Genomic DNA, 121,896 nt, shown 5'->3' on the forward strand with positions numbered 1-121,896 from the left:
TGGGTGGGTGTGGGTTTTTTGGGGTTTTTTTAAAGCTTAACAAAAACACCATACTTGATATAAAATAAGTTCAGTAAAATACTGATAGTCTCCATTTCCAGATTAGTCTCTCTTTGAAAATGAATGTGTTAGAAATAAGATACTTGTGTATATTTTACGGATTTATGGAGCATTTATGGAGCTTCATCACTTGTTTTTGTTTTATGTATGCTCTTTCATATACAAATATTACAGATATAGTTTGATTTAATTCCTGTTTTGCTTTTTAAACAACAGGAGTCATAAGAAAAGAAACTAAACATTCCACTAAATGTGGCTATTATCCTGTATTTAAAACTACTTGAAATTTAAAACTTGAAATTAATAAGGCAGCAGTGGCTTGTGTGTTGGAATGACAATAATAAAGAAATGGCTTTGATGAAATCACGACATGGCCTGCTGTACTTCATGTGAGACAGGATCATTCTAAAATAATCAAATATCCTCCTCACCCCAGACAAACAAACAAAAACCCTTAGATGGAAACAAAATAACTTCTTGTACTTTAATGAGATTGTTTGGTAGCCTTACCAGCAGTTGCAATTTTAGTGATGTTTGTGCAAGAGATTGCATAATTTAACACGAGTGCTTTAAAAGGAGCTGTAAAAGCTGAATCTCTGGGTGCAACCAAATTCAGGGAAACAATGGGAGCCTACCTATCTGCAGGCACTGTCTTAGGAGCAAGTGCCTTTTTTCTTGACCATCCCAAGAGTTTAAGCAGGAGTATTTTCAGAAGATTGCTCTGAACATTTGAAGAGTAATTATGTGTATCTGTAATACAAAACCTGTCACCTGTGATGACTGTTGTTCTGGCAATTTAAGAAATCAGTTCATTTTGTACTGACTGCTGTAGCTTCTCTGAGAACATCTGATGAATTGAAACTCCTGAGGAAATATGCAGTCAGTTGTAATAAGTGAATATAAAAACAAATGTGTTTTTTGAAAGACAACAAAAGACAGGCTAAATCATCCTTGTAAAACAGTGATAACCTATTTTCTCCTCTGAATTTCCAAGAAAAAGAGGCACTTTCTTGTTTTTCTTTCTTGGCTGGAATTTGAAATTCAGCTTCAGCCAGGGAAGGGTTTCCTTAAAAAAATGTCTTTAAAGGTCCATTAGTCCATCAGTGGTTTTGATACAGTTTTCTTACATGTAGATTTATTTGGGAACCTGACTTTTTGCCAGTTTCAGTGCTATTTAGCCTCCTGTCCTCTTTTTTCTCTCGTTTTCCTGAAAAGGGACCATGGAAATGTTGGTTGAGTTAAAGCTTCTGTTTGGTTGTTTCTTGAATTAGGTCTTGCTTCCCCTGCCTACCCACTCCACCCAGCGTTTTCTTCATGACTCATGCTAATTTGTAGGTAGTGAATGTATTGGCATCTACAGATTGTCCCTTTGCCACTACTGACTTTATTCCAGGAATGGTTTAAAACTGCAGTGATGCATATCCGTGAGGCCCTTTGCAAATTATGGCTGAGTCTCCACTTCTTAGTAACTTGTGAAGTCTGGCCTGTTTGGGGCAGATTGCTCTGGGATTTTTTTATATAGCAGTAGTTCTTCCTCCATTCCAGTGTAATTTTGAATGCTGAACCAAAGAACTTGCAGTCAAAATAAAAAGAGAAGGGGCTTCAGGCAGAATATTGCCAAGGGATGGGGTAGCAGCAAGTCTCCCATGCTCCCTTTGAAGGCTTCAGGAAGCAGAGCACTGTCCACTGAAATTGTATTCTTTTAAAGGGAAAAAAAAAATCAATAGTATCCAAACTCCTTCAGCAGCTGCTTCAGGGAGAGATACAAGAAACAAAGAAATTGTGGAATAACCAGCCTATCACCTAGAGGTGTAAATGTTCTGAGTCTGCTGCCTAGGTCATTACTGGTTTGCTACAGAGAGGAACCTGGATTTGTACGTATTATGAATCTGTGTCTAGCAAAATTTACTTTGTGAGCTGGGGCAGTGAGATCATGGGCAGACAGACTGAAGGGACACATTCTGCAGCATTGGAGTGTCATGTACCAAGTATATGGGGAAAGGGCCTAGCTTAAAAATGAGATTTTCAGTAAAATAGCTGTGAAATGTCCGTCAGAGGCTAGCAAAACTGTTCATGAGATTCCAATCCTTTAGCTATGGGAGCCTTGTGAAATGTTGGTTCTCCCATCACTAATTACAACCCTATAGCAAAAACAACATATTGGGCCTTTTTCTGTGTGTGTCTGGAGTTTTTGCCCTATTCTTTTGTAACCTTAAATGGGACTTAAGTATGCATGTATTGTCTGGTTTTATTCAATCCTAATTCCTTTGAGTTTAGTTTTTTTGGAGGGTTCCCATTATTGATGCATTGAAGAATATCATGGACAGAGGTTACCAAAAAAGGGTGTGACTTGGGAGTGCAGTAAATTTAGCACATCCACATTTTATTAAATTTATGACTCACAAAATGCTCAATATTTCACAGAATAGCCAACTGACCCTCATTTTGCTTGTACTGATGGATGTCCTGAAGTTTTGCCAAATAGTTTGGGAATTATATCCTCCAGAAAATGTTATTGCCTATTAAAAGCTTGAATGTGACCTTTTCTCCTTTCTCTTCTCTCTGACCTCTATCTCTGGACAGATCCCATATTGAAATTCCTTTTCTCTTCTGTCCATTTGGCTGAAAGATTCCACATCCTGCACACCCCCTGTTGTGTTTTAGTAGATGTGAAAATGGACATTTTTGCATGCAGCACCATCTTCACAGTGACATCTGTCTTTTTATATTATCTTTGTTTCTGCATCTGTACAATCTGATACTTTTAGACAGGATATTTGTAATAAGCTTCAGCTCTTCAGCAAAAAACTGTTTAATTGTTAAGGTTTTGGGGGTTTTTTAGTCTTGTTATGAAATGTTCCTCTTTGTTTTCTGGGTGGTTTTTTTCCATGCAGCTGTTGATATTGTAAACTGCACGTTTGCAGGGATACATGTATCTGCAGCATATGATGCTGTCGGCTTCTTAGTAGTTTTTCCTGTTTATGGACTGGAGAATGTTTCAGATGGAGAGGAGCAGCTGGAGGGAGAGCAATGTCAGCATACCCTACTGGGATTTTGATCACGCCAAATTCTGTTAATAAAATTCAGGGTCTATATATCAACATAGAATAACTTGGAAATGTTATATAAACATTTTCCAGTGAGGACTAAGGGTCTGTGAGACGCAACTTTAAAAGTATTATCTTTTTTTAAATCTTTTCAATTCAGAACTGTAAAAAAAAGCTAAGGCTTTCCTTGCTTCACTGGCAGATTTTAAAAAACAAAGATTTAGGAGTCTTTTTTGGTAAATGTTAGAGGTAATACTTTTAATCATGAGCTAAGTCAAATCTATCAAAATAACCTTTAGTGCTGGTTTTAAAAATTACAGCACTAAAGATAGGGGGGCTTACAGCAAACTCTGTAGGTCGGAGTATGCAGATGTGGTTTCCAAAATGTCTGTGTGTGCACTCACCTGACCTGTGTCCTGTTACAGCAACTGCATGTGCAAACAACCAGTGACATTGGATCTGTATTCCTCACTCAATAATCGTGTGTTGTCCGAGAAAATCAAATATTATATGTGAGGAGAGAATGCCACGTTATATAATACTCTGCCGTGTGGTGCGGGGCTTCTCTCGCTCCCTCACTGCCTCAGCAATCACATTTGGCCCCTCCGTGGCTTCCTCTGCTCGCACAGAATGTGGTTTGTGGATTGCAGAAAATAAGGAGAAATGAAAGATATAGCTGGCACAGGGAAAATTAATAAGCATACACAGAGGGGTTGTAAACTGTTCAAGGCACTGGCGGCTGTGCGTGTGAATAAACAGGTACAAGAGGTTAAAGGAGGTTCTTTAAATTTGAGATCCTAATCTAGCAATTTCATTTGTGGTCAAGGGACTGCACAAATACACAGGGCAAGTTATGCACATCTGATTTCAGGACTATTAGTACATTAGGTTTCTGAAAATAAAAATAAAGCAATTTGTATGAAACTCAAACAGCATTCTTTATATAATTCATCTTCTGCAGGCATCTTCTTTCTTTCAAACATGTTGAAACACAATATATTTTATTAGTTACCCTGTCAACTAAAAAAAAAACATGCCTCATTTCTGTTTTATTGTGTTTTTCCTCCAAATGTATTTTGCACATCTAATAAAATGCTGTCAGTAGTCACTTTCTGTCCAATTTGAACAATTTTTCACTCTAAAACCACAGGAATAAAAACCTTCAACTTGCTTTTTTAAGACATGTAGATAAACAGATGTAGCTATATATATATATATATATATATAATAATATAATATATATATATATAAGCACACACACATATATAGACATATGTAGTTTTCCAGATCAGCAGTCAATATTTTTAATAGTAAATTTTAAAACCTCTAGTTACATTCTTTTTTAGGCTAACTTAGTAGGTTTTGGTATATGGAAAATATATTTGCACAATGCCAAAGAAGCTTGTATTTGTCTTTACTTTTCTCTCTAAACCAAAATCGGCCATCTTTTTGGGTAGTACCTGGGTTGGGGTCTTTTTCACACCCAGGACATCCAGTGCTATAATGTGGTTAAGGAATGCAGATTTTGACCTCACCAAATGCAACACAATGATTTTTCAATTCAGAATGGCTGCATTTTTTTTTTTCCAAATAGACCCTTTGGAGTGGAATTTAAAAAAAAAGAAAAACTTTTCTGAAACCTTGGTTGATCTCTCTAAATGTATGAGATAACCATTTAATTGCAATTCTGTGCATGAAACAAGAAGTGAACATACCACTTAGTTGTGTGATCCTGTTTCCACTTGAGAAATGGAAAAGTACAAACTCAAGTTCTGTTTGAGTCCTTAAACTGTTGAGTACTTCAGTTAAGCAACAGGAAAAAAGTGAGTCTACTACACTTACAAGCTAATTTTCAGAAGCAGGCAGTGAAACATCACAGAAACTATTTAAAAAACTTGAACCAAACTTTTCAGCAATCAGTTGGGGTATTTTTAAAGATAAATCATGTCTTCTGTCCTAGTAAGAGCCTCCTGGAACCCACTGGATTGTTTTGAGATTCATCCATAAAACTGAAAATTGTTGAAATGAACTGTATTATAATAACCTTCTGCAGGTCCCAACCAGGACTCAAACATTTGACTCATATCTCCCAAGCATAGTGAATACGTGATAAACACAAAAAAAGATATGAATCCTCCCTGGAAGAAAATTGTTTCCATACAGAACTTGGCTTATTTGGCATGTGGTGGGAGCATTCCCAAAAGGCAGCGTGAAGTATCTTTGAACTTTAACACTTCAGAGATTAGGGTGGTGGGTGGGAGAGGAGGGACTGAGGTAATTCACATCCAGTGTTGCCAGTAATGTGCCTGCCATGCACTTGACTGCAGTAAGCAGTTCTTGGCAGATTGCAAATACAGGGGTGAGTCACGACATTTATAATAAAGAATCCCGCGTGTAATTTAGGATGGAAACTCTAGTTGCGTTTCGTAAAGGCGGAAAATATAATTAGACAGGTTTAAGCATGCATGTTTTTTGTACACATTGAGTGTGGAGAAAATACTCCTGTCTCCTAAAATATTGTAAATTCTAAACATTAAGTGCACAAGCTACAACCTGGTTTTGAGGAAATGCATCGAGCATTGTTTTTTAACTACTTTTTCGTAGCTGTAACAAAAGTCGTGGAGGAGAGTGCCTGTGTCTAGTTCAGGCTTGTCTTTTTCATGCCTCCTTGATGGTAAATCTCTTTTTCTTTGTCTGAACCAATTTTTTGCAGGGATGCTTATGGAGAGTTTTACTACTGGATAGGTACATGCCTTACACAGTTTCTTATGAACAACCTTAGGTGGGATTTGGTTACTGTTTCTGCAGTTAATTCTTCTGTCAAGCACTTTGCCATTTGTAAAACAGTATAAAGTCAAGGAAGCAAGACTGAAGGACTAAGCAAAACATGCTTACTCGCCTTCAACAGTGCTTTCTGTAACAGAAGTAATTATGTTGCATCAAGTGTTAGCAGTGTTTGATCTGTCAGTTTACAAATATATGTATTAAGCCTTCAGTAGGAATATTTATTTTGAAACTGAAAAGCACTGAAAGCCAGAAATGTTTACTAAGACAATATCAGCTCAATATGCCATAGAGGGAGCTTTAAGCATCTTGGAGTGTAATAAGGAATATACGTGCCTTGTCAGTTCCCCATCACTTAAGATCAAGAGTTGAGTGACTGATAGGAGGCAGGAAACACCTTGTAGAAATTGCTGTATTGAAACACAGACCCTCAGTTTGAGGGGGGAGCTGGGGGAAAACACAAAAAAGCCAAAACTAAAGAACCTCCAAACCCAAAATTAGAAATTGAAGTCAGTTCTGGCTTTTTTCTGCTAGTCAAAGGGAATAAAAAACTATTCCTCTTGTTTTTTTCTGGTTGGGCTTTTGTTTTGCTTTTAAGATGGAATCTGTAAAATTCAAAAATCCAAGAGTTCAGAACTCTGCACATCTGGAGACAGTGGTGTAGACCAGTCTTCTTCCTGGTCTTCCCTTGAGGCACTGCACCCTTTTTTGAATATCTCCTATTGACAAGAGGAAGCTTTTTGTGTGTGTGAAGGTGTCAGAGCTGATGGCACAGGGTGATATTTAATCTGGATTTCTTCCTCCCTGGAAGTTTTTAACTTCATGAATATGCTGAAACTGTTGCTGTTCTAGATAAACGAATGCGTAAGAATACTGGGGAGGGATTAAAAAGTGCTAAACTCCACAGTTTTATCACAACTTGAGTACATCATTGCTATTTTCTTTTTACCTAGTTTGGGGATGTTTGTAATAAAGCATGTAAGGCATGTACCTATTCTGTAATCAAAACTCTTTTGTGTTTTGTCAGCGGTATAGAAATTTGGGTCTGAATGGCAGTGACGTGTGTAGCTGCTGGGCAGAGTGTGTTTGTCTGCAGGGGTGGAGTGAGTGCCTACACCTCTGGAGGGAGGAGGGAGGAGGGAGGAGGGTGTGCCGCTCACTTCTGGTGGAGTTTGTAGCTTGGAGGTCCTCTTGGGTCCTTCACCATTTCAGAAAAGGAACAGCTGTGGTTCCATGCCTTTGTTTTTTCCATCTGTTGCTAGCCAGGAATTTGTGAACATCCTTCTCGGATGTGGATCTTGCTGAGGTTATTCATGTCTTTGTCACCTCCCAGGCTGAATCCATACTTGGAGCAAATGTTCATAAGTCTCTAGGGCATTTAGCTGGTGTGTAGAAAGCAGTGGCATGCATCCTGGGAGGGTTTAAGCAGCATGGGCTTGATTTTTTCAGATAGCTTTGAGCTCTTTAGCTCTGTAATGAATTTGCTGAAAGCTGCAGGTGTGTTGTATCTCTGAAAATCAGGTTCTGGGAACACACTGAGCTCATGTCTGTTACTCTCCTCTGGCTACCTAACTTGTTCCAGATGGTGTTCTAGGCAATAGCAGCTAATAGAGGAAAATGCTACTCTAGGCAATGGTAGAATAATGAAGAAAAAATGTTCCAACCTTTGGCCCAGAATTCATTTGAATTGCAGGAGGACGTGCTCTGTGCAATCTTGCTTTTGCATCTTACCGACACAACAGATGTGAGCTGCAGGTTGGGTCTTCTGCCACAAGAAGACAAGCCTGCACCCACATCTGGGATGGGTAGGAGAAATGGAAAGTGCTTATCCTCTTTGGTGGATGAAGGAAGAGGTTTGTAATAAGAAAACACACTGCGTGTATAGCATCCAGACCAGCCTGATGAACTCTCCTGATTTCTTGGGCTAGCAGTGGGAATACCCGTGTCCCATTTCCATGGATAGCAAGGAGTCCAGATTCTCCAGCAGCCCCAGTACAGCTCTTTGGCACAGTTAGCTTCTGAAAGGGCTCACTGCAGCATCAAGGGGAGCAAAGGGATCGTCCAGTGTGGGGCAGGAGACAGCAAGATAATTCCTTTCAGAAGTGGGTTGTTGCTGGATTGGTTTTGCTGTATCACCTGCATCCCAAGAATAAAAGTGGCTTAAAACCCCCTTTTGTAGAGGAAGGTGTTTACTATCACACTGAACAGGCTACTCATCTGGTTTTGTAGCATACTGAACTAGCTTATATCTAGCCCTCTGTCCAGGACAGTTGTCTCAACAATTAAAGTAACACAGGCATTGGATTAGAAGGCTCTATGTTCAAGGTATTCCCAGGGGCCAGAGAGCAGTCCTGAGCTCAGATGTGTTTATTTGCCTGTGAGAACATGGGTTATTGTGCTGATGATGCAAGAGTGTCTCAAATATGTGTCTGCCAGCTGTACCTCCTGCTTCAAGCAGTCACTTTCCCTGCATATGAGTTCCTAAAGCAGGGCATGGAGCACATTTGATGAAGTCCTTCCAAAGAGTCTCTCTGTGCCTCATACCTGGTAAGATCACAGAATCATGGAATGGTTTGGGTTGGAAGGGACCTTAAAGTTTGTCTACTTCCAACCCCCTGCCATAGGCGGGAACACTTTTCACTAGACCAGGTTGCTCAAAGCCCCATCCAGCCTGGTTTTGGACACTTCCAGGGGTGGAGCATCCACAACTTCTCCAGGCAACTTGTGCCTGTGCCTCACCACCCTCACAGTAAAGAATTTCTTTGTAATATCTAATCTAAACCTGCCCTCTTTCAGTTTAAAGCCATTCCTCCCTACCCTGTCACTATGTGCCCTTGTAAAAAGCCCTTCACCAGCTTTCTTGTAGACTTCAAGATCTCAAACAGGAAGATATTTCTGGACATCTCCACCTTGACAGCCACAAAGATTGTTTGACCATGCTTTGTAGGGATCAGGGGTAGCTAAAGCATGGTATGACTGTTAAATTACTAGAGGGGCTATTCTTTGAACCTAGTTGTTGAATCCTTAAATGTAATCCATGTTCAACAGTCTTTGTTCCCATGGGGACAAGAAAAAAAAAGGAAGAAAAAAAGAAGGAAAAAATAGGAACGTAAATATACATATTGTATCCAGGGATGCATCTTGCCTGGGAAGCTGATGTCTATAAAAGGTTTACGAGCAATCTGCTAAAAGTAGTAAACATTAGTAGCCCCATCTTGCAGAGAAACAAGGGGTTTTCCACAGTAGTGGTTTCCTGTGAAGTTTTTAGATTTTAAAAAGAGCAAAAAGCTGTTGTTGGGCTACCTTTTTTCTTGCTATCAACCTAAAACTATGTATTTTATAATGGACAAAATAGAGAATACCTAAAATAAATCCCCTTATAGCTATTCTTTAACTCTAGGTTACAGACTCAGGAGAAGAGCTGAGTTGCAGGGTCAGTCAATTTATTTTCTGTGTTTCTCTAGCCCTGCTCCAATCTCTACTGCTGATCAATTATAACAGCAGTAGCAGATTGCATGTCAGGACATCTTAGGACGTGAGAAATTAGGACTGTTGAAGACTACTTTACAAATGTGTGAACCCAGGAATGAAGTGAGAATTAGACCTAAAGAATACACATAGTCCTGCAAACTGAGTCTGGCTTTGGGTTTTTATTTAGGTTTTTATTTATTTTTTGATATTATATCAAGGGGTAGAAAGTGAAACATTACTAAACTATTCACAGGATTTCACAGAAATTGTGGGGGTATGTGCCGAGCAGGATGGTTGTTTTGTTCTCTAAGTAGAAATACAGTATTTAAAGCAAAACCAATATCAATTCATTCCTCTAATAAAAAATAATGAAAAATATTTATACATGTCTATTCACTATGTATAGTGAAGACAGAAAATGAAATGCAGTGCTCTCAGTGGCATTTAGGAACACAGAATTTATGAAGTGCTGCAGTTCCTTGTTTATTGTGTTTTTTGTGTTTCACAATACATGATGGTCTCGCATTTCCATCCCTCTACCTAATGTCTGACATGCCTCTGGTGCCAAAACATCACACTGTGGGTTATCCACCGGCTATGTTGGATTTACAATTTCCTATTTCACATTCATAAGCAGAATGCTTTTTGTGTCTGGATAGATAAACGAGCACATCTTGCAGTAAAAATTTTATATGGGAATTCCTGGAGCAACCAGTACAAAAGCATGTGGCATGCTATACAATTAATGATAAGACTTTGGCTTTGCATTTATGTTGAATTATGAAAGGAAGACTGAAATCCCTTTTCTTAACATAAAATATTTAAAATCAAGCATTTATTATGCCTAGATTTGATAAGGCTACTTACCAGCCTAGACATGTTTGCACACAGCAGTATCTTCTCATTTAAATTCAATCACAGTCACAAAACAAGCCTGGCTTAGACTAGCTGAAGATATAAACTTCATTTTCATCTCATTAGGCCACCTGGAAGCAACAATCAGTGAGTAGTCCTGACGTCAATGGTCTCTCTACTTCATTAAAATGTTAATTTCATGGCTTTAATTCCCTTTGTAAAACGTGCTGCTGCAGGACACTATATGCAGATTTATTCTGAAGCAGACAAATCTGCATGCCATATTCCTTTTTAGTGCCTCAGGTTCCTTTGGATTTTTATTTTTAGCCATTCCTATTTTTATAAACTGCTGTGAAAAGATGATCACCATAACAACCAAAGAGTAAATATTTTCTTAAAACAGCCCTTTGAGAATGTATACTTAAGAGTCAGGAATTCAGGGCATCGTGCATTTACTGGTATTTTGCTCTGCTGGTCCCTTTTTCAGTATTTAAAAATGAGAGAGGTATTGTTACTGGCTGACATTTTCAGATGGTAGATCATGAAGGGAAAACAATGTGTGGTAAATCAGAAGCATCTGCGTAGATCAGCTGTAGCTGATCAACATTTTTAGTTGAGGTCCTGCTGATGTCAGGACAAAATGATGGACTTCTCAGTTTTGGAATCCTTCCTTGATAATATGCACTTCCTCAGCACTTAGTAATCTTCATCTTGCTTTAGGGGATACATTTCTTGTTTTATAGCATACTTCAAAATTTTACGTTCTATTTTGAGTCCAACCATTGGCAGTAGAAGTGTGTCTTCACGCAGGAAAACAAGAGAAGGTAATTGTTCATCTGTCTTTTTCCCTTTTATTGTATATAATTCTTTTTTAAGAGTCCTAGCACTGTTGTATATTTTTCAAAGTGCTATATAAACTCTAATTATGTTTTAGTGTGCCTGTGGTATCTATAGATGGATGGGCTGTTTACTCCTGTTGCAGATGGTAAACCCAAAGTGCAGGATCTGGACTTTTCCAGACCCATTGCTGATGGAGCTGCCTGACTCAGGAGTGCTGTGCTCAGCTAGAGGGCTCTGATGACACACTTGGGTCTGGGCAAGCGACAGCACTCAGCAGTACAGTCTTCCTGTTCTACCCTGGCAGATACTATCACCTGAGGCACTGTACAAATCCCACTGAGCCCCCACTTGCAGGTGGTACCAAGGGCTTTCTGTGAAGGACCTTGGATAATGTATGTACCCTGCCGGATGTTAATCTGGCTGGAGATGACAAAGACCACCCAAGTCCCAATCCAACAAATAAAGGAGGGGTTTTTTCCTAAGCACTGGACACATCTGAAGTTTTCCCTCTGGGAATCCCAGCAGGACTTTTCTGCAGCTAGCCCCAGGAGGATGCTCCTGGTAAGTAACTAGGAACAGGTAGTGAGTTTGGCCTCATGCCTGCCCTGAGACTGCCAGTAGAGCAGCACAGATGTAGCTGTATCAGTCGACTACTGTGTACATCTCTGCTGGTTCTCTTGAACATGTATAGCACAGGAGCAGTATAAAAATGTGCCCTGTAATTGTAACTGACAAGTAGCCAAAATAGCTTAAAAGGTGTGAACACACTAAAGTTAGACAGCATTCCAGACCTCCATAAGTTTCCTATTTCATATTAGGTAAGATAATTTGCCAATGAGTCTAAAAACATGTTCGTACCTAATTTTTCACTCTTGGTGTCAAGGGAGAAGTTTTTTGAAAGTCAGTGAAGACAGATGGAGAGTAGCCAATTCATTTCCATATTGGGGCTTTTGCCTACAATGTTATTTCATCACAGGCAGTACCATAACTCAATGTACTAGTCAATTTGAAATGCCAAAGTGTGCCAGGGTTTTACTCCATGGGTAGAATTATTCATTCACGTCTGCAGTTGGTGAGTGGAGCGATACTATGACGACTTCTCAGATCACAGACTGATCTAGAAAAATATTCCATTTGTAACCTGAGACATTAGTTGTTATTGCAGCAGCATATTCACTCTTCTAACACTGTGTTTTGATTTGACTTACAATATATCTTACAAACTAATCAAAGAATTTGTCACTTTGGTGTGCAGGCCACTTAAACACAAGTTACTGCAGGTGTTTGGACAATTGTTGTCAGTTTGTCAAATGAATTCTCTTGTAGCCTGGACATTTGAAAGGCCAATTCAATGATACAGCAACATAGTTAAAGTTGCTGTCACCACTTAATAGACTTATGACTAAGTTGACATGTCTTTGGGAGAATAAAAATAGGAGATCTTACTTTTTGTTTTGCATTTCTTTTGCCTCTGTCGCTAATTATGTGTAGTTCCAGAGATATTCATGCTATAATTGCTTATTGTTTGGTGTGTTTACTTGTTTTAATGCTCTTTGAAGCAGAACAGATGGAAGAGTTGGTGGGAGTTAGTTTGTGCCATCATTGCTTAGGCAGAAAATACACTGAGTGGTGGACTTTGGGGTTTCAACATTCCATGCGTTCCATGTTTCAAAAAGTAAATCAAAGCCACTGAAGTTCTCCTTGGCATATGTTTGCCCACAGAGAGAAAGGTTTTGGCCAGAGTTACCTCTTAGAGCTAAACTGTCTTTGCTACACTGGATTTTTCATCACCCCACTGTTTATTTTTTAAAGACCAACTGGCAGTTCATCATTCGGCAGCTCTTGAAAAGTCTGACTTTAACTGTTCTTCAGAAGAGAGATTATGCTCTTCAAATAAACTCAGACTCTCTCACTGCCTTTGTTGACCTGCCCTGTGAACCAGTAGCAACTTCTTTGTTCCCATTTGTAAGGATGACCTTTTTCCTTCCCACTGGGATGAAACATGGGAGACATCCAGTTGCTCCTGGGTGATGGCATGTACCATGGCAAAGCTTTGCTGCAGGCAGTTCAGAGTTTTCCACTAGCCCTGGGCCAGGTCTCTTCATTGACTTTAATTCACTCAGAGCAGAAGTGTTGGTGTGTTTACTGGTGTTCAGGAGGGCTCTTGTCCTTTCTCTCCTGGCTGAAACTCTCCACAGTTGTTGGCGTCCATAGACCAAATATGAGTGAGAATAGCAATCTTCACCTAAAGTCTGTGCAGCTGGTGTGTAGCTTGTTCATGGCCATTGAGACAGAATAGCGAAGCTGGATGTTGATTGTAGTGAACAGTGTTATGTACACAAGTACTTGAGGGAAAATAGCGAAGATTTTCCAAGGAAAGTGGAGTTTTCTGGTATGTTCTCCCAATGTGCGTTTCCAATCTGTTTGCTGTTCCGATTCACTTTGGGATCCTCCAGTGGAAGAAGCTGTGGAGTGAGAACTACATAATGTCTTTGTGTTTTCAGTGATAAGCCTCAGGAGAGCAACATGCAGATATATTGCTCAGACCATCCTGAGGGAAAGTGTTTCTGAACTCAAATGTGTTAGAGATTGCAAAGTGTATTTGTGGAAAACATAGCTCAGAAGGATTTTCTGCTGTGACACATAGTTTCTCCCCTTAATTAAACATTGTCCTCTCAATGCACTGTGTGAAATTTAGGGGGCTTCATTTTTCCTCAAGTTAAAATATTTAGGGAAAACAATTGTGTGCTAACAACAATGGACTTTTTAAATTGCAGACCATTTGTTTCTGTAATTCCTATGAAATAAATTGAACTGCCTAAGTTGATTCTATTCATTGTGGTTTAGTTATGTACATATTCCTATTTGTGTCAAAAAACAGTGTTAAAAACATTTGTAATGACTGCTTTCAGAGCTTTCTAGCATGCAGTGCAAGTGGAGTTAAATGTTCCACTGGAGTTCAGAGATGGAAGTTTATAGCAGATGTTTTCAGGAAACCAATTTTAGACTTCTGTTCAAAGATGCCTGTACAACAAGGATTTACAACATTTCTCATCTGTGACTTCAGCTCCCAGCATGAGATTGCCTTCTGATCGGTATAAAAACCAGCAGACCACTGCTGCACACGTCTTTAATGTGAAGGTACAAAGCTTAAAGTATGACCCCAAACCTAGTTGTCTTTGCCTTGAGCAGAGCAGCACATTTGGCTCTGTGCTGGGCCATTGCATACTGTGTCTCTCTCAGCCCTGTTCTTGTAATACTGAGACCAGATCTGAAGATGAACTGCTGGCCTGCGTCTGACTCTTTTGCTGTCCTTGCAGTAGGAATTCAGTTTTTACTTCTTAGGCTGGCAGACTGATAGCATCACACAAGTGGAAGTACAAGATGGGTGCCCAGAATTCAGCTTCTGTCTGGGCACAGAAATGACTGTCCAGGCACTCTCGGCAATCTTTGCTCATTTTCATTCAAGGGATTGACTTTAGTATAATTTTTCTAAGCATCACTGTGAACAGCAGTAGTTGGGAAAAAATCATTAGCAAATCATTTTATCTCTAGACAGACCTTTTTGTTACTGTGCATTTAAAATTGCTGCAATCCCTCATTCATCTGTAAGGCCATGGTGCTGTGTTTTCACAGATCCCATGGCATGTAGCATCCCTTTGTCTTTTCTATGGCACTGTCATGACAGCTTCTGTTGGTACAGCCATTCTCACAACACCAATTAAACATAAGTGAGCTGGAGCTACAGGCATTGTTCAGTAGTTGCAGCAGTCACTGTCAGAGGAAGCTCATCTGCTTCTGGACCTCCCTGTGTCTACTTCCTGCAGGGCACAGCAGGACAGAGGAGCATCTCCTTCATTTTTCCTAGCATTTTACAAGTAAAGAGAGGAAACACTGCTTGCATTGACACTCTAGGAATGTGATGTAGGATAAACAGTGCATGTCCTCCACCTTAGCTTGAGTGAATGGGGGGGTAGCAGCTAGCCCAATGTCCTGGGGAGACCACCATGCCAGTGCCATCAGGATACAATCAGAAGAATGTTTGGTTTTACAATAACAATGGATTAAGCAGATTTTTGTTTTTGATTTAGGAAAAAAACCTAGGACAGGTTCAGTTATGTGCCATAGGTACCTGTAGGACCACCCCTTCTTAAAGAATTGCATCCTGATCAAGAGCAGTGAGTCGTACCTGCAGGCTGCAGGTAGGAAGGGCTGGAGGGGTCTGCATTGCTTGTCCTCTCTCCTTCCATAGTTGCTGGGAGAGTGCATGTGTTACGTGAGGTTTCTGTGTGTGAGGAAGATGCAAAGGCCATCAGACCCTTTAACTTCATGGATCTTTTCCATCAGGGTAGCTCCACCAAGTAGCTGCTGTAGGGTTTGGGTCTGATCCCGCGTCGTTAGGGAGTAAAGGAACTATATAATCATTATCCTTTTTAGAAATTTTAATCACAGCCTGTGGAGGGATGGCAGTGCTTTATCTGATAAATATGTCACTGTCTTTCATCAGCTGATTATAATCATCTTGGAAGTTTCAGTGTGTCTGTTTTTCCCTCTTCTTTTTTACTATTGTGTTTTGTGTAACTTTCCCTAATGAGCCCAGTGAAAAGCAATTGTTCTAAATAAATCATGTGCGCTACAAAGCAGTATATCACAATTAGGTTTCCATTATACTTTAATTAGGCATTCCATTATTAAATTGATGTCTTTGGCTTCTTCCAGGTCTCAGACTAATCCTGAAACAAATTCCTCTTTGTGGATAAATATTAGTCAGTCATAATTAAAGGGTATTCATTGGCATTGTGGCTTTTCATTAAATCCCTTTCTGATTAAGATGGCTCCCCCAAGTACTGGCCTGATTAAATTTAATAAGATTTGTTCACTTGTGTGTATCATGGTCTGGTGGAAACTGTTTTAGCACCAGGGGATTGGGAGCAATAAGTTCATATCTCGGTGCAGGCAGCCATGGTTCTAAATGCCTGGTTTGCACAGTGCTGTACATGCTTGTTTTGGGGGCACTATGGTTTGTGTGGTCACTCAGTGGTGGAAAAAAAACATGGAAATTGAATTAGTAGTGGTAGAATTGAATATCAAAGGGCTAAGTCACATCTATAGGGTTACAGTAAAGAAGGGAAGATTAAAGTATGTTAGAGGCTCTGTTTTGTTGACTCTTTCATGGCTAGGCCTTTGCTGTTCAACTGAAACCTGAGTGCTTTTCTACCTCAAACTGTTTTCACTCTCTGAGATGTACAGATAAGCTCATTTCCTTGTAAATATGCCTCCACTGCAAATTCAGATAATAAAGCAGATGCTCCTGACAGAAGTTCTTGTAACAGCAGGGAATGGAATGTTTTCAGACCAAAATCCTTGTCCTGGGTTTAAAAATCAAGGTGAAACAAAAACATGATATGGCTCTAGTATATATATGGATCAGAGAAAAGCTATAAGCATCACAATTTCTGTGTGCTGAAATTATGCCTTCTTGTGGAGCTGCTCGTGCTGTTCTGCATTCCTCTTGCTTTGTACACAGAAATGAAAACAAACCACTGAGACCAAGAATGGCAATAGCACAAATCGGTGAGGCATGAAATGCAAGAGATCGGCTCAGGACGTCTGCAGAAGCACTCCATCCAAATATTTGAGGTGGCAGCTAGCAGGTGTTTTTTCAATATCCAGTTCATACTCTATTTTTGGTGCAGGATACATTTTCATCTAGTGTTTTGGTGTGGGATGGGCCGTATTTGTAATACTGAATGTCTCAAAAGTTTGAATGTGTTTTTGGTGTCTTCTTGTGTATCCCAAATATAACGGTGCTGGGTATATCATCTAGCCAGTGCTTTGTATCCCATGGAATCAGAGTTGCCCCCTAAATCCAGATTGCTCTTCCTGGGGCTGCTGAAGGCTGCTGTGCCCATGAGTGATGCCTGGGACAGTTTGAAGCGGGCAGGGTTGTAAACAGTGTCAGGTCACTGCGCAGCTGAAGGGTACTCTCTAGCGGTTGACTTTGGGTAGTGATAAGGACAGATAGCAAAGTACACCGAATTAACTTAAGGGCGCTCATCTGTTACTGCTGAAAAAGCAAAGAAAAGTAGAGTAAGGTGAGGAAGGGAAGCTGAACTTTATATCTGAACTATAGAAAAGAATAGATGTAATGCACGAGAAGCCAGGATTGAAGTGTTTTTTCTCTAATAGTCATAGTTTGTTTACTTATTGCTACTGTTGCAATGCAGTGCTGGATGGTGTTATACTATTCATAGCACCATGCTTCCATTGGCCTGAAATGAGGGCTGATGGAAAGCGAGAATCCATGGCATTTCTGAGGAGATAGGATGCGCTTTGATCTGTTGATTACTGAGCAAGAACTGCCAGGACTGCTTCCTTCTGAATATCTGTGGTGAATTGTTTTCCTCTACTCACAGTGACTCACAGTAGTTTTGTAGTGACTTTGCAAAGGACAAGACTCAAAATAAGTAGCGTGGTCAGTCTGTAGATTGACTAATGTTTATCTAAGACAATGTGAAAGTGATTAAAAATGATGAGGAAATTCCTACCCTATATTCTGGCAAATCCTAGAACTACAGAAAAAAGATAGATGTATTTGAAAAGAGTGTTAGCAATGGTTGTGGAAGAATTGGGGGAAATAAATAACATCTAATAAAATGACTGCAGAGATTGGGAAGGAAAACCCCTTTAATGCTCGCATTTTCATTGGGATCCTGAAAGCTAGCATATACTGTTGTGCTACAGCATGGCAGTTCATACATACTGCTACTGCTTACATCTTTAAAAATTACCACTTTTCTTCTCCTAAAATTCCAGGGTTTAAGCCAGCTCCATTGTTTACCTAGCACTAACATCCTGCAATGTTGAGCATCATTGGTATGACAGTTGTGTATGTAAATTGCTCCAGAGTGTTTTGCTTTACTGTTAACTCAGTGAGGCCAGTCAGAAATGGCAGTAGAAACTGCAGATGCAAAGCTGAATTCTGGCAAAACTGGATTACCTAGAATAGGGATGTGTTTTCTGCTGTAGAGGTTGATGCTTTATTCCATCCACACCGGGGAGAGATTGTTCATCCAAGCAGAGGGCAAAGAAATGTGCTGGGGTGGATTACTTCTTTCTCAGATTCACAGGGATTTGAAATGCCCAACCAGTAACAGAAGAATTGGGTCGATTGTCTGTTATATTAAAGATTAGAATAAGCTCTGTGTGTTTGTGTATGATTTATTTTAAGGGTATTTGGTGTCTTGTTTTTGCTTAATTGTAGTGATACTTAGCTTTTCAGAAATACTTGGATGACTAGTTTAGCATTCTTTTTAAAAATAAAAATAAATCGTCCATTTCCTAATTTAGGTACATTTGCCTGTCTAGAGTACATACGATGCTTTTTAAAAGGATTTCACTGAAGTATAGTAAATTATCTTCATTTCAAGCATAATTGTGATTCTGGTTTGAGTTTGTTGGTTGTTTGCCAGGAAATTCATGTAAGAGCTCAGTGGAGTTGGAAAGTTGCATACCAGTGCGTCACTGTCTCCCTTATATGAAATAAAATTTTTCTATATGGAAAACTAGTGGTGCCTCTAAGCCTAGAAACAACATAGCTTCTTCTACCTAACATGTAACATACCTGTGAAAACCACATCCCATATGTGTAAGTAGAGCAGACTTGTGGTATGGGAGGCCAGGAAAGAGCAGATATGCAGGCAGGGGAATAAACATAGCATTTTTGTTATCTGGATTTGATAAATATAGTTTGGGAATTATAGAGTAAAGAGTGGTGAGTCAGTTTTGCCTGGTCATCTCTAGTGACTGAAAATAACTTGTTATTCCAACCCTTTTATCCTTCATTCCCTCCTCCCCACATATTTTCATATTTTATTTATAGCTCAACGAGCTTTTGCTTTGCAATTTGTAAAATAACCCTTCAGAGCTGGGGAGGGAAGACCAAAGAGCAACAGCCCCCCAGGCAGTCTTGTGGATGGAGCCCCTGGGTTGGTGCTTTTCACATTGCAATGGCTGGGTCCCCCCTTCCCCCTGCACATCCTTCCCTCGTCTGCTCCGAGATTCCTCTTTTAAACAAACAACCTCAGTTCCTGAAGTCGTCAGAGGGTTTATGTTGACAGCAGTACCCAGGAGCCATGCATGATGTTTCAGACCAGCTGGCTGTGACTTTCATAGCAGTGGGGTCAGAGGGCCCATGTCCAGGGAGGTGGCAAGTAGAGTTCTGGCTGTAAAACCTTAGTGTGGAGGTTGTAAGCTGCTCTGAAATGCATGAAATCCAAAACCCATCCTTGTATTTATCCTGTAAAGCACAACTGTGTAAACAATGCCTGCAATAATTATGAGCTAAATCTTCTGTATTTTCCTTCAGCCTAACACATGCCCAAGTATTTTTGTACACTTTAATCCACAAACTAAGAATCAGTTTATCACCTGATGTATCTTAACTTGCAGAGCAGGATAAGATACTGCTTGATCCGCTCTTAAGCTTCCCACACTACTGACTTCTCATACCATAATGAACTACACTGTATTAGCTCTGATTTGATTTGGAGAGAAGGAAGGGAGCTGGCTGGCTTAACTGCAGTCCTTCTTATATTTTGCTTATGGAGAGGGCAAGGGGAGAGACGTGTTAAAGCAATAAATGTGAATCATAGCGTCATACAATGGTTTGAGTTGGAAGGGACCTTAAAGATCATTTGGTTCCAACCCCCTGCCATGGACAGGGACACCTTCCACTAGACCAGGCTGCTCAAAGCCCCATCCAGCCTGGCCTTGAATACTTCCAGTGATGGGGCACCCACAACTTCTCTGGGCAACCTCTGCCAGTGTCTCACCACCCTCATGGTAAAGAATTTCTTCCTAATATCTAGTCCTACCCTCTTTCACTTTAAAGCCATTCCCCTTTGTCATGTCACTACAGGCCCTTGTAAAAAGTCCCTCACCAGTTTTCTTGCAGCCCCCTTTAGGCACTGGAAAGTGCTCTAAGTTCTCCACAGAGCTTTTCTCTTCTCGAGGCTGAACAGCTCTCTCAGCCTGTCTTCTTAGAAGAGGTGCTCCATCCTTCTGATCATCTTTGTGGCATCCTCTGGACTTGCTCCAACAAGTCCACATCTTTCCTATGTTGGGGACCCCAGAGCTGGAGGCAGCACTGCAGGTGGGGTCTCACGAGAGTGGAGCAGAGGGGGAGAATCCCTCTCTCAAACTGCAGCCCAAGGTACAGTTGGTGAAGGTGACTATCAGATATCAGCCTGGAGTGGGAGAATCTCAGGCTCTGTCACAGGTAAGAGTGGAAAAACTCTTCCATAGCTTGTTTGTGTGCCCTGACACAACTGGGGATCAGCATCTTTTCACAGATGATGTGCCAGTCTGATTGCCTGGAAAAAATTTCCCAAAAAAACAGGGAGTGGTATTTGCTAGCTCCACCTTACCAGTTCAGCAATGTCTTATCTCCATTGGAAGTGGCTGCCCAGTTCAGCTGTGGCATCTCAAAGGAATTTGCATTGGAGAACAGTGGGGTTTTGCATTTCAGCCCTGTTGCATGTCACTTCAAAACCTACCCAGTGTCATCCTGGCAGGCTCACCATAGCTTACTGACTCTGTTGCCTTCCAGGATATGGTAAAGAGCTTTATAATGCTTAATAAACAGGGCTGAATATCAGCTCTTGCAGTGGTGCTGTAGCTACAAGAAAGGACGTAGTCTTTGGAGGCATAAAAACAAAAAGCAAGTAGGAATGTTAATACTAGATGCCTGTGTATGGACTTAATGAGGCCATTTTGTAAAATTCTACCTGGTTCCAGCACCCACGCTTTGAAAGTATGTTGAAATATTAGAAGAGATTCAGAGAGCTACTAAAGAGATTTGAGTTTTAAAAATTGCTGCATTTTGAGTTTTCAGAAACTAAGTAGGTTTAGTTTGTTCAGGAGCAACTTCCTAGGTTGACAGATCATACAACCACTTACCTGTATGAGCTCAGACAGCTCATTAACTTTGCCAAGTTATATGGTCAGGAAGTAAAAGAACAAAAATAATGTACACAGACACATACACATGCCCCCCCGATTAATTAGAGGAACTGCTTATCTCATGTTGAAAGCTTTAAAGCAATGTGGGATGTCTGTCTTACCACATCCCATGGCAAAACTGAAAACATTCTGCATAAGATCCTCTGTCATTCAGGAGATCAGATTAGATGATGATAACATTAGGTCTGGTCTTAAAATAATTAAACGAGGTATTTACAGAGATTTCAAAGTCAAAGTGGATCTCCCTTCCCAACACCAACCTCACAACAACTTCTGTTAGTGGTGTTGTTTACACATTAATGAGATGTAGCATCAGGCTGCAAAACTATGTCATGTAAATGTATTTAGCTAAAGAATTAAGCACATGTAATGACTGCTGGTAGCTATGAGAATATCCTTATATCTCTTGGTCTTTGTACCAGACAGGCCAGAGGTACCCGGTGTCAGATCCCAATAGTCCTCTACTCCAGTCTGCAGCACCCAGAGCACATTTCCTTCCTGCTGAGAAGCAGAAAGAAGCCAGGGTTGTCCCTTCCCCAGGCTCCTACCCTCAGGTACTAGAGGTGCAATGTCCTTAACTCCTTCATGTCAGCAGGTGGAAGGTCTTCCTCTCTCCTTGTATCACAATGCCAGTGGAAAATCAGATAGGCATAGAAAGAATTGGTATGCAGGATCACTCTTCTCTGTTAATCAAGGCCAGTATTATCATTCTGTCTTTTTTTGTTTGCTTATTTGATTGCTACACTTACCTAAAAAAGATTTCCAATAACTACTGAGTTGAAAGTGATTTAGATTAACCCCAGCTGACACTGCTGCTTTAAAGAGGGCTGCCTGAAGTTTTAAATCCTCACAAGCATGATACTTCCCAGGAGGGGCTGTAAATCCTTGAAGCTGCTCCCTCCTGATACTGTGTTCTCAAAGAAAAATCACTCAAATCTCGTGAGCCAAGGCAGTGGTATTATTCAGTAAGCAGTTTTAGATGGCTTTTGTTTTGTCCAAAAATGTATCTTTGTTTCAAAGCTAACATACATAGTGTAAAACCTGACAAGTTTGTTCTACTTGTTTCCATCTGTGCTTTAATTATGTTGCTGATCAGTTAATTTACAGAAATGCCAAACCTCACTCTTTCATGTTTCTTAAGGAAATGTGTATGGGGTTGAGGATATTAGGGCATAGGTGGGTGAGCTACAGCCAGTGTTTTGTGGAAGCCTGGAAATGTATGAAGTATCTGGAGCTGTGCAATGAAGGGACAGATAGGTCACTTCTCTGGAGAAAGTAGTTATATTGAGGGCAGAGGTGGAATGGACAAGGGCCTCACATACTGGTCCCACTTTTAACAGAGCAGCTTAATTTAAGGTGATCATGAATATTCTGTTGTGAGAGCATCTCAGTATGCCTCTCCCCATTCTGGCTCAACAGCTCATCAGCGTGCTGTTCTGTGATGTACCATGGCTAAGAATAGCATCTTCTCTGCTGGATCAATGCATGAGGAGAGACTGTATAATCCTTGTAAGATTTAAAGTAATGTCAATGATAACTAAAGTAGGACAAATTACAGCTGCTGAGATCCTTGCTAGGGATGGAAATGGGTTAATGCCAAGGAGACTCAGCTGCCTGTTCACCTTCTAGGCTGCAGACAGTCTGAGCAGTTCATGGCGTGGGTTTGCCTGGGACCATCCTCATTTTTGGCTCAATGATGGTCATTTTGGCTTTCAGAGCTCCGGTTCTGAATCATCATGTTGGCCCTGAAGTCACTGTTTGTACAGATCCTTTTGTCTCGCAGGGAGCTCAGTCCCAGGTGCAAGCAAGGAAGTGTCCTTGTCATTTGTGTGAATCATAACTGAGGAATGGGCTGTGCTTGATCTCCCAAGTGATACTTATGGCAGAGGGGATGGGTCCATCCAACCAGCCCACTTATGTGGGACTGTGCTGTGGGGCTGAGCATCACTTCTGGCAGTTGTCTCCAATTGCATCTGCATCGCAGTATTCTCTTTGTGAATGTGTTTGAAAGAAGCTGAAAATAGTTTAATCCTGCCTTTTGTGTTCAGGCTGGGTTTTTTCCCCCTAGAACTAAAATATTGTGCTGGCATGGTATTATTGAACACACAGTTCAAAGTAATGTTCAGGTTGTAAGGTTTTATAATAAGGGATGAGATAAAAGGTTTGTCTGCACCCATGCAAAGCAGCACAGGGGCAGAAGATCAGGCAGGCAAAGCCCCAAAAGCCAGATGGAGGAACAAAGCCTCTACCATGGCTCCTCTGAGGGTTGTCATGGGGGAGCCATCGGCTTGTGGGCCAGGAGTGACACCCATCACATGAGTCCATGGGAGAGGACCCTGTCCATCACCTTACAGACTGAGGGCCATTACTGCTGTCAGGGCTCTGGGAGTTGCTACAGGATGCCAAAGAGTGAGCTTTTGGGGGGACAAGACTTACTATGGGATGTTTAGGGGAGGAACCAAAAGTGAGGAAAAGGATGCTTCAAGGTGCTTTGGAGGAAACCAGTTTTGGAAAATAGAGGAATAAGGGGTAAAGGGGGCTGGTCCCATTTAAATGGGGCTGGTCAGTACACCTGCCTGGCTATGCCTTGTGCCTCATCAGCCCAGTCTGTCCCAGCTTCTCAATATACCTTATTTCTATTTTTCTGGGTGAGGGTAAATGTTTTTTAAAAGGCAGTATCTTTCTCTGATGCTAATATTTTGGTCATGAGCCTGGTTAAGTTCTCCCTGTGCCACCTCTGAGTACAGTGCCCAAAGCAACCCGCTGTGCAATGTAATAGCTTGAAGTAATGTCATGTATCAATGGAGCCTGAAATATAAGTAACTTTGATTGGAGCACTGAAAATTTAGTAAGTAAAAGAATTCTCCTTTTGAGGCATTTTGTCACCCCAAAATGAAGACCACCACGTGGATTAATCATTGTCTGCATGTTATGCAGTTTATAGCCACTTAACAATGATTAGAAATAAACTTTATGTTCACTCCTGACCACTGCAGTAAGCTTTCCTTTTCTGAGGTGCTTTTATAAAGCATATATAGGACAGAATATTATTCATGTTTATGAAGGATACATAGTTCTACTACTGCGGGAAGAAAGTCGTGAGACTGTAAAGCTACTGAAACTGGTGTCTCTTTGTCCTGAAGAGCTGGGCTACCTGCCTGATGTTTTAGCCCTAATGGCAATTTTTTTAGCTTAATTAGATTTCAGATGCAAATCTGTGAACATTATTTGATTTCCTCTGTCCTTCATTCCTTCTCCAGTGGGACATGGATACTAAAAGCATTTAAGGAAGTGTTTTATCCACCAACAGCTTCTCTGAGCTAACCCACTACAGAAGTACAATGATGTGGTTTTCCTTAGTGCAATTTCTTCTTCAGATGTGCAGAAACAGGTTTTTGAAGCCAATCTTTAAATTCAGGTGGAAAAAAGATCTTTAAAGTCAGTGACTGCCCTGCATCTTCACTTAGGATCACTTTCTTTTTCTGGTTGACTGGCACCTTGGAACACATGCTGTTAGATGTTTCCAGATTGCAGAGACAAGGAGCTTAACTTCAGAGGGAGACAGTAAAGATGGCTCCAGCCAAGAATGCAGGTTTGGAACTGCCTTAATAAACCTACCCTAAAGGGATTTTGTCCCCGCTCATGAATGGTCTACCTTTATCTGTTGCTGTAACTTTTCTTCTTTTTAGCAGATTCTCCAGTAGCATGTTTGGTAGTGATGCAGTGACACTGTCCATATCCACTGATAAATCAGCATAGAAGATGCAGAAGCTTTTTGTTCAGGTGTGGAACGTGGAACCTGCAGTTCTACTGCATGTCACACTAGCAGGGCATGCTTCTTTCAGCAGCTGTAGAAAACTGATTAGAGCTGGTCCTTTCCACATGCTTGCCTTGCCAGGGAATTAAAGCTCCAGGCTGCCATTTGCATGGAGTTCTTAAATATGTATGACCCAAACCAGGGGGCTGCTGAGAAAGGCTCTAATCCTCTTGCATATGAAACCTGGTATTCTGGTCTTCTCTCTTTCTCATATTTCTGTTCTTTCAAATATGCTAAATCAACCCTTGAAGTTTCATTTCTTCTTGTGTAAAATACACTTTAATAGGTGAACCTTGCAGCTGGAATTAGGAGATACTGGTTCCAGCTGGACACACAGAGCAGGTCATGTAATCATCCTCATGTGTAGTACTGAAAGAGTAATGTCCATCCTCCTGTATGCAGCTCTTTGAGCTTGATTCTGGGTAACTAATTTTGAAACCATAATGTAGTGTAGACCTTCTGCAGTTTGGTAGAAAGCCCTGCTGGAAGGTTTCTTGTCTGGCGATGCCACGGATCCATAGGTAAGGAGTAGAGGCTTCCCTATTTCTTACCAGGAATTCATGGGGAGGAATATACTTGCATGCTGGAGAGGTCAGACCAACTGTGAGAGTGCAGAGAGTCTTGCCAATCCTACTTGCACAGAGTCAAGAAATCTGATGATTTATTACCTGTAGTCTGTAATTGACAGTGGTCCTGTAAAGCCTTGATTTTTCAAGAACACTTGCATGTAATGGCAGACTGTTTAGCTGCAAAGACACAAGTAACCAAAAGGTGGGTGAGAAACTCATCTAGCCAAAAACTTTTTTTATAAAAGGCTTTCTTCATGCAAGGATCTCAGGAAGGCTGAACTTTTCTGGCCTGCCTCTTAGGGGTAGAGTGTGTAGGTTTTATGTGTCACTAGGACCTGGGGAACTATGGAGGATCAGGAGGAAGACAGATTGTCCATCAGCAGATGGACATCTCTTGGAGGTATGTGTAACAGCTCTTGCCCTGGCTGGGCCAGGAACTGTGGGATATCTGTCTTGTAGGATGACTGTAGTTCCTTCTGATGGCAGAAATATTTGGAATAGTGGGGAGAAAATGCGAGCTGTTCCCAAAATGAAAATGTTTTGTGATCAGGTGCAGCAGGCTGGCCATCGTTTCCCTTTGTAGGGGCTGGGTTTCTAAGGCATGTTCAATTTTGGCATCTCTTGATAGGAGATCTGAAAGGTTTTACCTGTGCAGAATACAGGGATTCTCTGCTTATACAGGATGTGATACCATAGCTAGAGAAAAGATGGATTGAGTTTCACTCTGATAGACCTCCTAGGAGCCATATATAGCTCTTTAAAAACCCGAGTAATCTGCTGCTGCCCAAGAGAGATCATTATAAGGCAGAACAGTTATAAAATATTCTGAGTGGCTGAATAGGGCTTTTCCCCCTCTTTTGATATTTGGAATTGAACTTTAGATACATCATTTTGAACATGGCCTTTTAAAGTAACTTTCTATTCTTGCCCTGTCATTTTTAGAGCTCTAAAAGAGAGCCAAAATGCCAGGGGAAGGGGAGCAAATAAAAACGAAGAATGGGGCTAAACAGTAGGTTTTGATCATCTTTGCAAGAAGTGGCATCATCTGTGAGAACAAAAGTCTTCAGTTGCTGCAACTGGAGACAGCTTTTAGTCTCCAATTCTATTTTGCCCTCAGCCAGCCAGCCAAATAAAAACAGCGACATAAATCACTGCTGGCAGAACTTAACAGTTATGCAACGTCCAGTGCACCACATGCCTATTTTTAGATCAGTTTTACACTAGGAGAATTTACTTTATGAAATCTAAAAAGAATGTCTGGTCAGGGACCGGGGCATAAAGAAGGTATTTAGGAAGTGCAAAATATAAAAATACTTAGTACAAAGACACACTAGCAAGCCCCACTTTGGCAATACTGATATCCTTTCAAGAGCATTGGCTCAATCAGACATGCTAATGAAGAGCAGGGGTTTTTTTCATCAATATGCCCCTGAATTTCTAATCTGCAATTGCCTTTTAAATGGTTAACTACACTCACTTTACCCAAATAGCTAACTGTATGTGGTTTACTTAATGCTGGGGCTTCAACCCCCACTTAGGCTGCACTTTGTCTTTCCCAGATGTGGAGTGCAGCGAACAGCAGCTCACCTCCTTACAGTACTGGCTGCTCAGGTCTAAAGAAATTGTGTTAACTGAGTGCTCTGCAAAGCTGGCTGAGCTGCAGAGCTACTCCTCATCCTTTGTGAGATACCCTAGATTTAATGAGTTTGTGATATTTAGCTGGTATATGTTTCACTTATGTTTTCTCAGTCTTCAGCGAATTAGGATTGTGAATGCTGCTTGCTCCAGACCAACCTGAATCTATTTCAGTGTTCACAGTAACATAGACTAAGTTGTATTTCATTAGTGAAAAGCAATTTCAGCGTGCAGCACAGCTAGGAATAACTGAACATTAGACTCACTGTGCTCTTTATCCAAGACCAGATGTGCGCCTTCTCTCCTTTAAATTTGATTTTAATCTCTTACTCATTGTTGTTATTCTGCTTTGGTTTGTACTGTGTATAATCTTGTTCACAAAGTTTTTTGTTCAGTTTCTGAAAAGATAATGGCTGGGAAAAGTTTGACCTTTCAGCCTGTAAAGATTCTAGCAGATTAAACATGCTCTGCATAGCTAACGTATCTCTGGGATTTCTGCCACAATTTGGACAGTTTTCAATCACACCTTGAAGCAAATTAGTGTTCTGACTATTGCATGATCTGTATTGATCTTTTTTCCCCACAAACCTTTCTTCTAGGTGACAATCTCGATGCTATCCATGACATAACTGTGGCGTACCCCCAAAACATTCCTCAGACAGAGAAGCACCTTTTGAATGGAAACTTCCCAAAGGAGATTCACTTCCACGTCCAGAGATATCCGATAGAGACAGTGCCAACTTCTAAGGAGGAGCTGCAGCTTTGGTGCCGGAAGCGTTGGGAAGAGAAAGAGGAGAGACTCCGACACTTCTACGAAGGTGGAAAATGCTTCAGTGCAACAGGGCAAGGCATTGTTCCCCCCTGTAAATCCGAGCTCAGGGTCCTCGTGGTGAAGTGCATCTCACTCCTGTACTGGACAGTGTTCCCACTGGGTATGATCTCACTGCTGTACCTGTACAGCTTTGCTCAGTGGTATTTTGCAGCCATGGTCATCTTTTTTGTTGTGCAGCAAAAGATATTTGGTGGGCTGGAACTAATTGAACTCGCTTGTCATCGATATTTTAAAAAGCACCAGAAATTTCACGACACGAAAATAAAAAACCATTAGTTCTGGTGTAGAGAAAGGGGAGGGGTCTGAGATGCCCTGCGAATTTTATGCACAGGGAACAATTTTTGCATGAGAATTGTCTTTTACTATCGCCATTGTTAGCCATTTGCACATGATTCTGTGAAGAGAAAGAAAAATGTTAGTTATTCCTACATGTGAAAATGGTAGTTTTTTTATCTCTGAATGTAATTTCAACATTGCTCTTGCAAGCAGCTAGCAACTGCATTCTGCTGTCATTAAGAAACAAATTGCTGGATTATTGAACAATCATAAAGACGGTAATAAATGTGACATGCACTGGACTTTCATGTAGAAACCCAAACTGTTCAACTAAGAGAGACAGATGTATGATTTCTGTATAATCACATTGTTGTGAAGTAAGCGTCGGATTTGGAAAGCTGGTAAGTTTAGTGATGTTTTGATGGTAGGTGGAAGTTGGAGAAGAAGTTGTTCTGTTTCTTTTTTATATTTCAAATACTCAAACTTATTTTAAAATAATATTTTTGCATAAGCTTTTTCAAACACTACTGAACCTACCACTGTTCAACCATTCTGGCTTGGTCACTCAGAGGGTTTTTTAAGCCTTGTAGTCTTGTGTCATAATACAGAGAACAGTGCTGGCTCTGCCTCCATTTAAGTCTTTCCTGATTATTTAATAGACCTGTGCAGCTAAGTTTTGATTTCTCACTGTTTCATACTGTTTCAGTCTCCCTGTTAGCTGTGGGAGAGTTGTTCCCACTGTAGTATGCAGAGCTATGGGATAGGGGAACTGGGTTTTTTTGTTGGTTTAGTGGTGTTTTTTTCTCACAGAGGCAAAAGTAAGTGTCTGTCTCCAAATAGCTGGAAAATGTTTTTCAAAACAGTTTCCTTGTAGACCTTCTTGGATTGAAAACATTTTAGTTAATTTTCAGAGTAGGCAAGATATCTTTTTTCTTTTTTAAGCATTAACTTTGGTTTTCACATTGCTTCCTTTGGCATTTCACGTGTCCATATAGATAAGCTGGAAGACTGCTTGTTCCAGGCATGTCAGACAGACCTGTTGAAATGCACTTGATGCAGTGGTTGTCTCCTTATTGGCACAAGAGATGGGTTTGGGTTTTAGACTTATCACAGTACAGGGAAGAGCTACATCTTCCCTTTGCTGTATTGGCTTTGGTTTCTTGATGACATCATTTCCTTTTTAACCTCCTTCACAATTTTGGGAGGTTCTCTTGGGGCTCCCACTATAACACGTTCACTTTTTTTTCATGACATTCAGAAAATCCGAAGGCTTAAGCTTAGACAAGGCACTTTCAAGTGTATTCCTTGTCATATACAGTAAAAGTAATGTTATATTCACACAGAAAAAGACAAAAACATTGCCAGCACTTAGGAGACAGTTCAGGTCTTCAGGTTAGATTGTTCTGCAACCTCAAATTTTTTAAACAACCTGATCAATTCTAATGCTGCAAAACCTTCTTGACTTACTAAATATTTGTGTTTATTGCATGGCAGCTTGTCTGAGCTAGACTGAGATGGCCTGGCTCCGTGTGTTGAGTGGCATTGCCATGAAATGTGAAAGTACAGAGTGCAAAATGTATCTTGTACTGTGCTGGGTGTCTCAAGCGTTGGGTTGGCATGGTGGACACACCTGTTTGCTTTTAAATTACGACTCTAAGCATGTTGTCTTATGTGTTTGTTTCAAAGACCATTTTTTTAACAAATCACCAGCCTCTATTCAACTGTCCCTTGCAAGGTGACAAGTCTTTTTTAATCTATGCTTATAATAACTAATTGTTTATTATGCGGAAAGTACTTGAAGCCATCTGGTTTACTCCAATTTTTTTAATCCCTTTTTTCTTAAAAATAAATAAATAAAACTAGGTTTATATTTAGGGTTATGTTTCTTAATGATTTTTTCATATTTGTATTTGAGTACCTGACGACTGACAACTGGTGTTTCATTGTCACGAGTGGAAGGAGGTCATTTCTGCACCTTGAGGTCTTTTTTTAACACAATTCTGTAATATCACAGGCATGGTTGCAGCTTAAATCTACATAGCCTGGTTTTTCTTCACCTAATGCTCTGCTTTGGTGCAGTTCCCTGCACATCCAGGTAATCCACTGCAAGGGAAAACCTAAAAACCGCATTTATGGTTAATGCAGAGGAGACCTAAAAGGCTTCTTCTAGTCTGTCCTAAGCCATGGCTTAGGACAAAGTGCTTTCATGCTGGGAGTAACCATGGCCAGCCTACTCCAATAGCCTTAACATCATCTTCAGGAGTGAATTCAAAGAACAGGTTCTATGTGTTGGTGACATAAATACCAGCTGTGCTTTTCTCAGTCGTTCAGAGAACTTTGTGGTGTCATCAAATGTATCAGAAGCATCAGTGTGAGTCTTGGTCATGGAGCAGTAAAGGATTTACATCTGTGTGTGATTCAAGTTGGGCTCTGAAAGTGAAGTCAAATACAATCCATCATTGACCCTTACAAGCTGGAGCCAAACACGTAACCTATTGTAATGTGGTAAAAACATCCTGCAAATCTGTAATTCATCCTCCTCTCTCATGTGTTCGGATCAAAGAGAAAGAATAATATTCTTGTCAGCTGCTAATGTCACTTTTGCAATGCCCAACTCCACGATGTGGAGTAAGTGGTCAGTGAAGAATCCTCCTCTCCCAGGGGAGGTGTTGGCTTTGTGTCTCATGTAAATTTTCAGATTCTGTGCATCATTTTTCAGCTCAATTAGAAATGCAAGGCAGGGAAAAACTGAATGAAAACTAAAAGCTTTGTGGATATAGAAACTTCTTTGTTTAAAAAGTGGTTAAGGAACTGAGGGAAGATTGTTCTGTGAATGTTTTTTTTCTCTTTGGTCAAAATGTAGCTTTTTACTGAAAAGATTCTAATATACAGATTTCTTGCAGGCTTCTTTATTCCTACCCTGTTTTCCTGTTTAAAGAACACTAAGATGGCACTTAGAGACATAGTTTAGTCTCAGTCTTGGCAGTTCTTGGTTTATGTTGGACTCGAGGGTCTTAAAGGTCTTTTCTCACCTAAATTATTCTATGATTCTCTGCTGGGTAAATCACTTTGAAATGTTTTCAGTGCTGTTAGATTAAAGGTGCTAGTACTCCAAGAATCACCCACTCTTCTTTCATGGGACATGTATTGGCACCAAGACTCATCTCACTCATTGGCAGGTTTGTCACAGCTCACCTTCTCCTGTAGTCCCAGCAGCTGCACTGCTGAGCATTAACTGCTCTGTCTGTGGGACCTACAGGTCTAGGTAGGTCTTGTTTACATTATTTGAGATCAGTGACATGCTTTAAGGATGCTGCTCCCATTTGCTCAATCAGATGTTTCCTCTTCAGCATCGGGGGGTTTCTTTCTCTCTGCTCAGAACAGAAGGTTTGAAATTCTGCCATCTGTGTGTGTCATCAAGCTCACTTGGATAGCAGGATTTCAGACCAAATCTCTTGACTTCAAAGCTGCAAGGCCCAAAGCTGGTCTGTAAGGTGTTGTCTGGATCATACGAAATGTAGTTCTTAGTTTTGTGCATTGCATCAATCGGTGTTGTTTAAAAAAGATCCGTGTTTTTATAACTTGATTTTATATGTGCACTATGTGAAAGGAAACACCAGGATACTACAACCCTACAGAAAGCCTTAGTTTTCAGATTTCACTGATAATATTATTAGAATGTTTTAACCATGTACCAGTTACTCAACAGCAACAATAAAGACCTGAAGCATTGCATGTGTTTAATTTTGCTGTTTTCTTTCTACTGCACCTGTAAGGAACAAACCTTGTCTTCAGTCGCACAGTTGGCTGTATTGGGCAGACTGGTGTCCAGTTGGATGCTCAACCCACGGTTTGTGGCTATTGGAGGGGAGAACTCCCCTTCTCTCCTTGGGAAGTTGGAAAGGGGACTGTACCCTTACTCAAACTTCTTCCTATAAAGGGGTGCAGAAACCTTTGAGAGCGTGCAAGAAGTACAGCTCAGCTTTAGCCTTGCTGTGCTGCTTAACCAGGACTGCTAAAGAGTAAGCTGTGTTAGGTAGTGATCCCTGGGTAAGTCCTCCATTGTAGCTATATCCTTTTACTGTCTGTGGAACTGGTGACACAAGAAATTATCTATGGCAAGGTTCCTGTTCTTAGAGGACCTGTCTTTAATGTAATTTCAGGTCACAGGCTCCTTGATTTCTCTCTCCATTGCTTGAATGCTAATCTGGTGTGGAAGTACAAGGGCTGTGTTTCTCAGCTCCTCATTACCTGATGGGGAATAGCCTTGCTGTGACAACCCTAGCAAAACAGCTGCAGCTCCAGCAGGTAGCATGTGTCAGAAAGACCACAAGAAAGGATGTTTTCCATGTCTGTGTATACTCAGAGCATTCAAATCAGTCCCTCAAAGTCAAAATGAATGGCTTGTCACTCTGGGAAGATGGTTGTCCCTTCCTGTTGGTTTCCTCAGAACTCAAGCATGCAATGAAAAAATGTATTTCTCTATCTTTCTTGTCATTACAGAAAATAATAGTAATGGAGGCCAAAGCTTTCACCCTTCAGCTGCCCCAAACACCTCCTTTGCAGTTCAATACAATAGGAAAAAGGTTGTCTGATTTCCTGAGGACTTTGGATCAGACCACAAGCTATCTCAATTGCTCCTGGGAGTGGGGAGGATGGTCTGTGCATGTAACGTGGTTGGGTGGCTCTTGTCCTAGAGAGGGTTTCTGCTGAGACACACAAGAGGCAGAGAGCGCTTGCCTCTGTTCTTGCTGGGCCTCTCAAAAGTCCAGGCATCTTTATCAGGAGTGGATTTAAGGCCCTGAGTTTTTAAGTAGATGTCTTTGTTCTATTACAGTAGGGCCTCCATATGGTTTGTCATCCCTTTTTCTGGAGGTCTTCATCTGGAGTCACTGTTTTCTCTGGTGGTGGGATATGCAGAAGACTGACAGGAGGCATTTGAGCAAAACTCCACCCTCATAGCTGCTCTCAGGAGAAGAGGGAAGGGTATTTGAAATACTTCATGCTGGGCTGCATGAGAGAGGCAGGTGTGCAGGTGCTGGTGTAATAGTTTTGGTGGTCAGCAGCCTCTTCCCTAGATTTCTCTGTCCTCTTGCTCGTGTGAGACATAAGGCAAGAGCCCTTTCACCCTCATCTGCAGGCAGCAGAGAAGCACCTTCAGCCTTACCAGAGGGAAGAGCTAGAGGGGCTCAGGCCTCAGCATTGCTTCTGCATCCCCAGGACACCTAGCAGAGAAGGATAAGCTGTGCAGGGTGCAAGAGCACAAGGCAGTGCTGTGGGAGGAGTAGGAGGCACTGCAGTTACAGCAGATCTGTAACCTGGCACTGACATCACTGCCAGGTTTTGCCCTCTGCTCCCCTGCACTATTTCTTCGTCTGCCTTCATTGCTTGCTCTGCTCTTTGAATTCCTGGGTTTTGAGTGAGAGAAATGTATGTTGATGGACACTGAACCCAAAGGGAAGAGAAATGTTAGGGATAACAGGATAGAGGTGGGGAATGTTACAGATAACAGAAGTGCTACAGAAGGTGTTGACTGGGTACAGCTGTTGGGAGCATGTCATCCTACTTCAGAGTCTGAAAGAAAAGGTCTGTGTTAAAATACTTCTTTTCTTAGACATCTTTAGATAAAGTGGGGAGAAAATAGCATCCTCCATGGGGTGGTTCACGGCTTTACCCACTAACTGGCCCAGTAGGAGCCTCTTTCTGTTTTTACATGACAGGCTGCCCACCAATGCTGGCATTGCCTGTGTGTGCCTGTAGATAGTCAGGGTGATACCTCCTCTCTTTCTGTGCTCAGGTTTCTCACTTGATGTCCTGTGTTTCAGGGCATTCAAACAGCTCCTCCTGTTCCTTTTCCTGGCAGCTGTACAAGACCCTGAGTTCTTTAAGGATAGAATAATCCCTCACTGTCAGTAAGATTCCCATCAGCAGGCTGGGAAGCTACCCACCTTTCCAGGGAAGCTTGCAAAATTGCTTGTAACACAGTGCTGTTTTATGCAATCCATGTTTTGCCTGGCAGCTGGGTGCTCCCTCACCTTGCTGGCAAGGAGCTGCCTCATCATCCCCCTCACCACCGCTGCAGTTAGTTTTATTTCCAGATTACCCACTGAAATTATTCAAGTGGAGATGTTGTGCATGCTGGTAGATCCCCAGGTTTGCTTCCTACAGCTTTGCACTCCCTGCCAATGCTATTTGAAGAGCTCTCTGAAGCCTCATCTCTGAACTCTTTCACTCGAGAAGTGCCCTTTTTATAGCTACCTAAGCAAAGGTCCTGACTTTGCCAAGGGCTTTCCTTATTGCTTTGTGATGGGCACAAATCATCAGAGTCAGTGGGTCAGTCTCAAGGTCATGGAGAGGAAACCTTTCCTCTGCTGAAAAAGTAGGAGGATATCCCCTTCCAGCACTTGGAGTCTGGTTGGATCAGAATACCATGCACAGTCTTGGACATGGGGAGGTCAGGAGGTGAAGTCATGCTGCTTCTAACAGGCCTTAACACCAATCCCTACAGGAGCAGAACCAGCCATTTAATGTTCTAAACAATCCCTTTCAGCAGCAAACAAAACTCTTCTGATTCCTTTCTTGCTCTGTGCCTTCTTTCTCTTCTCTCCCTCTCAGGAGCAAGAGAGGAGAAAGTTTTGGGACACCATCTGTGCTACAGTTGCTTAAAGCAGAACATGATGCTGAAGCCACTGTCCTGTGTGGATTGAGCTGTGCCAGGCAGGTTCACAAGGCAGGAGCTGAGGACTGCTCAACACTGTAAGCTCCTTGCATTTGTCTGTCTCTGGAGAGACCCACAAAGAGAGGGACTGGATCCAGTTCCTCACCCACTGCTCATCTCTTGTGTGAGCACAGGCCAGCTGGTTCGTCTTGCTGGGTTACTGCGTGAACAATGTGAGATCCTCATGGCCAACACAAGGACAATGGGACATGGAGCATCATCCTACAGCTCCCCAGTGCTTCAGCCAGCAGCTGGGAAGCTGGAGAGGAGCACTTGGGAAAGATGCAGCTGCTTGGGAAGGGACCTGCTGACTGACAGCCCTCAGGTGTCCTCGGTGGTCTTATCAAGGATGCTGTGAGTAATGTGGGCCAAGGGTAAGGACAGAGAACAGGCACCACTTACTGCAAGCCAGGGATGTGCCTGGCATCAGGCTCTAACACTCACCTAATGGGTTTGATGCTGCATGTCCATCTGGGACAGGTATTATTCCTGGCCCCTGAGGCCTTAGCTGGGTGTAAGTCCCACCATCATGGGCAGGACAGCACAGGATGCAGCTGCCCCACAGCTGCCAGGATAACAGCAACAAGTGCCACATTGCCAGCAGCAGTGAGGGCTAGCACGTACATTCCAGATACACTAACTCAGTTGCCCGGCCCTGACATGTGGTCAGCACACCCACCCCAGACTGTTCATCCTAATAATTTGGTGGGGGGGTTTCTGACACAACTGAGAGAAGGGCTGATGTTCAGCTGTGATCTCTGCTCTCCTCTTGCAGTTCCTGCTCCTACACCATGTGAAGGACACTTGCACGGTCTCAGAACATGGGGTGCCTCAGCCCACATACCTTCATGCTCAGCCAGGCTTTAAATTAAGATGCTGAAGCTGTAGGAGTAGTGTGGCTGCCTTCTCTATTCCCACACTGCCATGAGCTACCAGCAGGGCAGCTGGCTCAGGCCTCTGCAGTCCATCAATTGGGCTCTTGCAGAGCTACAAGGGCAAACCTGACCTTGTGGTCACTCAGTGGTCAAGTGTCACACCCAGTGGATGTTTCCAGCCTCCTCACTGCAGATGCTGCACTCCCCTAGAGGTTTTGCTTTCTGTCCATGCTGGGGAAAGGGAGGTTCTTTTCCAGCAGCCCCTGAGAGCCAGCACAAGGAGATGTTTTATGCAAGATCACAGCAAGGTGTTCGGGTCTGCCTCCTCACAACATGTGAAGGTTAAAGGCAGGCTTTCAGCTTTCCAACACTAATGACAGAAAGTGCTATGTGAGTGAGAGAGAGCCTAATTAGGGATTAATGAGAAAGGAGCCTGTGGTTTTATTACCCATTGGACACAAGTACCGTGGATGAACAAGAGAGGTTGCATTAGCTGTTTCCTGCTGAGTTCTTCCAGCAGGAAAGTCCTTAGCAGACTTTGCACATCATTTAAGGATGGGAGGTAGAGGAGGGCACTGCAGGCAAGGAGTGATGGGGCATGGTGTCCTCTGCTGCAGGCTGGGACAGACCCCAGACCTGTGGCCCCACGGGTGGACCCTGAGGTTACCTTGGTTGGAGCATGGAGCTAACAACACCAAGGTTGGGGGTTTGATCCCCATATGGGCCATTCACTTAAGAGCTGGACTTGATGATCCTTGTGGTCCTTTCCAACTCAGAATATTCTGTGATTCTGTCACTGCAGACCTTGGGGCAAAGACTTTGGGCTGTACTGTTGAGTCTGCCACTGTCCAGTGGTGTGTGTCATGCACATCCTGCATCCCAGGTGGTTCAGCAGGACTGGAGACATCTCCTGGGGGTATGCTGCTGCTTGGGGACACACACCACACTGTGCCACAGACCCTTTTTGTGGGTGAAAAGGGGCTCCAACCCCATGAGAATGTGGTCACAGTTGTCACCTTCCCTCAGGTGGTGCCCAGTGGCAGGCCATGGCATATCAGAAGAGAGGCAGTCCAGGAGCAAAAGCACAGCTATTTGCTTATGTGAAGGTCAGAGCAGAGCCCCCCACTTTGGGACCCGCCCTCTGCCCCACTTCAGGCTGAATGTGGTAGCGAGGGAAGCTGAAAGGGATCAGATTGTTGGTTGTCAGATAAAGACAGGAATAAAACCAGGGAGGTTAAATACCTAATCTTGAATTAGCTTCATCATTCCTAGCCATTGCATAAAAGCTATTAAAGTTATTACAGGACATGCTGGAATGCTGGCACAGCAGGAACAACAAATATAGGTAGAATGGTCCTTGTCATAAATATCACTCAAGCCCTTTTGACAGCCCTCTACCATCATGATGCTGCTCACAGCCAGTCTGGTGGGGCAATGCCAAACCCATGGCGAGCAGGGGAGGCATTTTATGAGAACAACTACTTCTCTCTATGAATAATAATACAAGGTTTGCATTCTCAAGGGAAGAAACTTCCTGTTGTGGGGCAGACCTGGTTTCCCTAGGTCCTCTCCATGGGGCTCTTGCTGCAAGAGCCACAAGGAACCAGAGATCAGGGGTTAAAAACCACTGCACAAAAAAAAAAAAAAAAAATTAAAAAATATCCCCCCACTTGTGCATGCATTTGTCAAGTCTATTAATAATGTGCTTCACACTGTACTTTGAATGCTTTTTTTAAAATAATTACTCTGCATTTTGCAACTCAGCTGTTTCAGTTACATCCAGGTCCTAAAGTTATCAGACATTTATCTTGTAAGGTCACAGCCTGACTCCACTGATGACTCATTACTCAATACCAAGATGTCTTTATTACCAAGCACATGGACTTTTTAAGCCTTCTGTACTGAAACAGCACACAGGTAGGTGCTTTTGTTGCTCTGTTAACCAAGCCAGGTGCCTTTTCCAGTGACAGACCATTGTACCCCTAGGTAGGAAGTCCTTTGGTTACCTCTAGCCTGCCAAATGCTCTGACACCATACAGTTAGGAAATGAATCCAGCTTTTGGCTCAGTCTTTTTGAATCCTAATCATCCCATCCCACTCTGCCATGTCTCCCTGAGCAAAGGGGAGGATTAGAAAGGGGGACCTTACCCCGCACACTGGTGGCAGTGGGCAGACCAGAGAGGTCACCCTGAACCTGGAGTACTTCCAAGACCATCCAACCTCACTGAGTCACTCGTTAAGATGGTACAGCAGGAAGTCATCGGGAATGGAAGACAGTGGGAATAAAATGAAGAGCGAGGCATCCATTCACACCCTTGGCAGAGGCATTTCAGTTCCTGGTTCCCTGCGTGCCCGCAGGGAGGACAGGCACTGCTTATTAGACAGGTTATGTAATTGAAGTGGTCTATATTTATCAGGAGTGCATGGCGCACACACCTCGAGGGTCAGAAGCCCAGCAGTTTGAAGAACATTAGCTCCCCTAATGAATCAGCAGGGAGAAGGACCTAAAAATACAACTCGGCTGCAGAAGGGCATCATTGAGTTGCTGAGGGAGCCAAGGTCAGGAGGCCCCGATGTGCCCTTCCAGCTCCAGCTGGGGTTGTGCTATGCTCAGATGCTCATTGCCTCAGAAAAGGTAGGATCCACGTTGTGCTAAGCCTCCTTTCAAACTTCTGTTGTGGTGTTGGCTGTTGAACTGTGCCTAAAGGAGGAGAAAGGTCCGTGCCATAACCATTGTATTGTAAATCAACCTCCTTTTTGCACCATTCTCCCTGTGAGCCTGAGGGGTGAAACCTGAACACATATGGGATTTATCCTTCTTTATGGGGCATAGAACCACTATAAATGCTCGATTTCATTCCGGATCAGGGTAGTCCTTGGCTAGTACCAAATGTGGAGGCTGGTGTGTACTACCTGTGCTGAGCCCTGCTATTGGTGCTAGTGGTACATGTGCTTTGTGCCTCCTCCTCCTCCTCTCCACTGGGGAAACTGGGGCCAGCTTTGTCTCCGTCATGCTCAGTGCCCAGCCTTCAGGAGCAACTGTGTCACCTCACACTCCTTAAGCTGTCATCATAGGGGGGAAGCTCCAGCACATGAGCAGTGGCTCATGGTCACCCCGCGCCAGGGTGGAGGCACTGAGGTGAGCAGCTAGCTGGAGGGGGGTTTATGCTGTCTTGCATGAATAAAGATGGTTAATGAAAGCTATTTTTAGGAAACTGGAGCGGGTGGAAGGAAATAACAGATAGACTTTTGTTTTCTTGGTTTCTACTGTTATGAGTGAACTTGTTTGCCTGTGGTGCTGAAAAGCACAGCTCAGTGCCCTGGTTTACTCAGAGCAGCATAGGCAAACAGTGGTCCTTGCCCCATAGGCCCCATGCTGTGTTTGTGCAGTTTCTACACACATCATTTACCTTTTTAAGATCTTAAATACTGTGCCCTGGACCAAATTCTGCCTTCCTGCAGACCAGCTGGTGGACCTGCCTGCCCAAGGCAGAGAGAAGAGCCTGGCCACACACCACCTGCCCCATCGCTCCCATGGCTGTGCATTCCTGTCACATCCCCACTAATGTTTTGGTCCTTGGCTTCTCACAGTTCAGCAACCTGCCCCATGTAAGGGCCAGGCCACCATGGATGGGCTCGTGTGGCTCTAATCCCTGCCCACCACTTGGCAAACAATAAAACTGTAGAGGGGTAAATTGCACAGAGGTGCTGAGTTGGTGACCCATTGCAGCCAAGGCTGATGTTCCTCTCAGTGGGGTTTGCAGAGTGCTGGTACTGATTCCAGTACTTCAGTCCCAGGGGCTCATTCTCATCCACCTGGAGCTTCCATGCTTTGTTATGGTTTGTAAAAGCTTGCTCACAAAGTGCTCTCTCGTTGCTATTTTTGTGTCTCTCTGAAGACAGCTCTCTCCCATGAATGTCAGGGTGTAGGTTATCTAGGGGAGCAGTAGAGCTTCCTGACTGCTCCAGCTTGAAAGGAGGATCCTGCTGAGCTGGGGATTGAGGAGCAGCAGTGTCTTGGGGGTAGTACAGGAAGAGGTCAGAGGAAGAGGAGGGTTCAGCAGTTCAGGGATTGCCCAGGACAGAGGAATGCAGGCAGCTGCAGGCACTGTGTAGGTGCTCCATGTGGAGCTCTGCAGGTGTCGTGCACATCTCCCATGCCTGGAGATGCTGGCAGCCCTGACAGGGAGGACAGACCTCTGGAGAAGGACAGGGAGGTCAACACCAGTGGCCACATCGATGCTGCAGGCCTGGATTAGGTGTTCACCTACCTTCAGTGTAAACCGTGGTGGTTTTTAACAGAAACAACAGGAGGGTGTTCTCTTAATTTTTCTTGTCTGTGGGATCTCTGTGGACACTGCAAAGTCCACCCGTGCCACTGGTGGCACTGGATCAGTCATTCTGGGCTCTTGCTGGCAAAGCACCTGATTGCCATCTCCTCTCTGCTCCAAGCAATGTCACTGGCTGAGGCTCAGAGACCCAACCCAGCACCACTACATGGATGCTTTGGTCAGCATCCCTGGCCCCTCTGGAGTAAGTCCCACAGCAAATCAGGAAAAAGATTGATTAAAATATAGCTGTGGGGCTGGTCTACCCACTGCTTATTTCCTGAGAAAGGTAATTTATTTGGAAGAGCTGGTCCTGGCAGAGAACTTTGCGTACATTTTTCTGCTCCCATCAGTCTTCACTGCAGATAACTCAGCTGCCACAGCAGCTCCTCCTCCCCCAGCCCCACATCTCCTGGACAGACTCATAAGGCACATTCCTCTCCTGCAGTGGCTGCTGAAATTGCTTTTTATTTTTAAACCCCAGGACACAAAAGCCCTACCTTTATCACTTGCCTGCAGTCTCAGCAGCTCCACATATCCTCATTAAGTAACCACTGATCATCAAATGAACCTGACAGGCGCCAAAGGCAGGGGGGGATCTGGATGCCTGGTGTGCCAACAGTTGTCCCAGCTCTCTGTGGCTGCAAAATACGGGGGGTCTTCTCCCTGTAGAGCGGGGAGAAGGGCTGTCAGGAGGAATGGTGAGCTTGTGCCTCTTGACTGCAAGGTGCAGGCAGGTGGCTGCAAGGACTGAGTTCACCCCAGCTCTGCCAGATTTTATACTGACAAAAAATTAAAGGGGGTTATTGGGATGGAAAAGTGGGAAACTGCATTATGGTCCATGCAATTTCATTATCCTCTTTGAATACATTATTGAAATAATCATTTTTTAAATCTGTTGTTAATCTCTGTAGCACACACTCTGAGGGAGGATGTCTTCAGAGCAGGAGGACCACCAGCCCTCAGTCAGCTGGGTGTGAGGAGATGTCCATGGGAAATTTGAGTCTGACCCCCAGACAAGGCTGCTTTTAGAGAAGATTTGGGGAGAGGGATGGATCCTGCAGGGATATTGATATGTAACTTTGTCCAGAGCAAATCCCACTCAGATTTGTTCCTAAATACCCAAGCATTCAAAAGTGTTTGGACTCAATGTGTTAAGCTTCTGGGACAAGCTTCCAGCTGGTTTCTTCAGCCACAAAACTTGCTGCAGAGTCTCCCAGTGGAAAGGCCACGCTGCGTTTTGGAAGAGAGCATGCAAAGATTGGTACATGCAAAGAGGGAATCCCAATTTGAAACATTACAGTGAACCCAGTGACGGGAGCATGCTTACAGGCAGGAATCATGTCCATGCTGGGGTGACAGGAGAAAGTGTAGTCATTGGTGGTTGTTTTGGGCCAGGAGTCTGCTTTCTGGTATACACTAGACCTGGGCCTGCAGGAAATTTACAGCTTGACAAGGATGCTCAGGAGTCCCTGCTGGGGCACACTTCACCCTGAGACAGGCACCGGCTGACACATAAATTAACTGGTTTCACCCCCAGCTTTCACAAAAGCTGATGCTGGGCTCTGTAATTGCACAAAGTTTTAGTACAGCTCCTGTCTCGACTAAATTTCTTCAGGCATCGCTAATTAAATTGAATTTACTGGGATGACAAGTGTCTTTCTCCTCTCACCCACAGATGTTGTGACTGCTGCCCAGGCTCCAGCACAGCCTGTTCGGTCCTCGGGCTGTGCCCATGGCAGGCTCAGCCTTGTGCAGGGACCTGCTGCAGGAGCCCTGGATTTCCCTGGGGCTGGATGGGCTCAGAGGTACTGCCTGGGTGCCTGTCCTAGTGTGAGAACTGAGGGACAGACCAGGGATCAGCCCAGCATGGTTTTTATTTCTACAAATAACTCAGATGGCCATAGACCAGTCTGTAGATCCTTTGTCGTCCTCCTGTCTGTGCCTGGTGGGGAGAGTTAATAATAGATGCTGGATGCTGCAGGAAGATGCAGAATTTAAATGAATTCCCCTTCCTTCTCAGTAATAAAAATGTTTCTCCCCTAAGAGTCCCTTGATTAATTGATCTGGCAATTGACAAATCAAGGATGGGAACGCATAAAATCCAATAGAAACGGATGAAAATAGCATTATGTACCATCTGATGCAGTCAACGATGTCACGCAACGAAATGACGGCAGAAAAATAGGGCCTTGGGCTGGAGGAGCCTTCATTAAGATGTGGCAAGGGTATTATTAAGTAAAAGAACATTGATTTTGTTTGAAAGATTTGGCCATCCATATTAAATATAATCTCCGTAATGTAATCTCGGTAGTTGCTTTAAATGTCAGTGTCACTTGGCTACATCTGCTTGCTGGGGCTGCTGCTCTGAAAAGAGGATGAAAACTTCGTTCTCCACCACCCATTGAGCCCCATTAGCTGCTTGGTAGGCTGTGCCCACACAGGGGAAAATCAGCATATGGGTTTCAGGGAATACAGGTATGCCAGAAGGCCCCGTGTATCTAAAACATATGTGAAGGTAACAAAACAAGTTATTTACAGAGTCAGTAACAACCAACACACAGGATATTTTGAAGCCAGAAATCACTTCAAATTCTGAGCTTTCATATGAGACTTGAACATCTGGCCAAATTCTCTGCTGCAATTAACTCATGTAGCCCTGCTGGCTTCAGCTCAATGTCCTTGGAAGTTGAAGCCCCTATCCCAAGTCTAATCTGACAAATTCTGCTAAAGATTTTTTCTTTTTCTGGCTCACAGATGTCAAGATTCAGCAACAGCAATGCCTGAGCAGGGTTGCCATTGGTGTGTGTGGGCTGGCTGGAGAGACGTGGCACTTGGCTGATGCCCCCAGAGCTCATCAGAGAAGTGGATACATCAAGACTGGGGAAAACCACCATGAAAATCACAACCCTACAGCACAGTTGATGCGAGGGTCCTCACCCACATGGGTGTTTCCACAGCAAAATGGTGCATGGCACCACTGGTCCCAACTGGGAGCATGAGCACAGTCCCAAAGAGGCATGGATCTCACATCCCAGAAACCTCAGAGAAGTTGAGCATCCCCTGGGGGTACAGGGGATGCTGTGAAAAAATGGAGGTGAGGAGGAGGATCTCTGCTGGGAGCATAAATTCAAACCCCAGCAATCGATAGTATGAACGCTCTTTGCTGCCTGCCAGGGGGATCTGCAGTCAGAAATCCAGCGTAGCACATGCAAAAGACGCTCTCAATCATCTGAGACAGAGAAGATTCTATGACAGGAGGAAACATGGGTTTAAAAGAAGCTGGGAAAACGTTAGCAGGACCAAGGGAAGATTGGAGACTTTGTAAGCAGTTATTCCTGCATGCCCCAGGCCCAGCGGGCAACAGGGAGGGCAGTGGTGTGAAGAGCAGGTGGCTGAGCACATTGGTTGCATAGCTCTGCTAAAAGAGCACAACAAAAGGTATCAAAGTAATATTCCTTGAGAATCACAAGTTTCCAGACAGAGCTGAAGGCACCAAGCCACTTGACTGTAATGGAGTCAATTTTCTCCTTCAAAGTGTAGCATATAAACCTTTTTATACCCATGCACCAGCAAAGCTATTTTTATTCCCTGCCAGCTGTTGAAAGCCATTTCTATGGCTCCCTCTCCATGCCTTTGCCCACTATCCCACAGTTACCATTTCGTTGCCCACACGATCACTTGGGACCTGAACAGCAAAGAAATAGGAAGCTACCACTCCACTCTGATGTTACTCTGGGGCCAGGAAGGAATCCTGTACAGATGGGGGCTGGCAGGAGATGAGGAGAGGGAGCAGTGGGAACAGTGTGTGTGGCAAGGCTCACCCCATGTCCCTCCAACATGAGGTGGGCTCCATGCATTGCTTGTGGTCGTGAGGCCACAGCAACAATAGCTGAGTCTTTGTGTAGTGAGCAAAAAAGCAGAGGAGTGCTTGGCCCCAGGATGCTGAGGGCACAAAAAACCTTATCATAGGGGTCTAAGGGAAGAGCAAGCACATTGGCAGAAGAAGGCCTTTTGGAGAACTTGTTAATGCCCAGAAAACATCTCTGGAGCCAAGCTCCTCAGCAACATGCTGCTGGAGATGTGTAGGGTTTGTGAGCAAGAACCCTTCTGGTTTTGCCCTAATTTGATTCTTCTCCTAATAGCCCCTTCCCAGGTAATGGGCTGTGCAGACCTTTGCTCTGACCAGCTTCTACCTGGCCTGATGTGGAAACCAAACAATCCTTCCATAAGACCACTGGCTATTTTTCCACCTCTATTGTGACTATGAAACAAGAAATGCGATAAAATCACTGTCAAGATCATCCTGCAGACTTTTGCTGGGTAAAGTCCATGTTGCCCTAACATAACCATGACCTAAATGTTAGGCTTGATACAAAAGGGGTTTTTCTCCACATCTTTCCTCACAGTTAACTGCAAAGCAGGAACAGCATTACCTTTCCCTATGGAAAAGGGCAGGGGTACCACAGCTGCGGCTCTACACAGTAAGTGCCCCTGGATCAAATGTAGAGTTTGACATTTGTGGCATGGATCAGGCACAAACACTTGCTTCCCCTTGCAATCAGCCCCCGAGGGCATTTGATGGAAATACAAACACAACCTCTGGGAGGGGGGGGGAAGTAGAAGAAGAAAATAGAAAGAAATAGATTTGTGTTGGTTGGGCAAGCCTGGTAGTTTTGAAAAGCCACAGAGCACAAAAGGAAAAATATACACGGAAAGCAAAATACAGAAGCTTTTGTGTGATGCCAGCAATTTTCCTTCCCTTTGCTGAGAAAGGAGCTGCATGGATGTGCGGTGTTACGATCTGTTCTTTCAAATGGCTGAGTCAAATACCAGCTAAATTACAAAGAGTTGTACAGAGACATGAAGGACACATAATGACAATATTTTGTCATTCCTTCCTCAGACTAGATGGATGTGGAAAGCGGGAAGGAGAAAAAATAATTGCATTAGTGTTCAGATAGGGTTTTGATAGCAGTTATTAAATGAAATGTAAAGGTTATTTTCAAACCCAAACCCCGGGTGCTGCTCCAAGCATGAACAGACTGGCAAATGATCTGAATTTTTCCATTTTCTTAATATTGTTCCTATGGATGTGTTTACCACATAGGCAGGCGCTGCAACCTTACATTAAAAAAAGGGAAAAAGCAAAAGAACAAGCATTTTGCCAGGTATCCAGGCAAAACACATACTGACAGAGCAACAGCTGGAAGCAATATTTCATTGCCAGTCCACCTGCCTCCAGAATAAGAGTAACAATGAGCAGGACCGGGATGCAGTGTATCCCACATCATTTCCACTTTCAGTGTTTCAGCTCTTCCACCCCGACTACAACCCTGGAGCAGATACTTAGTACTCAGAGAAGGAAATGTGCCTGGTGGTGTCCAAACCTGGCTGAGAAGCCTCTAATGATTCCTGGTGACTTTGATGAGTCGGCCCCACGTGCAGACAGCCAGAGCAGGCAGGCAAGAGGCTGGCAGGGTTTCTGGAGAAACCCAGGCAGCCTTCACACCTGAGTTCATAGGAAGCTCCTGCATGTCCAGTTTCTGGTTATTAATCTTGTTGAGTTTAGATGGGATTCAGCAATGCATAGACCTTGTATGAGAAGAGGAAAGAAAAGGGCTTGTTGTTGCTCAAACCAGAAAAGTCAGTCTTGAAATCAGTCCACCAACCCTGGTGAGGTGATGGACATTGTAGAGAGGAACCATCAGACTGTCCTAGCCCAGCCACCACCACCTCAGGGTTCACATTCTCCCTTGCATCCCAGTGCAGAGGGAGCATTTCCCATAATGTTCAACAACAGCTGCCCCTTCTTACATCACACTGGGCTGCAATCTTATTTTTGATTAGCTCCTCGGAGTGACTTGTTTCAGATCCTCCTCTCCAGCTACGTCTTCATGTAGGACTTCTCCCTCTCCGCCATTATGTTTTATCTGACAGGGCCAGTCCAATGTCAGCTGTGAATAACTCACCTGACAACTTGTGATCATCTGTCATGTCATCTGCTTGGTGGTTACAAACCAGTTGCAGTCCTCCCACTGTATTTAGGGCCAGAATTGACTACTCCACCTACCTGGCATGATTTTCTTCTCTAAAACCTTTCCATAATTTTCAGTGATTGGAGGCACTGACAAGCTGATGTATTTTTGCAAATGAGCAGTGGTCCACATGGCAAAAGGTGAGTGTGGAGGAGGGTAGTAGAGGGGGTTGATGGACACAGTGATTTTCCGTGGTGGGGCAGAGATTATGTTCACTAGCATCCCTTTCTGCATGCTGCAATATGGTCATTGGTGTCAGCTTTTGCTGACCTGTGGGCTCAGTATTGAGGCTTGTTTAACAACATGCCTCCTTTCTAGTCAAAGTTCAACACTACAGGATCATAGAATCATAGAATGATTTGGGTTGGAAGGGACCTTAAAGATCCCAAACCAAATCTAGGCAGTGATGCCAAGCTGAGGTTACCTACACAAGCTCCAGCTTACTCATGCTCCCTGGGTAAGTGTGGCATTATGTGGCATTCCAGTTGGTCTTTAACACTGTCACCTTATTATTTTTGGTGCTACTCACTGTGGGCATCATACACAGCAGCAATCATACTATTGCCGTGAGAGCTTGTGAAGCAACGTGGGTTGTCAGCCTCACACAAGCAGCTCCCTCTCTTCCCAACTGGAGTATTTACTCTCCATGAGCTTCCCCTGGCTGCTGCCATTCCCTGGGAGTGGCGAGGGAGGAGGATGCTGCCACCTCACACAGAATGGCTGCCCATCTGTATGCTGTCCATGGCTGTCGCAGACATGGCATCAGTTGAGAAATGCCAGGGGAAAATGCTGAACCACAACGTGTTAAGACGAAAAGGTTAAAGACCTCTCCCAGCATCCCTGTGCACTTTGCCCAAGTGAGAGGCTCTGACAGCAGCACCCCCCGTGCCCACCACACTGCGATGCTCTTGCTTGATCCCACATTTCTGTGTCCTGGTATGTGCGCGGTGAGGACTCGCTGCACTCCTTTGAACTGTGCACTGAATGATGATGAAGTGACATTGTCATGGCAACACGTGCAGATTTCCCGGTCGCATAGCAACCCAATGCAGGCTGATGTAATATGTGTGCTGGCTTCGTCCACTGGCTGCACTCCTCTGATGCGTCTGTGAGATTTGTGGTGGGTTTAGTTGCTTTTTTTCATCTGTTGGACGTGCCATGACATCAGAATGATGAGATCATTGTTTTGTGTGTGCACAGAGGGGAGGAGACTGCGATTATCTCCTCTGAGAGCCCTCATCCCAGACACTATCTTGCTCAGGGGCACCAATGTGCACAGCTTGTTTTTAGAGTCTTGATAGTACTTAATTTTGTAGTTATTGTAATTGTTTTGTGTAATATAGACTCGAGGAGACAAGAAGATACCTTTAAGTGATTTTGTCTCAAGCTATCCTTCTTGATTTTTGTGCTAGTCTTGTCAAAGGTACAATATTTTTGGGCACGAAGCAGCTGTGAACAAATCTGATTTTTTCACAGCATGACAGCACATCAGTGCTATAGGGAAATCTGCAGGCCTAATTTTTGTGCAGACCAGGTACCCGCAGAGCTGACCAACCCATTAGGTGTTTTGTGGTTCATCTGCAGTACAGCAAGACTAAATCCTTGTTCACAGTCACATTAAATCTCTGTACACAATGTGACATGGCAAAAGCCTGCAACATCCTTCTTGCTTAAGGGTGTGATTCTTTACATTGAGCAGAAAAATGTCTTTACAGTGATGGTTGAGGATTCAGTCTCTGCTGATGGCCAAATGGTCAGAATCTACAGATGTCAGAGTAGGTGTCTGCTAAATATGTCTCAGTTCACTTACTGTGAGGACCCAGGTAAGATGTAGCTTGTAAGGAGCTCACATTCCTTGCTTTGGAAAATTGGTCCTCAGGCTCGGAAAGCAAATTAGCACTTTACTACACAGGAGCCTTAATGGAAGACCTTAATTCAATTAGCATGAAATGCTCGGCCGTTTGGACAGCTCTGTTCAGCCCCCTCTGCTGCAGGTCACAGGGGGCAGTTCCTGAAAGCCACAGGGCACAAAGGAACCAGGGCAGCTCTCGGAGGAGGGTGTCTGAGGGCCCTACTCCAGTCAGCACATGTGCAAATTAGGCAGAACAGGTCTCGTAGGAAAAGCAAAGCTCCTCAGACTCCTCCATTAGCTTGTCCTGGTAAGGCTGAGAAAGGCAATCCCAAGCTGACACGGGGAGCTTTGTCTCTGGTATCTCTTCTAAGGTCATGATGGGCTCTCCGTCACCTGTGGTGAACATCAGCTGGAATATCATTTGGGAATAAAAAACAATAGTTCAAATCAGGGGAAGCTGAATTAGAGATGGGGAATTAGCATCATTCAGCAGATCCTTCCAAATGTACTGGACTATGCATTTCTGCCTGCTCAGCCCTCTGCTTGTCCTACATAGATCAATGGAAGATGATGAAATACTTCTGGTGACGCTGTGTATGGTCCAAGGAGAGAAGCAAGAAGCTATGAGACAGCCTGGAAGAGGGAAGGGACAGCAAGCCATTAATGGACCAGAATCTGCATTACCAGGGTAAGAGAGAGGGAGAGGGCAGTCCTGGGAGAGGCCAGGACCACCTCAGTCAGCCACTTGCCCTTGCTCAGAGAAGGATGGAGGTAAGGGCCACCTGCTTACAGACTTGTGCCAGTATCTTCTTGTGCTATATGGGATGAGAAGATTGGGCACTCAGCAAATGTCCATGCTGTCCATGCCATCATTCATGAGCAAACAATGCCCTAAGTGGTTTGGGAGAGGTGGAAGGTCTACACATCTGTGCATTATAAAGGGAAAAAGTCCCCTGGCTCAGCCAGGAAACCCATGCATGTCCCAATAATTCCAAAATCTAAGAGGGGCCAATCATAATAAATAAATAAGCAAATAAAGTAATACATAATAAATAAAAAATATTGCTGTCAGGTTTCATCCATATGGCACTGCCAACTCTGCAACGAAGTGTTTTAAAAGAGCCAGAAGAGATTTGTATCCCAGGTTTCCCATCATCAGGTGAGGAGATGCAGATGAAGAAATCTGTAAGGAGATTGATCTGAAGGCTTTTGTCTTCCCAAAGACAGATGGAACGACTGTATACATCACTTTCCAAACACGTGGGATGTTATTTAGAGACAGCAGTCTCCAAACAGCTCTTCCACATGAATGATGGTGGTAAAAAGGTATCCGTCACTGTTTGGCTTCAGGCTTTTCACTCAAAACCATGTTTTATACTTTATTTGCTCACAGAAAAAAAAAATACTTCAAGACTTTATTTATTTGACAATAAATTGTACAGAACTTGGAAAATGAGCATACCAAATTGGTGGTGCTTTTTCCCAAGTCGCTCAGATGTGCATCCCCAAGATCTGATGCCAGAGGGGCAGTCAGCCCCAGTGGCCAAAGAGTTAACTCTTGCCCTGAAGCAGCCTCTTCTGGCATCTGCTTTTTTGATATTTTTCAGGGATTATCATCACATAGAAATTTCCTCCTGTGAAGCCTGTGTTTATGGAGCAAAAATCAAAAGAGTCTTTCTAGATGCCTGCTTGTCAGGTGCAGTGAAAGTGCCAAACTAAACAAAATTACTGTTGTCTCCTTTAAGACGTGCCTAGGAGAGGCTGTGGCAGGCTTTTAAAAAGCCTCTTCAGCGTCATACACCTGAGTAGCACAGCTCTTCTCCGCTCATCCCTTGCCCATCACTTATTTTAAAGCTCATAAATGGAGAATCTCTCCCTCTCTCTCTCTCTTTTTTTTTTTTTCCTATAAATTTGTTCTATCTTTCTTTTGGATATTACAAAATTTCATTTATTATTTCCTTCCCATCCTGTCTTCTCCCATTTGGTCAAGTCACTTCTTTGAGGGAGCATCTGTAGTGGTACCTCTGCTCCACTCCCACGGCTGTCCTAGGCCCAAGGCTGTATGGCTCAAGTAGGGGTAGTTGGACTGCTCACATCGGAGCATTTTCTCTCCCAATGCAATATTTTTGGCTGAAAACTGACTTCTCAGCAAGCATCATTTTTCTTTGCCAAAGAGGTGGCATTTCTGTGAAAAATGTAGCTTTTCCACCAGAACACTCAATGAGTGGAAACAATGTGGTAGATAACAGATTTGTTATCCCTTGGGAAGATGTACCGATACATATGAACCCCTTGGAGGTGCAGCCATCATGCCTGAATGGCTCCTCTCTGGCCAAGCCTGCATCCACCTGGCAGTGGCAGGTCTCTCTCTCCTCTCACTGAGCAGCAAGAGCAAGGAAGGATGCAGCCTTCCTTGCTTCCAATGCAGCCTTGGCCACCAGCAGGTCTCCAACATGAGGCCACCAGGAAGGGTTTGGGTCCTGGCAGGATCCTCCTTGATTCTCCTCTGCCTCCCACCTTGAGCCTGCTTCACCAGAGTGTTTGGGAAACATTTCTTTAAGAGCTGGGGTGAAGGTTGGTTTTACCAGTCCCAGAGTCATGACAAGGAAGAGTTTATCTTCTGTCTTAACATGCGAAGGTAGCACAGGCATTGCACCAGCAAGGACTGGAAATCTAAGGTGGTTTGCAAACTGGCTTGACCCCAGCCACCAGCATCAGACCAATTCTTCTTGCAGGCTACAAGTACAAAAACTCCATATGAAGATTGGAGAATTTTAGTATTTTTAATGTTTTGCAAACACAAATGACTCCTGAGGTGGGCAAATACCACCTTATGCTTCTCAACAGGCACAGAACCTTCCCTGAGGAGTCTGGCTTGGTGATCACGGGTGGGGGGCTGAGTGGGGGGCTGGGTGGACACCTCCCCTCCCACTACTCACAGCTTTTCTCACAAAACCACTGAGTGATCAAAGCAGTGAAGAGGTAAGAAAGCTTGACTTGTTTACAACTGCACTTCTGCTGGCTGTTGTGTTGGGATGAATGGTATATTATTTTCTGCCTAATTGCTTTCCTTCCCAGACCATTCACAGAAAATCTGGGAGCAGCACCAGTCTGCCTCCCCACCAGGAGTGGAAATAACAGTGCAGGCAGATGACATTTGTGGGTTGTTTTTTTAAGGGAAGGGAATTGTTCCTTTTTTTTTTTTTCTTTTTTGCTTATGAAAGACTGAGAAAAGTTTCTCTGTTTGCGGATTAATCTGTTTGCTTTAGTTTTGTCCCACTTGATTGATTTCCTGGAAATCAGACACAACTAACTTTGTGGAGGACAGACCTCTTCCATTGCTCTTGGCATCATGCTCCTTCAAGAAAAGAGGGAAATGCAACCCTGGGGTAATGGAAGGCAGAGGCTGCTCTTACTTCTGCTCTGCCAGACCATCAGCCCTCACCATCTGTGCTGGACATGGCATTAACCATGAGAGGGTGACTACAGCTCCTTCAGTTCTGCTTCTTCCCACTTTTTTCTTGGGAGGGGCAACACTTCCTAGAGGTAGCTCTGTAGATATTGTCTAACTTCTTTACACAGGGGCTGTGCTGAGTGGTAGGATTAAGTATATCTGTGCCAGTTTCCAGCTCTCTCATGGTTTGAGTTTGAGGAAGACATCTGAATTCTTAATTATTTTATTTTTTTCTCATACAACATAGGGATTATTCTGGCATTTGGAAGGGAAGCATTGCAGTTGCTGTTGCTGTTATTATTGATATTTGTATTGCTACTTCTACTTATTACTTGTTGAGTAAGAGGACAAGCCAGATGATGCCCCTGGCAGGTGTTGGGTGTCTGTGCAGCCCAAGGATAGGGTGGCACTGCCCCAGTGCTCACAGCCTGCAGGAGTGCCAGGGAGCGGAGCCAAATTGTCTTGGATTTGAGGTGAGTGCCAGAGGAGAGCTGTCAGAAAAGAGCACGGGCAGGAGCTGCGGTCTCCTGGCCAAGGCAAGTGACAAAGAAATGTGAAACATGAGTACAGCCACCTTGGATGAAAAAGACTAACCCAGTGGTTTCTTCTGCAGGTAGAATCATATCAAAGAATCACAGAATGGTTTGGGTAGGAAGAGACCTTAAGGATCATCTAGTTCCAACACCCCTGCCGTAGGCAGAGACATCTTTCACTACACCAGGTTACTCAAAGTCCCATCCAACCTGCCTTTGAACACTTCCAGGGATGAGACATCCATGGATTCTATGAGCAGCCTGTTCCAGTGCCTCACTGCTCTCATAGAGAAAAATTTCCTTCTAATATCTAATCTAAACTTACTCTCAGTTTAAAGACATTCCTCCTTGTCCTATCACTACATGCCCTTGTGAAAAATCCCTCTCCAGCTTTCTTCTAGGGCCCTTTGGCAACTTAGTTCTGGATCTTCCCAGCCCTGCCATCCTGTCCTGGGAGACCCTGGGCTGCAAAGTCCATCTGGGCCCTTGGGAGTAGTGTAGGGTGAGCAGGAGCGCTGTCCTGATTTGCTCAGCCCCAGGTCTAGTTGCATAGTTGGCTTCAAGGGCTGGGAGCTGTTTCTAGCAGTCCTAGAGGAGAAGGACAGGGCAGGATTTGGTTACTGCTGGCAATTAAAAGCAGGATTTCTGCTTTGCATCCAAGCTTGGGTCTTCCTTCTCCTTCCCCTGGAGCAACCATGGGCTTGCAGCCACTCACCTCTGCATTTGGATTTTTTCTGAGCAATCTCAAAGCTGAAATTTTCAGTCCCACGAGTAAAACACAAGCAGGGGTAACCACAGGATGGGAGCCTTGCTCAGAGGTGGCCCCAGGGTGTTTCCTCTGCTGCTCTCCCCATGAAATGCTGGTGCCAGCTGTGGTTTGCACTGTCTGCAGGGCAGTGCAAGTTGCAGGGTCCCTCCAGCCCCTCTGACCTGGGTCCTGCTGGGGAGCAAACCCAGGACAAGCAGCCATGAAGCCACTGAAGCAGAGCAGGTCCGTGGGAGCTGCAGCCTTCAGGAAAATGCAGCTGGGACTGGGGAAACAGGAGATGATGGAAACAGCTAAAGGCACTCGGCAGTCTTTTGACTCCCAGCAAAAATGTTCTGTAAAGTTCATAGCAAAAGAGGAAGAAATTTTGCAGAAATCGGATAGTAAGAGAATGTTCTGGTCTGCTGCTGAGCAGTGAGCCTGTCAGGGGGAATGACTGCCTGTACCTGTGCCTTTCTGGATAGGTATTGATGAACTGGTCCTAAGGGTGCCCCAGGATAGGTGTTGGTGAAATCTCCAGGCAGCCTAGTCCAGCATTTCCTTACTGTCGGAAAGACCTTTCTAATATTCAGCCCAACCATTTTTCCCTTTTTAACCCAGACAGCCCCAGGAAAAATATCCATTTTTCCTTTCAGGTCATTTTGTGAAAACCAGTGGTGATTCTCACTGCATTTGCTGGCAGCTGCCACCCAGGCACGCCCCTGTCCTCTCGAGGCAGGGGATTGCTCTGAGGTGGTTTTGTGACAGCTGTCAAGGCTGGACCATGCTGGAAGGGAGAAGACAAAGGGAAAAGAAGAAATAAAAGCCAAAAACAAGGGTGAGGACAAGTGGTAGCAATTTGCCTCCCAAGTTGCTCATTCCAAACATGCTTGAACACTGCCTTTGCATAACGTGTAGGGCTATATTTGTCCGTGAGACAGAAAGGGAGAGAGAGAGAAAATATTTTTCCATTGAGGTCATTCTTGCTCACTTTTTCCTCTAAGAAAATTAATGTCCTCTCCAGTCCTTTCCATTCCCTTACCCTCCACCCTGCAAACTCATAGCCCTGCCTCTGCCCCACAGTAGTGCAATGGATTCCTCTTGTTAATGATGACTGGGGTCTTTGGCCCTCTAAATCTCACAGCTCCTTGCAATTTCTTCTGGCTGTTGCCCTTTCAAGCATCTTCTCTCCCTTCTGTTTCAAATCTCCTTGTTCCTCTACCGTCCCTCCCCTTCAAATGGGAATGGGGAATGGAAAGCCCTTTCCTGAACCTGGTTCCCAAGGGCTCCAGATGGGTTGCAAAGGAGAAGCCATGGTGGGAATGATGAGTGATGGTGCCTTTGGAGAGGTTCTAGAACCCTAAGGCAGGTGCTGATCTACACTGAGTCACTGCCTGTAGAAATTGGGGTGGCTTGGAGGTGATTTCAGGAAGTGCATTTCCCAAGGGTGATCATTAGCTTGTCTGAAGGCCACCAGAAAGCCAAGAGCAGTTTCTTGGTCTAAAATAGAAATTTAAAATGCACGTATTTCAAGCAGAACCTGGCACCTGATCCTGGGACATCCCCTTCTCCCTTGCTCAGGGAGATGTTCAGATCAAGGAATGCAAGTTATTCTCTAACAAATCAATGTCCTTGAAATATCTAACATCTTTTTATCATAGCCAGGGGATCTTTTCCTGTGAGAGGCAAAAATTATCACAAAATTGTGATTAAACTTGATTTCTTTTTTGGCTTTAAATTAACCTGACAGCTGGAGGATTTTGTATCACCCCAGGAAAACTATATGGTAAAATTGACATTTCTCATTCTCTAGGTACTAAACCTTCAAAAATGCAGAGCTGCAGCTGTGCAATTCAAAAGGAGGGGTGCAGTGTATTTTCCTGGCACTGTTAGCTCAGTGTTACTTCTGGAGCAAAGACATGCCACCACTTGCCTCGGAAAAGCCTTGAGGATCCAGAGACAGAGGACAAGCAGCAGAAGGAAAGCACTGGGGCTTGGGTGTGTCCTTGCCTGCTTCCCCTGGGCAGTGGCACACACCTCTGACCTGGGACAGGCACGGTTTGGTATCTCGGCAGAGCACAATGGTCTCAATTTTTTTTAGAATTTTAAAGTCTGGTTTTGGAAACAAATGCTACACACAAAACTAGTCCCAGTCTAGCGTAGACCAGAGTTAATGTGAAAGTCTGATGCTAACTGGTCTGCCTTGCCAAAGGACCCAAACTCTCAAGAGCTGCCCAGTCCAGCCCTGACTGTCCTGTCTGGCACCCACATGCACCTCCTCCCTCCCACTTTAACTGCTGCCTGATGTGCCCCTTTCTGCAGGGACAAGCAGGAGCTGCACTTCGACCACCTGATTTGATGCCAAAAGAGTGGGTTTAGTGTATGGTGACTAATGCTTGTTAGCTAATCTACTGGGAAGGCTTGGGGAGTTGGGCACCGTGTTTCCATTGAGATATCTTCCCTAAAACTGTCATCTCAGTTTTCATGTGTTCAAAGTCTCTCATGTTTATTATCTATTTCCCTCACCCTCTCTGCTGTAGCGCTTTGCTCCCAGGGAAGATCAATAAAGAAGTTAAGCTAGCTGGGTCTCAGGGCATGTGTAACACCGGCTCTTCCATATGTAACAAGGCTCTGCCTTGTTCTTCAGAGGATTTTCATTATGCTGTTCAAAAACACTCTGGCACGTTTCAGGGCAAAGGTTGTTAGATCCTCCTCACAGAGTGAAAGCTGCTTAAAATGCTATTTACTGTTTAGATTGCAAATCATGAGAGGGGAAGGAGAAGTAGTTTTTGCAATGGATGGGTGTGTATTTAGTGGTTGGAATCAATGCTCTTACAGGTCTTTTCCAACCTTAACAATTCTATGATTCCATGATCATTCATCTTCCTTTGCAGGAAAAGGAGTAACGCTTAGCTGTAGCATGTGTAGGCATGAAGCCACGGAACACATCTCACTAAAGCCATGCTGGATTGAGAGCAGGACTGCTGAGAACCCTTTCCATCATTTTTGCTCTCCTGCTTGCAGGCCAGGAGGGAGTTTAAGCTGAAAGGGCTCAGGTGATGCGGGAGAGCCAGGCTGCACGGGTGAGCTGCTCCCTTCTGACAAACAGAAAGTGTCCCCACAAAGCAAGGCTATGGGATCTTTCCCCAGCACCCATCTGGCCCTCAAAGCCTTCAGCCTCTCACAGTCATGCTTTGCTCTATTATGGTGATAATTTCACATTTTGGATTCCTGTGCGCTACAAAAATCTCTAACACCCTCAACCCCTTTAAAACAGGGCACGTAACCACCAGTTCCTTATGGCAGCTGCTCACTCTGCACACTGTGTCTCTCTCATCCTTCAAGAAGAGTTAAGCAAAGTATTAGAAGATAAGTCCCCATAGAATTGCAGGCATACAAAATTTGTCTGTCAAATTAGAATATGATAATGTCCAAATTTCTCATCTTGAGAGACTCTGAAAACTTTATTACATCATCTGTCTTACTTTGCTTTGATTCTGATTTTGTTTCCTAAATACATTTAAAAATGTGATTTAAGGAAGCACAAATTTATAAGCAGAAACATTTCATTCTGAAAATACTGGGTTTTTTTTTTCTGTGCTTTTTCTTTTCCCTCTAAACACAGTTTATGATTCAACTCTAGTGTTGGAGGAGTTGGAGTTGCTTACTATAATGCTTCTAACAAGTTTTATGCTGAGAGCCCTTTTTCCCTTGTCCCTCTGGTTTTCTTGGAAAAAAAAAAAAAAGAGAAGAAAACAAATAAACAAACAAAAAAACCCATCTGTGAAGTCAAACATTATATACCAGCAGCCAAAGCCCCATCCCTGCAGGATATTGTTCTTACAAGCAAGTTCATATCAAGCTTTCTGGTGTGTTTGCTCTTGGACTGATGGGGCTGCAGATAGAGAGGGAGAGCAGGAGCAGATCTCTTCAGGATGGAAGAAACAGTCACTGCGGGAGGCGCAGAGGGGGGGGACCAGCAGAGCACTGCAGTGATCTTTGTTCAACATCATCACAATCCAAGGAAAACTGCACGGTCAAGGGCTGTGTGCTCTTGTGCAAAATATCTTTGGGGTTACTCCAGGAATAGATGAAAGACCTCCCAGGAAAAATAACCCCTGAGGAGCTTTCCTGGGTTGACTTCCCTGCCTGAAGCACAGCTAAACCGGGAATGGGATGCCCACCAGCGTGGAGCACGCACTCAGCTCACACAGCAGAGCATCCTCACGCCCTGCACGTGGGGCAGAGGCAGAAGGTGGTCAGACATGTGGGCAAGGCAAGGGATAGAGATTCCCAAGCCACAGTTGGACCTTCCCTACTGGAAGTGGTGAAGCCAAATGGCTGCACCCTTCATTGAAGGTGCAACCAGCTTCTGCAAGTGTGTCCTGCCAGTACAATGGAGATTCTGGTGTCACGGAGCAGGACAGAACAGCCATCATCTGGTCTTGCTTTACCTTTTATCCTGTTTGTTTACCTCACCCTGGGAGGTAGGTATGAACAAATAGTGCAGACAGGCATTTGCCCAGCTTTTTTTGACTCTGGCACACGGCAGCTCCACATAATTGCTTGGGATGGGAGTCACTGGCAGGTGGAGGCAAGGCATAGCCCAGCAACTGCTGGAGGCAGTCACTGCTCAGGACTAGCCATGCCAAGTGCTCTGCTTTCCTCCATGGAAACATGTGCATGGACACAAACACACACGTGTGCCCAGCTACCTCCTCGGGCCCCTCCCTGCACATGCAGCCATAAATGGATTCCAGCATGATTGTGTGACATTTGGGAAAAGGCAGATTAAAGTGCTAACCATTGGCAAATGCAATTATGGAAAAGTAGTTCAATAAATAGAATTATGCTCTCCTACCCCAACAAGGGATTACACCCAGGCTTTGAGCAAATGTAGGGTAAGGGGAAACCAGGTCCTGGACATAGAGATTACCAAGAATCTGGAGAAAGGCCAGTGCATGCTGCTGAAGGAAAGATCCAAGCATCCTTGCCTGCATGGATGCTGCACTGGGCTGGGCTGACCCTTTTCCAGCTTGGAAAGCCAAGGCCAGCATTCAGGTAGATGCCTTCTCCCCTGTCACCTGCCACCGCAGCAAGCCAGGGTGCAGCATAAGGAGAGATCAGACTTGTTCTGCTTTCTGGTCTGTCAGTAACCAAGTGACTTTTAAATGAAGTTTAGCTACAAAAGGGGAGCCAGCATAACTTCCCAAGCACAAATGATCAGAAACACGTACAGCTATTGATTTCCCACAGTTATTAACTAAAAGAAAGTAGTTTATTCCACCTTAACAGTCCTGTTCATTGACCAGTCAAAAAAAAAAGAAAAAAATGCTCCAAACAATCTAGCAAATGATCTCACATCAGCACATGCTCCATTTCCCTTGTAATGTCACTCTCACCTCTGGACATCAAAGAATTTTTACTGCATCTCAATTAACTCCTGGGGTGATATGGAGACACCAACAAAGGATGCAGGGGCTGGGCCCACCTTCCCCTCTCTCAACTCTTCAGATCCATCCCTAGCTCAATTTGACACATTTAATTTCCAATGATTGGATACCCACTTTGCTCTGGCCAGAGGAGTCCCCATCACTGCAGAGCAAGTACCTTCTCAAGGTGTATCAGGTGCTGAGCAGAAGGGTTTTATAGGCACATGATGACCAGGTCTCATCTCTGCATGCATTTTAGCTGAAACAAAACTGTTCTTCACTTATATTTCTGCCTTGCCAGTTTGAAGGGATATCACAATCCTGGAATCATGGAATTGTTAAGGTTCGAAAAGACCTTTAAGATCATCCAGTCCAAACATTTACCCAGCCCTGCCAAGACCACCACTAAACCATGTCCCTCAGCACCACATCTACACACCTTCGAAATACTTCCCAGGATGGTGACTCCATCACTTCCCTGGGCAGCCTGTTCCAACGCTTCGTAACCTTGTCTGTGAAAAAATTGTTCCTAATATTCAACCTAAACCTCCTCTGGCACAAATTGAGGCTATCTCCTCTTGTCCTATCACACCTGGTAACCTTATAATGCTGGGAATTTGTCTGAAGGCAGGGTCACCAAGCCCTGCTTGTCAAACCAGATCAGCCAGCAAGCTAACAAGGCCAAATACCAAGTTCAGTCAGAAACAACATAAAAGGTTGCCTGACTGATGCCAAGAAGCCAATGGACCTGAGCAATTGCTGATCATCATTTCATATTATCTAGTTGTTAACACCAGGACATCAGTGTTTCCAGCCAGAGTGTAGAACAAAGATCCTGCTACTCCTTCTCCATTGGCTTTAATGGCTGCTGCTGCTATTGTCCCCAGAGAGTGCAGAGCTCTGGCTGCTGCTTAAGCAGCAGTAAATCTAACACTGCCAGGAAATGGCTACAAATTAGGTCTGTTCCCATATTGCCAATTAAGCCTAATTAAAATGGGAAAAGAGTTGTCTTTCTTCAAAAGGAAAATAGGTTTTGAGAAAGGCACTAACTTGGATGTTATTGGTCTGATTCCTCTTTTTCTTCTGCTCCTCCTCATCATCACAGAGATCCAGATCTGTTAACTGAAGCTTTTGATAGGAAAGCCATGCTGTATTTAGGGTTTGCTTGCCCCAGCCTTGCTCTGCACTTTGGTAGCCCACGGCAGCCCAGGCTCCTCAGCTGCTGGGGCTGCACTCTGGGACCCAGAAACATGCAGCGTTGTTCCACCAAAAATGCACTGCTCATAACAGAGAGCAGAGCAGCCTGCTCTGCCACAGGGTGGAAGAGGAAGCACCCAAAAAAGCAAGGGGCTGGCCTGTGCACCAGCTGTAGATGAGAAACAGGCCCATGCTCTGCCTACCAAATGTTGAAGAGAAGAAAAGGAAGCTCAGAGTGGACCTTATTGCTCTCTGCAACTACCTGAAAGGAGTTTGTAGTGAGCTGGGGGTTGATCCCTTCTCCCAAGTAACAAGAAACAGAACAAGGATGTTAGGAAGAATTTCTCCACACAAAGGGTTGCCAAGCACTGGAACAGGGTGCCCAGGGAAGTAGTTGAGCCACCATCCCTGGAGGTATTTTAAAGACATGTAGATTGCCTACATGTGGGCAATTAGGAACATGGTTTAGTGGTGGCTTCACAGTGTTGGGGGTAGGACTCAATGGGACTCAATGACCTTAAAGGTCGTTTTCAACCTAAACCGTTCTATGATTTTAATTTGTGATTCTTTGATGATCTACAGTGCAACAATCCTGAAACCAGGGGTTCACCCTACCTTTCCCCACTAGCTCCAGTTCAGTGCAGACACAGTGCAATGCTGCCATCCCATGCCTTTGGAAACTCTGACCCAGGAATCGCACCCTCTCCCCTTCAAAACCCACTTAAAGGTCAAGAGATATTTATATTTTTTAATAAATACATTTTTTGATCTTCTAGCCTCAGAGTTCGTGTAATGTATCTGGGTCACTGGCTAAGTGTTGTCTTGGAAAAGGACTTCAGAAATCGAAAGCTGAGCACCTCACAGCATCCCCTAAACTGGGTCCCCAAACCAAGGCCACAGAAGTGCTGGATCAGGCCAGCTGAAAGGGCCATTAGCAGAGTCTCCTGCCTCCAACAGCAGACACCTTGCGAAGGGTTTAATGACCAAGACCAGTTTCCTCATGAACCAGAGGAGACGCCTTTGAGCATGGTACCCCCAGCTGATTCCTCTCCTATGAAGCTGCACCATTACTTTTCAAAGTGTTGTGAGGGTTTGGCAGCCCCTGCACCCCAAGAAGATGAGCCCCACCATTTCCAGGCCATGTAAAGCAGTACCTCATTCTGCTTGTTTGAACACACTAGCAAATGATTTATCTGCTGCTCATGGCACTTGCATTACAGAGACAATGAATGGTCTTATGCACCTGCCCTCCACTATGATTGTAGGCAGCTCTTTTCTAGACTAAGATATCCTAATCTATTTGATGATTCCTCAACCAGAAACTGCCCAGAAAACTTTGATCATCTTTGGTGTCTTTCTCTGCACATTTTTCTACTCTTCTGTGAGTGGAAGAAGGTGGGTGTGGCACCCTCGGGGCAGCCCTGACGGTACCAACGTTGGCTGTGAGCCTCTGCGTCTGCGGAGGAAAAGAATCTCCTCTGCAGGAGGGGTTTAACACCTCCAAAGCAAGCCGTGAGCTGGTGTGGCATCACCAGTCTCACCTACAAAGTGATGCATTGTACTTTGGTCTCTTGGTTGAAGGCATTTGCTGGTTGGGAGAGCTGGTCAGACAGGAGTCTGCAGTTCAATCCTGCCATCTGCAGCTCCCGGCTGGAACTGCGGGAGATTGTCGTGCCCCACAGGCAAGCTCCCGTCTGGGGATAGGCAAACAACGCCCTATTTAAACTACCTTCTCCGCAGACGTTTCTCTGTTTAAAATTCCCAGAGCAAAAAACAGGAGAAAAAGGGATTCAAGAGGAATGAATATACTGAAAATGAGATAAAGTCTTTTCTCTAATGATTAAATAGCTAAAAAACTCACCCCTTAAGTGAAAAATTAAGATGAGATTAGCCTCAGGGGATTGTCTCCTTATCAGGAGTACAGGGGGCTTATAGCTGTACTATATATATATATGTTTCTCAGATGTTCTTATCCAATCTGTCTATTTTAAGGAGGAAAAAAATGTTTGTTGAAATATTTTGGCCCAGGAAATTCCTACTTGCCAAAGCTTTGCTTGCCTTCATTGCTTTTTCATAGAATCATGGAATGGTTGAGTTGGAAGGGACCTTAAGGATCATTTGGTTCCAACCCCCTTACCATGGGCAGTAATGCTTTTCACTAGACCAGGCTGCTCAAAGCCCCATCCAGCCTGACCTTGAATACTTTCAGGGATGGGGCATCCACAATTTCTCTGGGCAACTTGTGCCAGTGTCTCCTCACCCTCACAGTAAAGAATTTCCTCCTAGTATCTAATTTAAATCTACCCTCCTTTAGTTTAAACCCATTCCTCCTTGTCCTGTCACTGTAGGCCCTTGTGAAAAGTCCTTCTAGTTTCTTGTAGCTCCTTTTAGGTACTGGAAGTTGCTACAAGGTCTCCCTGGAGACTTCTCCAAGCTGAACAACCACAACTCTCTCAGCCTGTCTTCATCAGGGAAGTATTCCAACACCTTTATTTTTGCAGGCAGACTGTTTCAAGCTTGCCTGTTTCTCCAAAGAATGAGTGCAGGCGGATCACTGGAAGTAGTTGGTAAACATTTGTTTGGACTCATAAAATCCAGCCATCAAGCAGTGCTTGAACAGACTGGTAAGAGGACATCATGACAACTTTGACCCTGAGTGCCACCAAAACAATTCTTCTGCTGGTGTGTTCCTCTGAACCACCCCTGGCTGGGTCCCACCTTAACTCCAGTAGCTATCATAATTCCCATCCAGACCTCACCACTTCAGATCCATGTGCTGGAGGAGAACATTGTGCTCTATCCATCTGAACTCCTTTATTATACATGACATGGCACGTCCCTGGATTAATGGTGTCTTCTTTTAATCAGAGCATATCTTCTCAAAAAACTGAGAAACAATCTGTTCCTGACCTATAAATTTCTACCTCTGACTTTCTACCACTGGGTACACTTGAGCCTCAGGCCTTTCTAGAGGTTTTCCAATTCTTCGGTTAAAAGTAAAAGGGAATTTTGGAAATTCTGTCCCCTTTTTTATGGACTAACTGTGGAACTAAAGAAGGAAATAACTCTTCCAGGCCTCAGTTGACTCAACAGAATCAATTCACCCATAAAGTGTCTTGAAAGCCATGAATATCTCTATAAAGATCTAATGCCAGTTATATCAAAATATCCAAAGGCTTTTGCTCAGCATCTCATGCAAAATTGCCATCTCAGTAACAGCAGCCTGTTCATTAGAGAAATGATTTTTTATAATGTGTGACTCATGAATCCCTCTAATGTAGGTCAGTAGGAATGTGTGTCAATCCACCACCAGCCTGGCAGCACAGAGGGCATATCCTGGGGACACGGCTGTGATGGCTCAGCATGGATATCACATAGTTTCCTGAACATTTCAGCAGCTTTGCAAGCAGCTTTGGGCCTTTGCCTTCCTCAAGTTGGTGCTTCCAGCTCAGCAAAGCAAAGCTGGTTGCTCAGCCTGTTGTTTCTTGGATGTGGCTAATGTCCAACAGCATGACGCTCTCCCAGCCTCAGGGAGGAGGTGAGTAATAAGACCTTAAAGTGAAATTGCTACAGGGTAAAAACCCCAGAAATTATTTTTACAAATGCGGTTTGTAAGGTAAGAACAGAAGGTAAGAAGAAAAAGCTTCTTCTATCCCATATTCTTAATTTGGCTTTAAAACTAGCCTGCTGTCTATGAAGAAGTGCCCTCAGTGTCATGCCTTCATGTCTCAGCGGCAGAGATGAGCGATTGCAGATGTCTGCCTTTCCTAGGACTTGTTCACATTAAATGAACATTAAGTAGGAGAACTGGATCTGTCACCTGCTTCAATAGCTAAGCCAAAAATGCTGTTTCCCAACATCTGTTAGCATGAAGTTGTCAGGTAAGTTGTCTGTTAATGCCTGGAGGGAGACAGAGTTTGTAAGTCCTCCATAGGGTTAGCTCTGTCAGCACCAGGAGCAGCATCAGAGCCTGCAGGAAACATACTTTCCCATGGATAAGGTGACCCCAGTTGGCATGCAGGAGTATGCCAAGATCTCTTAGCTTGTCTGGTGTGACTTTCCCAGGCCCCCGTGGTTTTGTTTCAGGACAGTGAGACACACAAACCTCCCCAGAGCATCTCTGCAGCCACTTTTGGAGCAGCCGCTTGCTGGAGGGGTTGGTGCTTGCACCAGGCAACCTCTGCAGTGGCACAGAAAGTGCTGCCTTTGCTTCTCTGTACACAGGCCCATACATGTCCAACTTCATACTCTCTGGTCCTCCTTCTTTATTCCACCAATGCCACAGAGTGTCTTCCTGCCCCATTAAAGTCCCGGGAGTTTCTGATGCCTCTGTTTTGGGAAGGAGGAGTGATGTCAACCCCTCCCCAGGCCAGAGCCAACATCCAAAGGAGCAGTTTGAAATGCCGAGTGCTACAAAGACCAGAATTCCCCTGTGCTACCTTTAATGAGAATTCAAATAATAGGTGATACATAAGGTAAAATGCTTAATATGAAATTTTCTCTGGCCTTTCCTTGGATGCTCCCTTTGGCTTCCTAACATCTTCAGCCTGGTTGGAGGGCTTCAGCCAAGGGACCTCAGTGGGAATGAATGACATCTGGGGGCCACAGGTCAGGTGTCCAGTTCATCTTCTAAGTTTTATTAAACATTGTGCTGGCCATTACCAATTACCTTCAAAGCCTGAAACTGTATTTTTTTCCAATGGGAGGAAAAAAAATCCCTTGGTTTCTTCTGATGAAATAATGAAAAGTGAAGCTTTTATGCCAGTGCCTAAGAGAAAAAAAGAAAGTACCTGAAAAAGAAAAATCTGGCACTTACAGCTGCTATTTTCTTTTAACCATTCTTCTTGCCATCCAGTAAAATCAAGACAACCTGACAACCTCAATTTCATTCCACATCTCCTTTCACCTCTGAGCTCTAGATCATGTGGAATGCTAGTCTGGAAAAAAAACCCTAAACAACTAGATACATTAGAAGTTCTGTATATTAATGACTGTGTTTAGGTTTTGCAAATCAAACACACCATTAGTAAACAAAGCACCTTTCTGCCCCACGGATGCAGGTGTTACCTCTGTCCCTCAGAGATAAAGAAAAAGGGGTTTTAGGCCATGAAATCCGAGGATGATGGAGAAGGTTCGCCCCATGGCTGTGCCTCCCACCTTGTCCCAGCATTTGCACTGCATGGAGCTGGGAGTTACCATTACAGTCCAGCTCCTTGGTATCAGGCAAGCAAAACAAATAAAGAGACAAGGACAGTGGATATAAGACACAGGATGAGCAAGAGCCATTCCTCCCACTTTTCACATTTTCACTTTTCAATCTTCCCACAAATTTTTCATTGTGAGAGAGCTCTACTCCACTAAGCTGCTCTTTTCCTGATTTCAGACTAGAAGATCATTTGCAATCTGCTCTGCTGACTCAAAATGCCTATGGGATATCACCCTAGAGAACACACATTGTATTGAATACCAAGTACCCCTCATACAGGCAATAGTACTCCCTCCTTCTCTCCATGGTAGGCATTTCAGCTCAAACCCTGGGAATGCTTCAGGAGATGCATTCATCATCTGGCTGAATAATTCAGCTTATGGAGATGATACATTTCCTCCCCCTTTCTTGAATGCATTGCTTTTAAATGCATGATACTGTTTGCACAATAATCTTTCATCTTGCACAGCTAGCCTCAATACAGAGGTGTTTCTGTGGCAGCTTTGCATTTGATGCTAGATGGCAGCAAATATAATGGATGGCATGTAAAGCAAGGAAATAATATTTCCTCAAGTGGAAAGCTGTATGTATTATTTAATCAGCACCGGCCTCATATGGGCCAGTTTTTCTCTCTGGGAAGGGACATGGATTGGTTCCCCCAAACCTTTGCTGTCCCAGAAGCAATACCAAATTTCTGTGAGGCGCTACAACAAAGATCCTTCCCATGGTGGTTTAGGGAAGAAGGGCAAGGGAAGGACTTGGATTTAAGTCTTGCAGTACTTTGCCCTTAGGGTGTGAATACGTTTCCCAGGGGCTTTCTGAGTGACAGGTTTCTGCCTGACAAGTGCTGTGAGCAGTGAGAGACTGGAGCTCAGGCCAGAGAGCCTCTAGATGTCACTGCCAGGCAGCAGAAATGGACCCCAGTGCCACAGCAGGCTGGGGACACCCGGCCCAGGCACAGCTGGCAGCACAGCTGGCAGAAGGCACACAGGCAATGGCCAGCTTGGTGGGGGGCATTGGGAAACCTGCCCTGGAAAGGCTGATGCACTCTCAGACTGCCTGGGCATCCCCCTCCCCAGGGCTGAAAAGCTGCAGCTATCACAGAGTGGGACCAGGTGTAAGGAGTGCAGCTAGAAATTGCAGGATAAGGTATTTCATGTAAGGAATTGACAGGTAATAGTAAAATATTTCAGCTACAACCCTGCAGCAAAGAGATCCTAAAGACAAGTGCTAAGGCTCAGCATGATAATGCCAAACACAGCTGGTAATCCCCACCAGAGAAATGATCCCAACTTTTGTCTGTGCTCCTGCTGAGCTACCTAAGTATGGAAGGGAGGTCACTCTTGGCAGGATTTCCATCTGCCTCCTACTCAGAGAAGGACAGGTACCTCTTTTGAGAAAGGGTCACATCTCCCTGAAGGTGGCAGGAAGAGCTGAGCATTCCCAGGCACCCCTCCAGGCTGCACACTGGAATACCAGTCCCCCACTGCTGCACCCTTGGCCAAGAGATGCCTGTGACTCTGCAGCTCATGGACAGGGCATTTGCTGTGGTGTGGCATGATTGATCCCCACTTTGAGAAATGCATTGCACTAAGAAACAAAAATAAAAATGACTAGTGTGTGCCATAAAGTGCATTGGCCAGTGGGCTGCTCACAGCCAGGGTCAAACCCAGCCTTCCCTGCTTCAGCCATTGAAGCTGAAGGTTATGGAATAATGTGCCTTTTTTTTCCCCCTGAAAAGTGTGAAAGCTATTCTGTATAAATGGCAGCAGTTTCTCTGTGAGAAACTGAGGCACAGCCAATGATGGAGAGAGAGGTTCAGTTACTTCAAAACTGGCCATGGAGTCTCCTATACCACAACAGCAGGATGTGTTCACTGAGACAGGGATATCAAAAGCATGGCCTCTAGGGCATCTGGGAAAGCCTTGATCCAGGCTGCATGTTCTGGAAACACCTTCAGAAGTAGGCAAGACATGCAAGAGCTTCCTCCTCTGTCCATCCTGAGATGACTTGGGCATGGCCTCTGCCAGGTAGATGTGAGACATGGGCCTCTGAGTCTCAGAAGAAGGGCAGTTAACAGCAGGGCTTTGAGATCTACATCCAGAGATTATGCTTGCAGGGTCAGCTGTCACCACTTCTGCACCAAAGTCCTTCTAATGCTAATGGTTGGCTTAGATCCTACCTAATTTCATCAGCTCTATATCCCATCTTCAGTGCTAGGGAGCTCAGCATCACTAATCTCATCTGCTTCAGCTTCTCCTTCTTCACATTGCCTGCTTCTTACTCTCTTGAGGGTTTTAGCCTCATGAAGATTTAAAAATAGAGCATTTGTTTGAGGTCCTGCTCTTCAATTTCTAACAGCAGATTCTCTTAAGGCTTTTCAGACTTGTGTCCCTGAGGACTGGAAACTGATTTTAATCAAAAAAATTAGAGATGATATTATCATAATTGGATGAATCTCAAAGCTTTCACAAATGCCAGAAACCTCATGGGGATCACACTGACATTTCAGAGCTGGCAAACACAGATGAAGGGGCACTGAAGATTTTAATAGGGGCACCATCCCCATAAAGTTGGCCTTCACAGCTTAATCACACAAAGATGATATGTAGACGTTTTCCCTCTTTATCTAACACCCCACTGATCTGAGCTGCCTTTGTTTTCAATGTTGGACCCTGTGTTTTTGAAATGTATTAAGCTTCTTGTTGCTTTTGGAAATAACAGTCACTGCTGTATTATGGCCAAATCATTGTTTTTCTCCCTATTGACCCTCTTTTTTTTTTTTTTCTTTTCAGGCTACCAAACACCCTTGACTTTGCTTGTGGGATGGTTAATCAACAAGTCTGTCACAATGATGGATTCCTCCTGAATTGTTGCTTAATTAGCTTGGTTGGAGGTATAAATCAAGTGGAATACCAATTCTTCCAATGCCACAGACAGGCAGCCACGCTCAGCTTGACAGCAGTGAGTTATTACTCTCTGCCCCAGTGCAGGATCAGCACGCAGGCACCAGCCCGCAAACAAAAAGGGGCTGCGTGTTTCTCCCTGAGACCACTGGTGTGCACAGACCACAGAGGCCACACACACCTGAGAGAAGGTTGGTGGGATGCAGGTGAAGGTGGGCTCTGGCTGGCAGTGTCTGCAGGGCACCAGCTGCAGAGGCTCTGTGCGCGGGCACACACGTGCGCCTTTGCATGGGAAGGGCATCATCCCCAGTGCCTGCTCACAGGGAGGCAACTCCTGCATTGGTGATGTCTCTCACCTGGGATGTCTGGTGTCTGTGCTAGCCTTTTAATGAAGAAGAGACATTTCAGTCTCTGGCCAGACTAAGTTATGAGACAAGGATCTCTGTCTCATGACAAGCAGAATTGCCTTCTGCGGAAAAGCAATTACGCATTGTAACAAAAGAAGTAATACATTGTCTGCAAATTAAGATTTTTAAGATTGATCTTAATAGCTTGGTATTTTTATAGATAGGACTTTCACACAACAAGAATGTATTTGAACCAGTTGACTTGAGCTGAATTTTTCAATTTTAACAGAGGTGACTTCTGTGTCAGCTTATACCCAGCAGGTCTGAGCTGTTTTGAGCATCCCTGACCTCTGTGGTGGACATCATCCAGAAGTACTTCAAGATTTCTACTTACCTTTTTTTGATTCCCAGGCTAAACTAAACATGCATACTTCTCTGAAATGGATCTACTGATATGCCTTTTTTAGCAAAGCATATTTTTTTTCCATGGCCACATTTTTTATTCATCTTCTCTCTTTGCCAACAATTTCAGAGAGCTTAATCACTGATTAATGATTTCAGGTGGGATGTGTAATCGCATTTTCAAAAAGGAATCAGTTTGTTTAAAAGTTACTGAAAAATATTAGAATAGTCTCATTTTACTGATCTCACTTTCACTTCATTTTCAGTGGAAAAGTGGGTTCAGTGGCCCCTCTTGCACAGGGCTTAACATGCATGAGTAAAGCTCTCCAAGCCGCTAAATGAGACAGTGATGCAGATTCACCTAATGATAACAAAGTCTCTTCTTTACCTTGTGATGTACTTATTGCTCCAGTGTGTAACATCTCACTGCCAAATGGGTAAATAACGTTGTTAGCGTGCAGATGCCTCGATGGAAACTTGTACCGAGGGTCTGGGTGAGGCACAGTGTGAATTATATTGCCATGGCAACCCTGAATCTCTTTCATCCATTGACATTTGCATCCTTCTTTTTTGGCATTTTCACAGAGTCTTCAAAGATTATTTTTTTCAATAGTTGATTAGAATAGATCACTAAATTTGCTGTTATCACCATGATAAAAAGGTATGAAAATGAAGTTCACTGTGGGTACAGAAAGGTTACAGTTATTTTGCAGATTTAAGTTAAATTTGTGAGCGTGAATTATGTCTGAAGAAGCTCTATATTTTTTAAAACATCAGGACAGAGGAAGAAAATGCAGTTCAGATAAACTTGTCTCTTCCAAGACAGTCCTGATATAGATGTTGGAAGTCAGGAAAAAACACTGAACAATCTGTTCAACATCTCTAATATGCCTCCTTATTGCTGTAGGAAATAAAATGGAATCCCTATAGATGAACTCAAATATGCTCAAGACTTTTTTTAAAAATAATTTATTCATAAAAAGTATAAATAAAATCAAAAATCTTCTGGTGTTATTTATGAGTTGTGACTAATTTCTTTAATCTTTTTCTGGCATTTAGAAATGGTACACAAGCAAATTAAGAAATAATTCAAACAAAACTCTGTCTGAATTGTTTTTGTAACCTACACAATACACAGTCCTTCCACACAAAAGGCATGTTGTTGTTCTTATTTGCAATTGGGTTAATGGAGCTGTTCCTGACTTCTGTGCAGGTTCTCCTGATGAGGAGAACCAGCCGTACTATTTACGGGAAGAGGAGAGGAGATTGCTTGCCCAGACCACTAAATACTACCAGCTTGCCTAGAGATCACTCTCATTAGCTCCTCTTCTCTCTCCAATGCAACTCCAGTTTGCCTGAAAAGGACTCTTTATCCCAACATCTGGGTACTATCCAGTGTAACCAAACTGCCCATGGCTTCAGTCCTTCGCAATGGTTTTTCAAGAACCCCATGGATGGCTTTTGTATGGGATGGCCTTGGGCAGTGTTCTACGAAGGAGCAGAGAAGCCACCTAAAACAGAGGTAAAAACACTCACTCAAAACACAGACAGCTTCAGGTCAGTCTTTAGGAATCACTAATGAGAATATTTTTTCCAAGGGAATTTTTTCAGTGGACGTCAAGCGTGTTTTTCCACATCACTCATAGTTCATTAGGCTCTAGTTTAAACAGTCTCAGTCCTCCAAGGGGTCGTGTGCCATGACTGCCCAGTCTCTGGCTGCAAGTGTCTGCTAAATTGCTCAAGTGAACTGCTTACAAACACCCTACAGGCAGGATTTCATTCCAAACCGGTAAGTGAAAATTATGATTAATTATATATTCCCAGAAGTTATGATCAGTTTATGAATGATTCATGAAAGGGAAAAAAAAAAGAAGACTAAATGCACTATGAATATAATTTGCAAGTAACAATTTAAGCAACTTCATCTCCAAAAGTGAAGTCCTTCTAGCCTCATATTTACCTAATGATAGTCTGCAGTGCAAGTGCTGTGTTGTGAATATTCTGTTTCCACACATCAACACATCAAAATGCAGGTTTGCACTGTCCAAAGCTCTCCAAATGCAGAGGGCAAACTTTTTGAACAAACAACTGTGTGCAAACAGAGATCAGAAGGGTGAAAGCATCACAGTGTTGAGTGATAAAGCCCAGCTCCTGCTGCAGATGGACACTGGATGTAACTAGGAGCCAAGATAGAAGAGCAGCTGGGCAAGAATGCCATCCTGGAGCCAAGGGTGAAAGACATGGAGGCATGCCTGCTTTGGGCCTGAACCTGCCATGCTTTCTCCCTGGGGGAGTGTAATTTACACCCTAGTTATACATTTCCCCTTACAATTTCTCACCAAAGCTGGCATCCAGTGTCAACTGCCTTCAGAAATAGGGTGTGAAACACCAGAGATGCTGTTCATGTATTATTTATTATTGTAATTCCTGTCTATCGGAAGGCTCATCTGAATGCATTTCCTGGATTTCAATAGATGTCCTGGGTTTGGTTTGGGGGTTTTTTTTGTGGGAGTTTTGAGTTTTTTCACTCCATTTTTGAACCGGTTTGATAAGGAATGTGTGTGACTTTGCCCAAGGATGCTCCATGAATTCCTGGGGTCAACAATGGCAGGAGGCTACTGGCTCTGCACTGCACATTTTCTCTAATTTCTTCACTGTTTTGCTCCTCAGTGACAAATGTCTGGGACCAGCACTAACACTTTAACCAGTGTAACTGCCAACAGTTACATCCCAGAGGGTCAGTAGAGGCACGATGGCCGAGATGGTTTATGGATGTATAAACAGAGCAAGTTTTGCAGGAAAAGGCAGAATCCTTCATGAAAACTAAGTAGCAAAATTGGAAAGTCCAGGTAAACTTCAGAGGAAAAAAGCCCCTCTCTAGGCCTGACATGCAGGGACCAAACATGAAGTGAAGCACAAGATGGGGACTGTTGTTCAAAGGTAAACTAAATCACATAATTCAGTTAAAAGTGTGGAATCACACTGACTAAGAAATCTAAGTAACTTCATATACCCACCCTCTACTTGACTTTACATTTGCTGCAGCTATGTAAGATATGCAGGGGTAATTGTACCTCTCAGAAGAAGACAAAAAAAAAAAAGAAGTTCTGCTTGCTGATCTGTTGAAAATTTATTACCTCAGGTGGGAACCAGGGGCAAGTGGCTAGCTGAGCCATTGGTGTCTGTGTAACTGATAAGGTGATCACCAATTCCCCAGAAAAAATAGCTCTAAATCCAAATCCCTTGGCAGCCCCTCTCCAGCCCTGCTCATGCCACAGCTCTCATCTTTCTCTAATATAATCCCAGGGTGAGCTTTCTGTAAGGCCCCCACTCACATTCCCTGTGTCCACTGTAAGGGCACCCACCCCCTCTTCTCAGTTTGTATAGTACTGAGATTTCTTACCATGAGCTCTGACATTCCTTTAGGTGTACATGACAAGAGTCAGCCACTGCAAAAAGGACAAGAAAAGGTACATTTAGATAGTGGTTACACTGAGTCTTCAGACTGTGTCTTGGTGCCTTCAGGCTCTGACCCGATGACTATGGTCCTTTTGTCCTGCACAGGATAGTTAAGGAGTTTTGGAATTGCCTTTTCCCCTTATTACAATTCAGACCCAGAAACACTTTCCATATGTTGCTTTCCATGATAAATTATTGCAGCAGCTGCAGCAGGAGCAATTGCTTGGAAAGGACGGCACCTGCCTGATTGCAAGTGGAAAGGATAGCAACCTCTGGGAATCTGCTTATCCTACAGACTACCCTAAAAAACAGGTTCAGGTCTTCTGCTTGCAAACTGTGCTCCCGCCCCTGCTGCAAAACAGATTTAATGAACTGTGAGCCACTGCACTAACCACAGAGTGTAAACAGGAGCTGGCAAGATTGTAAAAGGTTTTTTTAAAAAATCTTTTTAAACACTAGGTTGTCAAATAACAGTCCCTAGACTGATAAAATGCAGCACTCAGGCATATCACTATGGAGCACAGCAGGATTTTTGCTTCAGACTAACTGATAAAAAGCTTGATGTATCCCCATTCAGCTTGCTATCCTTCAGGCTGTGCTTTTAAGACAAACAGCAGCAGCAAACATTTGTCTGCTATTTCTTTCTTAAAACCAAGATGTTTTGCAATTCAGGATTAACAGATGGGGCGGTAAGAAATGAGGGCATGGATTTTATTATTTTTTTTGTCACTTCCTCAAAGTCACTTTGAGCAATGTTTCCAGCAATGACAGGCTGGCATCAGTAAAGGAAGCCTCTGGGCTTTGGCCATGGATGGCCACCCCTGAGCTGTGCTTGCCCTCGTGAGGCTTTGTGACTGGGGCCAGGGAACCCCAGGGAAATATCTCCACATATTATGCACCTCCTGCCAGGCAAACATTCACCACTGTTGGTGTCAGAGGCAAAAGCCCTCTGGAGGGGAGGGGAAAGGAGGGGAGGAGGGGAGAGGGAGAGGGAGCATTCTTACCTCCATTGCCGTCATCGACATTCGTGATCCGCCCTCTGCTAAGTTTTGAAATGCATCTAAGGGCAGTACAAAGAAAATCTTAATTCATGAGGAGGAAGCAGGAATGCAAAGCAGACATAAGGCAGTGGCAGCTGAGAAGCAGAGCTGCAATCCCTGTTCTGGGATGCTCTGCCTGGCTCAGGTGCCTCTACCCACACTGTCCTGCCTGGCCAAATCTCATTTCTGTGCTTGGTACCCCCTCTGCCTTGGCCCTGGGGTCACAGCCTGGGAAGGCATCCCAATTTCAGGGCTGGAATTTGGAAGAAGTGTAGACACAGGGAGTGCTCAATGTGGCTGCTTTCATCTCCTCTCATAATTTGTTTCGATTGTTTTCCTGCCTGAAGACTGACAGTAGAATGGTGAACTAATGAAACACATCTTCCCACAGGGAAACTTTCTGTTGGTCCTTTTCCATCCTCCCTGGCAGTGAGTGATCACAGTGTGCCCTAAAGAAAGTGATTCTCTTGAAGTCATTAGTATGCCTTGCAAGCTTTTTCCAGGGAATATAAATGCAGATGCTGCTGTTATTCAGCTAGAGTTTGAAATTAACATTGCTGAAAGTTTTTTGACTGAACACTTTGCCATCAGAAAATTTAAATCCATTCGAATATTGATATTCTATGTGCACATTTATACTGCAATTTGTCTAGGAGAAACCTTCAAACCCAAGTGTTTGGATAAACTCAAACCACACCACTTTGAGGTTTTTTTATTTATTTTGAAATTACTTTTCTCCTAGAAATGTGCTGTTATAAACAGTAATAAAAAGTCGAAACAAATTTAAGTCTGTCTATCCTTGAATGACATGTTTCTCCAGGAGCCTGTTTCCCAGCCTGAATGAAAAAGACTTGTAATATCATGCATGTTTTGGAACCTGCCCAGTCTTAGAAAAAAGTACAAGGCTGCTGGGAGAGGGTAGGAACAGGGTACCAAGGCTCATTGCTCCTCTGCCCCTGAGGAAGCAACCAGAGCTATTCATATGGTCCAGAGTGAAGAGGAAAGCTAACACGGTGAAGCACATCCAGCCTACACTGCTCTGAAGAAAGGTATAGAACAAGGAAATCCCCATATTGCACTCCATCCCTTGACAAGGTTGTATTTGCAGGGCTAGGCTTGCACCCAGCAATCTTTTTAGGAAAAAATGGCAGCGCTGAAATTACCTCCTCTGGGCAGAGGTAAGTGCCTCTTTACTGCTTCATTAACTCCAGTTAAATAGAATTTGCAAAGGAGCTGCTGCTTTTGGTTTGGGTCTCATCTCTGGCTATCTTGAAAGGATGAGTAATGATTTAATGGGACAGATTTTGTCTTCCCTGCTGCATTCACATCATCATAAAGGTTTACTGCCTTTTATTCCCACTTGGCACCCTTATCCTCTCCTGTAACTGACTTATTCACAATGATTTGAAAAGTCTGAGAAATGTATTCCATGTTAAACCCTCTGTAAAATGATAACTGAAAGAGTTGAGAGCATTTTAAAATTCTCATTACAAATAGCAATGAAACTTTTAGAGGCTCCTTTCCACATGGATGTAGATGTTTTGTCTTTATATTCGCACTTATAATGTAAGAGGATCCTTTTTAGATGAAAAAAATTACCATGGTATTAATTTAGGCATAAGAACTTTCATCTACTGCAAGTGACATGCATAATAACAAAAAAATGGGTGTTTACAAGCTATCTTCTTCTTCTTCTTCTTCTTCTTTTTTTTTTTTAATGAAAGCATTAAAATCAGGACATGCTCTGACTTTCTGAGCTGCTTCTGCTGTACTCCCTTGAAATGGGATTTTAGGCAGTGTCATCCGAGCGGATCTGCTGACCACTATTGGCCCATTAAACATCAGTGGCAAAAACACATGGGACAAAATGAACACTCATTTCCATGCACTGTTGAAACCCTGCTCATTTCAAAGATGAGATAAATTGCTGTAATGATGTTCTAGCACCAGGGTCACAATTGCTCGCTTTGTTTAACTACCAGTATTTCCAGTCAAAACACTTATTATTAGAGTAGCAAAAATTATGCTTTCGTAAAACAGAATTGCATTCACATTTAGGCAAAGGCTTATTTATTTCTCCTTGCAACTGCCAGACAATAGCTGGATGCAACACAGAGCACGGGTTCGTTATCCACTGAGAAAGATCTCAGACCTTCTCCTTACCAGAAAACTGAGAGAACTTCACTGAAGTTGGTGGGAAAAATATATATCTCTAGTTTAAAAAAGAAAAAAAAGCCCCTCCCTAGCTGTGATTCAGACTTCTCTGTGTTTTAACAGAAAGAGAAAACTGCCTTCCACTTGAGATGAGGCACTTCACTCCTGTTCACTGAGCATCACTGAAGGCAGTGTCCTCTCAGTGGTACCAGCAATGCTTCACACCACCCTGGAGGAAGCTCTGCTGTGGACCATGATGCTCAAGCTTCTGTGGAAGAGCACCAGCACAGGACACATCTTGTTTTTGGAAAACAAGTCTTAGTGCATAGGGGCTTTAAGGACAAGCCTGCAGGGGCCAGGCTAAATTCTTGCAGCAGAAAAAGACTGACAGCTGAAGAAGCTTTGGATATACATTGTCATTGCTCCTCAGCAGGGAAAAGCACAGGGCATCTGAGTGTCACTGCAGCCCACAGGCACTCGATGAGCTCTGATGGGAAACTGGGGGCCCACCTTCCTTCTGGCCTCTGTCAGTGAGGGCATATCACTGAATTCCCAGCTGCTGCTTTCTCTCAACGCTAAACTGCCCTCTACCCGGTGGTTGCTCCTGTGGGCAGGAGACAAATCTGGCTTTTGACAAACAGGCTGCCCCAAGGGATTCCTGGACCATGCCTGGACTTTGGGCAAGTCTGTTACTTCCAAACTATGCTGTTAGACATGTATTATCATGTGTAGTGTCGTGTCCCTTCCCTCCTGCTGCTGCCCTCCATCTGGCTTTGCAAACTCCCCTGCTGCCACGTCCCCTGCCCATGCCCAGGCCCCGGTGCTGACACTCACAGGTCATGGTTTCGAGGCGCATCATGCAGCACACAAAGTCAGAGAAGCCAATTCTCCCCGCGGCGTCGCCGTAGCGCAAGACCAGCAGACGCAGGAGCTGGTCGTTAGTGGCCAGGCCTGTGGAGGGAAGAGGAATGACAGCACTGGAAGATGACGGATGGGCTCTGATGGCCTTGTGCACCCTGCAAAGAAGCTGGGGCTCTCCCTCAGCCCCCCACCCTGTCATGCCAGCTCTCTGCACCCCTGGACAGCAGCCTGTCTTTCCACAGTTTTGTGCCTAAGAGTCACAGTAGGGTAATGGAAAATCAAAGTTGTCTTACTCACTTACTCGGATCGTGGCTTAAGTCAGCAAGCAGGAAACACTGAGCTAACTAATCTAGTATTATCTTGCTTTGCCTTTTTAGCTTTTATTTTCTGTAAGAAAGGGTGGTTTTCTTTGGCTCATAGCTGTTAAAGTCTGAGTGAAGCATTTACAATAGCACTGGCACTTTCTGCTAAACAGGGAGATGCTGCATGCTCATGCTATTATGCAGTACAGCATGCCTGGGATTCTTAATTTTTATATTTTCTCTTCTATTAGAAAATGGCAAAGAGTGCATTTCTTTTTTATTAGTTGATTATTCAGTATTTGTGTCACAGTCTGTTTGGATGGAAATTGGTATTCAATTGAATGAACAAAAATTGCCTTTTAGAATGATTCTTTTATTAGTTAAATAAAGCTACCCTAAATGTGCTGGCTATATAAGAGGAATGATTTAAATATATTTTGCACTAAAAGCTGATTTGCGAAACAAAAGGGAAATTTTCTGCAGAGAGCTGGACTGATAGCTTCGGTTTAATGCCTTCTCTGAGACTTCAGAAAAGTCTCATTTGCTCACTCCCAGTTTTAGTGGCTCAGCTGGATGAGAAGTAACTTTCCTGGCTTTTCAACCAGCTCTAAACTTTTCAGTTTTAAATGAACTCATCATGGAGCTAAATTAGTTGAACAAGCAGAAATAAAAGAAATAGCTTCTCTACACCTGTGTAGGGAGAGATAGAGCTGATGGAGGTGGTTTAGTACCACCACTGGCAAACTAGTTGCATGAGCCTAGGTGGAGGTCTCCAGCAGGAAGCAGATACACAAAGCTGAATATTTAAAGAATCTAAATACATTTGGGCTTAAGATACATTTCAAATTAAGGTAAACCTGATTTTAGATTCTTTTCTCAGGAGAAAAAGTTAGTAATTAAAAATAAATCTATTTAATGAAATGTCTTTTTTTTATTCTGGTTTTTAACCATTGCCAAGAACCACTGAGGCAGTAAGCAATGAATTCTATCTATTTTTGACCTTTTGAAGAGAGTGGGAATTCAATCAAGCTCTCTCTGGAGAGCAGATTCCAGCAAACATTGTAGTGCTGCTTATGAGATGCTATAATCACGTCTTACACTAGTAAAACACCAACAATTTGTCCTGGTCAGTCTGGGATGTAATTGCTCTGAAATCTGCACACCTGGCAACATCTCTCAATTAACCTCATCAACAAGTCCTCTCTGTTCCCAAGACAGATATGTGCAGTTCCTTATTTAAAAGGCTACTCCCTGCTCTGCTTTTAGCCAAGCTTTAAAATACAGATTCAGTTTCCCTATTTTTAAAAGTTATTTTGATGCATTTACTGTTGTCAGTGAGGAGTGTGTAAATACACCAGGCCAGTGCCCCTGCATTTCAGGGCAGCAATGCTGTTATTACAGCTGGCCTGCTTTACTCTGCCCCATCCTTATCATGCTTGGAAGCATTAGCAAAACAGTGAAAATTACACACACACTTCAGTGTTTTGCTGGGAAAAGCACCAAACACTTCAGGGAACAGCTGGCAAAGATGTTGTATTGTTAATGTATTTAGATACATTAACACTATTCCCAGAGGCAGCACCAAGCTCCCAAACACCTTCTGGGGTCAGCTGCTCCTTCTTGCTTAAAAGCCAGGACTGGGATCATCCTTTTGCCAAGCCAGATTCAAATGTAGCTGTCTGGCTCAGAAGACAGCAATAATGAGCTTATAATTTTCTTCTTCTTCCCCACTCAAAACTGCCAAACATGTATTGAATTTGCCATTTAATAGTGTCTTTTTATCTCTTCAAATAGCTGCACTGCTTTGGCTGACAGGACTTCTCAATGTACAGTTTTCCTCCCAGTTTTACACTTTAGCATCTTTCTTACAGAATGGACCTGGCAGCTTCTCCTTTGACATTTGGCAAGTCAGTGCTGCACTCCTCAGGCACATGCTAACACTCTGCCCACCTCTCAGCCACAAATAATTTACATATAACATTCCCCGAGCTGATGTGTTCCACGGATAGCAATCCTGCACCAGCTTCCTCCTGGGGACAACATCCCTCCGAGCTCAAAGTAGCCAAATGGGAACTTCTCTAATAAGAGGATTGCTGTGTCAGAGATGCATTTCATACACAAAGTCACCAGAGGGACAACCCAGCTAAACTGCTTCACTCATGTAACAGCATCCCCTGCACTCACTGCAAGTTTCAGCACTCAGTAGCCAACAGAGGTCAGTGCAAACTAAATAAATGCCTGTCACTGTGATTTTCCTTCTAGACTTAGTCACTGCCATGGAGAGAAACTGCAGGAATTGGGGCAAGTGCAAGCATCCACTGTTCCTTGCTCCTTTCCTCTACTGGATATTTCACCCATGACCTAGAGAGACTATAGATAACCTAGTCTGGCCAATGCTGCACTTCTCTGCATCTCTGCTGGCTCCCCAACACAGAGCTCTGGGCAGAGCTGTGATCTAACTGGCACCTCTGTGAAATCCAAACCACTTTCTCCCTGAATCTCTTTTTTCTTTCCTCTTTCTTTTTCATCCTTTCCTTCACTGGCACAGGGACGAGAAAGGGAGCTGTTCAACACCTATGGGTGTACCTGCTGTGTGTATCGCGCCCTTCAGTTCAGCAGCATCAAGAAATCCAGAATGGTTTCTGTCTTCCTTCCTGAAGATATCCTAAAAAACAGTGTAAAGGCAGAATTCAAGCCCTTAACACCATTACCCAAATTTACTACCACACCTAATTATGTATGCTTTTCTTCCTCCATAAATAGGCTACAAGGAAGTTTAACAGATGAGATGGAATGGCCATGACAAGGGAGACCCATTTCCAGAAGTCTCTGACAGAATGTTACTTTGTAAGAAGCCCCACAGTTTTGTGTAGGTGGAAGCCTTTTTCCTCACTCTCCCTGTCTTATGTGTGCAAGCAAGCAATGGGGATACTCAACTTCACTGACAAAAAGGCATTGTCCATAACATGTGAAATAAGCCAGGAGTCCTTGAGTCCCAGAATGGTGTGGGGTCATCTTTTCTAACATACAACAAGCCACGCTTGATGTGTTGCCAGTGGGAAGAGTGCTGTTGCTAGATGGGGAACTGGCACCCCATGTCCAAAGAGGCTCAGATTATCTCAAGAGGGATGAAACAAATTAGAGCCCAACTCAGGCTTCAGGAAACCTTCCTGTCCTGCACCAAGACTGAAAGAGAAGGACCTGACACAGAGAAGCTGCCATGCATGTCCCGACTGGGATTTTAGGTGGGACCCTAAATACCATGCTACTGTTTTCACTGCTTCCAGACCTAATGCTTATCCCGGAGCAGAGACATTTTTCCCAGACAGGCTTTCATTGGATCCTACACATTTTACTATGAACTGCAGCACTGAGGAAGTGACATTTTTCAGGTGACTCTATTCAAGAACTCGTTTCAGCTTAGAAAGCTTTTTTTAAAAAAATACCAGTGGTGGCACAGACACAGAGATTTCCATCAAATTCTGAGCCTAATTGGGCTTCCTATCTTTATCCAGATTTCCCTCAATATTCTCTGTGCTAGAAAAGCCTCGACTGCTCATTTGGAGCACTTTACACACACCACTGCTTCCTGAGCTCTCAACCTTTGCGTGAGAGGATGGAACTCTGACCCACTAAGCAAGCAACCTTTGTAACGCTCCCCCCCGCAGTGCTTTGATATCACAGAGCATCTGCTCCCCGCTGATGAAAAGCCCTAGGGTACAGTATCCGCGGAGAAGAGAGAGCAGCCCCCGCATACCATGTACTTAGTGAGACTTCGCCAGAGGCTCCCGAACTCCTGCAGTGAGAGTTGTCCGTTCGAGTTGAGCTGTGCATTTAGTTAAGAATCGAGCAGTTAATGAGAGCTAAACCTGGCTGTCTTTGTTCCCGAGGATGCTGCCTTCACATGAAGACATAAGATGCAGCCTCCTCGGTCTGTTGAGAAACCCAAAAGCTTTTCTGCTCTCAATTATGCTTAAAGTTAAATTCACCATCTTTGACACATCGTACAGCTGCTCATATCTGTGCTCACAAGCAACAAAAGGTTTCTATTTATATAGTGCCTTTAACCACAAAGCAACCTGCAGTGACATTTAGTCACAGAGCACGGATGCCCCTGTGAATGAACATGGCCCCGTGGTCTTGCCTCTGTGCATGAGGCTTCACATTATCAGCTCTGGTTGGATCCTCCTGGAGGAACAGGCACTGATGGAGTAAGAGGTGAGGAGACAATCCTGATGCCTTCTGTCAGAAGGCAGAAACAGCCTTTGAGCCATAGGAGCCCAGGAATGTCAGCAGACATCCTGCAGGGATGCACAAAGGACCGTGTCAGTGAAACTGCGCCCCTCCATACTCCATCCAGGAGTCCTCGGCAGACATGCAGCACCTCACCTAATGCAGCTGGAATGGTGAAAACTCCCTGAAAGCAAAACTCATCACCAGTGAAATATAAGGAGGCAAGTGCCACTGCCATGAAACCTGAGAGAAAAAAGCTGATCCTGACTTTGCAGGCCAGGATAAGTCACACTGTACATGGGTTGTATGCAGCCCAGACTATGAAAAGTCCATCCTGAATTAAAGCAGAGCAGTGGCTTTGTCAGCTCCTTGCATGTGCTATGCATTCACAGAGCCCACTTATCCCAGGATGGGCTTTGGAAAGGGAGAAAAGTCTCTTTTGCTGGCTAGGCACAGAAAGCATGAAAGAGAGAGGGAGTTCTGGTCATTTTTATTCATTTTGTGGCAGTTGTAAAGGTCTGAAAATGTTTCAAAGTTATTTCAAGGCACGGAGGAAAAGAGACAGTGAGCAAGCAAGGGGGAGAAAACACACAGGGAAGAATGTATGTTTTCATCACTGAGCCCTCTTGTTCTACAGCAGCCAGAAATGTATTTCTTGTGTTGTCTTGTTAACAGCAAAAAGACTCTGTGATCCATCTAAATAGGAAAGATACACTGGAAAGGCTGAATGGCCTGCCAGGCAAGTGCCTGTGATTCAGTGCTGACAGTGCTTCTGCCCCTGACACCAGCTTTGCTGGCAGTGCTGGCAGCCTGCTCAAGTGCCACCACAGGCCAGCGTGGTGCAGCTGGGATGGGAGAGCTGAGCTGTGCCTAAGCTCTGTGCTGACTCTTGTCTCAGGCTCTGCCTGAGGGCAAAGCTTAGCCAAGCCCCAGGCCCTGCAGAAGGGAAAATGAGAGCCAAGAGTTGGCTTTAGAAGACCCTCACCTTTCACCAGACACACCAGAGCCAGGGCATGCACAGCAAAGTCCTGCATAGACTCTGGGACAGTTATTTATTGAGGATTGTGGCTAATTGCACACTTGCAGGTTCTCACATGGGGATGCTCAGCTCACCCATAACTCAAGGCAAGGATAGGCAGCACTGGGGAAGTTTATTGCTTCTGCTGAAAGGATACATCCATCAGAGCTAAAATGCCTCTGCATGAATCGAAGCTGAATTTTCCTCCCAGGCTGGTCATTTCATCTGCAAGGATTGACAAAACAGAAGGAATTAGAGAGAACGAGGGGTGTGACTGGCATCAGGACACCGTTCAGTGGGAAGGAGGACACCAGTCTGAAGGCTCACATAGCTGAAAAGCCCCACATCTGGCTCAGATTCTCAAACAGTAGCAAGGGTTCTGTGCCAAGCTGAGCTCTACTGAGGGACTCTGACACATCTCAGACATCTCTACTGCTCCCTTCCCCAAGGATAGTTGCTCTGCTCAGGTTCGCAGTCTCTGCCCATCTACCTGCCCTGATGGAAACTCTTCCCTCTTGAAATAAGGGAAAGGGAAATGTCTGTGATAAGAAAGGCCACTTATGCTGCGCTAACAAGTCCTAAGAGCGCTTTGAGCCTTGTGCATGGCTGAGCTGGTTCAAGCCCTCGGGCTGTGCCCATCTCGTGTTTGATCCAACAGCGCAATAAGCCACAATGAGGATTTTTTGAGGACTATCAGGACACCACTAAATCCTCTGTCTAATTTACACTAGTCTCAGGATAAGGAAGCACCAAAGACATCAGCAGGGTTGTAAAAGCTTTACCTTGCAGGATCACTTCATTAAGCAGTTGTTGCAGCTGCGAGGCATCAACAGCTGAGCCCTAATGCAGAATAAAATGCAAAGAGAGGTCTGTGAGCATAAAGCTGTCTCCTGTGTCACTTTTGCCCAAAACTCCTTTTCTCAAGCTCTGTGGCAACCAAGAAGAACCTCTGCTTATATATCAGAGGAGCATCAGCACCCCCCTCAGGAGCATAATAAAGCCCTCCACAGTGTTGGGCAAATCTTCATCCTCCCCTACAGGAGTCTGCAGGGCAGTTACAGGCACTGCCTTCAGCATGGGGTATTTTCAGCAGTGATGGGACCACCTACTGACTTCACCAGCCCCTAGCTAGGGACTTGTCGATGGGCAGGCACAGCAGGCAGCTGTGTGAGTGGACTGGGAGCACAGGCACTGCTGCCTGCTTCCCTCAGAGCTGCCCATCAGTAAACCTGGCTGCCTCCCTCCCGAGACACCCCTGGGGCACCCAGTGTGGCAGGTCATGTTCATTTTCACCTTCATGCACTGATATAACTATTAACAGCAAGAGGTCCATTGTGCAGAGACTTTTAACAGTGATTTTTTTCCTCTTGAGTAAGTCAAGGAGTTCTTTATAGCAGTTTATTAAACCATTAAAAGCTTCTCCTGTGAACACAGAGCTTGGCTCTGAAAGAGCAGGAATCAATTACTCAAACGCTGACTGATGTCTGGTTTCCAAGTGCTGAGAAGGCAAATGGAAAATGATGCTGATGAGGGGGGGGGAATACCCAAGACTTTCTAATTGCTTTCAGCAAATAAACAAACCAGAGCCAAAAAAAAAAGTACACATGCAAGCCCATCACCAGAGCAACTACAAATCTCTGATATTTGACTGATATATGGCACTAGCCAATCTATCCCAGCTGAATGTCCCATTTTTCTGTGGGTTTTGGCAAGTCAGTCAATACTGTTTTCAGGGTATCCACTTGAGGATCAAGCTACATTTAAAAAACCAAATTTAGATGGATTTGTATCAACATCATAGTTCAGTTTTTCTTTTTGCAAGTCCACGTGTCTTTATTTATTTATTTATTTATTCAGCAAGAAGTTTTAGATAGGATACCTGCTTAGCGTATCTTAGGAAAAGAGCCTTATATGAGCTGTCCTGGTTCTGTGTCGGTACATCCTGCATCAAAGACAAAGTACACACATAAATAATTCAGTTACAAAACAACTGGAGGCAAAAGTCTGCCAATCCAAACAGCACTTAAGAGGAACGGGGAATGTACAGTACAGGCTGAGTTTTAACATCCCAAAAGTGAAGCGGGCTAGGAGTGAGGAACAGCTACTGCAATGAAGGAAGAGGCATAGTTTGGGTGTTAGCATTTAGTACAACTAGAAAGGAGCAGCTCAAGGCCTAAGGAAGATGACAGATCACATCCAGGGTGGAATTTAACAAGCCAATACATGAATAAAGAGATAAAAAGCCTGATCCTTACTGATGGCCCCTAGTTGGTATCACTGGCTCAGGGCATGTGAAGATTCATGCGAACAAAGACAACAGAACAGGAGTTGACTTTTCCTTTCTCTTGTACCTTCTCAGTCCCAAGGCAGGCTTGACTTTACCTGAACAATTGCAATTCAATGGTTAAGTGATTTTTTTCAACTTTCCATTGAGAAGATCCACCAAGCACTAAGGGGAACTTGACATTATATAAAGTTTTCCAAAAAAACCTAAGCCCAAGGCCTAATTCACACCAGTGAAGCCCAAACACCTGAACAAGAGCAGAAAGTGTGGGTACCATAATTCATCAAAGTCTAAACATTGGCTAAGGACAACAGCCAAGTAAACTGACAGCTTGTCAGTGGAAAGAGACAACAAGCCACCATTTACACTATTCCTCTAATGGGTTTTAATTTCATGCTGGAAAATGAGTCACAAGCAAAAGACTGTTTTCTGTTCTCCTGAAGCAGCTTCACACCTGTGGCTTCGAAGACCTGCACTGTGTTTGCACTGGTTTGCAGCAGGGTGAGAGAGTAGCATGGACTGGACCAGCTCTGGCAATGTGTGCACAGTTCAGAGCAAGGAAGTCAAGTAACAGATTGTAGCTGGGCTAGACAGGCTGAAATGTGGGTTGAACTAGAGACGCAGCCAGTTTTGAAGTGTAACTTGCCCTACGTCTGTGAAGATATCCTGAAGAAAATCAGAAGAAATCTGCTTTGGGCTTTACCTCTATGGATTTCTGTGCTTTATAGGGTACAAGCACCTAAATTAAGCCATTCCCATGAGGAAGGCATGTATAATGCCACTCTCAGGAATTAGTCAAAGTTTCCCCCTCTCTACTCTGTAGATATACATTTTACAGACATTGTGAGAATTTAGTATCTTTCAACTGCTCTCTCCTCTGCTATATTTAGTTGGTCAAAGTGTTAAAGATGGTGAGGTGAAAAGGACAGACAGACAAAGGGACAGTATAAGATTTGTTTCCTTAAAAATCAGGCTCTGAATAAGACATGAAGAGGAAGGGCTTTGTTGTCACTTCCATCTCTCCAGAGAGGTATCCTGCTCTCCCAGCAAGGTCGCAGGATGCCAGAGTCGAACTCTGGAACAGGTAATGGCTGGTAAAGGTAGAAAAGAGCAGATGAAGAGGAGGCAGTAGAGGTGACTACTGAACAGTCAGGTCTCTGGGAACCACCACCAGTATCTACATCTTCACAGACTCTTACCATCGGCAACACTGGGTTGGTCAGGGAGTTTGAGTTCCTAGAAAAGAGTTACAAGAGTCAAACTGGGAGAAAACAGGCCTTTTCAGAGCACTGATTTGAAGACCTGGCAGAAGGCAGGCACCAAGAGTAGGCCTTGCCCAGCCCACGGCCCCACAAGACGCTCAGCAACCACACCGCCCAGCCTGCCCCAGTTCAGTCAAGCATGTTGCACCAGTCCTGGGTCTCTCTGTGCAAACAGTCACAAACAGATCCAAGTCTCCAGCTGCTCTGGGGTTACTGCCGTCCCCAAGCTAGCTCTGTTGGCATGAGCAGCAGACAAAGGGTAACTTGTTTTACTCCAAGCATGCCAGGACTAAATTCACCACACAGAAGACAGGGCTGCTCTGCCTTGAGCCACATAAATTTTTCACCTGCTTTCTCTTTGCCTAGCTTAACAGTCAGGAATAAAAATAGCATCTGGGCTATTAAAAGGCAACACCTTCTAAATGTCTGCAGACTGCCTGAAATTGAGCCAGGGTCACCCTTCCTTCTGAGACACACTTAGTAGCAACATTCAATACATGAATTTTGCTTTGGTAGAGAAATTAGACAAGCCAGATTCTATTTTTATAACATCAGTGCTATTATATAGGTGAGTGCTGCAGATACCCATGGGAAGGGCATCTCCATGCTTGGCCTAGCTCAGAAAGTTCTATGAGAGTCAGAGGCTCTCCTGAAAAGTGCTTCTTTCAGGGCTGAGCCATCCCGTGCATGACTCATCGTGCTGAAGGCAGTCCAGCCCACAGCACAGACTTCTTATGTTTGTTTTCCATAACTAAGGAGTTGCCTTAGTTGGTTCTAGGCTATTTTTGTCAGGGACCAAAGCCTAGAAAGCAATCTCATTATTAAAATACAGGCCAATGAGGCAAGAGCTGAAATCATTTCCACTATAAAACTTGCTGAAGGGAAGCCACTGCACATCTGATGCTTGGAGGTCATTTGGTAAAGGTTGAATACTGGGATTTGCTTATGTAAAGTAAATCACACCCAGATATTCATGTGATAATGTGAATATGTGTATGTGGTAATAGCTGCCTTTGCATGAACTAAGATAGCATTTTTCCAACAAATTTATCTTCAAGGCCTGTCTCATAGCTACAGGGAGCCCTGCCAGCCTGTCTATGAGGTGGCTGAATGAAAGAATCAAGGCCTTTCACTGCTCTTTGCTTCTCTAGGTCCCACTCTGAGCAGAATGGGACATGATCCATCTGGCATCCAGCCGGCAGAACATAAGAAACTGCATAACAGCTGCCAAGAATTAAGAAAAACAAGATCCCAGTCCTCCTTTCAGTAAAGAGAATTTTCTCCACAATCAGGGGTGGAGGACATATCTCACAATTATTGCTCCCTTGTGTACCAAAGCTCCCTGGTGTACCTTTGCACCCCTGTGGCTGCAGATGAGCTACTGCCCTGCTCTGCAGTGGCCATCCTTGTGCATCTGACTGTACGTTGGATCCCCCTCAGCGCTGTGTGCTTAACACTCTTCTGTGCCTTCCCAACACGCTTCAAGGATACATTAAAAGCAAATTGCCACATTAATTATCTTGACATTAAATAGTTAATTCCTGGCACACTGCAAGTCTGGGGCCTTTAAGGAGTGTAGATTATCTTACTCTTTGTAGTCTTGATTCTTTATGAAAATTCGCAAGAGAAATTCAAATTCTTGATTCTCTGTTGTAGCAGGATAAACGGCATAGGTTCCTGGGCTCAAGATAAAGTAGTTGGTCACATCTCGAATTGGAGAAAAAACTTGTTTCAGAACTTTGGAGTTCTCCTGAAAGAAAAATATAGCTGGCTATTTTCCCTCCATATCAGGAACCAAAATAAATCAGCAAGCACACTCACAGCAGCCTTGTGTTCCCACAGCTCTCTAAATACTCACTGCATCTAACATGCCTTAACCTCCCCAACGGCCTGAAAAGCCCATCACCTGGATGGACTGTTTTCAAGGACACATCAAAATTGCACAAGCATGAAGGAACTGAAAGAAACAGAAGGCAAAAGGAATGTAAGTGGATTTGAAGAGAACTTCAATTAACATTAAGCAGACTGGAGTTCATGAAGGAATCAAGGATGAATACTCTTACTGTAACTTCCCGAGATCTTTTGTGACTCAGAGGGGTCAGAGAGCCCTCTAAGCATGTCACCCAGATGACAATGCTTCAAGAATTACAATCCAAACCAGTAAGTGTCACAAGAAAACTGAGCATTCTGAGCATTCTGATCTTTCATCTGTTATTCCAGTATTTTTGCTGAGATGAAACAAATATAATGCAACAGCTATTACTATGATGACATGTAAAGATAGCATAATAAAAAACCCTTCCTAAACATATTCCCCAAAATATATCAGCGTGTATAAATTCCATTTAGAATGGTTATACAGCGTGGCAGAGTTATTTATGAGCCATGCCTTTGGGAGACAATAACATAAAACTGCTATTTTGAAAGGAAAAAAAAAAAGGATGACTACTATTACAGACGGCTGGGAGGTACACAGACTGCCAAGTATTATGGGTCAGATCTTGAGCAGATAGAAATGGGCAGTGCTGCAAAGAAATAAATGGTGTAATCCGTTTTTTTTTCACTTTTGAGTCTCATTCCACATTCCTTCTGGTAAAAAGCAGAAGCAGATTAATATCTCAATGGAATCAAAACTGGTGTGAGATAGGAATCAGCCTCTATACATTTCTCAGCTCCATAACACAACATTAAACTTCCCTCACAGACATGTATTAGTGTTCCACGTCTATATTTAATCAAAGGCTTCCTAGAGCTATCAGATATGTCCATGCTGGTTTGCATCCTTGCCTGCACTGCATTCCCCTCTCATCCTGCTAAGTGATAATACTCTTTTTACTTCACTGCATCTCAAAAGGTACCGAACAATGAACAATGCTGCTAATGAATAATGGCAGTGAAAGCAGGTCAGGGAGGAAGAATGAAGCCACATGAATCTTGCCAATTGCACTCTCTTTGTGCAAAGAAAACCCCTTGTAAACTTTTACTCAAAGATGCCACCTCTGATTGCCCTCAGTCGCTGAGGAAATAAAGCAAGGGAGTGGCACTTACACCCACCCAGTTTTAGCTCCTGGACTTGGCTTTTGCTGCTACCAGGGCAGGACACTGGGCTGGCTGTGAGGAGATGTAGACCAGCTCTCATGTCAAAATATTTAGTCTGAGTCCACGAGGGAATATTTTCTGTATAATCTCTGTGCAAATTTGTACCAATACCATTATATTACTAAAAGCTATGGTGTGACAGCAGCATAACTATTCCCTTTCCCTCACTGACCAGGTGCTCCACAGTAATGGTGGTGCCTCTAGTAACAGTCTGTTCTGGCCTTGCCCTTCAGCTCTATGTAGGAAGTCGCTTAGGCTCAGAAGCCCAAACTGAGCCTGTGGTGAGCTATGAGCTGACAACCCAGAGAGGCCATGTCATCCAGACTTGACAAACTCATTGAGTTTCATCCATCCATGGGAACATACCGAGAGACAGAAAACATACCTGAGCATCAACTGGAGGGGAATAAATTTAAATATAAAGCAAGAATAGGGAATATCTGCCCCTTAATCTGCTTCCTGATTAAACAACCTCTTTTTGAGGGACCCAAGACCCTCATCAAGGCATCACCTTCGAGTGAAGGTCATTTCTTGTAAGCTGGGTAACTAATCAACATGGACATGCATCATGCAAGAGCATATGTGCCTGGTGAGTGCTGGGGATGCTGTAAGGAGTGAATTCCTCACTTACCAGGAGCTACAGCTCTTGCTGAGTGGCACAGCTAGCCCCACGGAGTCCTGCAGGCTTGATATCTGCACAGGGCAGAGGATCTCCTCGCAGAGGGATAGTGAATTCCACTTGCTGGAGGGGTGCTCTTTTCATGACATCTTTTATTTCTCAGACCCCGTTTTTTATAAGCTACAAAGCCATGCCTTTTCTTTATGAGGAGCAGTTAGACTTACAGCATCAGTTATTCAAAGTCTGGGACTAGGGCAAACCTCTCCAATGATGAGGAGAATGTGAAGCTGGGGTCACAGCAATCTCTGCTTCCTTTTATTCTCTGGGTTAAGACCAATCCCCTCCCACCCTCCTCAGAGAACAAAAACACCCTGGAAAAGGCTAGCATTCATCTACATTAGCAATTGTGCTTTCAGTAAGCCTGGTAATGCTCTGACAACAACTGCCCTTGAAAAGGCACCTCCTTGGACAGTAACCAAGAAAGAAAACCAGAGAAACTGTAGGGGAGGTCCCAGATATCTGAGTGGGTTATCTCTGCACTGGACTCAAGCAAAGGCTTCCATGTATTTTGTAAATTATTTTTTTTTACATGTCATTTCAGTGATAGAAAAGAGGGAGATGAGTAAGAGAAACCCACTTGGGAGAACAAAGACCATTTGCTTCTCTGCTATACCTGGAATACTGCTCAAGGGCTGTGGTTAGTGCTGGCTGGCATGCACTGTGCCAGGCCAGCAAGGCATGTCACCAGTACTGTTGGTGGGTACAGAGGATACTGCCCTGGCACATCCTGTAGCCTGGGGACTCTCTGAGTTTCCTAGAGCTGTTTTGGGATGCTACAAAACTAAAAGTTTAACCTTTGTTCCCTAAGACATGAATAAAGGAAGCGAAGCCTGCCTAACTCTACTTTTCCTGTGAAGTTTTACAATAGAAGGCATTCAGAAATTCACACAACATACTGACTGTGCTCTTTTTACAGACCAAATGGCAATTCAGTCTTTCACTTCCACATACAGGTATAATAAAGCACACAGAGAACAACAGTGCCTACATGATATCTGACGGTGCTTACCATGGTGATGAAAAAGCCAATCTTCAGGTTTTTTGCATCCTGCACATGCTCAGCGTGTTTTTGCATGAGTGAAATTACTACATTATAGGTTTTGGGGTCATAATCTGGCACTTTGAAAAAATATTGAGGGTTTGTTGAAACTGCACCTGCTGAGAAAGTGTTAATAGATTAATAGTAGGCACAGAGATGTCCCAGTAGTAGCCTATTGTGTAAGATCTTACTTAAATGGAAACAGAGCAATAGGTAGTTACTGCTCCCAGATCCTTTCAATACAACAGAGCACTGCAGTCTACACATTAGCTCTAGAAGCTGAGGCAGCTGGAGTTAAACTAATTGCACATTAATCATTCTAGAAATCTCTGGCAAAGTCAAGAAAGTCATGCAGATTTCTCAACACTCCTAACATCTGCTTCACCTACATGGCACACCGTCCTGTGGCAGAAAAGCAGTGACTCTTAGTCAGATGCCTTGACCCAGTGGTAGAGTTAAAGGAGTGTGGTTTGGAGATCATAAGCACATAGAAAAGAACAAAATGGTGCAAGGCTATCCTCTCCTTCCTTTATGTTAGTGTTTGTGGTGGACAGACAGAATGTTGAGCAACAGAGGGAAAAGGCTTCTTTTTGGCCAAGGTTTTGGTTAGCAGGAAGCATATCTCATAAAAAAGCAGTGAAATGCCAAAACTGGAGGAAAAGGACTGAGATGGCAGCATCTGCTTAAAGCAGTCTAGACCTTAAGCCAGTCTGAACTTCTAAGATACCTGCCTTGGGTGGCCTTGAAAGCTGCAAATTAGCATGATTGTGCTTGGACAGGAACTTTACTAGAGTGCTGGTAGAAAACATAGCTCCAAGGAAACTGCCTCTGCCCACACACTCTCAGTTCAGGCCCTGCATCTCTTCACTCAGTTGCCATGCCCATGGTGTGCAGCAGCACAGGCATTGCTTTGTTATCCCACCTTGAGACATGGTGAGCTGGCTATGAGGAAGAGCCTGAAGCCTGTAAGCCAAAACCCATTTGCTGCTAAGTCAGGGATCAGCACTGCAGAAAAAAAGAAGCCCCTTCACTAATCACATGCTACCATCTTAGATTAAAAAGACAGAGTCCAAATAGTGATGCAGCTGTAAAATAAATGAGATAAATTAAGATAAAAATGTAAAAAAAAAAATTACTTCTTATGATTGGAGCTTGCAATGCCAGAAGAGTCCTTGCACAGGCAGTAAAACCAATGGATATTATCTGCTCAAAGACCTTTTTACCTTAAAAAATAGAGCTTTGTAGCATAATTTTTTCATTTCATATCCATTTAATTTCAGAGTATTTCTTGCTCTGTAAAATCAACCACATATTTGCCAAACCAGACTTTCTGATGAGTTCCCCAGTTACACCTACTGCACCTGGCTGCAAGAAGATATACAAGCTCATTTTGATTTAAAGAGCCCAGGGTTCCTAAATCACAAGTCTCCCGTTTTAACTCAGCAGCCAGTGCCTTTGCTTTGCGTCTGCCTGTTTAGCTGGTAAGTGCTGTAATGGGAAATGGCAGGCATTAACAACTGGCAATCAATATTTCTGCAGTTTGGTGCTCAGAGTGAATGTTTCACCATAGGCATCAGTGGAGAGGACTGGGTGACTGCGGTGAGTGTTCGTTACCTGAGGAATAGTAGTTCCTTCTTGTGGCAGGCTCTGGACTCCACAGGTTGATGTGCCTTTCCAGAGACCATGTTGTGCAGTGCTGATCTCCGAAGTCCAGAAACGATGGGGTGTTGTTACATATATATAGCCATGAAAACTGCTCTTGGAAGTGTTCACAGGACATCCTGCAGAGAAGGAGGAAAAGCAGTTTAAGATGGAAAAGCATTGCCAGCAGGTCAAGGGAGGTGATCCTGCCCCTCTACTCAGCCCTGGTGAGGCACATCTGGAGTGCTGTGTCCAGTTCTGGGCTCCTCAGTACAAGAGAGACATGGAACTCCTGGAGTGGGTCCAGTGGAGGGCAACAAAGATGATTAAGGAACTGGAGCAACTCCTTTATGGGGAAAGGCTGAGGGAGCTGGGCCTGTTCAGCCTTGAAAAGAGAGAACTGAAAGGGGACCTCATCAATGCCTACAAGTATCTGAAGCAAAGGTGCCAAGAGGATGGATCCAGGCTCTGCTCAGTGGCACCAAGCAGTAGGACAAGAGGCAACAGGCAGAAACTGATGCACAGAAAGTTCCTGCTGAATATGAGGGAGAACTTCTTTACTATGTGGGTGACAGAGCACTGGAGCAGATCAACCAGAGAGGGTGTAGCATCTCCCTCACTGAAGATGTTCAATAACTGTCTGGACACAATTCTGTGCCATGTGCTCTGGGATGACCCTGCTGGGGCAGGGAGGTTGGACCAGATGACCCACTGTGGTCCCTTCCAACCTGACCCGTTCTGTGATGACACTAGTTAGGTGTTCACATTCACCATCCATGTCTCTAGAGAGGGATTACTGAGAACATTGCAGGTGACTGTAGCTGCACTGGTTGATACCTTGCAGAAGAGGTCAGCTCTCAATGCCTTTGGGCTGCCCTAGCTGCCCCTAATGCCTCAGGTAAATCACAGGGCATGTTCAGGAGTCCCTAGGTGGAGCCCTGAAATCTCCAGCACGTCTCTGCCCCTTGCTTTTTCCCTCCACAGTGTCCTGTCCCACATTCATCTTTTGCTTAAGCCTCAAGTGTCTATTTCAGGCCAACTTGCTGTTGCCCTGATTTCCTCAGAGCCTCACAGGGCAAATGTGCACTTTCTGAATAATAATAGTTTTTCTAAAGGATGGCTCATACATGGCTAAACTGTGTCTGAGAGTAATCAGAGGCAGTGAAAAACCACAAACACCTGCAGAGCAGCCAAGCACACAAGCTCTACGACCTGCTTAGCCACCTGTCCCCTTCAAGCATCTGTCAGTCCAAGGTTCAAGCCAGGTACTTTATGGGAAATGGCAGTGTGACAGGTCTCAGGGGGATGGGTTTTTACTTCTGTCACTTTTCATTTTTTTCACCAGCTTGTTACTTAAGATTTGCCAGCTCCACTTTTTCACTCTTGTTTCTTCTGAAACCCTGAGTTCAGGACAACCTCCAAATTGCTGTTTGCACATAGCTAACACAGGGTGTCTTGAGCCATCACTAAGAACAGAGTACTGGCAAAATGACTCTTTTTTTTCATAGTGAAGACAAACAGAAAACCTGGTAGACAAAGGATCAATAGGAAAATACCAGAATTCTCCATCATCCTTATCTCTGAGGAGGGCTTCTCTGTATTTAGGCTCAACATAATCCCACTGAGGAGACCTGCAAAAAGGAACAAATCAACAAGAAGATGTGAGGCACAATTTTTCATCTCTCTGGCCAGCCTATGTCTCTAACCAGCCTGTCCAGTCATGAGGGATCAGAGAGGGTGAACAAACTGCACACTGGGAACAGGACTGTGCTTGATACCTTCATAGCCAAGGCCAGCAAACAGAGCTCTGCACCTTTGCTGTGCCTGTCTGAGTTGCCCACCCTGGGATGGGGAATCCTGCCTCTGCCCTCTAAGCCCCATGGTGGAGAGGTTAGTGAGGTACCAAGGCATAGCATTCTGAAGCACTGATATTTCATTCACATGTTGAGAGTGAGCACATTAGCCAGTCAAATGTGTTGTTTCCAAGCTGCATGTTTATAATTAAGTGATAATTGTACTTTCTGCAGAGTTTAAGATAACTAAACAGAGCATGAATCAATAATTTATTGATTTATGCTGCTTACCTGTGAATGCGCTACTGACATGTCAATTACAGCTAGGATTGTATTCACTCTTCCAAAAAATGGGAGGATGCTGCCTGAGCAGATAGATATTATCCCAGCCTTAAACATGTCTGCACAACCCACCACCCCATCCAGATGCATCATGCTAGCCTGACTTTTCTCAGCAGGGAAGTTGTGAGTGATCCTAGCAACAAGGAGAGGTGGGATAACCTAAGACTGACGCAAGAACATCTCTCTAGTCATGAAAATACTGATGCTATTCCAACAGGAAAACTAACATCTATTTATTTACAAAACACTGTTGCAGTCTTCCTCTATATAATTCCTTTCTTTACAAAAGAGATAGTAGATTATACACACAGCAGCAAAGTGGTCTTTGCATCCCCAAAGCTGCATCTGGAATCCTAAAGGTCAGTTCAAGGCATTCTCTGGATCTTTGCCTTTGTAATAACCAAGGACCCTTTTTATCCCTCTGTGTTCAATACTGCCACACTCCATGGATTTGTCTAACCATCCTCTTCCTAGATTTAGACTCAGGGCAGGGGAAAAAAAAGGAGGAAGTTGGATGCATGATTGCTGCAGGGGAATTCAATAGAAGCAGCCAGTCGGCACCTAGGGACATGGTCAGAGCTAACCCCAGGAATTAACAACCCTTTCATCCAACACTTATCTGGAATCATGCACTGGGTAAAATGTACACCCAGACAAGAAGGGATACCTGAGCCTAGTGAGGCTACATTAGTTTCCTCTGGATTGGATTTCTGTGGGCAGTTGCTTTGCAGATGGAAATAACGCTTATAATTTATTGATTTGGAAATATCTGTTTTGTTAAAATGTGTACAAGGCAGAGGTTCTTTACAATAAGCCTATAAAAGATTGATTCTCTATGACATTAAAGTTTTAAGACCATACTCATCACTCCAGGGCCCCTTCCACTCCCCGTGGCCCCACGGATTCCAAATCCTGATGATATGTGTCCAGCCGTTCTTGTAGCGGATCTGTAAAGAGGAAAAAAAAAACCAAATTCAATCACAGCTTTTCACAATCATGATATTCAGTGAAGAGATGGGTAATAAAATGGATCTTCCTCTATACCTTAGAGACCTGGTTTAACCTCTGATCTCATTTGACTGAAGCTAAAAAGCAGGGCCTTTCGCTACATTGCAAAGGAATGATGTGTGAGAGAAAACTGCACCCATTTTGCTTTCCTGAGGATAATGAATAGCTGACACAGAGAGAATCAGCAGCATTCCTGCCACACCACATGAATTCAACAGCCTTGGGAAATTCCAGTGCCTAATTCTGCACATCTGATCCTGTGAGTCAGCAGAGGCAGAGACTTTGAGGAACGAGGTCACCAGACTGCCTGGAGTGAAAGCCAACAGTCAGCACTGAGAGATGATAAACAGAATCTGTGGCTCTATATCTACAGTACTGTGGTTTCCAACAGCTGAGGTTTCTGGCGCTTTTCTCCTCTTGCTGCCACTGATTTAAGTCAGAAGCAACCCACTTTTTCCAATAAAGCCAAAATGGTGGAAGTGGAAAAGAGAAACAAACCTTTTGTTTCTGTCTCTCCTTATGCACACAGGCAGTGTTGGAAACAAATGCCATGGTAGACTCTTCCCAGGCAAAGGCCCAGCCTCTAATCATTTCCCCACAGGACAGCCCCCAGGATGCCTTGGCACTTCTATAATGTGGGGCAAAGAGTGTTTCTCCTCTCTGCGCATACCACGAGCAGCAGGAGGCTGGAACAGTCTGCTTCTTCTCCAATAGATTTGGGGATCTTTCTGCCCCTGACCTGGAGAGAGGCCCATGCCCTGGCTGGGGCCTTCTCTGGAGCCATTTTTTAGCCTCTTGACTACAAGTAAGTGTCCTCCAAGAAGCAGCATGCTATGATGATGGCACCAAGCATGCCATGGCATGAGTGGATATGAACCAAAGCCAAGCTCATACAGGAAAACATCAGAGAGAAAGAGAAGGGAGAAAACAGCTAAGGGAAAACAATATCCCTTTCCAAAGTACTTTAGGTGCCGAGACTCAAATGTTTTGTAGCTACCTTGCTTGACAGCACAGCTATTGTTTCATTTCCTTCTTGGCCTTGCTCACTGTTAACTCTCCCTGTGTGCACTACAGCTTACTGGGGTAAGCCAAGTTCTAACTTCTGGTTGCAAAAAATCCTTCATTTCTTTTGATCCATGTGATAAATTTGTTCTGTTTTCAGATCATCGGTATTAATATCCAGCCAGGAGGAGTTCTGCATGAGTAGAACAGTTTTAAAAGATGCAGAAATGCTGTTCTTGAACCAGTGATTTACTTTTCACACAGTGATTTTTGGCAGCTTGTGACTGAGCTGAACAAATGTAGATTTGCAACATGTGACAAATCCCAAAATTTCATTCAGTGCTTCTATTTCAATTTGAAACAGAAAAGCAAATTTTTTAAGAGTCAGCATGGAATGAAAATCTCCAGAAATGCTTTATTTGCTGCTGAAGTGTCCCAAAACAAAACTGAATATAAGTTGCATTTTTCCATTACAAAAAATTATAGATTTGAATACCTCCCTCTTCTTGTTGTGCCAGAATCTTTCCACCTCCTGGAATTTGAACTATGTGCTTTCAACAGTCCCTCCTAAGTGTGACGCTAATTAAAATTCTCTGAATGGAACAGCAGTGCAACTGCCCTGTAGTGGATCATCAGTACAAGACCTCCAGGTAGGAACAAGTCCCTGATCTTACCTTCACAGCTCCTGTGATAGTGTAGGCATGACCCCGTACAATCCCATTCCTCAGCTCTATGTTCCTGCTTGCCTGCAGAAGGGAGAAAGCACAGCTTTTAGCTTTCTGACACACTGTGAAGGTACAGCCATAGCTCCAGAACAGCACTAAAAAAACCTGGTTTTGACTACAGCAGTATCTCAGATACTGAGATACTCACTCCAGAGGAATGTGACTGTTGTTCTCAGACATAAGCAAGCCAGTAAATTTAACAAAACTATGGGTCTTCACTTATTTGCAAGTCCTTCAATGGTCCAGAGCTGTGGCAACTGCAGAATGAGCTGCACTGGGTGACTAGCAGTCAGGACTGGGGGTCTGCAGAACTTCTCTGCCACTCAGAGCCCATCATAAGCCACCTGAGTTCAGGTGCTAGTCCTTGGCTTGTTTGCAACAGCCAAGCTTCATGTCCTGGTGAAGCAGGCACTACAGAAGCAATGCCACACACTTTGCAGTCTTCCCTTACATGCTGCGAGGGAAGCCTTGGAGACATTTTATCAAGATACTCACTGAGCATCACAAAGCCTTTTGCACCTTCCCAGAATTAATACCAGTAACCTGCAAATCACGATGTGATAATAGCATCCTCTCACAGAAGAAAGGTGCATTTTGGCCTTGCTAGAATTGATCACAAACCTGTGAGGCCAAAATCAGTCCTGCTGCAAGAGGACACCCCACTATTGCAGTGGAATTAGCCAGGAGAGAAGCCACAGCTCCCTCTCTGACAGACCAATCCATTTACATCTGCCAAAATGCCTTTCCATTCCTAACCGAATAACCTTATCTACTTTCTGCTGCCAAGATCCCTTCAGGCATCCATAAACCCTAACTATTGCATGGAGTGATTATAGACTTCCTCTACAACTTAAAAGAGTGAACACAGTAAACCAAGAGAGGGATGTTACCGGCCCTGTGACTTACCTGGCCTGGGGTGCTACACCCCATGAGACACCGAGATTTGTCAGCTGCTTTCAGTATCTCCTCCAGATCAGGAGGTGGATCCTTCAATGAAAATTGCACTTGAATTCCACCTGTGAAGTCTACTAAAGCATCAGAAAGGTAGCCTCCATTCAAGTTTTGGTAGGAGCCCCGCAGCCTGGAGAAAAAGAAAAAAAAAAGAACAAAAAGAAAATAAGAAGGAAAATGAAAGGTAATTAGTCCTTACACTGTGTTTTATAAACAATGTACAGTGCTCGCTTCCAAAATAGATATGTGCATCGAGGTGGTCAGCAGGTGGGGATCCTGGGTTTGTAGACATTGTGGCCAGGTAATGAAAGGAAATGTGATCGAAACACATGACCAGACACAACACACACCCTGTGGAGTGGATGAGACAAAGGGGGAGCTTTTCCTAGGTATTCATCCACATCTGAGGCAGCTGTCTAGAGTCATTTACAGACAGTGGAAAATAATAAGGTGCATCTCATGCCAACACAGCCATTTTAGGGAGATGAGCTGCATCTCATCTTGAAGCATTCAGTTTCTGAACAGGAGGCCAAGGGTGACTAGTTCAAATGGATGTTTCAGATCAAATGGAGCTCAACTGTTAGTTTCTACACCGTATTTTTGTCATGACTCTTCACAAAATTGTCCAGTATCCCTTTTGCTAAAGAGAAACAGGAAAAAGAGAGAGGTGAAGGTATTTGCCCATGCTCCCAAGGCAAGACAGAAACAAGTTTTCAGCACTGCTCCCAGTTCACTCTGCTAGAGAGCAATAATAGGATAATAATTTAATACTGCCAACACAGTCCTTGTTGATTTTATCGCATGGTTTTTATTGAGACAGCAAATAAGCTGGAACATGCCGTACTTAGAGCAGGTAGAGCACGCTGTTAAACCCCACCATACACACTGTATTTAATGAATGTAATCAAATGAAGTCTGCGGCTAATTGTATTTTGAAGAGTTGTCCTTGTCCTACACTGATGAAAAGAATTTGTCTTGGGCACTGGGGAATAACTTCTCAAATGGGAATCTCATAAACAGCATTGCTTGCAACTTTAATTTAATAGAGGTTTGGTATGCATTGTAATTAAAATCTTATGCGGCAAATTGATACTAAATCCTGAGTCAACTTTTCCAAGATATCTCAGGGCAAAATGCATCCTATTCCTGAGTCAGTCTGATGCTTCTTTAACATTTGCTTATTCCTGACCAAATCTGCCAAAATTATTATCTGTTTTCTTCAGATCCTCTTTATTTCATTGCAAATGTTACACCAGCTTCAGGTACCAAGTTCCATCCCATCATATTACCCCTAGTACAGGAATTTTTCTTCAGTATATTTAATAATGGGCAATGGGCAAATACCAAGGGACTGCACTCTGATTCCTTCACTCCCCAGAGGACTTTTTAAAATTATTGTCTCTTCACTGAGCATTATTTACCCTGAAGTACTCTGGGGACCTCAGCTAAGAGGTGTGGAGTGAGAGCTGACCAGAGACTCACAAGAGTGCATGTGTTGTGCCTGGGCATGTTCTTCACTCATGCTTCTTCTCACTGCCTGCCCCAAATATCCACATGATCTCTGATTAGTGACTATAAACAGAGATAATCCCTGCTTAGAGTCTGCAGTTTTAAACAGAGAACAATATGGAAAGAAAAACAGAGGCAAAAAAGTTTTTTAGAGTAAGTAGGAGATCCCAGCCCCTTTTGTGTCACTAGCCATTGCTCTGTTTGTTCTACTTCTCAGGCATGAATGTCCCAGAGTTGAACTTGGTACATTTAGGTCTAACCCAAGATCAACATCTCCAGGTTTTGTTGGCTCTATATTTGCAGGCAGCCATGGATCTTTGCATGAGCACAACACAACATACACAGCTGTCAGCCTGAACTCCTCCCTGTGTGATTTGCATAAGGCAGAGGGTGAAAACACCCACAGAAAGCATTCAGCACTGGGTGGAAGAATAGACCGGATATATTTACTTGGCATATGCTTTTTCCAGCAAGGATGGCCAGAATTCATTTGAAGTTCGAGGGTGCACAAACAGGTATCTTCCATTTATGACTGGCAGTCGGTCATCTATCACTACATCCACCCAGTCTCCATATTGCCAGAACTGGAAATAAATAAAATAATAAAATAAAATTAAAAAAAAAAAGGGAGAGAGAAAAGAATGAGCCTCTTTTAGGAGCTAATGTTCATGCCAAGTAACAGCCTCCTGAACTAATACAGGAATTAATCTAAAGCGTGAATATGTGCAAGTTCTCTCCTGAACTGCTTCAGGCTGAGTCCACATTGTTAAACAAGCTACCAATTGGCTGGATTTCCCAGTGGCAGGGCAAGTCATTTGGGAATATAAATAGTCCTGCAATCAGTGGGAGAAAAGATTCAACATGGGGAATATGCTAATATTCTTGGGAGATAGAAGCATTCAATATGATAAAGAATGATCATGCAGATGGTTCCAAAAGCCTCACTCCTCAGCTGCACTTGGATTTTCCCCTGCAGCACAGCTTTTGGCCAGAGAGCCTCTGTCAAGATCCAGCCTCTAAATTTTCTTTGCTCTGTGTTTCAATTAAGACTCTGACGTGCTGTCATGGACAGAGACAGTGTAGTGACTAAAGACTCTTTTGAGGTGTTATCCGTCTCCTTGATGGATGAGAAGGACACAGGCGGTCTCTCCAACATGTGGACAGAGCAGGTGTTTCTCCAGCTGATCCAGCTGATGAAACCTTTCAAGGGAGAAGATAGGAAAAGAGATCTGTGGGGATGAACTAAAGGAGCCATTTCCAGAGTCATTAGCAGATTAATGTAGCTTAGCATGATTCGCAATCATAAGAGGCCAAGCTCTTATTTGCGGTAATGCTAAGGACTCCAGTGGAAGTATGCCAGCAATAGATTTAGTCTAGCATGATTTTATTTCAACAGCTTCAGTCAATGAAAAACCCAGAAATGAGCTGTTCTGTTAGAAAAGCACAAGACCAGATCTGCCCAGCAGCAAAGCAGCTTACAGTCTGCTAAGCTGAAAGCAGGTTTGATCCTACTTACGTTCTGCCTCACCCAGGCCTCTCACTTCCTACATTAGTGGCAGCAGGAGGTGGCAGGGTTGGGCTTTTGGAACTTGAGCTCCATGAGTGATTTGAGGCTTCTGCTTGATTTTGGCAGGATGGGGTTTAAGGAAAAGCCTTTGACTGGCTGTCCTCTGCCCAAAATAGAGAGAGGTGGAAGGACTGTCCAAAAGGAGGTGTCTTTTCAGTCACCTAACATGCTCTTCTGTCACCAGTCAACATGTGGAAGCAGGTCTGTATGGAGAAAAGGTGTGACATCCAGCCACACCTCCCCACGGTGCTTCATGTGCAAACACAACAGGTAAACAAGGAGAACATATAGAACTGGCTGTGGGGATTACTGCAGTCCAAACCCACTGAGTGTCATTTTTCCAAAAGCCAAGTTCTTTGGCCGTCTTTGGCAGGGAGCTCAAGCTTGGAGGCCCTCTGAACGCAACACTACTTTTCTTCAGCTGGATGAAGAAAGCTGCTTTGTTCTGATTGTCACAGACTTTCAGATCGTGGTCTCATCTGAGCTCACAAGGACAGGAAAAGCTACAGCAGGAATGAGAAACCTCATGGAAAACTCTAAGATACTCTGGGAGTGCAAGAGAGGTACAGAAGAAGCCATTCTTCTCTGTATGCCTTCAAAGAGGGTAAATGCCTTCAATTTTTGGCTTGATTCCAGCTTCATGAAATTTCTTTATACCTTCAGGATTTAAGTACTGCAGCTGTGACTATGGTAGTAAACAAAAGCAAGAATCACTATTTAGGCAAGTTGCAATGAGGGAAATTCTTCGCTTCCACATTTGTGGTGAGCCTTTTAAATCAGGACTTTATTTTCCTGTGCTTAATAGGAAGAAAAAGAAGCGAACAGTTGTAAGATGACAGCAACACATTTAGGGTTCTGCTGGTCAAAGGGGGGACGCTGTGTGGTCATTTTGCCTCCTTTTTTCTCTTACTTGACAGGGACCTTAGAGAAATCCAGTTCTGGAACTGAGCAAGGAGAAAATCCCATGCTTGTCAACCACTCTCTTTTGTGTGGTGTTAAAAGGCACCTTTTGGATGATTCCTGAAACTGAAGTCTTGACCACTTATGGTCTTTAGGGGTTTCATCAGTTTCTTCCTGAGATCAGAGACATTAACACTCAGGGCAGATCCCTTTGGCTGTGAGTTGATGCACTGTGCCATAATCCCCTGTAGTCCTTGGAGGATATTTCTGTTTTTTTCCCAGGCTGAGCTGCTGCTGCTGCTCACTGTCACAAAGAGTGGCACACTCTGCCTCACGGGCATCAGAGCTTCTGTGACAGAGAAAGTGATTCCTATACAAACACGGGACCAACTTAATTCCTGAGGAAATAGCGTCACTGTAATTATTCCCTAGGTAACAACATCATCCATCTTAACTAGAGGTGATGAAGTGCTTAACACCCTTGACTCTTGCAGCCTAACAGCCAGTGCTGGGTAGGAATACGGGAGCAGCCCTTTGTATTCCTGAGAGGCAACATGGTCCAGATCCAAAAAGGTGAAAAAAAGTTATAAGCTAGAATTTTTATATTAGCATATGATATGCCTTGTTTGGGATTCTTCACTGAACTGAGGACTGGTGGCTTAGCCTGTGGATGGCAGTAAAATATCTTTGATGGAATAATTGAAAGGCATTGCAGAGAAGCATTTCCATTCAGAGTAGCTTTCTCAGGGGTTTATTGCTCAAGGAAAGCCAAAAACAGTTGCATTGATTTGCAGATGAGATGACAGGGAAAACATTTTCAAATACTGTGAGGTATTTATACTGCTTAAGATTTAAGGATTGTGCCTAACTAATCTTTTCAAAGCTCCCATGAAAGACAATCTAGCTTGCATCCTTTTAATTTGTTTTAAGCAGACTGGTGTCCCTTCAGCTGGTTTATCTCATACAGTGTAGCTCTGTATGCTGGAAGTGGGCCAAGATAGAAACATCTGGTATTCCGAGGAGCAATGGAACAGAGCAAAATTTAGACTGTCCACAAAGTAATCCTCCTGGTGCTGCTCCTCAAGAGCTCCAGGAGGTCAAAGAAGTCTCACTGCCGGAGCTCTTTGCTTGGTACTGAATGGCATATAACAAAACAGACTCGTGAAAAAAGTGGGATGATGAATGCCTGAGTATATATTGACTCTCTACATCCAGTTTAGCTTCTGGAGCTTAATGGTACTGCAAGCTCCTCTAATCCCACAAGATATTTGTTTGACTCAGATGCAAGCAGGCAGGGCCTGCCATTTGCTATCCCAGTCAACCTCCTGGGAGATTCAGAGAATTCTGGGAGTTGGTCGAAAGTGCGATTTACTAAAAAGCCTTGTTCCTCTCTCTGAAACAATTCTCTTTTCAAAATATCAAAAGCCTGTTCCTCTGATCTGTCTCTAAGGATCTGTAATTTCAAGCCATTTCAACAAGCTAAAAGGGCAAGGTGAGTGGGGAAACAGAAAATGAGTCCAAATAGATAGTGCAGGTGAGCTGACAGCCATAACAGACTGTCCAAATCAAAGCAGACACCAGAATTCCATCTAAAACATATATGTACACAAAACTATCTGAACAGCTGGCGCCTGTACCTCTGGAGTCATAACTTTCAGACAAGGGCATCAAATTCCCTGAAGTGTAATTTCACCACCTGGAGCACAGGAATTGCTAGGAAACTTGGGATTTTCTGTAAAATTCTGAACTAGGAGTCAGCACTGAAGAACCAAAGCATTCAAGGATGTCGAGATGTGGGACTGCAGTTTGGACCCCTATATAATCCAACCATCCAAGCTCAAGTGGTACCAATAGCGTAGAGAATACATACCCGGAAATGAAAAATCCCAGCATAATTGTCCTGGAATCCTTGGTCCTTTGGTAAAACATCTTCCAAAAATTGTTTTCGTAGTGTCAGGGAGCCCAGGGCAGCCAGCATCCAGCAGTCACCTCAGGGGAGGGAAGAATCCAGTGCACTTAGTCAGTTATTCACTGTTGTGGATCACAGCTAACTCTTTAGAAAGAATGGGCTGCAACATCTGAGACATCTAAGAATCAGTTTTTTAAAAGAAACCAATTTCTTCTGTCTCCTTTTCCTCCTTCAAAGTGCAGAACCACTACCCAGTATTCACCAACAATGTCCACTGGGAACTCTGATGCCACCCAGCCATACTTTTCTGCTCTCATATCCTCCTATCTTTTGCAGTCAGGTTGAAACTCATAGTCTAGAACATCTTGTTTAGGAAACCTTCAAACATCTCAGTGGGGTGAGAAACACCCTTCTATAAGGGAACAGAGATGCTGCCAAAGATAAACATGGTTATGGACCAGGAGTTAAAAATGGAACTGATACAGGCTGCAGATACATACTCTGATGCTGGGTAAGTATCAGAGAAGATGATCAGAAATATTGATGGGAAAGAAAACACTGACAGTCAAATGAAGACGTTAGGATGGAAAGAAAATTCAGTCATACATATGTTGGAGCTGTGCCTATTTAACTACTTACACTGTGTTTGACCCTTGTACTTGAAGAAGCATCTGCCTGATCTCAGTTGGTCCCCCCTTTTTACGCTTGTCCTTGTATAAATAGAAGGCAGGTGCTGTATATAAGGAACGAGGATTTGAGCTGCTGCATTTGGGAATCCTTTTAAGTAGCTGCAATAAATTGTGTGTGGACTTGTGTGAGTCTGGATTGACCTACACTAATTGTTTACTGTGGCTACCATTGTCCATGTCTTCCCGCCAAGCACTAGGAATAGAGCAAAGCAATCATGGCTTATTGCTTTGTGCCTATCTTTTCCAAAACAAGAATATAACCTTACCTATTTCTCCTTGCATGATATCAAATCTGCTAACTCCATCCATGATCAAATGAGGATTTCTATGAAGTTCCTGGAGGAAATAAAATGCAAATAGCAGTGTGAGTACCCAACCATTGCCAGAAGTGTATTCCTGCCCCTTGAAGACCCTTGCTTGCCTACCTTTTCCATAGCTGAAAACTATTTCTATTGAGCACTGATATTTTGTTGCCTGTCATCAACAAAACTCGAGGAAATACTCAGGCATCTCTTCTTTAGTCTGCTCGGCTATTCCTAGAGATGGGCACTGGTGGGTGGGTGCTCACTGAGTTTTCATTTGGGTTTCTCTAATGCTACCAACACCTTTCAGAGTTGAGGCTCTGAGCCTGGCTGCAAAATCACACAGTTTCCTGGAGGACAGTAGGGCAGAGACACACAGGTCTCCAAGAAAAGTGGAGCAGGGTCTATACTTCAGCTCAGCACTGGGTCTGGGGGTGTTTCATACTGTAAGCCTTTTGTGTTTCGATTCAGGTCTAATGCAGGTCAGCCTGGCTGCTTTTCATCACTCTGGTGAGGAAGATATAGAAAGAGAGCTTAATCTCTGTCTGGAAAATCCCACAGGCCTGGCTGACATTTTTGATTCAAGGAAAATTTTCTTTGCATTCCTTGAGAGTCTTGCTTGGGCAGTGAAGGGGGAAACATTTCAGAGCTTGGCTTTGCACACAGAAATGTGAACCATTCTCTCAGTTGCATCTGCTATTGGCCTTTCTGATACCTGGGATATCAGAAAGGAATGCCTTGAGCATCCTCCATGAATAACCCTTGGTACATTCCATCTGGGTAAGGCTCTGTTTTGAAAGAGCAATCAGCCTGAAATAGGCAAGTGACTGCACACCTAAGAAAACAAAGAGATAAAAGGAAAAAAAATCTAAGCAGGAAAATAATACAGCAGCTCTTCCTTAAACAGGCCCTGGCATTTTTTCTCCCCAGTTGATTTGCCATGCTGCACAAAAATGAGACCAGCTCACAGTGTGACTCATGACTTCCATGGTTGTGTGAGCCCAGCATTAGCAAATGCTGTCAGTTTTCTGAAATGGCTTCACAGTGATCAAACCCCTCTAAGAAGTTTCACTGTCAGGAGAGGATGCAACACAACATCACTGCTCCAGGCTGGCGGACACATCGTGCTCCCATAAGCACTGCTGACGTGGGGAAAAGCAGCCTAGGCAGGCATATTCCTTGACAGATGCTTTCATGCAGCCATCCACACCTATCCCAGGACTTCAGGGATTTGTGATAAGAGATTTACCCGTGGCATGGGAGCAGGCCTAAGATATGGTGGTCACCAGCAGCAGTGCTTGCTCACTGTACAGCGCACTCAGCCCTTCTCCCTTCCACTCTACATCTGTCCCCGTTTTACGGTCTCCCTACCTCTATTTCCCTGACAGCTTTTGCTTCCCTCAAAACTTCCCACACCAGGAAAGACTAATCTGCATGACAAGGCTCTGAATTTGGCCTGTGCCTTTATGTGTGTGTGTGATGTGCCAATAGTCATCCCAGAAAACCAACAAACAGAACAAAGAAATGGATATTTTTGTTTCCTCCATCATTTCTGAGGCTGTTGAAGTCTTAGTCACCAGAGGCAGACTGGTTGGACCACATGCAGAGCCGCCACAGGGATAACCATCACCTAGAAGCATGAACCTGAAATTAATGGGAAGGCAGCTGCGTCTTCACTGGATTCCTGAGAAAAGGGCTGATGATCTGCTCTGTGCTGGGATGATAAAGCCTTTAATTGCACTGTGGATCCTGGCAGCCTCCTATGGAGACTGGCTGAAAAGTCAGCCCATTAGATGCCTCCCCAGATACCCTACTGCCCATCAAGGTGCTCAACTCCCTAGTAAGCAACAGGGATAAGTTAATACATTAAGCAGGTTCCTTGCTGAGGGAAACCAGTAATTTTGTCTAAAACCAGAAAAGACGCGATTTGAAGTCAGGCCCAGCCTTGACTGTGCACACAGACATCTCTGTGGCTATCAGAGACAACACTCAAACACTCTCACTCTAATCCCAACACCCACAACACACTAAGCTCTGCTTCCAGTAGGACATACTCCCCATGGACTTAGGGGAAATAACTAGAAAACAACACATATCATGTTGTTTCCACTAGCCATGGAAAGGGGCTGCTCGGTAGCTGTCTGAACTAAGAGCAGAGGGTTTCTGAAAGAGCTTAGAGAGGGCATCATTATGATGGGTGCAACACTTTGGAAATCTAGACCTTCTCAACCCGGAGAAAAGGAAGTCTCCAATTAGCTCCTCTTCCTTCAAAGGCAAGAATACAGAAGTTATAAAACACTGTATCATTTATTATTGCAAATCACAGCTAAACAGATAGTTACAGCTACACATAATGTGCAAGCCTCATTATTAGCTAGTGCTCCAACTGCATGACAAAGAAAGAAACCACAGATTTAACCATAAGTCTGTCCAGAAGCAGTGCCCTGTTTCACTGAGTAATTACGATGAGGCTTTGTGGCATTTTCACGAAGACTTTTCAGTTTTAGCTGGAGGGGGAAAGAAGAGGCAGCTCAGGGAGGCACGTGGTCTCTTCCCAGAGTATCTATGAGTCCAGCAGTGAAGGCAACCATACAGGCTGCAAGTCAAGCACTCTGCCTGAACTCATCCCCCTAGGACAAAGCTATCATCACTCGCTTTCCCTGACCCACTGAAGGTTTCATTATGCATTCAAAGGAAAAGAGAAGTTCAAGTTCAAACCAGTTCATCCTCTAGAGAATGATCCTGCCACAGAACTACTGTTCATCTAAAGGACAAAATGGAGAATTAATTTGAGAGGTGGAAGGAAAGTGTCCTGTACATGTATTCATCTCCAAATTTCTTTTTATAATTGCTTGAAATATTTAAGGAAGAACAACTCCCCAGAAGGAGGTGGAGGTGAGTTGCATAGATGTAGGCCACATGCAGACATGCAAAGCACACAGTCAAACATTTTTGTGAAAAATTGGAAGCCTGAGGTGGGATTTCATAGGCAGCATAAGTCAGTCAGGGTGCAGGATGATGCTCAATGTGGTGGTTGGGCCCTGGCCACTTTCCCACAGATTTCCCCACTGGCCCAGCATGATCCAGGAGGCATAAGGCCACTGAGGGTTAAGGGGCAGAAGCTGACTCTTTGCAGAACCACCTCCTGGTCAGTTTACCTTAACCCTAAAGTAAAATCCCAGCCCTGCTTCTGTTCTGGCCACATCTTTCCCTTCAGCTCCACTTGTTTTGCTCCCCCTGGCTCCAGCTCTGCCATCCTGACACGTGCTGCCATCGTGAGTCATGGTGCTCCCTGTTCAACACACACCAATTACGACAAATAAAAAGGCTGCTATTGATTGAAAGCCAAATTGTTCTCAGCTGGACAAATGTTAATTCAGCATCACTGCTGTGTCTGTAATAGTGTTGCTCTGGATTAAGAAGCAAATATGTTACTACAGTTCCCTGGGCTGAAGGCACTGACTTAGCAGTGCACTGAGGAGGGGTCAGGCATATGTGACACCACTGGAATATATCCCAAGACCGCAGGAAATCTCCACAGAAATAAGACCGTTGAAGTAAAGAGGGAGGGTAGAACAAAGGACAAAGCTGGTGAAGGATCTGGAGCATAAGTCTTATGAGAAGAAGCTGAGGGAGCTGGCATTGTTTAGCTGGGAGAAAAGGAGGCTCAGGGGGGTTCTTTCACTCTCTACAACTACCGGAAAGGAGGTTGTAGCCAGGTGGGGGTTGGTCTCTTCTCCCAGGTAACAAGTGACAGAACAGGAGGAAATGGCCTCAAGTTGCGCCAGAACAGGCTTATGTTGGATATTGGGAAAAATTTCTTCACTGAAAGGTTGTAAAGCACTAGACCAGGCTGCCCGTGTTGTGGTGGAGTCACCATCCCTGGAGATGTTTAACAGACATGCAAATGTGGCACTTGGGGACATGGTTTAGTGTGGCTTACCAGCACTGGGTTAACAGTTGGAATTGATGATCTTAAAAGTCTTTTCCAACCTACACAATTCTGTGATTCTATAAGCTATGCTGGTCACACCAGAGATCTGACTTGCAATGACTTGAAGACAGCTTGGAGAGGGAGAGGATAACTGAGCAAGCCAAAACTAATAGGAAAAATCAGACTACTCTCAAGGGGTTTGCTCACACTGACAGAACTCAATTCCCTGCTTTACAGAAGAATGGCTCAATCCTTAATTGCCTGATTTCAATACAAATGCCTTGGTTGCTTAAAAACCCTGTTCTGCTCCACTTCCCTCTTGCAAGGGAAGAATGAAGTCCTCAGACTCTGTATGGGTGGGGAGCCCACAAATGAAGAAACAAAGTCCTGTTGGAGGATGGACTGATGACCAGAAACCAGCTCAGATTTTAACTGAAACCTGTTTGCTTTGTGTGGCTCAGTGTTAAAAAAACAATAATTGCAAACAGAGGAAGCAAATACAAAGGATGTAAACAAGGGAGGTAGCCTGTGTACCTGGAGCTTTTGAGAGGTGGTTTCCTTAGAGGTCTTGAAACCTCCCACTTGAACCATACAGTACAAGCTGAAGTTTTCAAAGTGCCACAGTGTTACCAACTACCCTCTGGCCATCACAGCCATATGTGTGCCAGATGACTCCCTAGCCTGAGAAACAGGGAAGCAGGGGAGTCAGCAGACCATCATAGGAGCACAGCTTTCCCATCAACCCAGGATGTGCAAATTCCCCCTCACAGTCGGCCCCTCCCAAAGATGAATGGAGCCAGAGAATACGATGCAAATAAACCCTTTTCATCTAAAGCCTGTGCAGAAAGACAGATGTAATAAATGGTGATGCACTGCAGCTTCCTTGGCCCAAAAATATGAACTTCCAAGTTGAGGTCAGATGCAATCAGCTGAGTAGGCAAGGGCTGAGACAATGGCAGCCTGGAGATGCTGCTCCTGTTCAATTACACTGATTGCACACGCACACTCCAAAATAAGAGGAACTGATTTTGATTTTCATCACGGAGAAATACTGAACAGGATCCAAGGGCCTTGTGGCCCCTGGGAAAGTCTGAAGCCATGAACTCCACCATAAACAGCTGGTGAGCAGCTTTGGCTCATGCCAGGAAATGGCCCCAAGGTGACAGACCTGCAGGCAGTGAAGGACAGCATTATCCCTCACTGCCACACATTTCCACATTTCCTTAACTTTCCTCATTAAAGCAGCTCATGTGACGCTCCTCATTTCTTTTTCCTCTTCTTATTTTTTATTTTTTTTTTTCTTTTTGGAAGGTTTTTCTTCATTTTCTCCCTGTTCTATTAGAGATAAGTTTTTAGGTTAACTTCAAACTGTTGTCTAAATTCTTGCCTGAATAAAATCTGGTTTTTTCTCCCCTCCAGCTACTCACAGACCAAGGCTGATGCAGTAGGAAATCCAGTTCAGCTTATCTGTCTAGAAAGATTCTAACTTCAAAATTACTTTTTTTAGCGGGTCTGGTTTGATTTATTCATTTGCTGGGATTGAAAATCCTTAATGTTGATGCTAATTCCTGGAAATTTCTGGGAAATAAATAAAATGCCAATAAGCAAATAATCACCAAAGGCTATGTAGAATCACAATAGGCACTCTGTTCCTGAAAGAAGGTTACATTTTCTTTGGGAAGGGACAGAGAAAGGGAAGAGAAAATGTGAGCAAGATCTTTTGCAAAATTATTGAATCAAACGAAGGATCGCTTTTCCCAGCAAACAAGCATTGACTCAAAGGGCACCATTTTCCCCAATGCTTTTTGCATGCTGAGTGCCATAGCACCAGACTCTGCCTTAGGAACAAGGTACATCACTTACTGGAGTTCACACTAAAGCTGCCTCTTCCTGTGACTTCTGCCCAAGGAATTCTTTCTTACCCTTCTCCTCATCTGACACCAGACACACAAGACAAATACTCAAGTAGTCCATGCCCTGGTACTACAGACTGAAGGTGCAGACAAAACCTGTGTTGACTGTTTCAGACAGTCCTTTCACCATGCATCCCTCCTAAAAGTCACATCAGAGGCTCTCAGGGATTTCTCTCATGCTGATCCTCAAACCCCCATTGGCCACATTGCAGCTTTTCCCTCTCTTCTGGCTGCCCACACAACCACAGTCTGTGTTAATCAGAGGATGGACCGTCTTAGGTCAGCTCTTGCCCAGCATTCCCTCTCTCCTAAGGGAGCTACAGGGTCCCCAAGAGACCCAGGGTAAGCAGTGCAGGAGCAGTAGTCTGTGACCTTGAAGACCCTTCAGAATAATCTCCAGCAACTTCACCCTGTGCCCATTTTAACCTTTTTTTAAAGCATAAGCACTGCAGATCAGAGCCTGTCTTTAAAATTTATAACGAGCATCATATTGAGCACAGTGGTGGGCTATCCCTGGTGCAGGGCCAAGGCACTGCTGCATAAATGTCAACCTCTCTCCCCTCACACATACCAAAATATAACCAATGTCAGTAAAAATAAAGCATTCACCATCACCACAATTCACATTGTCTGGACCATCCTAATTCAGTTTCTTTTTGCATCTGTATAGTATGATCAGAACAGAGTGAAATCTTTAGCCTAAACAGTAATTGGTTAAAAATGCATATTCCACAACAGCAAATCATTTCATGACTTCCTCTGTTCCACTCAATTTCTTCTGTGAAGGAAAAGCAGCAAACAATGAAAAAGAATTGTTCTGAACATTGTAAAATGAGCATCTCAATTTTTTAAATCTGAATAATTCTTCGTGGAGAATTTCCCTTTGATCTTTAGAAAAGCCCAGCTATAGAAATACTTTATCAGTCTAAAATAGAATTTCTCTTTCTCTCAGAATTGTAGGTTAGCCAAAAGACCAGTTAATTGTAGAAGTCCGGCTGTATTTGGTACCTTCAACTCCACCTCTATTAATATTTGAAGTACCACACGCAAAATCTCTTTTAAAAATTTCTCATGTTTCAGTGGACATAGACTGAGGGCCTGGGGATGAAAACGCAGCCTGGAGCAGTCCCCATCTGATGGAAAAGTGCATCTACCTCAGAATTAGGAAAAGCAACATTTTGAATGTTGTCTTGGTGCTCCTGATTCACCCTCTCCCCTCTTCAGGGACATGCCTACTAAATCAGATCCGTTTACAAGTCAAAATATGTTGTTTCTGACTGTCACTTCTGACTATCACTGTCTGAAACCAAGCTGTTTTCCCTCCCTTTTATACATTACCCCCAGATATGAAGACTCCAAACTCTGAGTGTAATTGGCAATTCTCTTGACAATGTACAAGGTAAAATAGAAGCAGCATGTTGCTCGACTGCTCAATTGGATCTGGAACAAAGACAGCAGTTATAATTGCTATCTACCACTTAAATAACCAGACATTGCATGACTCAGTAAATGGAGGCTAAGAGATTATTAGGACCAAGATGCCAGTCACAGGTACATTTCCAGACAAATTTTTTTAATGTCAGAGGTAGCTAATGGTGGAGGCTGAGAAAAATATAGACATAGGTTAAATTGGCCATGCTCTGTCAGCAGGATACAACTACACTCATCCTCTGGGAGATGTATTCAGGTAGGAAACAGTCTTGGGAAAATTATAGGTATCTCTTTGCCAAGTATTTTAGGTGGTTTTAATACCTGGGATCCTGTATCCTTACATTTAGCATAGCAGTAACCTAAGAACAGAGTTTATGAACATTTCGGCCTGGATGAAATGCCCAACTGAACAACTTCAGATTTGGAGCATTGCTACTCCTGACACTGAAGCTTTCCCTCTTCCTCCCGGGGAACCAACTCCCATAGGCAATTGGACACAGCACTGGCCTTTCAGGACTTAAGAAATGCAAACACAGTTTTATTTACTTCCTGACTCTTCACTCAAAAGATTTGCAGCTCTGTAAATGAAAAGAAACCACTGCTGTTTAGCAACTTCTTCTGCCCCTCATTCATTCTGTCAGGAAATTGAGGCCACAGTTTTGATGTCACAGTGACACAGCAGGGGTGTTGTGGTGATGTTTGAGAACTTCTGGTTGGTCTCCCCTGGCAGCTGATGCCATTGCCCTTTATCTTGCATCTTGTCTAGCAGGGTGAAGCCTGTCTTGGTGCAAAATGACCAAAATTTTCACCTGTAGCCAAACTGAGAAAACAAAAAAATTAAAATGGAGCCTTCTTCAGCACTGACATCCAGTGTTTCTGTTCCACAAGAGCCAGCTGAGTTGGAGGTCTCAGCTTTTGTCCTTTGAGCATATTGTAGAAGAGTAATAGGTGATGCTGCTTTAGCCTTTGTAAAAGAACAAAAGGCTTTTCAGTGTTCACATCATGAACCCTGGGCCATGAGTATATGGTTTAATTTTCTGAAGGGGAGCTCTGGCAAAGCCAATGACTTCTGATCCTGACTCTTTTTTTAAAAAAACCCACAAACCTCTGGAAAATTGATGGAAGCAATTGGTCTCAGACAGTTTGGTGTGATGATGCTGGAAAGTGCATAGTGATTGCCGAAAAAAAAATCTTCAAAATGGAAGTGCTGGGATGGAGAAGACATATGCAAAATTTTTAAACCAATTCCACAAAAGTTTTTATTCATAAGCTTAGTATTCATGGATTCTGCAAAATAGAAGGGAATTCTCCAATACCTGCCTCCCCTGACAAACTTCAAGCACTACCAGCAGCAGACTCTGTTTTTGACAAGGTACAACAGTCCCTTTGCACATGAAATAACTATCAGGATATTAGAATAGGAGAGATGTTCATCCCATGGTGCGGGGCCTCAAAATCAATGGTATTTGGGTTTCTAAGTCACTTTATATGCTTTTGAAATTCTATGCTTCTCTACTGCTCTCAAAAGGCAAAAGCACCAGGGTGTTAGTACTTAACAGAACTGTATCATAACATCTTATTCCAGTTTATTCATCTTTAAAATGCCCCTGAGAGTCCTTTCTAATATCCATGTTTGTCTTTTGTGAGTCTAAGGCTTAGTTATCATACCTTTGTCTTTCTCAGACTGGAAATAGTGGCAACTAACTCCTCTCCTTTGCATTTTTTAGTCACTTTCCTACTACAACCCCTGTTTCAAGAGAGCTTATCCCTACCTGCTCTGTAAGCAGAGTGCTGGTGTAAAGAACACAGCACCAGCTGCACTCTCACTGGACCCAAATTTGAAGGAAGGCTGCCGAAGGAGAAGCCCAGACATTCAGCCTGTGGTAGGAGCTGCTTCTGCAGAAGAGAATGATCCCTTCATAGCACCTCCACAGAGGACACCTAAACATCTGCACTCAGCACCTCCACAACTACCACACCATAAAGCATCCATCCAGACTGGAAGCGCCTGTACCCCTGCACACACAATTTCTCTGACACTTTCAGACCCTGCTGCAGCAGCAGGTAGGGAGATGTCCAAGCCTCAGGCCCCATCCCTATTACCACAACACTGCAGCCACAGCCTTGCTGGTGTCCAGGCTGCAGCTTCTACTCCATCTGATATTTCACCACATCACACTCCTTTGACATCAGGCCTGGCGCTTCCCACCTTTCCATTCGGGCATCCACATTTAGCAGCTCTGCAGGCTCTCTTGACTAGACTGCTTCCCTTCTGGGACCCATGGGTTTCAACATGCTGGCTGCAGCCTCTGCCGCTGCAGCGCCAAGGCCACCACACTGCCAAGCTCCAGCACACCCTCACTGCCCTAATGCATCTGCCATCCAAACAAATCTTTTCCAGTTGTCTTGTCCCATCTTTAGAATCTCACAGTTACTGTCTCTACATCCTGAGGCACTGCCTTCAGGGAGATGAGCTGGTTTTTCCCAGTCCAGGGAAGTCAAAGTCTCCAGGCACTGGTGGTGTGCTCAGCAAAACCCAGAAAAAGGGCAGCACGTGGCTAATCCAGAGGCTGTGCCAGTAGCAAATGGTACAGAGCAGTGCTATACTGAGCAGTCTGACCATGGAAAGATTTCTTAAATTAGGTCCTAGGATAAAAGAGCTGAGCATGTGATTCCACCTCCTATTTTAAACATCCATATGCCAGATGATAACTGCCTATTAAATTGCAACTGGGAATCAGCACACAAATGTACTTCATCTCATGCCTTGTCCCAGTTACTTTAAAATAGGTATTGCTGAGTCAGTTGCTTGGATTACAGAAATCAGAGATCTTTAATAGAATTTGACAGCTTTTCAGGTTTGCACAAAGTTCTCTAGAAGCGTATCAAAGTGGGAACACCAGTTTTAGTCAGGTTCACAGGCGGAAACAAACTTCCTACAAAAATGTACCTGGTGAAATCGTTAACGTTACAGAGGTTATCTTCCCTCCAAACATCCCACAGCAAGGATCCCTCCTTGCAGTGTTGTGCTTCCAGTGTTCCCCTTAAAGTCTACTTTCCTGCTAACACAGATTTCCTTCCCCAAGATGAAGGCCTTTAACCACTGGCCATCAGTGCTCCCATTCAGCAGCAGGGTTATGAAACACCCCAGCTGGTGGAACTCACAGTTGGCCTCTTCCATTGTACTCGTCGCAGCTCATCCTCTGGGAGCAGGTTGGGACCAATGGAGCTGATGTGAGCAGGGAAGGTGTCATCCTCAAAGAGCAGCCCTTGGCTCAGACACAAGGCTCGTAGGTTTTTGAAGTCCTGGCTATTAAACCTCTTCAGGTTCTGGAGGCTTCCTGTTGCTCCTGTGGTTTGCCGGCCCTGCTCCTGCATCAGAGTGGAGCTGGGGGCGAGCATTGTGCCCCTTTCCTGTGAAGGAGAGACATGGGGTGCCATTAGTTTCCTGATCCAAAGCAGTGTATTAGAAGTGTGTGGGAAATCAAACACCCCCCCTCCTCCTGCCAAGAGGATTGTGGAGCAGCAGCTTTCAAAGCTGAGGGCAGCCGCAGTGAAAAAATCCTTATTAGCCGGAAATGCATGGGGAAAGAGTACTCATCAAATCCCAACTGGTTTATCTTAAACCAGTGCTGTCACTGCTACAAATTCAATTTTGAGTCTTCCCTGAGGACAGAGAGCAAAGCTGTTAGTGAGCCGCTGTGTGAGCATTGAGGTACATCTGCAGCACAGGGGATGGAACAGTTGCTGCAGATGCAGAGGAGAGTGAGTGCGAGCAGAGAGACTGCTCAGAGGTACCCAGGACTCTTCTGGCCATGTATCATGTACCATGCCTGTGCCCAGGGAATTTTCTGGTTATTTATTTTTTTTTCATTTTCCACATGTGAGCATTTGATGGTCGCTCTCTGTGAGACGTAAAGATGACAGAGACTTTCCTTACCTGGATCTGCTCCAAAGAAGCTTGGGCATATTAGGGGGTGACGTTCTATCAGATTCTCTACAACTACAGTGCTGAGATCCAGACCCGGATCCCACCTACACTACACATTCATGTGAGTGTGCACCGGGGTCCGAGGTTTTTGGACTCAGTAGTTCATTCAGAAGCCAGTGTTGAAACAGTCCTGAATTTCAAATTCGTATTTAAACTGGGCAGTCATTGCATGGCATCTATAGGAATTCCAGTCTGGAGCATGGTAGATCCCCTCTTTGTTAATGTGTCTAAAGAAAAGGGGCACTTCACTTAGGAAAAAAGAACATTTAACACATGCAGTGAAACCCTAGGCTGAACAGAGCTGCTAATACACCTCCTGGCACAGCTACATATGGATGTGGGAGCCAAAATCTTCTGTTGAGGACTTTGTCCCCTTTACAGTCATCAAAAAGCAGGACAACTGTCATCAAAAATCTACTTTTGTTCCAAAGGGAGGTAGTGCATCTTCCGTGGAGACACTGGACTGCGGCATGGGAGGGCTTTTAGGACAGGGGAAGGAGAAGGGCTCAAGAAAGCAGAAAACTTGCACATTTGTAGGGGCCAGTGATACCGGAGCTTAAAAAGAGCAATTTGTTCTGTCCAAGCAGAGTACAAGCTTTCAGGTGTGCTCCCCAGAGCAACGTGGATGTAGAGAGGGATGTACATATGTGCACCACCTCCTGGGGATCTTTCTTCAGCTGAAAAGTTCTGTTGTGAGTTTCAGGGTACAGAGAAGTAGCAAAAAGGTTGTGCAGCCTGCCTTGCTTCCTGGTTCCTTCAGCTCCTTTTGTCACACAAAATTACCTGTTGCTGGATCAAAACATGACTTAGGATACACACCAGTTTTCACCCTTCATTCACACTTGCCCTCACAAAACCAAAATATTAACTGGCCTGAGCTATAATTTCCCTTTTGCCTCTTTCTTTATGAAAAGAGAAGGCTCTGGTGAAGCCCTTTATTAATAGACTTTCAAGGGCAAGAAGGATCACCGTGATCACTTCCTCTGGCACCTCGCATGATGGATGCCACTGCACTTAATCCAGTGATTCCTGCCCCTAGGTCCTGGCATCCGCATAGGATGCACCTTCTCACAAATTAGCATTGGAAAATCCACCACAGCCCTGGGCAAGCCACTCCCACAGTTAATTAACTTCACTGTGCTAACTTGTAGCTTGAAGTCACTTAGTTTCACTTTCAAGCACCGGATGCCACAACTCTTTTTTTACTTTTTTTCTCCTCCAAATCTTCAGTAGATGAAAGGGCTCTTTTCTACCAAACAAACTTACCTGTAGATCTGAGATGTTCCTGCTGCGGCACAAAGACAGCAGACTGCTCCAGTAAGAGCAGAGCCTCAGATTTGTATTGTTAATTCTTCACGCATGTGAAAAAACACAGCTCAGCCACAATGAAGGTGTGATACAGCCCCTCTCTCCCAGCCCTACACGCTATTTACTTAGTCTCATCACCTTTCTTGCTGCTTCAAGTCACTTAACCTCCTGGCATCGTAACAACAGCCTAAACAAATAAGTAGTTTTGCATCTCATTGTTTTAATTAAAAGCCCTACAAAAACATCGGGTGGAATTCACAAACCACCCTCGGCCAACAAGAAGAGAGAACACTCCCCTTGGGCTTGCAGTTTTTGATACAATGGAAATAAATCTCATGTAATGTACCATAACACGACAAGGGAATGGCTTCTTCTTAACAAATACTCATTTGAAACTGTGCCCAGGCCCCATGCATGCTAAGATCTATTTCTTGCAACGGTGTTCCAGCAAAACTGATTACTAATTCCAAAACTCAAATTAAAATTAACAGAGCTTGAAGGCTGGGTCTGACATGCATTCCCTCTCTTCTGACAGAGAACAAGAGTTTTTAGCATGTGTGTGTGTGTGTTTAATTACGTTGTTTAACATATCAGGATTAAATTAGCAACCAGACTGAAGAAAATAATACACTTAACTACTCTTCCCTTGCAGGAATAACTTCATCAGCATTGTGTCTGGGGGCACACAAGTACTATAACCATCCATGCCCCTGTGCAGGTGGGCCATGGGGTCAGGCATACCTGGCTAGCACTGTTCTGCCAGCACCAACAAACTCTGAGGGCCACTTCTTTTGGAGCAGCATCCTGAACCCTGGCCCCAGCTCTGCTGCTCAGCTGTCATGGGTCCATCAGCAACACAGAAGATCACAACAGCTGTTAAAGCAGAATATTGCCTGCTTGGTTGGGGAGCTTCTTACCTGTTGCTGAACCCACATGTCAGAAAGACTTTGAAGGGACAGAGTTATAATGGAATGGGTATTGGAGGCATTGCCCTTGGACTGTTCCCTGCCACAAGATGCAATGAGAGAGGGAGGGATTTCAAACACTCACAAAAGTTCGTTCATACATACTGTCAAACTCTAAAGAAAAAAAAAGAGTCTGCCTCTCAACTAAGCAAGGAAATTATTATTCAGAAGGGGTTAAACAAACATTTACTTAGTCCTGGAATCTCCTTCAACATATTTACTTATCTGAAATAGAGAAGGGAATCACGCCCAGCTTTGTATCTGCTGCTCTTTTTTGGTTCCTCTTCCTTCTGGGCAGAGGGAGAAATTCTTTCCCAGAGAAAAGGACAAAGAAGGAGGGAGAGAAGGTAAGCAGTGGAAAAGCTACAGAGAGAAGGATCAAAAGAGATCAGGTGTGACAGTTGGAAAGGATGAGAAAGAAAGACGAGTCTCTGAGGATAGCAGAGCAAAAAAGATTGGTGACTCCTGCAGCAATTATTGGGGGAACACCAAACAGACCATTTTCTGCATTGAACAACTTAAAAGGCAGCAGTGAAGGGTTGTGTCTCCCTCCAGCACTCATTCACAAAAGATGTCAAGCCACTACTATAATCAGGTACTCAATGGTGGCAAATGCTACTGACAGCTAATTACACTTTGCATAAAGATTTATGTCAGGGTACAGACATAATTTCCTTCAATAGCTTCTGATATTTTTCACCGTGGAGAAAGTAGAAATAAGCAATTAGAAAATGTGTCTACTTCATAGCCAAACCTTCTCTCCACTGATTTTATCAAAACATTTCCATTATATGTTGGCTTAGCTGAGTTTCTGTACTTCAGAAAGAGCAACTGAATTTTCTCAAACTCTACAAAGAATACTAGAAAAGTCAATAAGCCAGCAGCCTTTCTACCCCTGTTTCCTCTCAAACACTCAACTCCTAAGCTATGTTTCATCTCCCTATAATACTCAATATATGCTACAGTTACACAAGTATTCTTTCCTCTAAGATCCCCTCATTCACATATTTGAAGTATTGTAAAAACTTCAGAAACTCAGTTCCAGAATTATTTTATAATGAAGGAAAGTGTGAGTTTATTAGCTCTCCTTGCATTCAAATTAAAAACAAACAAGAGTGCTGCTTTTCAGTAGCTTCCTGCAGTGCTGGAAAGCACAAGAGGCAGAGCAGGGACCAGAACACAGGCATCCCAAACCCCAGATGGAAAACAGCTCCTTGTACATACAATGTGTGAAAGCCTTGAGTACCACAGAAAATCAAAACCAAAGCCAGGCACTCTGGCAACCCTCCAGGAGATTACTTTCCCAGTGGCATCTTGCACGACCTTCTGCTCCAAACAGTCTGTGAAATACTCCCTCTTGGCTATTTATTAAGTCAATTTTCTCCTTGTTTTGCATACATAGCATTGGACAGTTCCAGATACCTTTTTTCTACCTCATTTAACAGCAGCCTACAGTAACTATAGAGTCCTCCTCATCTTAGAATCTCTACTCCCACTTGATCCAATTACTTTTGACAACTTACCATTTTACTATGAGGCTCTTTCTAGGATGGCAAATTCGTCTTTTCTTTCCCTCCAGGTAACATTAAGGACAGGGACTCTCATTTATTCTGTCTCTCCAAGGCAAACCGCTCTCAATGTGTCTGTGGTGCTTTTCCAGCCCTGTTACTTATATTACTTATATTTCACCTGCTTCATTTTGTACTAAATAAAACAGCAAAGGGATGTTTTACCTGCAGTGCCTCCGGTGTAACTCTCCAGCCAACACCAACAGAGAAACAGGCAGGCTGGTACTGTCCCCGTTCTCCTTTATAGGGCAACTTTTGCCACGCCTTAAGTAAACACAGCCAAGTTGAAGTCAAGTTCAAGGCCAAAAGCAACCACTCTGGCTTGGGCGTAATAGTTTTATACAGATACCACACAGTATATATATAGATAGATATATACACACACAGACTTCTATTAGTCATGCACAATGAATTGTCTGTCGACCTATGTTTGTTGACAGTTTCCTGTGGCTAACTGGGGCTTCAGTTGCAGTAATTCTTATAAAAGAAATAGATTTCTTTGTAGCTCCCACCCTTTCATATAATCTTTTCCTCCCCCTATCACCAGGAAATGCAGCAATCATCCTGGATCCAGGCACAGCATGGCAGGACTCACTACGTAAGTTATCAGTGGTGCGTGTCATTCTTTCTGCAGCAGTAAAAGCAGCAGGTACTTTTCAGGCCAATGCCTGTTAGCATTTACACTGGGCTCTTACTTAAATTCCACATCAGTTCACTTACTTGGGCAGTTCATTTCCTCCAGGACTGCCTGCGGAAGCAGGGGTTATCCACATATTTAGAAGGGGACTGGTCTCCATTATCCTAAAGCCCAAAGCCAAAGAATAAAAAAAGTATCCAGCAAAAATACGGGAATATTCATTTTCGGGAAACCGAACTGAGATAGCCTAAAGAGGCCAAAATTCAAGGGAATGTGTGCAGCACATTCTCAGGGACACATTTCCTGGCAGCAATCCTAAGTGTATTCCTATAGCCTGTAAATGTGTGTTTGAAGAAAAGACCCTTGGTGTTCTGGTGGGCAGCAACCTGAACAAGAGACAACCGTGCACCCTTGCAATAAAGCAAATCAACAGCATCCTGGGCTGCACAAGCTGCAGCACTGGCAGGTCAAGGCACAGAATCCATTTTCTTTGCACAGTACTTCTGAGATGGTATCTGCAGTCCTGTATCCAGTTTTGGGCTGCCCAGTGTAAGAGGGGCACTGAAAGTGCAGTAAGTTCAGTAGAAACCCACCAGGATGGTCAGGGGGCTGGAGGATATAGTGTGAGAGAGGAGACTAAGAGAGTTTGTCCACTCAGTCAGGAGGGAGACCTAATTGCAGTCTCCCACTATCCAAAAGGCAGTTACAGAGAGGGTGAAGCCAGACTCTTCTTGAAGGTGCACAGTAAGATGGGCAGAGCCAACAGGTATGAGGAGCAGCAGTGAAAATTACATGGGGTTGGAGAGAAAAAAATTCTTTAGAGTGGTTCAGCCCAGGCACAAATGCCCAGAGAGCCTGGAGCACCTCCGCCCTTGGAGACACTCACTTGGACAAGGATATAAGCAACATCACCTAACTCAGAAGTCAACCTGCTTTGAGCTGGAGCGTGACTCAAAGACCCAAGAAACTACCCTCTCTTTTTCAAGCTATCACAGCTTGTTCGTCAAAAGAAAACTCACTCTGCAGGGAAGGTTTGTGAAGTTTATCTTGGGGATTCACAACAAAACTTACCAAAGCATGTAATCATACAATCACCTAGGCTCAGGAATTTCCTCAGAACAAAGCTTTCTACTAGGGCTGCAGTCTCTTTGAGTTGAGATGCTAGCAGCTCGCATAGCAGCTGCTCCCTAGGAGCTATGGGAGATGAGAACATAAAAGACCTCATGAAAAAGACAGTTCAGCTTCTTCATCAATGTTTAGTATAGCTCTGTGGGTCTAAAAGCAGTGTACTGCACCCCGCCTGCTCACATTTTAGGGCTTTCATTTCCTCATGAGATCCCAACATTTAGCGAACTCTAATAGGAAATACATCCATGTAAATTAGAGTAAAACCTGCCCCAGAGAGCAAAACAGGTGCAGTTTTTCTTTAAGAGCTGTTTTCCATAACCACTACATAAATAAAAGCTGATTGCACCAGAAGCAGGGAGCAAAGATTTCCTTCATTGCAGGAAAGGAGCTCTGAGGTGATAAATGCCAGTGCTGCTGGCTCATCTGACAGCACGCGTGCTGTTAATCGCCTCCTCTCTGGGGAAACGGCAGGTATATTCCCCTCCAGGTATGGTGATTCATTGTCTGGAACTGATATCTCTGCTTAAATGGGGGATTAACATGATTTAAGAAATATTCATGGCAAAGTTGATTAGAAAGCACCATCACCAACCTGGCAGGAGATTTCAGTTATTGCAGCATGAACCCATTTTGAGATTGTCAGCTTTTCTGCAGAAGGCTGTATTGATGTGTCCATTTTCACAGTGGCTCCAGAGAAGGAAACCCAGAAGGCTGAGGGATTTATGTGCAGTAATGAGCCTTTGGATTATTTGCTATCTTAAGTATCTGTGGAATCCTGCAAGAAAAAAAAAAAAAAAGGAGTCATTTCAGTAAGAAGCACAGGGCTGTGAATGGGGAGAGCAGGGGTGTTTTCTGCCAGTGGTACCCTGTGACATTTTGGCAGGTGCAGCATTGCCCTGGCTTGAGGTTTGCTTCTGCAGAGCAGGGACATTAATGCACCTTAGAGCAACTGTGCAGTTTGATCCACTCATGAGCAAAAGATGCTGAGGGATCACTGGCACCACAGATTTT

At 44.0% G+C, this 121,896-nt stretch overlaps 2 protein-coding genes across 7 annotated transcripts in view; one reads left to right on the top strand and one right to left on the bottom strand.

Annotated features, from left to right (window-relative positions):
* The window catches only part of LCLAT1 (lysocardiolipin acyltransferase 1), a 114,955-nt gene extending 83,013 nt beyond the window's left edge, over positions 1–31,942 (top strand). For 5 of the 6 annotated variants that reach the window (XM_008934800.2, XM_018085331.1, XM_018085330.1 and 2 more), the window contains one exon: positions 27,701–28,209. In XM_008934800.2, the coding sequence (XP_008933048.1) occupies positions 27,701–28,209 (509 nt within the window). Of the gene's footprint in view, positions 1–27,700 lie in introns of all 6 variants that reach the window. The other variant, XM_018085329.2, reaches the window with a different exon arrangement.
* Positions 31,943–69,298: 37,356 nt separating this feature from the next.
* LOC103767644 (calpain-13) lies at positions 69,299–121,575 on the bottom strand. The gene is made up of 22 exons (XM_018085208.2): positions 121,478–121,575; positions 114,454–114,702; positions 103,975–104,044; positions 102,981–103,099; positions 99,094–99,227; positions 97,090–97,264; positions 96,133–96,204; positions 94,310–94,395; positions 92,870–92,944; positions 91,287–91,453; positions 89,643–89,791; positions 86,445–86,605; positions 84,793–84,829; positions 83,189–83,251; positions 82,092–82,149; positions 81,467–81,534; positions 79,816–79,884; positions 78,645–78,723; positions 75,730–75,846; positions 72,706–72,761; positions 71,646–71,691; positions 69,299–69,753 (listed from the first exon to the last, which is right to left on the bottom strand). Exons 1-21 carry the CDS (start codon positions 121,559–121,561, stop codon positions 71,665–71,667), a joined length of 2,115 nt encoding a protein of 704 aa, XP_017940697.1. The 5' UTR covers positions 121,562–121,575; the 3' UTR covers positions 69,299–69,753; positions 71,646–71,664.
* Positions 121,576–121,896: the final 321 nt, after the last annotated feature.

The sequence above is a fragment of the Manacus vitellinus genome, unplaced genomic scaffold (genome assembly GCF_001715985.3).
Source record: "Manacus vitellinus isolate BGI_N305 unplaced genomic scaffold, ASM171598v3 scaffold_8_pilon, whole genome shotgun sequence".
Lineage (NCBI taxonomy): Eukaryota > Metazoa > Chordata > Aves > Passeriformes > Pipridae > Manacus > Manacus vitellinus.

Bases quoted from the DNA above. Each gene is read 5' to 3' on its own strand.
- LOC103767644 (XM_018085208.2), bottom strand. From the start codon at position 121,561: ATGGACACATCAATACAGCCTTCTGCAGAAAAGCTGACAATCTCAAAA. The intron at 94,396-96,132 runs GTAAGATCAGGG...TCCTCTTTACAG, and splicing joins CTATCACAGGAGCTGTGAAG to ATCCGCTACAAGAACGGCTG. The intron at 71,692-72,705 runs GTAAGAATGCTC...TCCTTTTTGCAG, and splicing joins TGTCGATGACGGCAATGGAG to TGGCTGACTCTTGTCATGTA.